Below are 125,413 nucleotides of genomic sequence, written 5' to 3' on the forward strand. Positions count from 1 at the left end.
CTTGTATGGCAGTACATATACTTAGTATGTGTCCTTCAATCTTCTTGTGTATGTTAAAACGTTCCTTTAACACCAGTGATACCTGATAATCCACTCTAAATAGTTAGCATTTACTTTAGTCATTCTAGGAAGCATGTAAAAGTCTGGTCTAAAAAAGTGATCAGATACTTACATAATCCATTAATTCAGCTTGTCCTTGGGAGATAAAACTGTATTTATTCCAACAGAAATACCTATCATTACGTGGTTGTCCAGATAGTAAGTTCAAAAGCAAATTATTAAAATCTTGATTTGTGAGAAAAATGTGGGGTTTTGCTTAGGTTGTAGTTAAAATAACTCATGTTGTCCTACCCTATAAATCTTCCACCAGCTCTCTGGAATGTGAGCAGCAGCACAAGTGTGAAACTTTTGAGTTTAGCAAGGTGACAGGCTTAGGGATCTTCAGTAAATGGGAGTGGGTGACAAAACTCAGTTGTGGAGTTCCTGTTTCCTTAACTGTGGAAAGCAGTAAATCTCATCCATTCATTAGAGGGTATAAGTTTATAGTCTGTTGATTTGTATAATTGCAGGACCAATACATGGTAAAATGCATTTTTTTGCATTCTTGTTTCAGCCACACAGGTCATCACTTTGTATGACGCTTCCTGTTTTAAAGGAAAAACCTGATCAGGTTCACAAAGCTGTATCTGTTAGAACCCTGACAGATGGTATATGTTTTTGCTGTCCTGAGACTGCTCAACTTTACATAGTTCTGTTATTAAGGGACTGATTAAGAAAAATATTTAAGATTTTCACTGCAAGAAAGCTGTGGGGTAAATGAAGAAAAAAGCAGAAAGGTGTTGGGAACTAGCAGGCTAGCATCACAGAGCATATAAAAGGCTGTAAGCTGTCTTTCAAAAATGACACTATTTGTAATACTGAAATTTCACTTACATGTCAGTGAGACACCTGGTATTGGGGAAGAAAAAGGTGATGAAACCAGTGTCCTGGTGTTCTGCTTTTCATCAGTTCACATAACACTGCTCTTTTTTCTTTTTTTTTTTAACAAAATTATCTAAAATAAATACTGTGGTTTCTGCGTTTCCTTTTGGTTTCTTTATATATTCAAACATTAGAATTTTGCTGTTAAGTATTAACTGTCTTTGTGTTTCTACTGAACTGTGTAATAAAGCCTACTTTGTAAAGATAAATGCAGAACCTGCATATTTTATTATGGTGGCAGCTAAAATGAGCGCAGCAAACCTAAATCTGGGTGGCACAGTTGGAGTGTTTTATTCTAAGGTATCTGTAGGCCAGACAAAACATCAGAAAGCGGTAAAGTGTTGGTGGGTACCAGGAGGTCATATTTAATGATTACTTTAGGTGTCTGCAAGTGAAATAAGCTAGTCCCTTCCCAAATACTGAAGAACTCAGTGCAAGCAAAGCCATTTGCTTCAGACTGATTTCGATGATGGACAAAAGTGTTTAAGGTTCTTCGAGGAGAATTGGGGAAGAAGACTGTAAGAGCCATGAAAATAAGGAAGAGGATGCACTGACAAGCATTGCAATTTACTGATTCCTAGTGCAGTAGCAAGGGGAGCACGGTCTGACTGAAACAACAGGAAAAGAAAACCATTGGCATTTCAGTATAATGTGGAATATAACAGTCTTAAAGCATCATGGCTGCTGGAGAAGGAGGTTCTAGTTACAGTACTACTAGTCTGTATAGTACAATGTAGTTCAGCGTCACAGAGAAAGGAGTTGCTGCAATTTCATATGATGCCAGATTTTTTGAATGATAGTTAACCTGCAAAACAATGTGGAAACAGAGATTAAGTTCAGTTTTGTGATTGGCTCAGTAGCTGCTAAGCAGGCCCAGGTATATCTCAAAATATAAGCTGGTAAGCAGAGGCATAACTTTAGTATGATTTGCATATTCCCCTGGGTACATTTACTCCTTTCTTGCCTCTTATCTAACTATTCCTATATTAAACTATCTCTATTTTCTTACCTGTACTTGGATTGACAGCTTCTCCTGACAACTGGACTTTATTTTTCTTTGAAGAATGCAGATTATTCACATGTTGTCTAAGAGAAGGAAGATCCTACTTCAGTCAGTGCACCTGCTTTTTAATGCTGATTGTTTTTATGACCTATGTGCTTAATATGCTCTTACGATGTGAAACTTAGTGAAACTGAGAACATTAGAATAAAGGTATGGCTTATAGTCAGGATTTAAATATCAGCATACATCATCTAGCAAGTTGCCTAAATGTATGTAGGAAGATAGTGACAGTAAGAGAAATTTTTGTCAGTGTTGTCTCTGCTTAAGCTCTGGTTACTGCGGAGGTGAGCAAAGAAACATTTCTCTTTGAGACACTCTCTGTTGAGGATCTGGCCAGTAACATTTTTAATTCTCCAGAAGAATTTGCACAGACAAATGGAAAAAGAATATATGCTTTCACATATAGTTTTTGGGTTTTTTTTAGAGTCATGTGTTTTACAGAAGGCTGCAAAGTGATCTAAGTTCCCTTTCTCCTGTTTCACCAACACAGAAATGAAACTTAAAACTAGGAATGACTTTTTAAACTCTTTTTTTTTTTTTTTAAGGAAGGTTCAGTCTTTCATTGCCAATCTATTTAATACATCAGTAGGAGTAATGGAAAATTACACTTATTTTTCTGAGATTTAGCCTACTAAATTTCATATTACAATTTTGTATAAAACAATCCCGAGTAAGTTAGATTTTTAGGTACAGTCGAGATGGATGCGAGCGAAAGCACTGAACTTGACAGCATGTCAGCTTCCTTTAAGGAGAGAGTGTCTGGTTGCACTGGCTACATTATACTCCCCAAGTCAGTGATGTTGTACGAAGGTGGAATATGAGCATACATCAACAGGCATTGTGTGTTGCTGGCAGGTACTGAGATCATCACAGTTTTCCTGTTGGTGTGAACCTCCAGGCATTCTTACGGGGTAATCAGATAACTGTTATTCATTACTGAAGTTATGTACTGCTGGTGTATTTTGCCAAGGATGCAAACTTACCATTATAAAAGATATTGAGAAAACTCCCCAACCCGGTTGCCAGTTGAGCATCAAAGGTACATCTTCTACAAATAAGCACGTGACAGTTAAAGCTTCAGCACGGCTTTGTCATCCATCACTATCCTGGGATACAAAGGTGTTTAGTGATGAGTGTGATGCTGTAATACTCTATTATGCAACAGCATTCTTTGCAGGGATACCACTGCCAGTGAAGAAGTAACTGCTTAGTTACTCTTTCAAGAAAAAACATGTTTGGAAATGTGTGGCTTAACAGAAAAAATAATCCCCTGGTAGGTAGTGTATAGACACACCAATTACTGTCTCTTCCTGCGTTTCCCTCACTCCAGCTTGCAAACTCCTTCAAAACAATACGCAGCAGTAGCCATTCGGCCCAGATGCTCACACCCAGCCTGTGCTGTCGGTACCACCACCCAGTTGCTCTTTGTGGCTGGGCCTGCAGCTCCTCAGCCTGCCCAGGTACAGCAACCAACCGGCCGTGGACCCACCACCTCCAGGTCAGGTTTCAGGAGGAAGACCAAAGCATGGTGAGAGCATTTCAAGCCCAAGAAGAACTAGAAGGAAGCGTGGCTTTATGATTGATTCTAGGGATGCAGGGATGCAGCAATGATTAGGACCACTGTCTGGGATGCATGCATGTGCAACAGGAGGATGGGGATGAGGAAATGGTGAATCTAAGCATGCTTTTTACCGTATCGTATACAAGACCCACCAACACCTGCTGCCATCCAAGCAAGCTAGGTTTGGAAAACCACAGTCTGTTCTGAGTTGCATTGTTTTCTTCACTTTTGATTTTTGTGCTGCCTCCACTGGCATCTGGTTTGATATCATTTTTTTAACCTCCTGACTGGAAAGATCTTGTCCTTTGGGACTTCTTGTCCTAAAGGCATGATTAGACTTCATGACCTTGTGTATAGTAGGTTTGTTTGTTGCAGGAATTCAAACAGTAGTGTTTAACAATAAGCTGGAGCAGTACTGTTGACAATACTTAATTGGATAAGATAGCTTAAAAAAATCAGTTTACTAACATCTCATCTGGTAGTACTCCAATGAGTTAAAACCGTGTAAGCTTTCTTGATAAAATTCCTTTTTCTTTTCTTCTTTTTTTCCTCCCAAAAAGGCAATGGAATTGCTGACATAATAGATGAAAGGGAATATTTGATGAGTTTTGCTGCTCATACGCTGAAGTAGGCTGCTGATGTGCATGTGACAAAATATTTTTGAGTAATCCTTTTGTCCGTGCTTACCAAGAATGTATGAAACTGCAAAATAAATAGTTGTATCATTCATAAATGGGTATTTTTGTGCAAGTTGGGATGTTATCTGCATTGCTGCTAGCTCGATTTGTGTGGACAGATTCAGGAGTCAAGGAAGGTCCTACTTCATGCCATATGAGCTGTTATGATGAAGCCTAAACTCTCTTTTATAGCTTCAGTAAAAAATAAGGTGGTGGTTTCTTCTTGAGTAGTTAGCAGTTCTGGAGATACAGCTAGAAGAAGAAACATCTTCCTCTCTTAAGCAAAAAAAACCAAGACCCCAAACCCAGTTAACCACAGACTTCAGCAAAGCAAGAACGTCCAGTTCCTTTCATGCGACCTGCCGTGAAATCTATACAACACTAAAACTGTTGTCTTACTGTCTCTACAACCAGACAATGGTTAATGGAGGTACCTGCTTTTTTTTCATTGCCTATACATTTCTCCTCCTTAGCTTGTAAGTTGCTAGGATCAGAGGCATAGCACTTCATGGAGGCTTTTGAAATTAAACAATGAAAAGGATGGTTGTGGTTTTCAAAAGCAGTACTTTGAGAAACAGGAAAGACCTGGCTTCCTACTGTGGATGAGCAGCTCTTCTAGTGACAGGTTATCTATAATGCATGGTTAAGCTACCAGAAAGCAATTTCATGTGATAGCAAGGACCTACTGTACTAGTGGAGAACTGCATAACATTTTTCTCTGATTTCCCTTCTTTTATACAGGAGATAGAATGCAGTGGAACTGAGAGAGCCCACCTCAACGTGTGCAGAGTACATAAGAATTGTTTCTTGCCCATCCTGCAGTGGTCTAGACAGCATAGAAAACTGACAAACTGGTGTTTATTTCATGGCTATTTCATGGCATCTTAAGGAGAGCATGGTTTATATTAATCTCTAAGCTAAAATTCTGAAAAGCAAATAGGAGAGAAGCTTCTCTGTCCACCAATTTTCTGTAGGAGCAAAGAGAGTAAGTATACTAGAAAGGCCAAGATGTTAAATATTTCAGCTGGATTTTGGATGCGTAGCGTTCAACAGTGCTGAGACCCTCAACCCCAAGTAAAGTAGGTAAGAAATGCATACCATTGATCCAGGAAAAAATCAAACATTGGGTATCTCAAATTAGGCTCTCAAAAATTGCTGTGTCCATTTGAATTATATGGGTCTATTAAAATTTTAAAAAGGTTACATTTTTCTTGTTTCTTTCCACTTTTGAAGCAATGTGATCACAGCCACCTGTCAAAAGGCAGGTTGCACGCTTTGAGGTTCTTGTAGAGCAGTAACACATCTATTAAAACCACAGCCAGTTCATGCACTGAAGAGAGTTCTGAAGGCAGTGACAAAATTTCAACAGACACATGCAAGTGCAGACAAGAAGAAAGGTGGTGTGAAGCACGGTCAACATCTCTGACACTCAAGAGTGTTCTTGTCACCAACACACATGCCAGATCATAGCCATGTATCAGTGATTTGTAACTAAGTGATATTTAAGTTCAAATTACAAGTAGGTAAGTGACCTTAGCTTTATCTCGGCAATGTAAAGAAAGGATGGGTGGTGAGTAAGTTCCGTGCAATAAAGTGTCTAATTTATTTTTCCCAAAGCAAATGTTTGTTAGTTAATACTGTTCTATTAGTGGTAGATTTTAATGTTCTCTTTCTGAAGTTTCAGACTCATATCTGAGATCTTATTCTGCTGTAGAGCCTTGTGGGTTTTCTCCCCCCAAAATATTTGTTTCCATTTTCAACTCTTTTTATTTACTTATGATTTTTGTTAAATCTTTTGCTTCTTCAGCCTTTCTGTACTTCCCCAAGGGCACATAGCCAGCGCTCTTCAAAAACCGTAGGGGTTAACATCCATATTTGAGACCACCCATACTTAACAGCGCTCTAAAGAATGGTGAATCCTGCAGAGTAAATGGTAATTATTAGTAGCACAATTTTAGGCCTTCAGTGTTTGACAATCTTCCATCCTTGCCTCAGACCATGCTGTTTTCCTCTAGGTACCCTCCAGCTCACTGGGAATGGAGAGATAAGCTATGACTGCCTTTCGGCAGGTGAATCCTAATGTTGTTGCCACCAAGGCATGGATTTAGTAAAAACGGGACAGCCTAAAACTGAATTGCCTCAGCTACCCCAGAATTCATCTGCGGAAACCACGTTTGGCTTCTGGTTCCCCTTTCAAATGAAGCCCGAGTTCTGCTTATCTGCAGAAGCCGTGAAATCTGCACCAAGGCTGAGAGAAAAATACCCGTCAGGAAACATCCCTTTGTCACACCACCACAAGACACTTAATAAAAATGGCCTTTTTAAAAAACTGAGCTGCAAGCGCTGGTGAAGAGAACAGCAACGTGGCCTGCTTTGTGCCAAGCTGAGCTGGTATCTGGCGTTGGCAGGTGTGAGTTTTCCTTACACACTCAAGTTGTTCAGGGGCAAGAGAAACGTCTATCCTGGGTGCAGGTGTGTGTTAGCAAAATGTCACCCCGGGTAAAGCACCGGCATCTATTTACGCCTCACACCTCACCTTCTCTACCTGCCCGAACAGCTCCATCCGTGTGCCAGCGGGGCCGAAGGAAGGACCCTGGCTATCTCCTCCGCCTGAGGGGCGGTGGGCGCCGCTCTGCCCTGCCCTGCGCAGCCCTGCCCGGGCCTGCCCTGCCCTACCGTGCCCGGCCCTGCCCGCCGGCCGCCTCTTCTCCGCCGGGCGAGGACGAGCTGCACCGCCGGCGCCCGGGGGCGGCCCGGGGCCCGTCTGGCGCCCCGCGGTGTCCGCCGCTTCCTCGCCCGCCCTCGCAGAGCGGCGCTCGACCCCCCCCCCCGCCCCCAGCGGGGGTGGTGGGGGTGTCCGACACCCGCACCGCGGCTTCCAAAAGAAAAAAGCGTTGGTGGGGGTGCGCAAGGAGTTGCGCAGCTCTGCGCGTTCACACAGGTACAAGGCGCCTCGCCTCCTCCCTCCCTTCCTGCGCTTGCTTAAATGCTCGCCTTCCCCGCTGCTTCCCTCCGAAATACCCACGGGCGGCTCGGGGGTCGCCTGCGTTAAGCGGGGAGGGGCAATCCCTCCCACGCCCGGGCGCACTGCCGCCGCGGCGGGCAGCCCGTGGGAGCCAGCGGGGAGAGGCGCAGCGCGCCCGGGTGCCGGGGCTGGGCGCTGCCGTCGGCGGGGCAGACGCCGGCAGCGGTGGGAAGCCAGCTGTGCACGGGGGCAGATCCCTCCCACTCCGGCCGATTTCGGCGAGGAAGGTGCAGTGCGGAAGTTGCCACCCAGAACTGTCAGAAGGCCGTCGGGTTTTTTAGCCCGGAGCATGCCATTAAGAAAAATAAAGAAATAAAACGAAGCCGCCCTTCGTGTGTACAGCCGGCGTCGGTCCTCCTCGGCCCCCGACACCCGCGGCGGCTCTCCCGCATGGCGACTTTACCCGCCGCAGACAGGAGGGCGTTCGCCCTGAAAATCAACAGGTAAGGGGCTTTCCTCGTCCCTCGCAACTCTTCCCCGCCAGCCTTAGTCGGAGACCCGGCCGAGGCGGGCGATCGGGCTGCGGGAGCGGGGGCGGGACGGCTCCTCCCCGGCAGACCGCCGTGGCGGGGAGCCATCTGCCAGCTCCAGATAGCTGGGCTAGCCCTGCCGCCGCCGCCCGCTGCCGGCCAGCCCTCGGGCGGGTACCCCCCGCCCGGTGCTCCGGCGAGCGGCGACCCTGCGGGCATCCGCCGGTCGGTCGTCTGCTGGCCCCGGGAGCTGCCGCTCCAGGGTGCGCGTCTGCAACGGAGTTCGCTCTGACGCCGCGTAGGCAGACGAAGCCGGCTGGGTGTTCGTCTCCTCTGGCGGGGAGGAAACGTCCAGTCTCACCCCAGGCACTTGTTCCCCATCAGCTCTGTCCGAGCAAGCCCCGAGCCTGCTGGAGGGGCCGCTGGCTGGCGGCGGGGCGGAGGGTCGGGGTCCCTCCTCCGCACCCAGCGGCAGGATGGCCTGGTGCCTAAATCGACGTTCCTGGGAAATAGGGGGTTTATGTAGGGCACCGGTACTGCAATGACATACATCCCTGGCATTTTTTTTTTTCCTTTTCGCCCTTTCATCTATGAAAAGAAAAAATCCTCCTGATGATTGAAAATAAATCTACCTTCCCCCTTACCTCCCTACACCAAATAAATGAGAGTTCGGCTCTTGGAATACCATACTTTTGCGACTGAGCTTGCTGTCTGCTAGACTTTGGTGTCTTTTCCCAGGGAAGTGCTGACTCTCAGCTGGTCTATGCTCTGTGGTGGCAGTAAGAAACCAAGACAATTATTTGCTTATTGTTAGGTTAAAGGAAAACACAGGCCTCCTTTGCAAGTGTCTTGTCATCTGAGACAGAAACTGGGTTTCCAGGGTGTTAATCTAAGTACAAGGCAACTGAATTTGCTGACATACGAAAGAGCAGATAGCGTAATGGTAATATAAACTGAGGATACGTCTCTGTGCCAGAGAGAAGAGTATGCAGAGAAACTCCACCTCCTCAGCAATTTATTGGAAGACATGGGGTTTGCAGTCGCAGAGGATAAAATTAGCTCTGCTGTGATGTGCCTTTCCCATGGCAGAATACGCATCAGTGTACCTTTCTGTATGCTTTGGAAATTAATTTTAAATGTACAGTGGGATATTCACAGGAGTGAGACAACATATTGAGAAGCCATCAGATGAGCAGTTCACTACAGGATCCTGCCACAATTCCGGATCATTTGGAGACTTTCTTGAATAAAGAGCGTAACTGGCTGATATTTAGAGGGTTTGGATTATTTTCTTTCTTCCTATTTTTAGGGTCAGCCTTCTGGCAGCTTTTCCCAGCAGTGGTGATGGTCACTGTTCATCTGACTAAAACCTTACAAAGTAGTGGACTCGTAACGATTAATCTGGCTTCATTTCACAAAGGCTCGCAAAAGTTTTGCTAGCAAGAATGGTTGTGAAATTAATTTGTTGTTATAATTTTTTATATTTCTTCTTCTTTTGATTCAATAGTGAAATATTCAGTATTTTTGTAGCAAATTAAATGTTCAAATATTTTAATCATCATGTTCTGAATATGATTCCAGTTTAACAATCTGCATGTTTATTTTGCGAGTAAGAATATTCACTTTTACACAGTATAGTAGACATTACATATATTTGCTAGCAGAACATTGTGTTTCCCTTTCTTCAAAAGGAGCACGTCATTCTTACATGACTAAAGTACAGTTTGTTCTACTGACAGTAATCATGTATCTTCACAAGAAGTGTTTTTAATGTGGTGGTCTGGTTTTTTTTAAAGGATTTTTCAAAATAAGAGGAATAATAGGTCAGTGTGTTAGCTTCCTTGCCTGTACATAAAAGGCTAATTTACAGCTATAAAATTTTGTTCCTCTTTCTTCAGAGTTCCAGAGTTTACTTCTTCAAAATGCAACTCTTAGTGAAAGTTGGACTTTACTGGCAAGGCATCATTTACAGGAGTTATTACATTGCCTGCATAATTACTTTGCTTTCACTACAAATTCACATGCGAGCTCTTCTCTTTCTCACTCTTTCTCTTGCCAGTGGCTCGACTAAGCTGTATACTGTTTTTATGAGGACCAGTAGAATTTTAGGCTCTGCACTGGTTCCTCCGTACAATGACATCAGCTTGTCTCCCTCCTAGTTACGTAAGGTTTACCCTGGGTGTTTGGTGAAGCATGACCAGCCGATGAACTATGCCGATGAACACTGTTCTGTAAAAAAATTAACAATGGTGTGATCTGAAATGCTGTGTTTGTGGTCTTGTCACATTTTAAAGTTAGTGTGAGTTATCGATCATGAGCACTGGAACTGCATGCAGATGCTTCTGGAACAGCTGTTACATGACAGGCATCACATTTGTTTAAAGCAAGGTCAAACTTTAAAAAACAGGCCTTCAAATGCCTTCAGACTTGTAAGGTGTGTATGCAACCTGCCCACGTAACCATGTCTTCCTACCTCTTTATTCTTCTTTCTACCCATCTGGTGTCTATTGCCCCAACCTGTTGCTTCCTGCCTGGTTTTTTTATCCTGCAAAGACTTGCACATATGTTTTTAATGCATATATGTGAGTAGTTCCTTGTGTTTTAATGGGATAACTTTTATGTATAATGATGTTCATCTCATATGTAGAAGTGAAGGAGCAAGCCTTTAGTGTCCCTAATGTTAGGCAGCATTCCTACTACTTACGTGTGTATTACCCAGAGCTCAGTTGCTGAAAACTGAGCAGGACCTCAGAAAACATCCTCTTGAAATAACTTTTTTTTATTACATGAGAATTTAAATTCCTGTCCAACTTTATATGTTCTTCAAAATGAAGCCTATACTATCACTTAAAAGTAAGTTGTAACTGTCTTTCCAAATGGCCTCCTGCACTGAACAAAGGAAAGGGAAAAAAACCCTCACTAATGTGCAACACTAAGACACCTTTAAGGTGTTCTCTGACAGTGTTAGGTGTCTGTGGTGGTTGGAAGCCAGCATAGGACATGAAAAACCAGATCATCCTTTTTGAGTTGAGTCCTAGATAGTAATTAGAAGGTATCTGGATTGTGTGTTGTAAATGTGTCTACTTTCCAATCGCAGTATTTATACCAGAAACCAAGGAAGTTGAAAAATAATGTTGCAAACTGCTAAGAAAAAACAACTCATCATTGCTAAAAGTGTGGGCTCTAACATGTACCAGCTGAGCAGTGTACGTCTGAGAGACCACAAAAGTTGAATTTTAATCAGTTTGCTTCAGTAGTGTGTTAGGATAAACACAGCATTCATGGAAGATATTTTCTATTTTTATTACTTTTATTTAGCTAGTGTTGTTTACTATTTTACCTTCTACATAGATCTTGCAGTAGTAAGTACTTGTTTTGATTTCAACTGAAGAAAACTGTGCTTTAGGCACCTACCTAGGCCCTGGCCACCAGTGCTATACATTGAAAACATTTCAACACATAAATTACAAAGCAGAAAACTATCAAGAGCAGCAATACAGCTCCCTAACACATCACTTAAATTTCAGTCATGTGACTCATGAAATTAAAACCACTCCCAATAGACATACTCAACTGTTTCTACAGACAACCAATGTTTGCATTTTACAACTGTTATAAAACATGTTTTTAGCATTTACTTCTATCATTTCATTTCCTTGTCCCTGAAATTGTCCAGTCGCCAAACAAAATTTTCTTTTCCTCTTCTAGTTTTAATAAGTGTACATAAGGATTAATTGACTTGCATAGATTTATATGTAAAAAAACCAAGCAACCCACACTACCAGTATTAAAGCAAACATTAGCTAAAGATTGCAAATTTCAAAAAGCCTACAATAAAAGTCAAACCCCTACCTAATTCTCAAATTGTACCATGAATTTTATGTTACATTAATGATGACAATGCATTTAAATTATTTCTACCTGAAGTGAAAAGGTCTTCTTCAGCCTAATATTGTACAAATCTCAGCCCTGAAAGTTCACAAGAAATTACCCTAAATGGCAAAGGCTGTTACAGAGGGGTCAGGCACAGTGCAAAATAGTTTCAGTGGCAGAACAGGCTATTTCCTATGTGCTCTGATAGCAGATTTCTGTTCAGTGCAACCCGTTTATGGGGTTGAGGCCAGCATCTTTTGATTGAATTTCAATAAAACCCTTGTTATATGGATATAATAAAATGTTAATTACTTAAAAGCATTATCCAGACTCCATTGTATAGGCCAAGCTATTTCTTTTAATTGATTTTTCTTTTTAATCTTTAAATATATTAAGTAAGCTGCAGGGAGAACCTCAGTCCTTTGTATGTACAATAGATTTATGTAGTAAGTATAAAGGTCTAGGGCATTTTTAAAAAGATGTGGTAAATTCTTACAGTAAGTTTCTTACATAAAGTGATACATTATAAAAGCCTTAATAAAAGTACCAGTCTGCTAATAGTGAAGGCATTTTCCATGTGTTTGCTGCATACCTAAAATGCACGTTCATACTTTATCAACTTTTAAAAGCTGCTTGTAGATACATCCTTCTTATCAAGTACGACCATTGAGCCATAGCCTTATAATATGTAATGTCAGGACAGTGGCAGTACTAAAAATCCCGTGTTTGTTTTTACTGAGTCAGCCTAATTCAAGAGAGTCACAAAGCAGAGCACACTTGATGAAAGGGTTGAATCCTGCTTTACTCTAATGAGTTGCACCCTGGGAATCTATCTAAGTGAGGATAACTCAAGTTAATAAGCCTTTGCAGGTTTATATTCAAGATGGTTTTTTTGAACAATCAAATAATAACCCATTTGAATTAATCTAAAATCCATGCCATAAATATACAGTGCACTAGGGTTTTTAAGAGAGGTTAAAAAATTCCAATTTGTAATTGCTATGGGAAAGGACTACTTCTTACATACTACATGTGTGAAATAGTAGTGGTTTTTTATTTGGTACAGAGAATATTAAACACTAATAACAGATTAAAGATAAAAAAGTAGGAGGTATAGAAGTTTCATATGTTACATATAACAGTAACAGTTTATATAGTAAATGGCCAGTTTTCTTAGACTTCCATAAAAATAAATGAGAAGCTGATTTTTTCAATCCTTCGGAGAAAATTACTTGGAGTTGCATGTGCAGGGAGTATAAAGATTGGCTTTACATCTTAGAACCATAGAAAGGTTTGCATTGGAAGGGACCTTAAGATCACCTAGTTCCAACTCCCCTGCCATGGGCAGGGACACCTTCCACTAGACCAGGTTGCTCAAAGCCCCGTCCAGCCTGGCCTGGAACATTTCTGGTGATGGAGCATCCACAACTTCTCTGGGCAGCCTGTTCCAGTGTTTCACCACCTCAGTTGTACAAAATTTCTTCCTTATATCTAGCCTGAATCTATGCTTTTTTAGCTTAAAACATTACCCCTTGTCCTATCGCTACAGGCCCTACTAAAAAGTCTCTCTCCGTCTTTCTTATAAGGCCCCTTTAAGTCTTGAAAGGCCGCAATAAGGTCTCACCGAAGCCTTCTCTTCTCCCGGCTAAACAACCCCAACTCCCTCAGTCTTTCCTCACAGGAGAGGTGTTCCATCCCTCTGATGATTTTTGTGGCCCTCCTCTGGACCCACTCCAACAGGTCCATGTCCTTGTTGTACTGGAGGCCCCAGAGCTGGATGCAGTACTCCAGGTGGGGTCTCACCAGAGCGGAGTAGAGGGGCAGAATCACCTCCCTCGACCTGCTGGCTGAGCTTCTTTTGATGCAGCCCAGGATACAGTTGGCTTTCTGGGCTGCAAACACACATTGCTAGCTCATGTCCAATTTTTCATCCAAGATCCCCAAGTCTTTCTCTGCAGGACTGCTCTCAATTCCTTCATCCCCAGTCTGTACTGATCTTGGGGGTTGCCCTGACCCAGATGTGGGACGTTGCACTTGGCCTTGTTGAACCTCACGAGGTTCACATGGGCCCACCCCTTACGCCTGTCAGGGTCCCACTGGATGCCATCCCTTCCCTCAGGTGAAACAACTGCAGAACTCAGCTTGATGTTGTCTGCAAACTAGCTGAGGGTGCACTCAGTCCCACTATCTATGTCATTAATGAAGATATTAAATAGCATTGGTCCCTGTACTTACCCTTGAGGAAGACCAGTTGTTACTGGTTTCCATTTGGATATTGAGCTGTTCACTGTAACTCTTTAGATGCGGCCATCCCACTAGTTCCTTAACCAACTAACAGTCTGTCCATCAAATACATGTATGTCTCTCTAATTTAGAGGTAAGAAAGTTGTGGGGGACCATACAGAAGTCCAGGTAGATGACATCAGTTGCTCCCCCCTTGTCCACTGATGCAGTCACTCCATTGTAGAAGGCCACTGGATTAGTCAGGCACAACCTGCCCTAGGTGAAGCCATGTTGGCTGTCTTTAATCACCTCCCTGTATTCCATATGCTTCAACAGAACTTCCAGGAGAATCTGTTCCATTATCTTGCTGGGCTCTGACGTAAGGCTCACTAGTCTTCTTCCTGCATACTAGTTTTCTTTGAGAGCCTTTTAATTTGGCTATAGGAAATACTGGGGTGGTTGTCCTTCAGGAAAATCATTTTACCTTTTTCACCTTTCATTAACTTTTATATTCAGTTTTTTCCAGTTTTTTCAGCTGAGTTCAACATGTGTTTTTTCCCAGTTTCCATTTCCAGTTTACAGGGACAGATTATAAACTGACCAAACTATCTGCTCCTTTCTTTCACAGAATCACAGAATGGTTGAGGTTGGAAGGGACCTCTGGAGGTCATCTTGTCCAGCCCGTCTGCTTAAGCAGGGACACCTAGAGCTGGCTACCCAGTTCAGATGGCTTTTGAAGACCTCCAAAGAGGCAGACTCCACAACTTCTCTGAGCAACCTGTGCTGGGCCTTAGTCACCCTCATAATAAAAAAGTGTTTCAGGTGGAACCTCCTGTGTTTCAGGTTGTGCCCATTGCCTCTGGTCCTGTCACTGTGGACCACTGAAAAGAGCCTGACTCTGTCTTCTTTATGTTCTCCCTTCAGATATTTGCATACATTGATAAGATGCCTCCTGAGCCTTCCCTTCTCCACGCTGAACAGTCCCAGCTCTCTCAGCCTTTCCTCTTAGGAGAGATGCTCCAATCCCTTCATCACCTTTGTGGCCCCTGGCTGGTCTCTCCTCAGTATGTCCATGTCTCTGTTGTACTGGGAAGCCCAGACTTGCACACAGAACCCATGCATGTCTCACCAGTACTGAGCAGAGGGGAAGGGTCATTGGCAATACTCTGCCTAGTGCACCTCAGGATAACATCAGCCTTCTTTGCCACCAGGGCACGTTGCTGGCTTACATTCAACTTCGTTGAAGTCATGGTCTCCTAGGACCAACGTGGTCCTGTAGGACCTCCAGTTCCTTTTCTGCAAAGCTGCTTTCCAGCTGGGTGGCCCCCTGGCATATATTGGTGCATGGGGATGTTCCAAGTGCAGGGCTTTGCACTTCTCCCTGCTGAACTTCATGAGGTTCCTGTCAGTCGATTTCTCCAGCCTGTTTTGGTCCCTCTGAAGGGCAGCATGACCCTCTGGCACATCAGCCACTGCTATCAGTTCTGTGTCATCAGCAAACTTGCTGAGGGCACTCTGCCCCATCATCGAGATCATTAATAAAGATGTTAAACAGGACTGGACCCAGTATTGACCTGGGGTATTCTGCTAGTTAATGGCCTCCAGCTAGACTTCATGCCACAGATCACCCCCCTCTGGGCCAGGCTGTCCAGCCAGTTTTCAGTCCAACTCGCTGTCCACTCATCCAGCTAGTAGTTCACCAGCTTTAGACATCAGTTCCCTTTGGACATAATGAAGAACACAATCTGCTAGGTGTTACTTCTTCCCAGAAAAAGTCACTCCTGTCTTCCTGAGTTACTGCAAGCTGATTTCGACTAGCTTTTTATGGCATCATTGTCTTGGTGTCTTCTGGATTTGTATTCAGCATAGGCAATAGGTTGTACATGGCTCCAAAGCAGGTGCAGAAGAGGGAGAGAAGACAGGGAGCTCTGTTCCTTCATATGGTACTTATAAAGGCTGATCCCCACTTCAGCCTCTGCACATAGGTGCTTTACCTCACATCCCACCACTGTTTAGATTCAAGGCTTTCTGAGTGAGCAGAAAAGATAAGGAGGAGTTGAGACCATGGTTTCATCCCTGTTGTATCAGTTATGAGTCCTCACTGCATGTGAATGACTAAACAGCCATTAAATACCTCAGATGGCTCCTTTCTTACGTATATTAACCTGTCTCTTCTTTTGGGACATTTTTACAGGTGGTACTCCACTCCAAGGGAGGGATGTAACCTGTGGGAATAACAACCTTCTAAATCTACCACAAAGTCAAGAATATTAAAGCAGGCTAGGGATGGATCCTATCTATTGTAAATAGCTCTAAAGCTAATAGAGGGAACTTCCTAATGCCTGTTAGATTATCTTTTCATCAGCCCTAAAGATAATTCATTTGCCTTTGCTAGGGAGTTTCCAGTGAGCAGTCAAATTAGACTACATCTATGTCAGTGCAGCGCTTCTAAACATGTTTTACAACCACACTTGAGCAAATGACAAATTCAAGTGGTGTACAGTTTGACTGGTCACTACGTATAATTCAAACGAATATCAGATGATTTGCACCTCGCATTCTGGCATTGATAATTGTTGCTTTTAAGCCCAACTATATCAAAGCCTGTCTGCATCCACACAGCCTGTTGAATTATACCTGGGAGCAAGCTGTGCTGTAGACCATGTGGGCTAGAACATAGCTGGAGGCTGTAAGAGAGACAACTGCATGACAAGAGGAACACTGCTATAATATTTGTTATGGACTAGGCTTAGATTGCAAGCTGTCACGTTTTATATACATACAAAATTAATAAAAAGCAAACAATGCACAAAGCCATGTTTTATCTGTGCAAAACTCTGTGTGTGTCCTTAAGGTGTTTCTAATTCTGTTGGGGAGTGGTGACTCCAAGTGAACATTGCTTTCTTGTCTAGCAGAGGTGGATTGTAAATCAGTTACAGGAGTAAGTTGAGGAAGAAAGCAATATTTTTTATATATATATATTAAAAATATATAAAATATATATCAAGATTATGCCATAGGGTATTAATTCATAGTGCTAATAGAGATTCCTGTAAGTATCTGCCCATTTTTCAAAGATAAGATTATTCAGGATGCTCTTAGTAGATTTGACATCCTATTGTCTATCACAAAGATTACAACATTTCCTGCCTAAAATACATCTAACTTTTAGGAAGTAGAAAAGAAAGAGTAAGAAAATGCCCTCTTAACTTTCAGAGGATACTAATGCCTTTGGTTATTCACAGTGATTTAGTTCTGGTTTCTATTGTTTACCTCGAACTTTATGATTACCTCTTCTGGAGTGGTCTGCCTGCTGTACAATCAAGGTGATAGTAGCTACTCACATAGGGGGTTGATGACAAACACAGGCCCATCCATCCAAATCTCCATGAAAAATTACAAGTGCAGGAAAGGATAGGCTCCATAATGCAAGTGTACTCTTTATCAGCAAGTAGGCACCTGTAGACACAAAGCCTTTAGAGAACAGTTGGTCAAGCAAGCAGAATACTGTTGTTACTGTTGGGACAACTGTAATTGTTGTAACATTCCCAGATGTTATTGACAACTGTTTTTAGCAGGAAGCTGGTCTTTTCATCTGACTGCATACTCAAATAGTGTTTAAAATATAACCATCTATTTTCTATTACAGTTGTTGAAGACTGGTATTGTGCTGTACTTGCATACCTGTGCAATCACTGGAATCACACATAATAATCCTTGCTACATGATTAGAGTACTGAGGTTTTTGCTTTGTCTCTGGAAGATGGCTGGTGAGCATGAAATGTACTTTAGGCTCTGGGCAGAAAACCTGCATTTTAAAAACCTTTATTAAGATCTTATGTCCCTCTTAGACTTAAGACATCAATGTGCATTGCAAAGTCTAGGCTGCAATTTATGATGAGGTTCTTTTTTCATAGTACAGGAAATCCTAAGCTTACCCAAGAAAAATGTAGCTGCAAATGAGAAACATCTTTATGTCCACCAGGTCCCACATATGAACATCCCTTATTTATCTTCCAAACAGTTTTCATTTTCAGGCATGAAGTGAAAACCAGCAAGGAAGAAATATTTAATGTTGTATTTTATACCCTCTACCACTTTTAGGTTTAATGGTCATTAAAAATTATGGTTCATGAGCACACTTCAGCATAGTCATCCTTTCTTCTATTCTGACTTGCCTTTTTTTTTTTTTAATTTGATTTGAAAAACACACACCAGACTATACTGTTGCCTGTTAGCAGTAGGAAAAAAGGATAGCCTGTGAAAAGTGCTTACCTGATAACATACTAACACTAAATGCTTGCTATCATGAATGCAGTTACAGAAAAATAAGTCCAGGCCTAGATCAGCTTTTGGGCCAAGTTCATATAAAAAGTCCACAATATTTTTCCTTGCAACCTTTGTAGAATAATACTTGCACATGATGAATCTCACAGTTTCCTGAGCTTCAGAAATAATGACCTGGAGACTTTTTATAAAGGAGTCAGCACACCTGGACTCGGTATTAGTCTTTTTCCCTAAACGCAAGCAAACTCGATTAGATAAGAGTGTATTTTATTTCAGTTGTCACATGATCTGAGCTTTACAATCATTATAATAACAAAACCTCATGTTTAGAACATAGTTAGAGTAAAAGTTAACCTTTCCCCAAGCTTGAAATTTTCCAGATGAATTGCAAAGTGAAATTCAGTTTCTGACTTAGATATAAAATGTCTTGCAAATGTGTTTCTGAGGGTGTGTAATATAACTTCTATGGAATTTGTACCTGTAGTGTAGCCAGCTTATACAAAAATATATTCATTTAACAACGCGGTTGTTAACATATGCCAAATTCTGTGGACATTCTTACTTTTAAAAGTGTGAGTGGGATATCCAGGTTTCAATTGTATTTTAGTTACTGCTCTGGCTCCCACTGAAGTTGAATCTGAATTCTCTGTTCTAAAAATGGCAGTACCTCTTCATGTACTTGAAATTGGGCCTTTTTTTTTTTTTTTTTAGGTATAATGCCCTAATAAAAGATCCTGCTTTTTCTAGTTAAACTTACAGTTCTAAAGAAAAAAATGTTATTTGAAGAAGTAACTGGAAAAAACCCAACTCATGGTTTTCCTGTCACAGAAAGGTCACACTGAAGCTCCACAAATCTGTGGTCTTAGGAAATGAGGGGCCAAAATATTAACACAAATTATTTTTCCAGTTCTGTGCCATTTGCATTTTCTCCTCTTCTGGCTTTTGAAGTACTCACAGTATTAAAGACCCATCTGTGAATATATTGTGAATTTCTTTGAAGAGGTCAGTCATGAAAGAGACAAAATACACATTTTTTTCCTTGTTGATAAAATTACCAACCCTGACCCTGATAAAAATAAAAAAAACCTGTAGAAGCAAAAAGAAAAAATTCCCTAGAATAACATTTACATGCTCTTTATTATTATTCTTAATGTTAGACTTTTTCACTTATTATAAATAATTGTTTATTAGGAAGAAAGTGAAAATAAAGTACATGCATTATTAAACCTGGTATGGGTTTTACAAAATTGTTAGGACTATGGTAGTATTTTCTTAGTGAAATCCTTGTGAAGCTCTGATAATATGTGTGAGCTGGAAGATAAAACCTTGCATTTATTTCATAATTACCCTATTGTGAATTGGTAGGATAGTGCAGGCAAAACAACAATCTAAAAGCACAAACTGGTATCTTTCTATTGCATTTCAAGTCAAAGTAGAAAAGGAAGATGGCATGTATGATCACTAATGCTTTTGAAATCACCCTTGTTGGAAGACATTTAAACATTTTAGCAAGGAACAAGGGAAAAAAAAAAAAAGAAGTAGACCCTAACTATAAAGTTCTGCCCTGGAATATAGACCTGTAGAGTCTTCTGGAGACTTGGCACACTTGTTAGAAAGCTTTTCTTCAGCCATCTCAGCTGAAACAAACATTTAATGAAGCACCAATGTGAGCTTTAGCACTTCAAGCAGAGAGAGCTCTGAGCCAACCACAGAAAATTATCCTTAGATAAATTGAGGTTAATCCCTTCAGTATGAAAGATTTGTGTATATATTGCTGTATGCTGATAGATTTTAAGCTAATGGGGACATCAAAAGAATTGTGTTGTTTTCACACAAATTTATCTTCTATTAGCATCATTAATTAGCATCATGTGAAATATTAATGTGTATTGCATATATAAACTATCATGATTAGTTTAAGTCTATAATGGTATGACAGATAAGATTGATTTATACTCTGCTTTCTAGGAGGTACCACTAAACTATCATATGAAACATTACACCTAAAACCACTTTCATTGCAAGAGCCAACCAGTCAACAATGGATGCACAATGTCTTTTCAAATGTTATATCGTAGCTTTTCCATATTAATCGTAGAGCACAGTGATTAAAAAGCACATAAAAGCAGACTCATCAGGACCAAATCCTAAGTCTTCATTTTCTTTGCGTGGCATGAAAATATGGTTGTCCTTTTCCTCTGCTGCCAGGATTAGAAAATTCATTTTTATGTTTGCTTTTATCTCTTCCTAAGGGAGAAACAGCAAAACTGAGTGGCAGTGAAAAACCTTCACTGAATGAATGGCATACATGACCTGGGACAAAAATAAAAATTGACCTCTTGCTTGTTTTATTTTGTAACAAGATGCCAGCATAATGAAGTCGACAATTTCCACTCCTAGACTTCTTCCTTTGTTCCTGCACCATCCCCTTTGAGAAGACTGTGGTTAAATTTCAATGGTCTCAGATAGGATCTTTATTGCCTTAGCTGATACAGAGACTTATTGTGGTGGACCCCAAAGTAGGGGTGTGCCAGAGAGTGTACAGCCTACCTGAGCCATGAAGGAGATAGCAGCCAGTTGAGATCGACCATGGCTGTAAACAGTGACTTACAAAGCAGAGCTCTGGTGCCTTAAGGACTAATTAGAAACTTAGAAGAAAAACAGGCAGTTCCACTGGCAGTAAGAAAAGGACTTCTAAGCAAGATTCCCATATTTGCTAGTTAAAGATGTGGATTGTTGCACAAAACTTTGTGTCTTTGTGTGGAGGAGTAAAGGAGAGGGCTAGGTAATTATTACCTTTTTCTCTTCCATAGTTTTTTGTTGCTTGTTTTTAGTTGTAGAGAAGTTTCATGTTAGGCCAGAAAAAGAACATAAGCTACTTGAGAATTTTCTATGTCAGTGTCACATGAAAGGGATTACTCCTCAGGGTAGTCAAGACTGAATATTTTACCTGTTAAGCACAAGTTTTCACTATTTTACCTTATGATTCTGCCATCTGTATACATTTAAATGTGAAGGTTTCTCTGTCCCTGGGGATAGTTCTTATAGCCTCTTTTTATTTCATTTTTTCATCTTTCCTTGCTATCTAATTGTGTATGCAGCTCTTGCAGATGACAACTCGCTGTTCCTCAGAGTCTGCTGGAAGGGATTCTAAGGGAGGATTTCTCTTCCTGCCTCTGTCTAGAAGGTAACTTTTAATAGTAGGTAACTTCGAACAACTTGATACATTAGGCATGTGAAGCATATTTTTAAAATCAGTTTTTTTCTTATGAAGTTTCTGATTTCCAATTAATAGGTGATCTTTAAAGCTGCTGTCTTTGTGTTTTCTTTTATTTCTAAATTGTTGCTCTGTTTTTAAGTTTTCTTATTATCTACATACTACCAAAATACTCATTGTGCCTGCTTTAAACTACATATTTCAATGAACTATATTGTTGAGCATAATTTACAGTGAAACTACAGTGAATGAGCTTTATGTGTTATGACCATTCATATAATTTTAATTATAGAACCCCACAGTGTTCAGGCACAGATCTAACATATTTTAGAGAAAGAAAACAAATGGCTATTTATCTTCCTTTCATGATACCTCATCTAGGCCCAACCAGTAACACAAATCTCCAAGTTCCCAATCCAGCAATGAGCTCTGTCCTGAGGAACATCTCAGAATTTGACCTACAAGTTAAATTAAATTTTAAGAACCTCCAGGTATAGTCTGTTACATTGGTTACACTGTCGTTTTAATATATTATGCAAACTGCGCACTTTGCATTGGAAAGTATTTGTGAAGTACAGACTAAGACTCAACTTTTTGTTAGCAATTCAGGAGAATTGCTGGAGGATTGCCAGTGCGACAGACACTGGTGAAATTCTGATTAAGCAGCACCAATTGGGGGGGGGGGGGGGAAGGCTACTCTCTGGTCCCATCTGGGTAGATCAGGAAGTCTGATGCTTTCCAGCTTTTTCAAGATTTACAGCAGAGGAGTATGGCTTTGTCATTCAGGTGGGGCCAAGGCAACACAAGAGTGGAGCAGTGAATTCCAATTGATGTTATTTTGCTCTAACACCGTGGAGCCACCAAGGATCTAAAAAGTCCAGAAAAGACTCAGGCTGCCATCATCTCCCATCTTTCCACAGGTTACACTCTCTTGCAACATGCCATATGAAGGCCGACTAACTGTGGGTTCAGCAGTAACTGTTGTGGAAAAAAAATCCCTCAAATCTACACCTTTGCAGCTAGTGTTTCATCTTTATCCTAAACAAAGGGATGGGTACAAACATGAGAGATCTGTAAAGCTATTAACACTGCTGAGTCCCATTGCTGGTCTCTGAAAGGCTTGCAGTTGCCCAGATGCTGTTCACCAGGTTATTTCAGAGACGTGAGGTACATTACCAGTGTGCTCTTGTCACTGTGGCATCACCAGATGGCTACTTCCAGTGTCCTGCTACTGTTGCAATGGGAACATTTTTCCTAATAGATTATTAAATCTTCCTTGCTTCAGTTTAAGCAGATTTCTTCTTACTATTCCCTTTATGGACATGAATTTCTCACTGGTTTCTTTACAGATTGCTACCTTTTACATAGTTGAGGACAACTGCTGTCTCCCCTCAGTCATCTCTTTTGTAACACATCTATTTTTTTTCAATCTTTCCTCATGGGTCATCCTTCCCCAAAGTTTTAGGATTCTGACTGCTCTCTTCTGAAGCCTTTTAAATCTTACTCTGTGGTGTTCTAATTGCGTACATCAGCCTAAGCGCTGTCTCATTGGCTTAAATAAACAGAAATAACTTCTCTTTTTCCTCACTTATGATACTTTGTTAGTAAGTGTCCCATTATACTCTCTCAGAGCCTCTTCAGCGGCATTGCAATTTCTTTAGACAGTTGATTTCCCTTTTTGTATTTCTGCATTTGATTTTTTTTTCTTCATAAGTTTAGGGGTTTAAATTTATTTTTATTGAATCCAAATGTGCTGATTTCAGACAGTTTCTAAAATACAAGGTCATTTTGAATGCTAGTCCTGCCTTTCAGAGCATTCACAACTCCTTCCAGTCTGATGTGATCCACGAATGTTATTAGTATGTTACCTATACCATTATCAGTGTTGTAAAATAAATATGGACTGGAGCTAGACTGAGGAAAAAATAACTTGCTTCTTACTTACAGTAGTACATTGTTTGAAATCTCTTCACAGTCTTCTTTTGAACTATTCATGACTTCACCTTGTATATGTTTTTTAACCAGTTTTGGAACCAGCTGTGATGATTCCATCTAGCCACTATCTCTTTACTTTGCTTATAAGAGTGTCCTGAGGGATGTCCTGGTTTCGGCTGGGATAGAGTTAATTTTCTTTCTAGTAGCTGGTATAGTGCTATGTTTTGGGTTCAGTATGAGAAGAATGCTGATAATGCATTGATATTTTCAGTTGTTGCTAAGTAATGTTTAGTTGGAGTCAAGGATTTTTCAGCTTCTGATGTCCAGCCAGCAAGAAGGCTGGAGAGGCACAACAAGTTGGGAGGGGACACAGCCAGGGCAGCTGACTGAAACTGGCCAAAGGGGTATTCCATACCATGTGACATCATGTCCAGTCTATATTCTTAATATGAGCAGAATTGCATTGAGCGGAGTTCAGGTGTTTGTCATGTGTGTTACAAAAGCAGTAGAAAGAGATTTAGGCTCACAGAATAGGTATAGTAGTCACAGAAATCAAGAGGCCAGAGAGGAGAGAAGGTGCAGACCAAACAGGCAGACTGTCCTGTGGCAGCTGGTAATTCTAAGATGCCTATTGATGCTTGCTGGAGTTGGAAGAGAGTCTCATATGGAAGAGGAAGTTGTCTTACCTCTGTATTTTCCGGTCTCCCAGTTGGCTGCCCTGGTGGGCTGTAAGGTTGGTTTTTTTATTTGGAATCTGCTTAAGTGCATCTTGTTCTTTTAAAAATCTTGTCCTGAACATTCATGGTGAAATATATTGTAGATGTTTTGTTACCATTGTTACCATGGCAGATTATTCTTAAATCATATTAAATATTAATTGATTTGTTTCCATGAATAATGACCAAGCTACTCTGATTACTGAATTTTCAGACTGGATACATGTAACTGTACTATTGCTCTGGGATTTCTGAAGAATTCAGTACTGGCCTCTTTCTGCTCCCAGTCTTTTCCTCTAATGTTCAGCTGATAAAGCATAGGCTGTTTTTTTTACTTCATGCTTTGGTTTCTCTTGTGCTTTTCACAGCAGACTGCATTACTAACAGCAGTCTGGGCTTACACTGTCCAGTGAGTGGTCCTGTCTTGTTTTTATCCCTTGGTCAATTACTAGATCATTAAAATACTTGCCTGTGTGACGTTCATCTTTCTTTCTCTGCACTGTTATCCTGTATCTTTGCTTTGCAGAAATGAATCTCTGAGTATTGCTGTACAGGTTGCAGTCACACTTCCCTTAAGGGCAAAGTTATTCTTTCTTGCATAACCTTTCCCAGTTGCAACAACTGCAGTATAATGGTAGAAATCTGTTGGAAGAGTGTCAGAATCTTAATTATATAGGACTGCAAATGGTTTTTGAGGTTTGCATCAACTACAAAACAAGAGGAGTCTCGAACATCATCAAAATACATTTCTAAACACTGGGACAAGAGTCTAAATTGGCTAAAGTCTGGCATTTTGAATTTGTATGGGGATAATTGTAATTATAAGGGGTTTTCTCTGCTCTAATTAAAGGCACTCCTCTGCAGAAATAAGAAAGCAATTTACTCTCCAGCCAGGCTTTGCGCAGTTCTGTCAACGAAGCTTAAGTACCCCTGGCTTTTCTACTCTTCATCTGGTAAGTTTGGGGTTTACTTTCTTTACACAGGTTTGGCATCTGCATTGCTTAATGTTTTTAAGTTAAATTATGTGATCTTCTTAAGTTTTCTTGCTTTCCCCTGGCTTCTGCCTGAAGCTGTTAAAAAATACTCCCTGGTGGGCTGAGGAAATTATGCATTTGAAAAAACTAAGAATGGTCGTTGGAGCCCAGAACAGACAGTCCTTCTGCATACTACTATAAATCAAAATTAATTAGTAAGTGGTGGAGTAAATTACATCTTTCCTTGCGGGAAACATTCGACTCCATCAAGTAAATGCATTGTGTGGTGATCACAGATGATTTGCAAAGGAGGTCATTGAGTAAAGAGAAAAAAAAAGAAGGCTAGAGCTAGCTCAGCTAGCTTGGCTTAATATGCAGTTTCCAGAGCTAACAGCAGAGACAGCAAACTGACCTGTTTTCAGTGCTTTAGAATAGGCACATTAAGTGAGAAATGCCGAAGTATGCCCTGATTGGCATAGATATAATTGAGTCAACTGTTATATGTCTCCGAATCATCTTCAGCCTTTCATGTGTAATCCTCCTCTAAAGAAGTCAGACCATATGACACTACCCTTACGACAAAGGGAAAAAATGCCACATCTTTTTAATGGCCTTTCTTGGTATTCTGCAAACACACTATGCCATAAATAAAACTGACTAAGATTTTGATACTCCCCTTCTTCTTGCCCTTTTAATTTTTTCTTATTTTTGTGCAACCCCATAAGTAGAAGCAGGAAAAGTCTTTGTGCACCAGTGGTTGTGAAAAAATGTAAACCACTAGATGTAAGCAGTAAGCAGTCACTTCCTGTGTCAGGGCCTCCCGCCACTACTCACTTCCTTAATCCGAAGTGCTCTTGTGTTTTAACTTGTTGTGTGCGGTTATTCAGCGTGGTGGCTAGGTCCCTTCTACATACAGACAGTTGCTTTTGCTCTTGAGAAACTTGATAACATTTCATTTACCGAGTATTACGCCGTAGCTGCCATTTTGTGTGGTGTCACAATCTACATGCCTCTAATCCATCATCCTTAAAAAGGTATGTTTGCAGCAATGATTTGTGGCATTTTCTGTAGAATAATTGTTTTGCATACTCGTATGATGTGTGAAAAGTAGTGTTGGCTTCTCAGTTGAAGCAGTATCTGGTAACTTGCACCAATCGTTAGGGAGACCATTACCCTCCATCTGCATTCACATTTTTCACCATCTTTCTTGCATTTGTGTCTAATTTACAATAGTCAAAAGCACACATTTCTAGGGATTAAAGATTATTATTAACAATTCAACTAGAAAAAGTTAGAAGACATGATGAAATGCAATGAATTGGACTTGTCAGAATAGCATCATTTCTGAAAGGAAGTGCAATGTTTAATCAAAAATTAGATTGTATTAAGCAAAAATATTTTGCATGTAAAACATTACGTTTTCAGCAACTGAAAAGATGTAATGCGCTTTTGTATATTTTAAGCTGTGTTTTACTTTAAATTTTGTGATTATTTTTTTTTAGTAGATCTTCATATGTATATACTAATATGTAATGTTTTGCCCACTGGCAGTACAGTAAGTGAACTTCAAGGATATTATGCTGACAATTAATAAAAAATCAATAGCTAATAAAGATCACTATTTACTCCTAACTGTTGATCCAGTATGCTCAGCACTACACTAGATACAAACCAGAGATAGTGCTTAACCTAAAAATTTATTCACAGCACAGTGTATTTCTTCAGCTGGCTGCCTCATGATTTGCTGGACTTGCTGTCAGTTTTAGGTTTTCACTTTGGATAAAAAGAGCAAAGAAAGAGAGAGATTTTTCCCAAAGCTGTTTTCAGAGAATTCAATCAATCCCTTAAATGTACAGGCGGAGGGGTGAGTTCAGAGACTTTATTTATGCAGAGACATGTACAGTTTCCCTATAAAAGGGGAACCTGGGGTGGGGGATGGCGGTTGGTTGTGTTCAAAGGTCTCTACTACATCATTTGGAGGAGCATTTACCACATTTTTTTTTTAAAGTTTAAATTGGTTTGCTTCTCCTAGATGTTTTTAGCACATTTCTTCTAAATATGCTTCACTTTCTGCAAGATGTTTCTGGATTTTTATTAGCTGAATAACTTCCTTACTTATATTTCCAGAACACTAAAAAGGCTCCAAACTCGTATTTACCACTAATCAGCTTTAACTCATCTTCCTATCTACAGTGACTGACGTGGCATATTATGTGTGAGCCATTTTAGTTCAGAGGTACCCTGAGCTTTGCCACTGCTAAGCATGTTCTCGTGTTTCATAAATTGTGGAATTCCTCGTTGTGCTATTGAGACAAAATTCCTGATGTTGTGGGTGTAACACTGTTATGTGCAGAGGTCACTTCATGCTCAGGCAAAAATCCTGTCAACTTCCACGAGAGCCTTGCGAGAGTAGGACTCGGTAATAATGAGTGAGGACTTAATGATTTTGGCCCACAGATTTTATTTGTGGAGAACAACACTGGGGTGTAAGGAGGATAGCTCCAGAACACATTGGATGAGACAGTAGCCACAGTAACGTTGAATATAAAGGCAGTGTTGATATCAGGGACATTGGGTGCCTTATTTTCCCCACACCCCATCAACAGCACCGTAGAGGTAGATTATCTGATCTATGTTCAGACTGTTTACTGCTGGCAGCTTCAGAAGGCAGTTGTGTGAAAGTATTTGGGTGAATCAGTGCAATGCAATCCTTACTCTTTCCAGACAAAGATGATTTGATAGCTATTTTTTTGCTAGAATTCTTCCTCTGAGTAAATAAGTTATTCCAGTGCTCTTCTTCTAATGCTCTAACTATTTTTCTGTGCTCTTAACTGTGCTGAGGTGTCCTTGGCCTTTCTGGAACCCACAGAATATAAACTGTAGGGTTACTAAAGCTGTAGCTTTCAGATCTATTTGTTACTTGCCAAGCAAATTAACCTTATGAGGTGCTGGTCTCTGCAGCCAACTGGACAGATGTTTTACTTTCTAAACATATACAGGCAATTTTTATTGGCTATATAGCAAGTAAAATAATTTTCAGTTTTATCTATACATAGAATAACATACACTTTTAACATATGAAGTCACATTTCTAGGTACCATATCAAACAAGATTTTCTGCCTATTTTTGAGACTAAACAGATAAAAAGACCCAGACGGCTTCATACCATGTATGAGTGGCGAGCTTGTACTTGTTTAACTTTGTTCTCATCAGGCATTCTCTGTAAGAATGGCTGATTAAATATAATAAGATACAACTGCTCTCTATCAAGGTGCAATGCCATGTGCTGTAGAAATGGTGGATATCTAAGGTTTGCAAAAATAATTTTAGTAATTCCATGTAATCTTGTGTGTAGTTACTGTACTAACCCTTGAAAAATCCATTAAAATTAGAACTCCAATAATATGCAAACCAGTAACATTCAGAAATGAAAAATAATAATTTCTTCTGATTTTAGGTATATCTTGCCTTCAAATTTGTTTGGAATTGAAAGCACACAGCATTTCTAAGAGTGTCTTTCAGGCACACCACCTCAAATGAGTGCCATCTTCGTGATGGCAGCCATGGTGCTTATAGTTGGTCCTTAGCTCAGTATAACCTCCTAGACTTACTGCCTTGGCCTTGTTATTGCTAGTGCCTTTCTTCACATGTGCTGTGGAGTCCATTGGCAGCTCACTGCCAGCTGGCACTGCCTGCCACTAACATTTTGTTCACTTGCCTTTATCTTCTGTTGTTCCTGCTCACTATTGCCTTTTTCATAGCTTGGATTGGACAAGGGGGACTGAGTGCACTTCACAGGAATCCCGCAGAACACATCTTAGGGCATCCAGGACGCACCTCAGTCAGCCTTCCTTCTACTAGCATCTAGAAAAGCTCAACAGAGAAAATAGGTGCAAATTTGGATTTAGGTGTAGTATCTTCTATTTCTTCTTTGTGTTTTAAATCTTTTCTCCTTTGTTCCCTTTCTTTTTTCAGCTGAATGTTTCGTTAGCAACTTTTCCTTGCATTAAATGCAGTGGCACTATATATAAGGTTAGAAGTCTGTTTCCAATGTTTAATAAATAATGGGACAATGACAAGACTTAAATAAATAAGCCTAAATTACACTATTAGGAAGAACCTTCTGTTGCTAAAATAAACACCTCTTTATTTCTTCCATTAGCCTGCCTTTTATGACGCAGTAGACCCAGTAGATTTTGAAGGCTTCCTAATGACGCGGTTGAACAACTTGGACTCAGAACTAGCACAAGAACTTGGTGACTTTCCTGAAGATGACTTGGACATTGTCTTTACACCCAAAGAGTGCAGGACTTTGCAACCTGCTATGCCAGAAGATGGGTAAGGAGACTTTCTCTCCCTCTGAAACACTGCAAGTTTAAAATCAGTTTTGAAGATGTTGATCCAGACACCTCACTCTGCCATCCATCCAGTCATTATGCACTTGCTGAACTTTAAACATTTGAACTTTGACATTGAGTCTGTTAGGCCTGTTTGCACATTTAAAATTATGCAAGCACTTACATGACTTCCTGAGCTAGCTGGTAGCAGCAGAAGTAAGATAGCTAGATGTAGACCAGGAAGAAAAGTAAAGAAAGGCAGGACTGTAGTAAGAAAAATAATTTTGTAGCTGTGATCCCAGAGGTGGAAGTTGATTCTGGTCATACAGTAAGCATAGGATTGAGGGGTTTTTAATTATTTTTTTTTTTCCCCCAGCTCTGTGTTACATGGCATTGATCAGATTACTCACCATCTCTCTCTCAGTACCTTTCTCGCTTAAATGGGGGGAAATAGTTTATACTTCACAAGGTTTGGGAAAAAAGTGTTAACTTCTAGTGTCGGAGCCACTTATGGTTTCAGGCTGACATTAATGAAATAATTCCACTGTGTTCAACAGCTTTTAAATTAAAATAGGTAGCATGTGCTGATGCTGGTGCTCAGCCATCTGGGAAGTAGTTAAGCTGATTTGATAAACAGGCAAACTATGGGCAACTGAATTTTTCAGAATGAGAAAAAGGGATGCATTGGAGAGTTTTCTGATGTGGTTTAGGAGAGCCCAATGAATTGTATACAAAATACTCTTCAAGGATTATTTTGCTGTAGGTGGTACCTTCAAGCAGAACCACAAAGGCCTACTGAGTTTTGCAAGCAGTAACAGCCAGATAAACATCAAGTCAGCACCATTGTAGCCCCAAACTGCTGTGGCTGCAAAGACAGCTAACTGTGCAACTTGTTTGGGATGAGGACCTGGCTCCTTCCAGTATATTCAGGAAGTGCATGGCACAGTCTATATTCTCTGCTGTGGTGCACCTGGATGCTGAAGGGACAAATAAACTTATCTTATGGTGTCCTGGCTCACAGGGAAGACCTGCATTCCCCTCTGTTCCTGCAAAAGTTGTTGCAGCCTGCTCTAATTTATACTGGCCAGCTGTATAAACTAGAACCCTATACAACAGCAGTATTTGTTCAGTGTTTTCTGCCCAACATACCAAATGCAATGAGGCTAAGCAGGAGCCACAGTTTATATGATTTTTTTTTCCAGTTGTGGACTAGCTGAGAACCCCTATTTCTAAGCAAGATCTCAGCCTGCAAGTTCCTTCTTGGCCCAATGCATCTCTCGGGAAGTTCAGGAGATCAAAGGCAGTAGAGATGAGGTGCCATGCTAGGTCACCTGAGAACTCTTTGAATCACACAGCTCCTAAGAAATTTTGTGACATTTGCACAAAAGGTGATTTTCAGTTGAAGTTACTCATAGAAAATGTTCCAATCTTTATCATGAATTCTTGTTTTTCTGTGGATTGGGGAGAGAGAATGGATGTGGGAAACAGTGAATATTTTGGTGCCTGAAGTTCCCATTTATTTAAATGATGGACAAAAATAGTAAAAAATTATCCATCTTTGAAGTTAGATTTAAAAGATGACCATTTATCCCCTATTTCCAAGGCTACTTCCCAGCATGCCTGCTATTTAAAACAGCAGTTACCTATTTGTTTTTGCAGTAGGAGAATGTGTAGACTCACACTGTACAATCAGTTTTAGGCCTGATTTGCACCACAGTGACATTAAGGGTTTTGTAAGGAGTGTGTGGCAAAGCTCACATAGTCAATACCAACAAATAAGCTTTCAGCAGATTTTTTTACACAGCAGCTTCCCATTTAGCTGTTCACATTGCCATCATCGATACGCGTGCTTTCACAGAAAATTCTGGTGAAGCATGCCAGGGTGTGTTAGGGAGGATGAGAGCACAGGAGGGGCATGCACCAAAGATTCACCTGCAGGCAATGCAGTCTGTGGTGTGTTCCTGCACTGCGAGCAGGAAACAGATACCACCGACCAAAGCAGGTTAACGTGCTGCCTGCTTGCAAACATACGTCCCACCTGAACCAGATGCAGGAAGTGACCACGTGCTGCGTTGGTCCACTGGTGGCAGGGCACGCAGCAGTCTGGTGTTGGCTGAGGCTCTGTCCTGCGGTGCACGCATGAACCCAAATCAGTTGTTACCCGGTCTTGGTAATTGGTTGTAAATCTGTTAAGAGTTCTGGGTGGAAAGTGCTAAAAAGTATCATACCTTTTACCCGTTCCTACATTGCATGTGTATCGTACTCTTTTACTCACTTGCACTGGAGGATGTAACAAGTGATTTTGGCACAGGTCACTAAAATTTTTTAGAATAGGGGTAGGGGAATTATGCTACAACATCATGGCAGCAAATTCACAGACATCGACTTTAGCTTTTAATATTTCAGTTCCAATCAGTATACAGTCTATCAGGCAGCACTGACAACCCCCTACATTAAATGAAACTTATTTGAAAATAATAAAATTAATATTCTTAGATCTTAAAGTTTTATTATGCTATCTGATTAAAAGCTTAAGGTCCCTTTTTAGAATTTTCTTCATTTCTATGAGGAAGAAAAAATTACACTGAAAACATACAAGAGACTATGTATTTGCAAGAGTCCGGGAGCTGAGGCGTCTGGAAAAATATCTCTATATCTTAAGACTTGTTACCAAGTTTTGAAAATCACAAAGATGGGTACCTGGTATAATTTTTTGTATTTTGCTGTATTTTATAGCAACATCGGTCTTACATTCATGAAATGCATAGTGTAGCAAATGGATACCTCTGTTAATTTATAAACACAGTAGCAAAAACCTGCATCAGGGAATTCATGCAGTACACAGGATTCTTTAAATCTCAAACAATAGTTTAACAGTAAAATAAATATACAGGAGAGGACTAATAGAGAGGCCTTTATCTGAACACCATGTTAAGATAAACTTCTTTGTCCTTAAGGTATGACCTAGGTACTAAAATATTTACAATACATTGCTTTTTCCCCAGGGTCGAACTGGACTCACATGTCAGAGACTGTGTTCAGACATATATCCGGGAGTGGCTGATTGTAAATCGAAAGTAAGCTACATACAAGTAAATAAGATAGAAAATACCTTGCATCTTATTTGTCAGAGAGGAGATGCGTGCTGTTATAAGTAATCCTAAAGAATAATGATTTGAATCAGTGACTGAAGACAACAACTGACTTTTCAGTAGTATATATAACTATATTGGGTTTTTGGAGCTGGTGGGCTGTAGCTAAATATTGTTGCATCTGCTTCTTAATTATCAGGCACTCTGGGAATTAATTGGGAAGAAATTCACATCAACTGTAATGATGATTTATCTAAATCAGGAATACTTCTACTATTTGATCACACTAAAAGGAAAGATAACAGGGATAAAGATTACATTTGTATGCTCTTCATTTTCCCCTCCATGCCCTGAAAATTCAGTATCATCTGATTTCTCATGGTGTCTGAAAACAAAACGGAGTGCTAGTAGCAAAAAAACGATGATTATGGGCTTTCCCAGCAGTGATTGATTGTATTCATGGCATTATTAGCATAACATCCAAATTCACTATTTTACATCAGTAAGTGATTTCTGCATTTGGGGTCAGTGCAATTCAACACACAGAAAAGGACCTGAAGTCATTACAAGTGACTTAATTTCCTTTATTATTTTATTTTATTTTATTTTATTTTATTTTATTTTATTTTATTATATTTTATTTTTTTTAATTTTATTATCATTTGATTTCATTTTGTTTAATTTCATTTCATGTATTAAATGTGAAGGCAACTCTAAGTCAGTGCTTTCTGTGCGGGGGGTGTCTGTCCCCAGACTCTCAGCAATGCCCTGTGCCAGTGGAGCTCGCCTCCTTCCCCATCACCCCCTCCTGTTCTTCAGAAAGAGGTTTCTGGAGCCCTGTTTTTCAGCAGCGCTTCCTGTTCATCCCCACCTGCGCTTGTGCCCTGTTCTTGAGAAGCAGTAGTAGCAGCCGATTGTAGAGTGCTGGCACATTTACTGCCATTTTGTTGTGTCCCTTTGCTCGCCCCTGCTACTTTCTGTTTTTCTGACCTGATGCACATCAGCAGTTAGTGTGTTATGGGTTGACTCCTGGTGATTGTAAAGGACTTTCATTGTTTAATTGTGCAGCTTGTGCAGGGATGGAGCAGCCGCAGAGGGTTATTAAGAGACTTCCTCCAGCAGTGCTGATGAAATTGATTGAGTTCTCAGAACTGTTCGACAGCGAGTCACTAAAAAACAGCTAGCGGGTTTTGCACGCTCTCCACCTGCACTGCTCAGAGCACAGGCACTAGCTCTTTCACACAGTGTTGTTCTGAGCACACTGTAAAGAGCCAGCGTGCAGCTTTGTCTGTGCACAGGAGTAGAGAGTGAGCAGTAAAGTAGGTGAGGTGAAAAATAGAACATAGCTATTTTTGCACTTATGTGTGCTTGTAGAAAAGTGAATGGAGCAGTAGAAACACATGCATGAAAAGATTTGTCGTGTGTTTTACTATTTCATTCATTCAGGTAAGGCAAATTTGCATTCAAGAACTTTATTGAGCAGTTGAGTCTGTGGTAAACATGATGAAGGGCCCTACCAGAGAGCTGAGCTTTGATGGCTGTGGCTAACAAAGCAAGCAAGTTATTAAAAATTGCGAAGAACAAGACAGTGTAAAATATGCTGCAGTGTCACATAAACCAGTGATAGATTGTTATTGGGAGTCTCATGTTACACTTGGACACCATTCTCAAAACAGATATGAGAGGAAGACAAGACATCAAGAGAGAAGTTGTAGAAAAAATAGTTGTAGAAAGCTTTCCATTGTTTTGAGAAAGGCTGGAAAAACTGTAGTTGCCTACTTGGGAGACAAAGGACAGGTTGCTGGACATATGGTCTGGTGAGCTATGGATGAGAGGAGTGTGTAAGTGACTTTAATCCTTTCGTGGACATGAAGGTTCAGAACAGGAGATTGAAGAGTCTTCAGTGGGTGGCATGAGCAGAGGTGGTCCTCGTGCCCCAAGGCAGAGAGGTATGTGACAGAGGGGCTGGACACAGCTGACGGGTCCGTGTGTTTTTGCCAGAAGCTGAATGGGAGGCTTGGTCCTGTGCCTGTCAGTTTCTCCTTTCAGTTGTCCTTTGCTCCTTTTTCTTGTCCCATTTTCTTAATTCAGTCTGTGGCCATTAAATTGACATGTGCACTAAAAGCAGGGTTTGCTGGAGTTTTAATTGCTACCATGCTTTTCAAAATAAAGAAACAATATAAATAAATTTTCCAGGAATACCTCAGGGGAAAGGCATCTCTAGTGTATCTCGTACACCACAGGGCAAGTGTGGTCTCAGGTACATAAATCTCTCCATTAATCATTTGTTTGCCACCAAAGGTACTGAAAAAATTATCAACAAAACCTCTTTTGGATGCTGAAATGTCTTAAAGTAAACTCGTGCAGAATTTCTGTCTTTCGTATTCTGGATGATTAAGGCAGTTCCAAAACAAGGTCACATCCAAGGAGAGCTGGGATTGTCTCTTTTATGACTTCAGTTTTCATTTGCAGTGAACTGGTAAATTATTAAAATGCAAACAATTAAAATTAGAACACATCAGAGCATATAATTCAGTTACTCCCAAAATGTAATAAAAACATGTCTCCCTGATCAATAATTGCTTATCGTGGCATCTTTATGAAAGTACTCAGAGGTTTAGACATTGCTTTGGGAGTGTTACTGAAGGGAAAATGAACGAAGCAGGATACTGTAACTAAGGAGGCTGATTGCAAAAAGGCCATCACAGGATTTTGCAAATTGCATAGTAAAGTGGAAGAAAAAGAGCTCTTGATGCATCTGGTATCTTTTTCAAGGTACCTGCTGGTTTTTTCATCTGCCACAAAAATGTAACTTGACATTGGTACCTCACTGCAAAATCTTGGGAAGTTGCCAGCAGAGAGGGTTACATTGTGCCATCGCAATAGCCCTCTTCAAAAACAGGCACTGTTTGAAAGGCGTAGATGGTTATATGTCATTACCTTGGGATACCAGCTAGGTCCAGGAGAAGAGCGGTAAGCTCCTGGATATATAATTGCAGGAGCAAAGAGCCAGCCAAGAGATAAGCAATCCGGATCCATGTTCTTAAGGTGACTGAAATAATCGCTGTGTCTGAGGAGGAGCTCAGAGATGAATTTGTACCTAGGTCAGGTTTTGCTGCTGTCTCAGGCTCACAGTCTGTGCAAAAGTGATCTGAATGAATTTTCTTCCTCTTAAAACCATTCTTAATATACATGATAGAGCTGCAGTGGTGTGATAAAACAATTAAATGTTGTGAAATGCCACTTTTTTTCATAAAAGCTGTGCTATGCTGCTCCTTTGCCCAATAATGTTTCCAGTTGCTTAATACTTTTTTAAATTTGTCTTTTCTGTTTTATTTTCCCTTAACTCCTCCTCATGCTGTCCCGACTTGCGTGGGCTTCTCTGTGAAAGGAACCAAGGGAATTCAGATACTTGTAGCCTGAAAAACAAGGGATCCCGAAAAGATTTTCACAAGACGCTTCAAAAACAAACATTTGAATCGGAAACACTGGATTCTGGTGATGCAAATTTCCAGGTACATTTTCTTCACTTTGGGAAAAGCGATCAAATATAGCAGCTTTCCTCAAATGAAGCATCCTAGGATCTCTGTAATGGCGTCAAGCGGAGAGCCATGCTTGCCATTAGGCCTCATGGCAGAGGTGGCCTTACGGCCCGCTCTGCCAGACAAGCAACAGATGTTTCATGATCCCCCAGTGTCCAAGCCACAGCTCGCCATTTTGTTGTTTTCCAACAGGCGGGGCCCAGACCTGTCCCCGCACTCCCCGAGGAGGCCTCAAGGACGACCCTCGCCTCCTCCGACTTCGACCTGCGCAGCCTGCAGCCGGACCCCCGCCTGGAAAACCTGCTGCGGCACGTCAGCGCCGAGGAGTTTGAGAGGCAGAACGAGGAGGCGCGGCGCACCAACCGGCACGCCGAGCTCCTCGCCCTCTACCCCTCCGTGGATGAGGTGAGCTCAGAGGCTGACTGGCCCACAAGCCTTCCTGAGCTGGCTGTCCCGGCACGTTTAAGGTGGTTAAAGCTGCACCCCAGTCAAAAACCAGGCTTTGTGGCCTGGATATGTGTCTCCCTTGGATAAGAACACGGTGAAGGCATGTCACCATGGGGTCCTGTCAGCTGTCTGGAACGCGCATTCAGGGGGCTGTACTGGGACTGGTGGTGGTGCCTGGGGCTCCGTTATACCCCTCTCAGTGTGGGTCAAGCCACATGCTGGTGATGCGGTTGTGTCAGGGTGTTAGCCTTCACTGTAACGCTTGCTTGGGGGCCACAAGTGTACATATTCAGTGTAAATGCCAGGTGGGGGGTCAGAGGTGTAAACATTCAGAAATATAAATCAATTTTCTTTCATCTCTGAAGAGACGGAATGCCTGCTGAGGGGGGGAAGGTGCTAGTCTGTAGCAGTGGCCCAGTTAACGTCACGTAAAGGTCTTATGCATGTGTGCAAATTTACAGTTGCTTTAATTGAGTATGACTACAACAGCTGTTTAATGATAGGAGGATGCAGTGGAGATACGGCCGGTGCCAGATCGCCCAAATGAACATCTGGGCAACAGGATTTTGGTGAAGCTGCAGACTCTGAAGTAAGTATCCTTCACAGGCCTCACTCACCATTTCTCAGTTCATACCAGTGTACTGCTGCCGATCCTGCTACACCACTACAGGTGTCCTGTTCAGCAAGTGTTTACATGCATGCTTGTTCTTTTGTAGTGTAGCAGAGGACTATTTCTATCCATCATTACAGAAGTCTCTAACTTGATAGGTTGGAAAGGAGTTGGGAATGAGCCCAAATTATGTATTTCCAGCAAACTAGATTAGTATCTGTACACACTACTGGACTTGACAAACAGAAAAAAAATTCAAGAAAGGTATGATTGTTTTTAACGGATATCTGAGACCACCTTTCTGACTAATTCAGAAAATGCATTGCGTGCAGTTTACTTCCCTTCTTTTCCTCTTGAAATCATCTGATAAAAGGCACTAACAAAAAAATCCTCCAGACTTTGAGAGAGCTGAGGTCTGGAACTAAATATTTCTCCTTATTTTCTAATGGAAGTACCAGTAGAAATACCGCCCTTTCGTTTTTTTTATTATACAGAGTCATAAGAGTGCAGTATTAATCAGTGTCCTGTGTGTCTTTCCTTAACAGGTTTGATATAGAGATTGAACCTTTGTTTGCATGCATAGCTCTCTATGATATAAAAGAAAGAAAAAAGGTAAGTGTGCAAACAGTATTTTTGTTCAGTTGGCTTGGGGTTTTATCTCTGGAGTAATAAGTTAGGAAAACTTACAAAAAACATGCAACTTTTTCACACGTGCAGTCTCATCCAGGATTCTTTTTATTCAGTCAAAGTCACATGCTTGCAATTGTTTATTTTGTAGTTCTAGTTACTACTTTTGACTTACTTTAAAATAAAATTTGATGCATTTTTGCATTGCAGTACATTTTAATTCCTTTTCTTTTCAAGATCTCAGAAAATTTTCATTGTGACCTCAACCCTGATTCATTAAGAGGATTCTTGCGTTCTCATACACCCTCCATTGACTTGTCTACTCAGGCAAGATCGGCAGTATTTTCTGTCACTTATCCCTCGTCAGATATATACCTAGTAATAAAGGTATGTTACAGTGCAACTTCAACGCTGTTCTTCGTGTTCCCAGCTGTGCCTGTTGTCTGAGTTCATGGAGCTGACAAACATGAGTTTCCTGTAGCTGAGATGAATTCTTACAGTTTTAATAGTACATGTGCTGGTGTGCACTGGTATGTCTCACTCCCAAGCTAAGAAGTTCTATTGATACCCTGTGTTCTAGTTCTACTAAGTATTTAGAATTTCCTATCTCTGCCTAAGGGAAATCTAAAGTAAAGTGAAATAAGCCATTTTTTTAAATTTTAATTACATTCTGTGGAGGTTTGGGGGGGTTTGGTTTAGTGTACTTTGCATAATTTTGTTTATTTAATTCTAACACTGAGTTAGACTGAACCACTTCATTTGGAATGTGTTAATTTTCCTGATTTTAGTGAAAATGCAGTAGTACCTGATTGACAGTGTTGTGACATATGTCTTTTCTGCTTTGTAAGAAACCAGGTGGAAAACTAGGAGAAGGTTTAGTATTGGTTACTCCATAAAGACATTTTTTAGAATTCTATATTGCAGATTTAGGCAGGCTCTTTCGTATTGCTAGAGAAGCAACATGTTACTGTTTGGGTGATTTTTTTTTTTCAGTGTCTTATTTTACTGCTTTTTGTAGATAGAAAAAGTGCTTCAGCAAGGAGAAATCGGAGACTGTGCAGAGCCCTACATGGTTCTTAAAGAAAGCGAGGCTGGCAAGGTAAGTAAATAACTATAAAGAGTGTTTAGATCAAAATATTCATGCACAAGAAAAAAAACAGAGAAAGAGCAGACCCTTTGGAATAGGACAGAATCCCAAGTACACTGGGGAGGAAGCCAGTTGGTGCATCCATGGTGCAAGCAGTCTGGTGTCTGTGGCCAACAGGAAGAAGTTGTGAGAAGGCAAGGTGCACTTTCATTGCTGACCCTTTTGGAAATCAATACTGACAAAGTCTTCAGTCACGAAGCAGACAGGGAGATGGCAATGCAATGTGGAGTTAGCAGAAATAGTTGTACCTCAGAGACATGTTATTGATTTGGATGGGCAAACAACCTGTTGTAGCGTGTATGTGGCCAGCTCAGTGCTGTCATCCACAGATAACATGAGCTCTGTTCAAGGAATTCAGGGTCAGTTACCCCCCTGGAGCAGACTTAACAATTTTTGCTGGACTTTCACACTTCTCTTACTTTTAGGATACTACTTTCAGCAGAACACTGTTTCTGTATCTGATGAAGGAAGTAAAAGCTGCTAACATTTCATGGTGATTGTTCATGCTGGGCTTGAGGGCCACTGCAAAAAGATCTGCGTTCTCCTTTTCTATAATGAAAATGAACTCACTGAAAAGAACTGAGAAGTGAATGTACAAATCAAAACAGCTATGACCCTTACAGTAATGTAGCAAGAAAACCCGAGAGATAAGAATGCAAATTATTTACTGAACTGTAAATATGTAATTTCCTTTTTTTATCTATAGTAGCATTAAAATACCTTACTGCCTTTTAAACAGTCATTATTTTCTTTGTCTTAGACAAAAGAGAAGATTGAAAAACTGAAAGCCCAAGCTGAATCCTTTTGTCAGCGGCTGGGGAAATACAGAATGCCATTCGCTTGGATTCCCATAGGCCTAGCTAATTTCTTCAACCTTTCAACACTTGAACGAGAAATACCTGAGGCTGAAGGTTTAAATGGTAGTTGTCTAACTTTTCTAACTAATGTAAAGTGCCTTTTCAGTAGGACTGTGCATAGGAAAGAATGTTATTTACTCTTGCATCAAGAGTGAACAACAGATTCAAAGTCACATCTTCTCAGCCTTCCTTTTCAGTGCTACAAATACAAGTTAATATGCTCACTGTTTCATCTCTGCATATTTATTTTTATGTATGCTAAATATTATTTTGTGTTTTAGGCCTAATTTTCATTGAACACTGGTTTTGTAGAAGAAAAACTCCCTTTGCCATATGGAGTTCATTTGCAATACAGGGCAATCAAAATACTTATCATCTTAGTTTCTAGAGTACACAGGACCATTGGTCAACAGCATTGACCAATGTGCTTTATAACCCATGAACTAAAAATTTGAATGAACTTCTGCTCTGCAGCAGAAATAATGTCACTTCACTAGGTGTGTTCAGGCATTCCACTGCTTCACATGATCTGAAATAAAAGTAGTGGAATGTTTTAGGTACTCTCTCTGTCCTCTGATGTTGCTGGGTAGTTGTGGATTTCTAGTGTGTTCTGATAGTCCTTGTACTGAAGCAACACAAAGCAAGTTGATATTTCATTTAATTTCCCTTCGAAGGGAAAGGATCCACTAGTGACAAGAGGGCAACACTGCTACAGGCAAGAAGACTTTCTGAGAGAAGTCTCAGCTCAGAAGACAGCTATCCAGTATCAAACTTCAAAAGAATCTCTCTGACCCTCAACACCTTCTTTAAACAGGTACTGGATACTCTTTATTTCTAATTGCCTAAGACATTTTTCATCTATGTGATGTGAACTGTGTTGGGGAAGGTTACCAGTGATGTTCGTGTGGGGACAAAGGATAACTGCTGTCAGGTAGGCAGTAACCCACTCGCTTTGCATGCCTCAAGGACATGGTTCACTCAGAAGCTTTTCTTGGTGTTATGGAGTATTGTTATGAAGGTACTGATTTTTGTCTTTCTCCTGGTAGGAAGGAGACAGGCTCAGTGATGAAGATCTGTTCAAATTTTTAGCTGATTTCAAAAGATCGTCTTCCTTGCAGAGAAGAATTAAGACTTTACCAGGTATGTAATTAATTTTGGATGGAAAAGGATATATGTGCTTTTGTCCTCTGGATTGTCCAGTAAATTCCAACCCCAAAATAGAATTACCTTGGGGTTTAAGTCTATAGTATGTCCTGTTTTGGAACTTCCTGGGTTCCCAGTGTCTACCTGAGCACAGATGCTTTTGAGTTTTTTTTTCTGTATGAGTGAGTATGGTTATATATTTAACTTGATATTTTAAAATTATTTGCTTTCCTGCATAATTTACAGTGTATCTACTCGATGTCTTTTGTTCTTATTCAAACTGTTTGAAGACAGTGCTTTAAAGGAACTTTCTAAGTTCCTTGCTGTTTCCCTGCAATGTTTTTAAATAGATCATATTTTACAGAGGGAAATTAAAATTTGTACACATTTCATCTTATTTGGGTATTTGGGTCAGTGCTAGTTAACAAAGTAGAGGAGCAGAGATAGTGTTTAGCTACTGTCAAAAACCTAAGCAGCTTATTTTTTCTTGTTACATGAATTACAGCTCAAGCTCCTCTGGGTTGTAGAGGAACTTGAAAAAACATGAACCCAGTGCAAAGCTGTTTTGCCTTTTTAGCTGATTGCCAGAAATGACAAGTTTGAGTTCCCCAAATGGTTTTCACTTATCAAAAGAGAGAATTTAAGTTGAAAGTCTAGTTATACTTGGGTAAATGTTATCAGCATTAACCGTTTAACTGCTCACCGCAGCAAGCCTGGCTTTCCTGGTGGGCGGTGTCTACTTCGACAGAGATTAATCAGAGCAGAATCTGAGGCGGGGAGTGGGGGGGGGGGGGGCGGAGAACGGGACGAGACGACAGAACTGTATTAGACAGCAGCCCTTTTAACTTTTATTTGTCTCCCAGACAAAATTTATGTTATTCGTGTGTGAAAAATACTAGAACATCAGCCCAGCATATAGTATTCTTTCCTTCTTTCCTGTTTCTTTGAAATTGTACAGGGTAGACATAAACAGCTATATATTGGCCTGATGTGTAGGGATGTATGTAGGTTACTTCCTGTGTATTTTTATACACCTGTGTTTTCATTCTCATGCAGCCTTCAAGCTGAAGATCTAGTTCTTATTTTTGCACTGCTGCTATGTAATCTCACATATTGTTTTAATTTTTGTTTTATTATACTTTGGCTATTTTTTATATTTTTGCTGAGATTTTGTAATTTTTTCTAAAGGAACACTTAAACTGGAGATTTCCCCAGCTCCAGAAAACCTTGGTTATTGTCTGACACCAGAATTACTACCAGTGAAGCCATTTCCAGAAAATCGTAATCGTCCTCACAAAGAGATTTTGGAATTCCCAATTAGGGAAGTGTATGTTCCCCATACCATTTATAGGTAAGAAATAACATATATTTTTTAATTTTGTAAGATTCATTTTCAAAAGTAATTGTGATTTAGATTTTATTGTTTCAGAAATAGAAACTAAAAATATTTTGAAAAAATGTTAAAGGCTATGTGTTAGGCTGATGATTTAATCTTACTAGCCATTACAAGATAAAACACCTGCAGGATGTTCTATAGTGTATTTACTAATCTAATTAAGTTGTCCTTTGAAAATTTTTCTAAAACGTCCAAAAAACCCCCTAACAGCTCTCATTGACTTGGCATATATATATCTATCTTCCCTTTTCTGTTTTTTTTTTTTTTTTGCCAGTAGATCTTATTATCATTTTTAACAGTTTTGGTAAATGTTCGTGCTGGGTGATTTCTACTGTTAATTTGAGTCATCTGAGCATCTGAGCAAGTAATGTGTTGCCCCATGTCCTTTTTCACCATGAACAAGGACTCTAGGCTATGTCATTTCTTTTCTTAAGTCTGTTCTATTCGGGTTGTTTCAAGGACACCACAGTGTTTAGTAGCATGCAACTGAGCAATTCTCGTAATTTCTTAGTGGTCTGGCACATCTGAGTCTCCAAGAAGAAATGAATATCAAAAGAATGTGCTTCAACATGTTTGTGCAGCATAGTAGTGCTAATGAGCAGTGATATCAGTAATAGCTAACTAGCAATAATTCAAAAAGAGTGTTTCACAGTATTATAGATACAGAAATACTAGCTTTCATGTGACCATTGTGTTAGTGGAGGCATGAAAGTGAATATAATACTTCTTAACAAGAGTAGTTGGCGCTATTCTAAGGGACTTTTCTGATCCCTAAAACAGTAGCTAGGTACTGAATTGCATTAGTGGCAAAGATGTGACTATCAGTAAGGAATCACAGAATGCAGAAGCTGAATAAAGGGATATAAATCTTATTCACTTCTTGCAGCAGAGATTAGCAAAGAGCCAGCTCTCCCACCCACTCACCTGACTCCACCCAGGAGGGGAGAAGGAAAGGGCAAGACTTGTGGTCCGTACAACTCAGAACTGCAAGGCTAGGGAGGTGCTCCACACCTTCATGGGAAAGTGGAGAGCCAGTGGGGCTGTTGGTGACACCTGAATTTGGGTCTCAGCTTTTAGGGATAGCAAAAAGAGGAAGTGGCATCTTACCTTACAATAATAAGTTGCAATGTGGTGTCAGCAGGGAAATGAGTAAGTAAGCCAGGTTGGATAGAGCCTCATTATAAGTTTTGGAGGAGTTACTCCTGGGCTGTGCCATGAATCTGTGATATTAAAACTTCTGAGGGCAGTTTCTTTGCACGCTTGGCACCAGAATGCTAAAATGCACTGTCTTTGTCTTCTTTGTGTATCAAAGATAGAAGTGAATGTCTTCCCCATCCCCAAGTTTTTAGGGGTTTTAAGCAGGCATTTCTATAGGGGAAGTAGTTTTTACACAGTTGAAAGTACAAATGTAAATGAACTTGAGTAATGATGCCTTTTCTTTTTAAATAAAGAACTAAGACAGAATTTTAACTTTCCTGTTCATTTTCTGGCCCCAGTAAGGAGTAGCATGTGTCAACTCCAGTGTGCAGCCTCATAGTGTCTAAAGGTCTGCTTTTGAAAATTAAAAGCATTAGCAACTGCTGTGTTGCTGAGCTAGAAATAGAGTTGAGTCTGCACAGAATATTCTCTCTTTAGTTCTCACCAAGGTAAACTTCTGCAGCCAGACATCATGAATATCAAAGCCACCATGCTGAAAATTAATTTGTGCATCTCCTGAAGCAAGTTTGGGTGTCTCCACACTATCCTTCAGTTGCCAGGGTGTCTCTATTGAATACATACACCCACATTAGAAGAAACGCTTGCTATAAGTCAACAGTTACACTCTTTGAGCAAGAGTTAATACCCAGCATGCTTAAGCTCTTCAGGCTTTTTAGGCTCTGTTTTGATTTTCACCTTAAGTAAAAGTCATCGTAACAAAACAAAGCAGGATCTGTCCAGCCTAATTGGTAATAATGAAGAGAATATCTATAAAGAATAGCTGCCTTCATTAATCTTTACCTTAATTAGTGAATCAATGGTGATGACACCACTGACGTGCTGTAAGTGGCGTTATGCTGTAAACTGTAAACTCTGTCAGTTAATACCCAAATAAAACCCTAAAGACAGTTAGTTAGATACACTGGGGAAATGGTGAAAAAAATGCAGAAATGCTAGGTCATGTTTCAGCTGCCTTGTGACAACAAACATGTTTGGAGCAAGAAAGGAGAGTTGCTAACTGAAACTGTTTATGAACTCCAGCAGTAGCTCCCCAGAAACTCAGACAAGACAGCTTTGCAAACATGAAACAGCAGAGTCTGGAACTTGGGGGAGGTCCAGGAAATAACACTTGTGTTTGCACAGTGCCATTGAAAGCACTTCCTTTTTCCACAAGCCAGAATTGCCTAACCACATCTGAGACACTTTTGCCACATAATCATGTCAGTGCTCTGTTTGGTGAGCAAAAGCATACTTAAGGAATGTAGGCCAATGTATTTAGAATCAGAATCATAAAATCATTTAGGTTAGAAAAGACCTTTAACATCATCGAGTCCAACCGTGAACCTAGCACTGCCAAGTCCACCACTAAACCATGTTCCTAAGCTCAACGTCTACACAGTTTTTTTAAATATTTCCAGGGATGGTGACTCAACCACTTCCCTGGGCAGCCTGTTCCAATGCTTGATAACCCTTTTGGTAAAAAAAATTTTCCTAATATCCAACCTGAACCTCCCCTGCTGCACCTTCAGGCTGCTTCCTCTTGTCCTATCACTTGTTACTTGGGAGAAGAGACCAACACCCACCACGCTACAACCTCCTTTCAGGTGGTTGTAGAGAGCGATAAGGTCTCCCCTGAGTCTCCTTTTCTCCAGGCTAAACAACCCCCATTCCCCCAGCCGCTCCTCATGTAAGACTTGTGCTCTAGACCCTTCACCAGCTTTGTTGCCCTTCTCTGGACACGCTCCAGCACCTCCATGTCTTTCCTGTAGTGAGGGGCCCAAAACTGAACACAGTACTCATGGTGCAGCCTCACCAGTGCCCAGTACAGGGGGACAGTCACTTCCCTAGTCCTGTGTGCTGGCCACACTATTTCTGATACAAGCCAGGATGCTGTTGGCCTTCTTGGCCACCTGGACACACTGCTGGCTCCTATTCAGCTGGCTGTCGACCAACATCCCCAGGTCCTTTTCCACCAGGCAGCTTTCCAGCCACTCTTCCCTGAGCCTGTAGCATTGCATGGGGTTGTTGTGACCCAAGTGCAGGATGCGGCCCTTGGCCTTGTTGAAGCTCATACAACTGGCCTTGGCCGGTTGACCCAGCCTGTCCAGATCCCTCTGTAGAGCCTCCCTACCCTTTTCTTAATTTAACCATCATGCAATTTTCCTTGCTTAGTTCTCTGTATGGTGAATACTGTTTTGGGCCAGAGAGTAAACTAACCTATGCAAAGTAACTCTGAATTTGAACAGAGCCAGATACCAAGTGTTTCATGCTATTTTATTCCTTTTCTTCTAATCTGAAAAGTGGAACCATCCTGTCTTAATTATGCAATGAGCTAGCATTTATCACAGCTGAGTGTCATGGCCTTCTAGTGTGTTACAGGTGATTTAATGTTTCCTAATTTTTTATTGTAAGTCTGCAAACCTTTTTTTTTTACCAGTGCTATAGTTTTAGATATTAAAAGAATGAAAAATGGATAAAATAATTACCTGTTTTCTATTAACATTACCATGAATGTAGAAGGGGCGGAGAAGTACTTGAATAACAAATAAATGGAAACATAAAAATACAGGCTGGTAAACTCTTACTGGCATAGTTAATACCTCTACACGTCCAAATGCTAATGAAACATCTAGCTTCAGTTCTCCTGAATGTTTAGAAGAAATATACAGATTTTGTTTACTTTTTTTTTCCAATGTAAGATATTTCAGAGGAAATTTTTTTTTTTTTTAAATAATAGCTTTTTCCTTTGTGATAGGAGCAGCAGAGTCTTCTGTTACAGTCTTTGAACTTCACTCTTGCTAGTTTTTATACTGGTGTAATGCCATTATTTTAAATTATGCTATTTCTGATTTATGCCAGAGAGATCAGCCAGCCCACTTTCTTTGTGCACTGTGAAATTGAGCACTTCTTTTTGTTGTGTACCTACATTTCTTTAATAAAAATAGTTCCCTGAAAATGTCAAAACATTCCAAGATTTATTTCTTTCAATACCTTTCTATTTTTAATAGGAAAAATCATATAATTTAAGGTTTGTTTATCATTTTAATAGAAATGAAAATGATGCCGCTTACTGCCACTGTGAAATGTTGGTGCTGAGGAAGAGGGATTTGTCCCATCGCTCAGGGCGATGCCGTTTAACCAGGCACAGAAAGTCCTCTTAGATAGGGGAAGTGCCTAACACTTAGGGGATTTTCAGAGGGCGGGGAGGGGGTGGAAACTTTCATTTGCTGTTTTGCTTCATTTAATTGCAAATTACTTGGCACTGTGCTCAGACTTGCTTTAGTCTGGAGTGTGAGCTGGAGGCCTTCTGCTTTGGTGGTAATCATTCTGTTGTCCGAAAAGTGGATTCATTTCCTTGTGTGCAGCGAGCCAATAATCACACATTCAGGAGAGATGTTATTTATTTCATATTTGCACAAAGATGGGTGCTAGGTGGTAATTCCATAAAGCTAGCACACCACAGCAAAGGAAAACAATCTATTCATTCTGTTACATGATCAGTAAAAACCCGCCTAAATTTACATTCATTGGTTAGTAGTCACCATCTCATCTACTATTGGCTAGTTATATTTAAATTAGCCTCACTTGCTATGTAAATTAGCATGCATGCTCCTTGCAGGTGTGTGTGGAGGGCAAATTCTTCCAGCCTGGAATTGAGTTGGAGGTCATAATCTCCCCCTGCCATCTTTACCTTTCCCTTAGTTCATGCTGCTTTGGCAATCATCTGGCTTTCGGTGCTTTCTGGAGCAGAACATTTCTTTTTATCAGTCACATCCTACATTTCTTAGGTCCAGTTATCCTTAATGTTTCTTTTCTCTCTGATGGACCTTGAGTATTCTTGCCAAGCTGGCAATGCACACAAAACATCCTCAAAACATAAAGGCCTAATTGTTCCAGGGTGTCATTACTCTATGAATGCCAACTGTGTGCCTTTCTGATAACAGCCTTACTTGTTAATTTGATATATACAAAATACATCTTGCACAAAATTGTCAGACTATTCTAAATCTCTGAGTTATTCTTCAATGATTCTACCCCATCCTTTACTAGTTTTGAGTGAGCAAAGGCTATTGGTGTATGATGGTCTGTTATTCCTGTTACTGCCGTCACAGCATTATCTACTCCTTTCTGCCTCTTTGCCCATGGGATCTGGAGAGAGCACATAGCCCTGTGCATTTTCTACAGGGCCATTGCTCTAGTTTTGTGCTGGTCAGAGATACTAGCACTTCTAACTTCTTTTTCAGAGTAAACAAAGTGGAGATTAGGATTGCACTGTTGTGCACAGGTGAAGGAAACAGCTTACGCTAGCTGCTGCAGTTTCAGGCAGAGATGTCAGTGTGTCCTGATTTATTCTGCTCCTCAGTACACATGATTTCATCCCAACACAAAGAGCTGCCTGCTCTTTTCCAAGCTCCGTAATCTTTCCTGGGCATCGACTATACTATCTCAGCAGTAAGAAGTTTCATGGAAGGTTTCCTAATTTTAATTTGCTTTTTACTCAGATAAAAATGACTGTCAAGTATGGCATAACAAAGCAGAAACTATGAAAACAAAAGCCACACAAACAGGATTCTGGGAGTACATGCCCCTCTCCCATGATCAGCTTGTTTGTCACAGTGCTTTCAGATGAGATTACACCTGACTCCTCATAACAAACTTCATTAATTATGTAATACAGGCAGAAAGGAAAACATGCCACCATGGAATGGTGATTTCTCTGTAGTCACTGAGCAGAGACTCTGAATAAAATATGGATTTGTCTAAACTTCCAGGTGAAAGCAAAGTTTTAGAGAAATGTGTAATTATGCTTTAAAAAAATAAACAAATGCAAGTGGTTTAATTAGAGGGGGTCTTTTGGTACTTCAGAATATTTTGTTTAATTGTAATTTGACATCATAAATCAGATCCTTGAAAACTCTATTTTCAGCAGACTTTTAAGGAAGTATAATTCAAAATGCAACAACAGCATCTCAAAAATATCTTGACAATTTGGTGTCTTGAATAGCTCCTAGCTCTCTGTATGAGAATCATTAGTATAATATCTGCTTTCACATTAATGCAGCATTTTTATAATATTTAAAAATTATCATATACTGATAAATATTGTGGTTTACCTCCCAGACAAATCTGATGTTGTATTTTTGATGGCATTGTTCTTCAGCTTCAGTGTTAGTTTGTTCTTTGGTCTACTGTGTGGAAACAAAAGAGCACTATTAGCAAGAAAATTGTGTTAAGGAAAGCTTTTAAAAAAACAGAAAGTAAATGCAAAGTATTCACATTGTATACCAAGCAAGCTACTGCTCTTTTCTTCCACAAGAAGCTAAATTGAATCTTCCAGAGACCTGTAGGAATTAAAGATTGAAATTAACATCTAGGTATCTCAATTCAAGCAACTTCCCTAAAGCATAAGGAATGTGGGACATAAATCCAGTTCTTAAATCCAGTTCCAGTTCTACCACTGACTTTCTGCAAAGCCTTGACTTACTGATTTTGTCTCCTGCTCTCCAACTGCACATTCACATCCACAGCAAGATACCTACAGTCCAGGAATGCTAGAAAGTTTACACTAATGTTTATATACTATGTTCGAACAATGCTGGGCATTTTTGTTGTGGTTTAATTCCCCAAACTTGAGGCCTTTTTTTCCCCCTTCTTTTTCCCTGTCTTGTAAAGAGTATTACTATTGCTTCTCCTCTAGGTTGTAGAGATAAAAGCACTTCATTATCTACTACAATGGCTTCCCAGAAAAAATGGATTGCTCATTAATTATTGTCATTAGCAGTCAGTGCAACAATGAATGCTCACCTTCTTCTCAAGAAAGAAACCATAACTGAAAACACAAAAGATGAAGTAGTGTGAGGGGCTTACTTTTCCAGATGGTTTTGAATTAAAGCATCTTCTTCACTGGTTTGGTTTTGCTGCAGCTCCACTTCAGCAGGCAGTGGCTTCTGCTTTGGTCTTGCGTGAATATCTTAAGAAAAATGAAGCTACTCTGATCGCTGATACTGACCCTGTTTAGGTAGTAGGGTGCTGAATATTGTCCTTTTGTAAAGAGCTCCCAACCAGGACTCTTGGAACTATAACATTCCTTCCCAAGTCTGCAGATAATTTTGCTAACCTCAGAGCACTGTGCTTTCTCCTTCAAACCATTTGTCTGCTTTTTACTGTAATGAAAATGCCCCAATAACTTCATCCAAGAGTTGTTAATAGTGCTGCATTACTGGTAGTAGTAGGTGGCTTCCCTTTTGGTAAGAACAGGTGACTTCTTTGGGTTAAGTCTGCAGGGCACTTAGAGAGAATATCAGTATTCTCACTGGATTTTTTTTTCCTCTTGCTTGATAAATGGTTACTTGGAGGTGTACAGTTTAGAGAAGAGGCAACACCCAAGAGCAGTGTAGTTTGTCAGTATAGCTTCCAGTCTTCCAGGTCAGGATGGGGGAGTGTGTAAATGCATCAGTGAGACAATTAAAACAAATCCAGGTTCCACCTGTTGACTTCTAGCTGCACAGATAGTGCATGCTGTTGAATCCTGTGTCATTCACTAAGGTTTTTAAGCATTTTCAACTGAAATTTTAGAAGTGCATAGTGACCATGACAACAAGAAGATGCTGTTAAATATGAAATATTGCCTCACATTATCTAACACATGTAAGTTCAGGGGAGCATGTTACTAGTACTTTGGGAAGATGCGGTATGCTATTGTATTTACTAGCACTCATTCATGGTGTCATTTATGAATTAAATGTATCAGGACAAAATTATCTCACCACAATTCTCAGCTGTATTGTGATATTTCAAATAGGTTCACTATTATGTGTAAAAATCTGGTATGTCAGAAATTTCACTCTTTGATTACTGGGCTTCAATGAGAATTTTGGGATAGAGCTTTACCTCTATTTACACAGCTAGAGAAATCACAGGTCCTGGGATGGTGAATGGATGTATAAAATACAGCTCTGTGGTATAGTTACTATCTTCCTTTTTTCAGCTCATCATACTTCATTCGGGCAACTGGGCAATGCCTTATGTGTGACCTACTGTCTTGTTATTACAGTGTCTTGACATTGCAATAGTTGATACCTGGTGGATATCTACTTATTTTATCCACTTTAAAAACACTGCCACTCGGGATTTAGTAATAATGGAACCAGCAGAGGAAGTGAGGGTATTATCAATGGAACAGTGGGTTTAGTTTGGTAGAGGACTGCAAAGCATGGAGGACAGAGACATCAGAAGGTGGTATAATCTCTTTGATTCTCATATTTGAAAAGTTTAAAACTGTTTTAAGAGTAACTTCTGAAAAGATGATGTAAAGTAATTGTGGGTCAAAAAGTTCCCTACATTTGCACACCAGAAGATCAATATGATAGGTAAGAAAATATTTTGAAGGTGATTTTTATGATTCACAAAGTCTCAGTTATTTGCCTTTGGTCTTGGTTTTCAAACACATTATGTCATTGATTACTTGACTTGACTCTAAGCTCTGGGTCACATTTAAATTTAGAAGTATCTATTTTCTTGTCATAATTTTGTGATTTGAATCTGCAGAAATCTGATGTTTTGAGTCAGCCTTCCACTCAGTTCCTCTGGCAACATTTTTTTTGTGCTAAAACTGTAATAGAAAGTTTATTACGGTTTTCACACCAATGCTAACGGACAGAATAAAGTGACAATCACTCTCAGCCTTAATTTAATGAGGATCTGACAAGTGACTCTTTAGATGATGTCTAATTTTAGCATCATGAGAAAAATCATTCAAACTATTACCTGAATTATCCATACTAAGAAACAGAATATATATTCATATACATCCTCTTGAACATGACCTGTTGAAGTTCTGTCATTGTGCCATTTCATCTAGTCAGTGGCTGACTAGAACAGATTTCCATATTTGGTAAAGTGTTTGTGATTTGCATTATAATTTTCAACCATTTTTTGTGAAGATTCCCCGCCTACCCTGACAAAAGTGTAGAGGAATCAACAAAGATTGAAAACTGTAACTAATGGGTGTATCAGTTTTTGTTTCCGGTACCCTAAGTGTTAAATGGCAATGTTAACCCATCCATGACTGTGCACCTATAGAACATTTGTATCAAGAGTGACTATTTGCACATATATTGGCTTTTGCTGTGTATGGTGTTCTTGTCACAGTCATGAATGAACATGCCCAATATTCATTAGGAGTTTGAGATGCACTTCTTGACACCTTACACGTTGTATAATTTAGCAAGGAGAAGGATTCACGCATATGCACAACCAATATTTACAAACAGGAATATTCAATGAGAAGGCTCACAGACTTGAAACTCTTCACAGATTTTATTTTGGCAGAAGATAGGTCTGCATTGCTTTGGCCATGGGAATTGATCAAATCACCACTGCTAAGTCCCATGGAAGTGTAGGAAGGTCAGCAAATTTGAATGAGAATTGCTGCATGGTGTCCTGTGTCAAGCTAGGTGGACCCTTAGCTTTCCCAGCAAGTAACTGATTCTGAAATAGCCTTTTATCTTACGGTCCCTCTGCTGGGTCAGCCTCCGACCCAGAGAAGCTATCTAGATCCATGCCTCACCAAGGACCCTGCTGTCCTGTGGGACTCTGAGCTCAGTGAAGTTGGGTGCTCTGGCATGGCTTTTGTAGACACATACTGACTCCTGAATAGCTCTCTTGCTTTTTGTAAGCACATCTGACTATATCTGGAGTGTGCTTTCTGTAGTGGGATCGAGGGGAGAAGTTTAGTCACACTGACCAAAAGTACTTGCTGTAGCATGTTGTTTATTTCTGCTCAGCACAGAGCCACAAGGGAGACACAATGCCTCCTGGAGCTCACCACGTCCTTATGGGCATGCTAGCTGTCCTGTTATTTAAAAGACATCAGTATGTGCTGCCCTGACACCCCTGCTAACTGCCAGCTGGAAATGCTCCTTGTCATTGCTTCCTCTAAGACTTTTGGAGAGTACAGATGCTGGCAGGCAGTAGCACTTACACAGTGGTCAGCAGTGGGTCTACAATTCATGCCTGCATGAAGGAACCTCTTTTGATCCTCTCCCCGCCTTCCTGCTTTAAAAAATCAGTCATCACTTTCCTCTCTGCAGGATATCCAGAGTCAGCATTTGCCTCTTTTCTTCCTCTGTGCTGATGGGTTTAATACACATGTAAGCAAGATCCCTAAAACTGCCTGAGCATAAATGGCACAACTTTAGCTCTTCGGTACAGTACTTGCTGGAGTAATGCTTCCTTGGTTGTTTAGTCAGCAGAGAGCTCTCTGTTTGTGATTTTACATATCTTTCATCTCAAGTCACATCTAAATGTAAAATCCAGTGCTCAGGGACATTTTATGGATTTGTGACATCTTCTGCTGGGCTGCAGATTAATGAAGCAATGACTGGATTATGCAGCCTCCCTACATGTATTTCTTCACCTCTGGCAGATGTAATATTGATAATATCCTTCATTTAATATGTCATTCCCCAAAGCATAATTCAGTGGAGGTTACCAATATATTTCTCTCTTTCACTTAGCTTTTCCTAATACCTTCTCGGAGAGAATTTGGCAGAGCAGAAATTGCATTTAAGAAGGTAAGGAAGAAAGAACATTAGTGTGGCAGGCAGGAGTACTATTCTGAACAAAGGGAAAGGCATAAGGCATACCATGGCCCATGTAGCATGTATTGGTTAGCAAAGTAGCTTGGACTGTGTAGTTGAAAATTATTGTCACATTGTGACATAAGGCAATAAGGAGAATCAACCACAATTTTCCAGATCTTGGGTTACAACAAACGGAAGATGGACTGCCTGACTTAATGACAGCATTCTTCAGAGCTGCTCCACATTTTCAGCTGACGATGGTGCTGAGGAGATATCTGTGATAAGGACAGGGCGATTCTGTGTGTAGCTTCTGACTGTCACAGTCAAAAAGAAAGCATGAAAGCCCATTAGTAGTTCTCATTGTTTCTCATTGGAAGCCAGCACGCTTCCACCAACACCAGTCTTATTCCTTACACTCAGAGGACAAACAGTGAGAATCCTATACCTGATTGGGAAATGACACATTAAATAGACATAATTGTGATGCCAGTATGTGTGTAATCCAGGTCTTGCTGAAATCTTGGACTTGCCATAGACTTCACTGGAGAAAAAGCTTTCTATTAGCATTTTGACTCTTCTACCAGAATTGTTGGATTTTGAACTTGGAAGACCATCTATGCTGCCAAATTCCCCACAGAAATTAAAGGTGCTTTTTAAGTTTAGTGATCTCCCCATGTTCTTTTGCTAGTAAACAGCAAAGTATGCTGTGCTGTATTTTAATGCATTGATCATATTAATTACTAAAAATTGTCAGTTTCTAGAATAACAGTTCAAAATTTCTTCCTTGTATTTACTGAGGTTCATTGATACTGCTTTTTGCTTTGCATGATCTAGAAACATGTGCCATTTTGTTGCTATAAGCTAGGAATGTATGAACTTCAGTTGTTCATTTTATTTGCTGTTTTACTTCTTTTTATCACCTCTGAGTGATTCCTTACCCCTTCCAAAATCTGATTTTTCAAAGCTGAGAAGGGAGCTGCTTTCTTGAGAGATTCCTGCTTTTCATTACGTCAAGCAAAGATACTCATTCATGTGTAACTTGGAATTACATATTTAAAAAAAAAAAGAAAGGAGAGCTAGGAAGACTGCCTTCTCAAAAACATAGCTTACTGTATAAGAAACCTTAAACATAGGATGTTCTGTGTGTCACAACAAGAACTTACCTTTTCCTTGTCAACTTTTGAAATGGAGTTCTGGCAAAGCTTTCACTGTCTAGGTGGAATTGAAGGATGGGGAGAGGAGTCAGCAAAATGCTAGTTTGTGCACTTCATTTTCAAAAGCAAATGCCTGCCATTTGCCCATTTCATTCCTCCTTTTCTTTCTTCCAGAAATCTCCTCTATGTTTACCCTCAGAGGCTGAATTTTGCTAACAGACCAGCTTCTGCAAGAAACATTACCATCAAGATCCAGTTTATGTGTGGCGAAGATCCATCCTGTGCAATGCCGGTAATAAATGCTGAGATTTCTTAGCAGACTTTTGTGTACATGCATTCCTGAGGAACCTCTGAAGAGATAAATCATTGTTTACTTCCCATCACCACGATTTCTAGTGGAGCCTTAGGAAGCCTAACATCGGAGAGCTTGTGAAGCTTGTCGTTCTCATCAGAAAGCAGGGCTGTAGTTCTTACCCACAACAGGAAAGACTTGTCACTCAAGTGAAACAGAGGCATATTACTCTCTCTTATCTAAGTCCTCATACCTTCTTTTCAGAAGAATGACATAGTATTAGATGAATGCTGTGTTGGAAACTAATGCTAAAATTCTCAGAGCTTCTGAGACATTTTAAGAATTATATAGTCTGTCTTCCAGTGTAACTCCGTGTGCACTCTGTGTACACAAAAACTCAGGTCTAACACTGGAAGGTAGAAGTTGGGATCTTCATTGCCTGAATCTGAACAGGTGCACAGTCGTGCAGTGCAGGAATAGTTTTCCATTTTTGAAACACACTGTATATTAGGGCATATGTGTGCACTACTAGCAAAGCAGGCAGCACTGTCTGTGTTCAGGTTGTTCAACACTTCTCATTATAAGATCCTCTCTCCAGCTTTACCACGCTTCAGATGTTCAGTCTGAAGTGTTCTAACTCAGACGTCTGCTTCAGCCTGAATTTTTTGGTTAATTTTCAGACAGTGTGATTGACTATTTGAGAATGACATTGAGATAAAATTTTTTGTGATTTTTATGTGTTAATGGGGGAAAAAAAGGAGTGGAAATACTACTTGGAGGAGCTTTAATCCAACAGTATGTTGGAGCAAGGACTGACACCTGACCAGCCTTTATCAGCATGCTGATGCTGCACAGTAAGTATGCAGCCTTACTCCACCTGACCTCTGGAACTGAAATCAGAGCATCAGCACAGCATTTTCCCAAGCCATGTTTCTTCCAGAGCTGGAGCTGTGCCGTGTGAATGTAACACCATCTTTTACACAATACTGCGTTGTTGGTTTCCTTAAACTCTGCCTATATTATGATTAGGTTTTGACAAATGCTTAGGACAGACACAGTTCATCTGGCATCCCTCTCCACTGTGAGCGAGCTTCATCTCAATACATAGGGAGTTGTGCTGTACAGATATCCTTGTCTAAGCTCATCTCCCAGGGCTCCCTTTAAGTCACTGGATTCCAGGACCTTACCGTGAGCCTGTGTCTGAAATGAGGGAAGCAAATCAAACACCAAAAATTCCTGTTTCTCTTCATTGATTATAAAGGAACTTTGAACCTCTAAGGTAGCGTGAGGTGGATCTCACACTAAATGAGCAGGCTACAATTGAAAAACAAACTTCTAAAAATACTTTTAACTTTTTAGCATTTAGTTAAAGGCAATGTGACAGTGTGTAAGAGGCTTACCATAACTTTATTCCTGCAATTCGTAACTTTTTAGTGTATGACCAGAGAATGTGATGTGAGGTAGTCAGTGGCTCTGGAAATTAACTGTGCTCCATTTTCCTTGTGTTTTACCCTGAATGTTATGTGGAGAAGATGCTTGGTAATAAGACATTTGTGTCAACATGCTAAGATAAAATTGAAGAGTCATTTTAAGCCTTCAGATACTGCCTTAAAATTTATACAAGATGATGACAATTAAATGCTTTAGACCTGACTGCTGTTACTTTCTTTCCTTCTTAATGTAGGTAATTTTTGGGAAATCTTCAGGTCCAGAATTTGTGCAAGAAATATACACAGCTATCACGTACCATAATAAGTGAGTATTGTTACTATTTGTGTGACTTGAGAAGTATTAATCATGACCTGTTTACATAATTCTTAGCCTACATAGTTCATCAAGGAATGCTGGTACTAATCCATTTTAAACATTTACATTTTATGCGGATTTGTCATATCTAATTTGGATTGCTACATGCATTTGCATAAGTGACCATTGTGTAAGTGACCATTGCTTTTCTTGTTTGGAGTTTTTCAGAGGTTAGTTGAGAATATTCCTAATCTGAAGATTAAGGAGCAGGAAACAGCATCACAACTTTGTACCAGAATTCACTTTGTTGAATTCACAGATGCAAAAGAGCTGAAGGGACATTCTTATTCTCATGAATGTGGACTCGGGATTTAGATTTACACAGTAAATATGATGGAACCCAAAATTAAGATTGAATGTTTTTGAAAGAATAGAGATGGCCGAAAGCTGAAGCATTCTAGCTGATATTGTCTATGCACTTCCTGATTCAAAGCTGTAGATAGTTCATAAATACAGCTGTACATATATGTATATTGTTTAACTAGGCTCTGAGGCTGTTTTCAGTATTTGTACAGTTTTTATAACTATAGCATCTAAGAGCCTACTGGCAAATTTTCCTTCTGCTCAGTCTCATATTTACATTGGAAATGTGCTTGGCATTTTTTTTAAACAGGTCCCCTGACTTTTATGAAGAAGTGAAAATTAAGCTGCCAGCAAAACTCACAGAGAAGCACCATCTATTGTTCACATTCTATCACATCAGCTGTCAGCCAAAGCAAGGAGCATCTGTGGAAACCCTCCTCGGGTATTCAGTAAGTTCCATGTGATATGTAAGTGTGCGTGTGTATATATATATCTGTATCTACATCCCATGCACACAGACTCTTCTTGTCAAGAATTTTGTCATATATTCCTTTTCTGTTTATGGTAATACATGAAAACCAGTAGAAGGTCTTAGTGTTAATTCACAGAAACCAGATGCAACCTGCGCTATGTTAGATCCTCGTCCTATAATTTTACATTGTTAAGTGTCTTTGAAGTTGATGAATTCACCTGATACAACTGAAGTTAAGTATGCACCTAAATATTTGCAACAGCAATGCCTTATATCGTATTGCCTAATTCTGTTATATTCTATTTATTGAAAAAAAACCAAACCTAAAACATAAGCAGTTACAATTATTTACTGTTATCTAACATGTTCGTACATGAGATAACAACTAATGTAATATTTTCAATTAGGTTTTGTATGACATGTTGTTTCTGTTCTAAAGTGTCTTTTACCCACATCAAAATTAAAAAACAGAAAGAATCTAGAAGGTAAAATTCAATTCTCTTGCATTCATTAGCTTCATATTGAGAGTAGCATGTTTTAGCTTAAGAAATACATATTGTAGCATAGTCTCTTTGATATTTTTCTTTATCAATCAGTATTTTTAACTGGATAGATTTTAAAATAAAAGGAAAGCATAGATGGTGATGATAATACTTCAGCTTTGAAAACGTGATAGTGCTATGGTCAGCAATTGAGCTCTGGGGCCAGACAAATTTTTTCCATGTGTTCCTGCTATGAAGTTTGTATTTGTTCTTGATCCCAGTACTGACAATCTTTTCAAATGGGCTTTCTTTTATGGACAGATACAGTCCCAGCAATGTCAATGGGATTGGTAAGAAGTAAATTAGTTTGTAGTTCAGGAGCAAGACTTGACATAGGTGAGAACTTAATTTTCAAGCTTCTGTTCACCTAAATACAAAAGTTTCTGCCCTGAGATAATCAAATGCACAGCCTCTTTCAGACTTGAATAGGAGAAAAATGAAGTGTGTCCAAATACCAATACAGAGTTATGATGAGTCATTCTGGCCTTAATCTTCATGGTGACCACGACCAAGATGTTCAATTTATCCTTAGCAAAACTTTAACTCTGTTGATTTGCTTCAAAGCCAAGGACCAGTGTATTCAAGATATGTGATTTTTTTAAATAAAAACATGGGCTCTACTAAATCCTTCTGGTAGGATTTATTAGAAAGATATGTCACACATGAAAAGCTCTGTATTTGTTTTCTTCAAAAAGGATGGTTTGTAAAGCAGTCTTGTACATTTTTCTACAGTAGCTATCAGTGAATTTAAAATGCAAAGAAATTACTGTTGAATTGGGTTAGAGCAGAGAAGCTTGGGTCAATATCTCATTTGTTGTTTTGTTGACTGTACATAACAAATTAGATAAATAGCCCTAATCATATATAGTCATGAATATTGCTGTGTTTTCTCTTCATTTGTTTCAGTGGCTGCCGATTCTATTAAATGATCGTCTTCAAACTGGACATTATTGTCTTCCTGTTGCATTGGATAAGCTGCCCGTCCACTATTCAATTCACTCTCCCGAGGTAACAAAGAAAATTATGAAAAGATAGTATTTTCCTAATGTAGGAGAACAGCGTAAGTGTTCTACGAACTAACGTTGCTGTCTGCTTGTAGACAATGCCTCCTTTTTGTACTTTGAAAGGGGCAAGCTCGGAGAAAAATGTTGTTGTTATTATTGTCACTGGTGTTATTATTACTGTTCTATATTGTTATATTGTGTTTTTTAAAGTTAGTTATCCAAGCAAATCCTTGTATAATCAGGGATACATTTATTCTGAGGGTGTCAAGTCAATAATTTGCTTTCTTCCATAGGATGATTTGTTCATTTTTTTGTGGCTGTGTGGGAGAGGGAGGAGAAAAGGAATTAGGTGCTGCTACTAGAGCAGAAAACTGTGTCCTCTGAGTAAATATGGCAAGTAGGAAACTGTCCAGAGGGTTAAAACTGCACTGTATCACCATGGAGTGCCTTTGGCAGTGCTTTAACTGGAAACTTCCAACCTTAAAAATATCCCATCAGAAGATATATATTCCCACTGCCTGTGCTAGGCATCCAGCTGAAGTGCTCCACATTTCCCTGTTCAATGCATCAGGTTCTCTCCATCTAGTGTATGAGAACAAGAAGATGCCTAGCTGTGGTCCTCTGTATGGCACTGAATTTGAATATATAAAATTAAGTGAATAGTGCAAATACCCTATAGACCACTGTATAAACAGACTTTCTGTTTGATTGTTAAAAAGAAGATGATGATTCCCATATTTCTTTTCCATCACAGAAAGTTCCATCTCAGACACCACCTATTAAGTGGGTTGAAGGACACAAGGGTGTTTTCAATGTTGAAGTGCAAGCTGTTTCATCTGTTCACACTCAGGTAACGCATCAGAAGCAGTACACCACTGTAGTTTCAGTTCAAAGAGAATTCAGATGCCCAGGCTGACTTAGGAGGTTTATGAAGTGGAGATGTTTAAGCCCACACAGGTTTAAAAACAGCTAACAGCTATGGAAATAACCTGATAGCCTCCGTGAATGAAATCCTTTGGTGAAATGAAATCTATTGGTACAAGTGAACAAATGAGCACTCTCAGCAGCAAGTCACATCAAGCATTAAGGAGCGTAATGTCCTCTCAGCTCAGCAAGGGTCTGCTTAGGCTGTGTTTGAAAGACACTGGCAGGGCACAGTGCAAGTTTCTGCAGTCTACATCTTCTGCAAGGCTAGTTCAGACAATGTGTCCCCATCTGTGGAGACATAGCACGTCCCTGCCTCTAGGGACAGGTTATACTGCCAGAATGCTTTAGGCAGCTCAGCTGTCAATGCCGTGTGGTGTAGGGACACAAGCTTAGTGCTGAATGAGAACTGTATGATTCTGGTCATTTAAATGTGATAGGAAATTGGACCTTTGCCCACCTTATTGGGATACTGGTTTGAGGCAGAGCAGCTTTATTTTGTTTCTGCTGCTTTATGGTGCCTCCTACCCATCATCCCATTATAGTTAACCCTGGTAACTATGTCCTAACAACTGGAGACCCTGTGTCTGAAGCAGGTCCATCACCACTGGTAGCATGCTTTCTAAATACAAGTAGGGCATACCCATTAGGCATATAACTTGTATGTAGCTGGAACTTAGGTGTGGGTGGCAGAGGGACTATAGACTTGTGGAGTGACAGGCTTTTATCAGGGAGAGGGAAGAGTATTTTCATGAAATGAAGCAATCACTTTAGTGAGGGCTTTAACTTTTCTGCTTTTAATCTGATCTAACTAGAGTCTGAATTTAAGCCAGATGAAAAGGAACAAACAAAAGGCTGTGACAGCTGGTTTACAAATTGATTTCTAGAGCTAGCTACCACTGCCAGCCAGAAGGGTGAATATATTTTCTCTGATACCATCAGGTGGGACAATCAGGCTTTGCTTAGCTAGCAGCACCCTGAACTATTAAAACTTTGTTAACTATGAGTGCACTGTATTTGCAGGACAATCACCTGGAGAAGTTCTTCACTCTGTGCCATTCTCTAGAAAGTCAAGTGACATTCCCCATTCGACTGATGGACCAGAAGATAACAGAGGCTACACTGGAACATGAATTGAAACTCAGCATTATCTGTTTGAATTCTTCACGCCTTGAACCTCTTGTCTTGTTTTTACATTTGGTACTCGATAAACTTTTCCAGCTTGCTGTACAGCCCATGGTCATAGCTGGCCAGACAGGTATTTACTGGTGCATGGCCTTGGAGTGGTCATGCAAGCAACCTAGAAATATAGGGGAAATGATTGCTAAATATCCAGGCTCAGATTTAGCATTTGGGGTAGTCCACTTCAAAAGAGTTGTGCTTCTCAAGACACAGTTTCACTGCACAATTTAATCAGGTTTAACTGAGTTCCTGCCCTCTCTCCTTTTCCCCCTACATCTAAGACTCTCAGGCTCTGGTTGGGAGGTACCTGAAATTGTAATAGTTTACTTATCTGGAAATAGAGGTCAGAAAGTGGGTTGTGGTTTAACTTTGTTTGGAATTCAATTATTTTGCAAGGAAAACACCAGAAAGTCACTTACCCTGCAGCTGACATTGCTGACTGCACCATATCTGCTGCTCAAATATCTTTAGACAGAATTGAGTGAGCACAAAACAGAAAGGGTTTAGTAATGCACACAGATTTTTCTGTTACTGAGGCTGTCAGTTGCCCACCACATATGTTAACTCTGGAGGGAAGGCATACTTGGAAACAGTGGTGTAGTTTCTTTCCTATCTCATTTTGGTAATCAACACTTGTCATCTGCTATAATATTTGTGGAAAAGCCTGCTAGCTTGTATTTGTCTGTCAGCTGGAGAGTAACAGGTCTTAGTGTTCTTCAAGTAGGTATTTTATAGGAAATTGTGTGAAGGCTGCTAGAAATTGTTATTAACAGTTATGGTCTGCTTTTATGTAGCACGAAGTGATGAAGTAGCAGTGATTGGGTTGAAACTCAGTGGATCTACTGAAGAGTGGTTATTGGTCTATGTAGACTTTGGGTCTGGTCAGGTATAGCAATTGCCGTCTAGAGCTCTGAATTTGTTAAGGACTGAATTAAAGCATGTAGGATTAGTTGGTGGTGGTACAAAGAATGCTCTTACCTAAACCCTTCAGTGCTCAGACTATTTCTTGCCTTTGTTTCACAGCCAACTTCTCACAGTTTGCGTTTGAATCTGTGGTTGCAATAGTGAACAGTCTTCACAACAGCAAAGACCTGAGCAAAGACCAACATGGGAGGAACTGCCTCCTGGCGTCTTATGTCTACTATGTATTTCGTCTGCCAGATCCTCAAAGAGAAGTAGTCAAAGCAGGTAATATTGGTGCAAGGGTTGCAAAAGTATTCTTTTTTCTTGGTACATGCCATTCAGCATGGTGCTTCTGCAAGGAGGACTTAGGACACTGGCCTAGAAAATAGCAAACACAACTTCTCAGACCCAGACTGCGTGCCATTTAAGCACAGCACTGTTCAGATATTTTGTTTTTCTCAGAGGAAGGTCAGGGATCTCAGAGCTGCACAGAGCAACATGGACTTGCCCCACATAATCTCTTGTCTCCCATTCATTTACGATGCATGGTTGAGGTGAGAGGACTCCACAGCTATATGCAACACTGTAGCTTCATGAAGGTGAAAGTGAGAGACATCTCCTAAACTGAGGCTTTCTTTAGAGGATTTTCCTCCAGAAATTAAAATGGCCTTAGGATGCCAATTTCTTACTGGCCTGTACATCAGTAAACTACTTTCCATGCAAACTCACTTGCTGCCAAGTGACACAGGGCCAACCTCTGCAAATTTCTCCATCGCATAAGGGATGTCATCAGAGGATAAAACCCTGTAAATTGGCCAGCAGGTTGAGGGAGGTGATCCTTCTCCTCTACTTGGCACTGGTGAGGCTGCACCTTGAGTGCTGTGTCCAGTTCTGGGCTCCTCAGTACAAGAGAGATGTGAACGTACTGGAGAGAGACCAGCCAAGGGCAACGAAGGTGATGAAGGGACTGGAGCATCTCTCCAGTGAGGAAAGGCTGAGAGAGCTGGGACTGTTCAGCCTGGAGAAGAGAAGGCTCAAGGAGGATCTTCAGCATATACAAAGACCTGAAGGGAGGGTACAAAGAACACAGAGCCAGACTGTTTCCAGTGGTGCCCAGAGGCAATGGGCACAACATGAAACACAGGAGGTTCCCTCAGAACATCAAGAAACATTTTTTTCTGTGAGGGTGACTGAGCACTGGCACAGGTTGCCCAAAATGGTGGTAGAGCCTCTCAGTCTGGAGATATTAGGAATCTGTCTGGACATGGTCCTGGGCAGCTGGCTCTAGGTGGCCCTGCTTGAGCAGGAGGGTGGACCAGATGACCTCCAGAGGTCCCTGCCAACCTCAAACATTCTGTTACTCTGCTGCAATCCATTGTCCTAAAGCCTATAGAACTCATTTGATCAATTGCTATATATTAACTGGCTGACCACCAAACAGCTGTGATGTGGGAACTAAAGATAGTACGCCCTTTTCTCTTTCAAATATTCATTTAAATCCCCCTTGAGGGACATTTAAACTGATGTTAGTATGTGCTAAAATCTCGGAGCTCGCCTATGCTTGGAAATTCTTTATCCCGAAAAAATAAGGTCCATGGGGAAGCTGAAAACATTAGATAATCATTTAGTGAAGTTCCTGCTGGCCACTCTCTGCTTCCTTGGATACTTTGAACCTGGTGGTAAATGTTACGTGTTGAAGGTGATATTTTGTGTTTAGGCCTGTGAGTCTTGTATTAATCTACAGCAAATTAAAAAGAGCTAAGGGAAAGAAGAAAGAGCTATTGTAATACTGCTGCTGCTCAGGTAGCCATGTTAAATCTGTTGTTTGCTTGTGCAATCACCTGTGAGCTGTTGACTCAGAAAACATCTGCACTTTGTCATTCAATGCCTATGTAATTTGTTAATTAAGCTGTTGATGGTGAGATTTTTAGGAGCTTTATGGCATTCAAAATGCTGATGCTGTAACAGCACTGAGAAAAGCTGGGTTGAATCTCAGGTTTGTCTCATACATCTGTACTTCAGTCTTAGTTCAGACATCTCCCTATGGGCAGGTGCAGGCAGCAGTACCATTTTGACAGAGTCTCGTTATTACACATTTGGACGCACTTCCGCAGTGTCTGTTGGGAGTAAACTCCTGCAGAGCCGAGTGATAAGCTGCAGCAATCCTGACATCGCTGTTACACCAACTGCTACTGATGAGGAGGTCAAAAACATCATGTCATCCAAGGTAAGAGAACAAAGTCAAATACCTGGAGAATTATAAGGGCCAAAACCTAATAATTTAGGTTTGTTCTAAAAGGTTTGGATTTCCTTCTTGTAAATGTGCTGTATGTATCACCAGAAGCATTTGTTGTTTATCTGATTTGGTATAGGCATACATTAAATCCCATTGCTAAATTCTGCTGTCTCTTACCAGTGAAGAGAGCAAGAGGTAAGAAATCTGTCTCTTGTGTGAGGCTTAGACACTCCATAGAGGGATTTGCTTTTTTGACATGCCTCACTCTCCTGTTCTTGACATTTAAGTTCTGTTCATGTCTGGTGACGTGGGCTGGTCCAGGTTACACAGAGTCAGTGTGAGAAAAGACTCCTATTGATTACACTGGGAACAGATTCACTTTCTGAAAGGGGTGAAAGATTCCTCAGAAGGGAAATAGTTTTCCTACAATGCACTGATTTATTCTTACTCCTTTTAACTCTTTTTCCTTTTTTTCTTTTTTAAATCACAGAGCCTGTTTGGTGCTAAATAGTTTCCTGTTTAAAAAAAAGTAGGCAATTTATATGACAGCAGCCCCATGATTTTATACTGGCTATAGTACAGATGCCATGTGCATATTTTGTAACTGGGTCTTTCCAAATACTTAATTCAACCACAGAGTGAAACACAAACTTCCTCTGTCTTTCCCATCCACAACTACATATGCCACCAACAGCTTGCAGAACAGACAGCAGAGGAGCAGGATTTTTCTTCCCTGATTGGCATCTAGTGCTTGCTGGTCTAACAGCATCCCAGGCCCATCTCAGAGCTTTATGAGAATGGCTGTGCTTGGCTCTCTGGGGAACCCAAAATCTAGAGTTCCCCTTTCAGCAGGAGCGGGGAAGCTGTGCTTCTGACAAAAGCAGGATTTTTCTCCTGGTCACGGAGCCTGCTCCTAGCTGCAGCCCTAGCAGAGCTCCACAGCAGCATGTCTGCTGAGCTCTGAACTATATCCCCCCCCCTCTCTTTTCCTTGAGTGTTACATATGTAAAATACTGCTTCTCAAGCAGGTTATTTTCAGAAACATTTTGAAGTCTTTTCTCCATTGACTGACCACATGCTTTTCCAGTTAAAGTGAACGGGTGCTTGTCTTCAGCAAATTAAACCAGAACTAGTAAGATGCGCAGGCTTTGCCAATCTATTTGATTTGTTTATTTGGGCATATGTATTCATCCATAGCAATTTTTAATAATGTAGATTTGAACTTAATAGCTTTATGAATTTTACTGTAATGTACTGTGTCCTAAAAAAACCTAGAGCTCAGGGCATTTTTTTTCCCCCAAATTAATACAGAAGTAAAATGTTTGATATTACGGCTTCATCACATTGATAAATGTAGCAGTTGACACTTGGCTGCTGCCATTTCACTACCTTTTAAATTGGCATTATTTTTAATGGAAGAAAGACTCCCATATGCTTGTTAATTTCGGATGCAGAGCCACTGGATAAACAGTTACCGTTGAAAGGGTGAATTGCAGCGCTTCCAAAAGACAGCTACAGTGCTGAAATTGGGCACCTGATGGCAGTGTTGGCATTTGCACGCTCCTGCGGCTGCTGCATTCAGGTGGTCCTTGGCCTCCACTGAGAAGGGGGATGGGGAGAAAGAAAGTGAAGAGCTATTTAGGTGAGCATCTGTGCATACCTTCCAAAAAACCCACTGGTGCTGATTTCTTCTCTGTTAATTAGCTTAAGTTATGTATTAACTTACTAGTATGTATTTCTTCCGGCTATGCCCCCCAGCCTATGGATCACACCTCCAGTCGGATGTCTTTCTACGTTGAAGGAACAAATGACATGCCAAGCATTTGTGCAAGCCCAAGACCATCCAATAAAAAGGTAGCCTATCACTAAGTGTGAGGGAGCACAGTAACAGAGCCTGGAGCCTTGTGAGGCAGTGCTGGTAGTTAGTACTACTAAATGAGGAGAGGGGAGAGAGAGAATAAAATAACAACCAGTTTTATCGAACAAGGAGTTAGTGACAGAATATTGAATCAGTGGGTGACTATTACCCAAACTTTTCTGGCTGTGCTCTAGAGCCTTTAGATTCTTTTTCCAAGACAGATTTAGACAAGTAGCAGCGTGTCTGGATCCTCCCGTTGCTCTCTTTCTCAAGGTGTTAGGGCCTTTCTCTTTTTCCACTTCTGTTTACTCTTGGATACCTGCCTTTACATGTTACAGTAAACTGCATTCAGAAATGTTTGCCATCTCTTTCTTCTGTAAAGAATATTTTTCTTTGCCCCCTTTTGTAGCTTTTAGAACCAAGAAATTCCTTCCTATCTTGAGTATGTATTCCTAAGTAGCTTTTTAACAACATAGAAGATACCATATCACTTAGATAATTTTTCCAGAGCTGGGTCTTGTGTTTAGCATTGATCAGCAGCAGTGGCTTTGGATGAAGAAGCAGGGGAAAAGCCCTGGAATGAGCAATTCAGAACCTGAGTTACAGTTAAGAAACTCTCCTTTCTTCCTCCTCTTTATTGGTCTGATTTCTGCCAAAAAGCATAGACATTTATACCCAGTCTGAGTATTGGATGGACTTATGTGTCCTATTCAATGTAAATATGCTTAGGAGTCTCATTAGCTTTATTGTTTGTGTCAGGAATAGAAAATAGACATTGCAATAAATTTTTAGTCCAGATTTGAGTGTCTTTAAAGTTCAGGTTATTGGGATTGGGTGTCTTATGGTCAGACCTCACTGCAAAGAGTATTGTCTCCAACAACAAACCTATGTACAAGCTCTGCTGTGGTTATTGCTGTGTCCTTCTCTCCCACCACAGAGACAATCTTACGTCTACCTTCTCTCAAAAACATGGATGTGCTAAATGGAAACAATTAGTGGGGAGTGGGGAACATGACTGCTCCCTGTCACGCAGAGCCAAAGGCATTTCCCTAGTTTAGTTATCTGGGGTTCTGGATCCACAGAAAAATGGATTCCAAAGTCTGTTTGCCATCAACATTCCTCATACATCATTTTGGTCAAATCTGCCTTCTGATCCTACATGGATGTCCATGCATTCCTATCCAGCTGCTGACTCTCCAGTATGTGGGAGTTTCCCACTGGGAAGAGGGGGGTTGTTCAACCTGGGAGATGAGTTGATTGAAGAGTTATTTCCCAACACTCTGTGTTTATTATTTAGCATTTCCACGAGGAGCTGGCACTGCAGATGGTCGTCAGCACGGGTATGGTGAGAGAATCTGTCTTCAAGTATGCCTGGTTCTTCTTTGAGCTCCTGGTAAGATTTGATAGTGCCATTTAGTAAGTTAATGGTGACATGTAGCAGGTACTCCAGGCACAGATTTAGATCTGTGGTGATATCTTCAGTTATTCAGCCCCAGTTTGAAAAGGAAAGGTCCCAAATAGTGGAAGTACAACTAAAGAATTCTCCATATTCGTACCTGTTTCCCACTGACAGCCTGTGGTGGCAAAGTCCTGCATGAAGGACATGCACAGTGATCCACAGCTTGCAGAAGGCTGAAAGACAGACATCAAACTGAGCCCACCCTTTCCTGTGAATACCTGTTCCTGTCTTTTCCACTTTGTTGACAACATGGGAGCAGTGACAAGGCTCCCGAAATTCAGTTTCACAGAGCCCTGAGGTGATGGATGTCAGTGGCAAAAACATACTGATTTCCACTGGCAGCATATAAGCAACCCAACATCAGGTCAAGAAATAAGAATTAGTTCCAGCAGTGTCACTCCCTGTGTGTCATCATGAAGGGCAAAAGTTGCAAATAGCAGCATTTCAGAGCTGCAGAGGCAAGGGACTGGGGAGGGTGGTTCTGATTGCAGGTGCTGAGAGTAGCCAACTGCATGGACATAAACAGGAATCAATGTCTGTCTGTGTTCAAGTCTCAGGCTCTCTGTTGTTGTTGCAAGTACATGTAGGATTTATCACAGCAGCTCTGAGACGAGAGTGATTACATTCAAGGAAAAACAAGTAGGAAATCTTACTCCCATGGACTAACAAAGCAGTAGTTTTACCTCCAGTTTTGGCATTTTTTTTTTCTTTATTTTTTTTTTCCCTTTGCAGATAAAGAGTATGGCTCAGTATGTTCACAACATAGAGAAGCAAGATAACCCACGAAGAAGCCGGTTCTCTGATCGCTTCAAAGATGATATTACCACCATAGTTAGTGTGGTTACTTCAGAGATTGCTGCACTTTTAGTCAAACCACAGAAGGTAAATGCATGAAATAAGCACCATGGATCCTTGCTACTCAGCCTGTGTTACACTGAGCAGTGTTTAATCCCACTTCACCTTCAGCAGTGTCACTAGAATTAGGCCAAAACTGTGGCAGTATTCTCACATGGACCTTAAGCAAGAGTGAGGGGTGTTGCAAGGTCCAGCCTTGTGCTCCCCTGTCAGACTGTTTTTATGCAGCTCAGCTCCCCAGCCTGCTTCTCGCTGTGGCTGCAGGGTGCAGGGAGGGAACCCCTTTTCCCATCAACAGGAATGACTGGACACCCCTTTTCAGTGGCAGTGATGCTTTATGCCAGGTTAGCCAGGGCATCAAACTGCAGCCAAAGCAGGGCTTATTCCTTTTATCCCCCTTTCCTGTTACCCTTGTTTCTACTGCACAGTGTTTTATTCCACATTTTACTTCTTTGACAGCAGTGGGCTATGCAATATGAAGGCAGTATTCCTCCTGACTGTTGCAAAATCTAGCCATGAGTGATCTAACCCCAGATCTCTTCAGAGGCAGTGGCCACTTGAAAATTAAAGACAAGAAATAAGCCCTAAGTCTCATGAAATTCTTTATCCTGATATGTTTTAACAAGTTGCAGTGATATAATGGATTATAAAGTTGAAAGGATCACAAAATATAATCTATATTTTAACATTGATAATCAGCTTACATCACTGATGTCACTCTGCACTAGCCAATAGACAAAGTTAAGGCCACATTTGTGTATCTACACACTGGGTGACTGTTGTTTGTTCAGTTGTTGCAACCAGCATGTTTTCATGCCCCAGAGCTGCAATGCACTGTGCTAGCGCAGCAGTGTGCTCTGCTACAGGGAAGACCAGGCTGGAGAGCTGGTCTGCCACATCGCTTTCAGCCAGCTCAGTTTCCTGATCCACTTAATGTGTCCTCCACTGTGCTGTTGAGGAGCAGAAAGTGGGAAAGGGCTGAGACCAGACAACTGAGGGCAGAGACTGGCAGAAGTGATTGTCACTGTCCATCAAAAAGTTTTTCCTGAAGCTTTACCCTTTGCTTCATCTTTGGTGTGCTTCCATGATAGCCATGTGCAGAGAAATTGTTTCCATGGAAATGTTTACTTAAGGTGTCAGTGACTTCTTTTTTTTTTAAATACATGTGTAATAAAATTTTGTTACATTAAAAATGTTTTAACAAAACTGTAGGTTTTGCCAAGAGATTAGTATTTTATGACTTCCTCATGAGAAATACACAGGTTTTTATGGGCTGTTAATTCAATTCAGTTTTGACAGAGTGAGTGTATAGAACGTGATTATGTGTGAAAAACCCACTGCAGTGTTTGCAGAATTAGGGCCATTGGTTAGTTGTACAGAGCAGCGGTAGGTAATATGTGTCTGATTTTTAAATCCAAGCAGTAATAATCTATGTTTCAATACATGGTTGAGCACGTCAGATTGCCCTGAAATTCTACAGTGATGTGTGGCATATTTTAGCCTACCCAGTAAGGTAGTGGAAAACTAATTTATTCTTCACAGCAGAAAATGTTTTGCTGTGTAAATTCCACATTGCAGAAAATATATGTATATATATTCCTGAATGGCATCAAAAAGGCTGAAAAATTTAAAATGAAATTGTAACCACCCTGAGGTGCGGCACACCTGTTCTCACTAGTCAGAGACAGGAGTAGGGGCAACATTTTTCTCAGTCGTCTCCTCTGTCAGTCTTGAGTGAATCCACCTGAGGACTCTGAGTATTACATGTGTGCAGATCCCTCAGGCACCTCCACAAATTCCTCTTGATGAACTACATATGCTACTGAGATTTTATGATTTAAATTGGCATTTTTGAAGTAGCCGTAGCCTTATTTTAGAGGGCACGTGGAGTTCTTTGTGATTTTTACTTGAGGGCTGCGTATCTCTGTTAATCAGGCCAATTGTAAGCATGCAAGAGCTTAGCTGCTGAATGGTAAAACACACAGATTTATCTTACCATTTTTTTACTATCAGTTTTACACTTAAAATTTCTAAACAAAATACTTGGCATTCCGTCAGCAAAGCCAGTGCAGATTTTTATTAATATTTTAAAACAATATTTTATGGTTTAAGTACCTAAACCAGCATTCTCTAATGTTAAAGGTTCAATTTTTTAAAAAAATGTCATATGCAGGATTGTACCCCATAGGGAATTCAGAACAGGTCTCAAATTCCATTTCATTGCTGTCAGCCCAAAGATTTGCATAGATAAACTTGCTCATTCATCCTGTGATATTCTTCTGTGAAAACCACAACAGTTGAAATAATTTACAGGAGTGATTCTGTATAATTTTAACAAGATTACATAAATTGGAGAATTGAAACGATCTTGTTCAGTATGTTCCATGCCATGGTTTTGGGAGCTGTTCCCTACACTATTTTTTTAATGATTCTGAAAAGTCTTCCACCTTTATGTAAGTTTCATACATTGTAACTGCAGTTCTTCTTTTCATCCCTTTTTTTAAAAGGAAAATGAACAAGCAGAAAAGATTAATATCAGCCTGGCGTTTTTCTTGTATGATCTTCTTTCTTTAATGGACCGAGGATTTGTGTTTAATCTCATCAAACATTACTGCAATCAGGTAGGCATCATGCATGATTGGTATTGCATTTGGCTTGTGGCCAGTCCACTGTTCTGTTCTGTTTGATTCATTTATCCATTAAGATCCTTTGAACTGTGTTAAAGGGCCAGGTAAATTTCCTGTTTCCTCTTGCATATGCAGAGACTTTAAACCTTTCTGATCTGTGGTCTGCAGAAAAAAAATTGAGTGCAGGTTAAGACTCTTTTAGAAATGTCATACCTTGCACTACTGCAGAGCATCCATGGAGCCACTTTTCTTCCCTTACTTTTTAACATCCCTTAGCAGCAGGGTCTGCAGACCATACAGAGCAGCTTTTGGTCTCTGACTCTTCCAGTGCTGTGAGGATGTATTTATATTTGGGGGATTCAGTCAAAATGAACCATGTCTGTCTTCTTGCTTTACAAGCCTCCCAAAATTAAAAACAAATGATGATGCAGGATGTTGTTATGAAATTATTTGTTGCATTTGAAGGGGAAAGTTTTCCTTCTGTTTTGTGACCTGATATACCTGCTGTAGTTTTTCTGCCAAAGGCCCTCTGTCAGCTGATGGTAGGTAAGAGAGCACAAGATGGCTACGACCCCAGTTTCTTATAGTATGTACAATACTTCACTGATGTCATTGTTGATATGAAGAGAAATGACAACACCACTGATGCTCTGTGTTGCCTAGTAGGACTTTTTAAGAATTTGCCACAGACTCAGCAGAGTTTTGTTTGGTTTTAATCTTTGTGTTATCCAAAAGGGAAAAAATACTGTGTTTTTCTTTGGGGAGGGCAAAAAAAAACAATTTATTGTCTCTTGGGAAGTTGGTAACTCAGCCAGAGAGGGGGCAGAGAGACACCACCACTGTGAAACAAAGAGCAGCTAATGGATGGAAACTAGTTAGGTCCAGGGAACCAGTGAGCATTTTAATGCATGCTGGGCTATTTGTCTATTCCTGTTTCAGGAAGCAGGATATTTCACTGCATGGTAATTTAAATAGTGCATGCCCATCACATGATACTTCTTTGGTTTGCTTTTCTAGCTCTCAAACAAGCTGAGTTCACTCTCCACCCTGATTTCCATGAGACTGGAGTTCCTGAGAATTCTCTGCAGCCATGAGCATTACCTCAATCTGAACCTCTTCTTCATGACCTCGGTGTCTGCTCCAGCATCCCCCTCCCCCTCCTTATCCTCCCAGGTAGGCATCCATTAGATGATATTGCATGAGCATCACATGAAGCACACATGTAGAGAAAGACGTTGCTCTGTATTCAGACACTTAGTTTAGAATTAGCCATGGTTGGATGAGGGAGAATAACTTCCCTCTTGAAAGAAAAGAGGCAGAAGAATAAAGACTAAGGGAGTGCTACTGCAAAATTGCATCTACATAAGTTTAAACTTAACATGACACAGATATGTGCCCCTCTAGAAAAATGAAAACAGAAAATTACTGTTAAGGTAGACATACAAGGTCTAAAAGGAACATGGCTCTGAAGGCTAACTTACAGGCGCATCTATATCCTATCCATACACAACCACAAATATGTATTTCAGTATCTGTTTTGGAGAATTATGGCATGCAGCAGCGCACAGCAAACTTTCTGTGTGTTTGCATTCTAGCTGACCTTCTTGGTCTCCAAGTGGATGTAGATGCTACCACTATGTAAACTAGTGACTAAAACACTGCAATTTTCAATATCCTGGAATGATGGATTTCTGTTGAGCCTTAGTGTTTTTCAGAACAGGATTGTCATGCTTTTCTTTTCAAATAGCAGCATTCTTTGTTCTGGGTTCCTCCCCACCCCAGTGGGGCAGATGATGCTATGACTATGCCAATGATTCCTCTGTATTTTCTGGACAGTGTTTTCCCTTTTATTTGAACTTTATGATTTTTCTGTGTGGAAACACGCAGGTATCCTGAGTAGACCTCTCCACACAATTTTTGTGAATGCCCCTCCTCATCACTTCTCATTTCTCCCAGGATGTCATTCACAGTACATGCACATTTTTCCCAGATACTGATACTGACACAGCTCTAGACTTCCTGAATGTCAGGACCTCCCATGCATCATCCTGGGTATGGAGTTCACAAATGCATTCAGTAAAGAAATTTTTGGCTGGCATGCCACACACTATTTTGCCAGTCTTGTGCTCTTGTCCTCTACATTCTACTTAGATGGTATCTTGCTTTTACCATGGGGCAGACCCCCTGACAAAGGGTGCTGGCCTGCCTGTTTTCCACCTCGGTGATCTTGCAGAGGTCAGAACTGGGATGAAGCATTTTAGTGCAGTGCCCCATAATTGCCACAACCCTTGGATGCAGGGGGATGGAATTGAAGCCAAGAATGGTGGGAGGTATAAAAACACTCTGAGTAACAGAGCAGTTCAAATTCATGGTAACTTTTTCAAGTGTCATTGCCAAGGATTGGTTGGATGCTAAGATGTGCTGCTTCTCATACCTTAAGGGTTCTGACAGGTCAATGATAGCAAATAATATTTCCTTGAAGTTTTTCCTGGTCTTAAAAGCATGAAGGTCTTAGAGTCAGGATTTCCCAGTAGTTTTGCTTAATGCTAATCCTGAATGTCAGAGAACTAGAAATGGGACTCTTCTGCTTATGGGGAAAAAAAGAAGTCAGCATAGCTCCTGCAACTAATTCTAGCAAGTCAGAGCTGGGCAGACACCAGTTTAATCATTCTTTCCTTCAAGCAACATCATCAACCCTTTTTCTTCTTTAGGAGTAACCTATGAAGTGCAACCTGTGCAAATCAATAAGGCTTTTGTGGCCCTTGGATGATTTAATACATTAGCTGACCACGCTTGCAGTAATTTTGATCTGTCTGCAGGAGGGCTGCCCAGCTAGAGTTAGATTTTCAGTAAGAAATGTGGCCTTGTGAATAAATCTTTTGGAATTCTTGGAGAGAAGCCAAATTCACTTAACCGGGTGCTCTGCACTTTAACATTATTCCACACAAACATAGTACAGCCAATGCCTGTCTGCTTGAGGCCAAAATGGGAGTGGGCTTAAGTACGTGGATCCAAAATATGGGGCTGCTCAGAGACATGAGTTTCATTTGACCCAATATACTGGAAGACAGCTGCCACAGTGTGGTATACTGCTGCTTCATGTGTTTGTTTTCTGGGACTATTCCCAGGTGACTGATAGAAATATTGGGAGAGAATATTGAAGAATATAAATTAAAAGCAAAATTTGGACTCTTAAACCCCAGTAGCTGCACTAGGGAGTAGAGTCTAAGACTTATGCTCACCCGATCAGGGGACAAAAACATTCCAGATGACCTGTGGCACAGACCTGTGATTGGAGAATCTAAGAAGTTCACAACACATATATAGCAGCAACTTTCCATTCCTGAGCTGGCTGTATATCAGTCATAGCCATAAGTTACAGCAGTTTGAAGGCTGCTCTAAATTATGCCAGCTGCCAGCAAGCTCAGCCAAGGATTTCCAGGGTGAAAGGAAACACTGTTCACACATCTTTCCTGACCTTACTTCCATGCTAGACATCGTGGATGCTGAAAAAGGCACAGTGCAGAGCTTCTGACACCAAGGTCCCTCTTAATGTATGGGCAGCTTCTTGCTGTATGATGCCCAGTGGCTACTCTGCAATAGTAAGAGCGATGCGAAGAGTTATAAACATGGAGAAAATTCTGACTTGGTGTCCTGTCCAAACTTACGAATACAGGGTAGAATTTTACATCTCAAAAAATGTCAAACGAGTTGCTCACACAGAATAGAAAGGATGAGATTGCATCCTAGCAAACAATTCATTTGAAACTAGATGCTTTTTATTTCACACACAGTTGTTTTTCTCCAAAATGTCCAACCTTCTTTCAAAGTCTGTGCTTTTCCTCTGGTAGAGATTTTCCTTTTGCTACATGGACTGTAACTACAGCCTCTTTAAGAAGCTTTTATTTCAGTGATCATTCTTTAACACTTCTAATATACTTCTGCAGAACTCTAGCTCCTGCTCTAGTTTCCAGGACCAGAAAATCGCTGGTATGTTTGACCTCTCAGCTGAATACCGTCAGCAGCACTTTCTGACCGGCTTACTTTTCACTGAATTGGCAGCAGCGCTGGATGCAGACAGCGAGGGGTGGGTATCCCAATTTGTAGATTTTAGAATGGGATTGAGTCACATTATTACTCTTGGCAAGGTCATAGTTCTATTCCAGGGCAGTCTTCTTTCCCCCACTCTTTGCAGTGAGTCACTCTAACATAGCAATAAGCCACACATTGTTTTATCTGCAGTATGTTGGTCCCAGTGAATAAAAATACACTATTTGTTGCAGTAGTGTTGGCTAGATACACGAATTGAGAACACAACATTTTGGTTGCTCTTCTCTCTAAAACACATCTTCCTTTGTCTGAACTTAAGTGTTTAGCTAAACTTTTGCAAGAATCTGATGCTTTTCTTTAAGCACCTCTCTTCACCATACTGAATTTGTATGGGAAGTTTGAAAAACATGGGTGCTCTTTGATTGTGGTGAAGTGGCTTGGAGATGTAAGATAGCTATCTCTTGCAGGGAACATGAGTCTTTGCTCAGAATGGAAGAGATTATCTAATTAATATTGGTGTATTAACTTGTTTCTTTTACTTGTTTGTTTACTTGTTTCTTTCCACTCTGTTTCTTAAATCTTTGATTTATAAATAATTTGTGGAGCTCATGGATGGGTTTTGTGTTAACAGGATTAGCAAGGTGCAAAAAAAGGCGGTCAGTGCTATCCTTAGCCTGCTGAGTTCCCATGACCTAGACCCACGTTGCTCAAAAAAAGAGGTGAAGATTAAAATTGCAGCTCTCTACCTCCCTTTGGTTGGTATAATTTTGGATTCACTGCCGCAACTCCATGATTTTACAAGTAAGACCTTTCTCCCTTTGTATTTTTCAGCTTCTCAGAGTGACTTGTCTAAACAATCTATCAAACATAAAAGAGATTGTGCTAAGTGCAGAAATTCTACACAGTCTAGTAAGGTTGAATATTTCTTTTACTTAGAAGTAAACTGGACTTTTAAAGACAGGGAAAACATCAGTGTCCTCACTTCATGAGCAAATGATAGACCAGAGATGTATCTGTAAGTACTCCTGCCTATCTCTTTAGTGTAAATATTATGATCCTGCAAATAAAGCCTGCAAGATCTGAGAGAACTATTGACATATAGATAGGTTTAACAGACAGTAGAGAAGAAAACAAGAGTGATACTGACATCGTGTTGCATCACAATTAAAGAAATTGGATTGTATTCTTTCTATCTTTTTCTATTGCTCTGTAGTGCTATTAACAGGATACCAAAATTAATCTCAGGCAGATGTAGTCATCACATAGGAGACATATTTTTGTCATCTGTTTTAACTATAAACTTTGCTCTACATTATCAAGCCTTTTAAAACAACATTATGTAGGCTGTTTTCTTGCATTTTGCTACATGTGTGTTCATATAATACTGCTAAAAGCAGCTATTTCACATCTTTTTGTAGGATAGTAGATCTTTGCTACTTGGAAAACTACATTTCACTTCCATAAATAAAATAAAGGCTATAAAGAAAAAAAGGTATAATCTTCGAAGAATATGCTTTTGTCACTGGTTCTGAAAATATTTTGCATTTAGAAGTCTGGACAAAAAACTTAATACTATAAAGGTACTATTAAGCACTTTCAGTCTAATAGGATGAAAGCATTTATTATACATTGGCTAATCAGATCTCACCCCATTCTTGTAATCTAAGTGTTATCCTTATGCCACAGATGAAAAAGAGACATTATGAGGAAGCCCAGGTGTCCCAGTATGGCTTGGTTTTAGAGTGTCTTTCTTTCTGAGTATCTGTCACAAGAGGCTGTTGACCTCGTTCTGAACACACTGGGACGGGCTGGTCACTCAGCTTCTCTGAAAAACATGACTTGCAAAACACAAAATGGACACTCAGAATCAGAGGATATTTTTACAAAACTTCGGTATAAACAACTTTATTTGCTGAAAGTGATGTCAAGAACTAGCAGGAAATAGAAGCAGCCTGAAATTAAACTTGTTCTTTAGTCAGCAGGCAATACTGACTCTGTCAGGTGTTAGCAGACTTACATACTTGTTGAATATCACCAAATCCATGTATGGCTTTTGCATTGATCGTCTCACCTGAAATGGACTGGAACTGGGTGGTTCCAAGTCTTAGGAAGCACTGCTTAGCTTTGGACTTCAGAGACAACCTCATGTTTGCTACTGCCTTTGCTTTTAATTCAGCTTTTCTGAACACCTGGAGCATCTCCTTTCCCTGTGTTAATTTGAACAATTTGGCAGCCTTTGCAGATGGCTGCAATCTGTCTTGCTAATGCTGCACCTCTTTCACTGCTTGGTACATCAGCCAGACCAACAGTCTCAGGGATGGAGGTGCCAGTTGTTTTGTTACATTACAGCCCAATGGAAGACTGGACAAGTGAGCGACAACAACTGGATTGCTCCTGAAGTTCTAATAGGGTATTTCAAATCTAGTTTCAGATGCCCGCAGCGGAAAGGGACGCACAGGAAACCCAGAAGAAGAACAAGAGTCTGCAGGTGCAATCAATCAAAACGTGGCCCTTGCCATTGCGGGAAATCAGTTCAACCTCAGAAGCTCTGGAATATCTCTGCTGTCCCTGGTATGTCCAGTGGTCTGCCAGTGTACTTTCTGGTATCTGTTTTCGTCTACTTTGTTTTCTCCTTTTATCCTTTCTTGCCACTAATAACTGCAGTAATGAAAAACTGCATTCTTGTTTCCTCCAGCCCCAAAGAATGCCTCATATTCCTCCTGTCATCTCCTCCTCTTCTCTTCTAGTCATTTAATTACTCCTTTACCATAGGTAGTTCCACTTTTTCTCCCACATGCTTATTTCCATTGCCACACCCAACTTAGTCTCATTTCCGGATCAGCAAATGCCACTGTGATTCCCTCACTGCCTCCTAGTCTCACCTGAATCCAAGAGCCGCCTTTTTTTTTTTCTCTCTCTCTTCCTTCATGGTTGTTTTTATCTTCTATACAATTTGGCTGACACAACTGCATGGCAAGAGGGGACTGAAGAGTTAGAGAATCTTTTTCTGCATTATTCTAAGGAAATTAAAATACAAGCATCTAGCAAAAAATGCTCTTGTGCCTCTTCCTGTCTTTCACATGCATACAACTGGTCCTGTCACTAATTACACACACATACATTCAAAAAATACAATCAGTATAACCTGGAAGAGGTTAAACTTACTGAAGTCCAGTCCTAAAATTTGATTTCACTGAAATTTAAATAACATTACTTCACCTGAATGACCTCCCTCTTCTTTTTCTTCTTTCAACTGACATTTACTTTATCTGCTTCTAGCCCTACAGACAGAGTGCCACCTTAGGTCCTGATACTACTCGCAACCTTTTGATCTGTTTCCTCTGGATCATGAAAAATGCTGATCAGAATCTAATACAGAAATGGATTGCAGACCTTCCATCCATGCAGTTGAACAGGATTTTAGACCTCCTCTTCATTTGTGTCTCATGCTTTGAGTACAAGGTAAGTGAAACATGGCCTGATTTTGTTGTCCTGTTTTGGTTTAATTTTTTTTTTCCTTACCTTCCGCCTGTCCAGCGGAAATTTGTTACTGAGAGTTATTAAATTAGCTCTTGTCTAATCTATGCTACAAATGGACAAATTAATTCAGATAAAATAACTGACACTAGCCTTCAAGCAAAATGCAGCCAAAACCTTTGAGGAAGTCCTATGAAGTTGGCTTAAGTTGTTTTGTTATTTTCCTTTTTCTGGGGATTTGAGGGCTATTTTTGGCAGGCAATATATTGACAGCTCCTGTAAGTACTGGAGAGGACACTAAGGATGACCCTTTAGTTAAGCACTGGGACTGAACATCAGGACTTCCCTCTCTGACAGGGTCTGTCTGAAATGGATCAAAGAACCTTCTCTCTGAACTTTAATTTCTCTCTCTGTAGCACTGAGCTATATATCTGTGTTTATCAGCAGTACATATACTACCTCCTTCCTCATCTGCAACATTTAATTAGCCTTTATATATTAGTCAACCATATTCATTGCTTTCTGCCCCCTCTGCAGATCTCTACTATTGTGTCTGGTTCTGAAGATGTAATTTGGACTCATGTCCATTGGTGCTGATTGCTTTGACTTTACTTTCAGGGCAAACAAAGCTCAGATAAAGTTAGCACCCAAGTACTCCAGAAGTCACGAGACGTTAAGGCCCGATTAGAAGAGGCTTTACTGAGAGGTGAAGGAGCCAGAGGAGAAATGATGAAGCGCTGCAGAATACCAGCTGGTACTTCACACCCCTCTCCCCCCATGTCTTTTGAGAAGATCTCAGGAGGTTGTAGACATAAATGAGTTTGTTGGGTTTTATGCACTCTCCCCATTTTCATCCTTATATTTTTCACCCACAGTCCTTTCCCTTGCAGACCTTTCTTGGTTTTGCTGTGGATAAAAATATTACTAGCTTTCAACTATCCAAGGTGTGGCTGGGACTGAGCTCTTCTCAGGTGAAGACTATGAGGCCAGCTAAGTTTTAAGACATTCTGAAAAATTGTGTTAGTGTCTAATCAAGAGCCAAGAAATCTTGTCAAAACTATCAGTAAGAACAAATTGTTCATAGCAAAAAAGGTTGTTTCATTTAATAAATGGAATAATTTGTGTTTTCATCTTTGAAGACATTAAGCAAGCTAATGTTCTAAAAAGCCTAGATGAAAAAAATGATGGGATCCTGTCCTTTTACTAGAGCCCTGAGGCTATAAAGTTAAATGGTTTTAGTTCTGACAGGCTGCTACAGACATGTATCTCCTTCTTTCAGTGAGCTATCAAACCTCAGGTGTCCCCTTTTGCTTTAATCTCACTGATAGATGTTGCACTTTTAGGGAATGACAGATCAGCGGGACTAAATGAAAACCTGCGCTGGAGAAAGGAGCAGACTCACTGGCGGCAGGCAAATGAGAGACAAGATAAGTAAGTCATGTAATAAATATATATTGCTTTTATTAAAACCAAGATCTTTGGGTTTTTTACGTTTTGTTCTTTTCCCTAGGATGTTTTAATACAAAGTCAGCAGTTTCAATCCTTTCTCTCTTCTGTCAAAGAGAAAAATAGAAAATGTTTACATAGCAAAAGTATCCAACTGTTGGTATGACACAACAAAGAGATCACTTGAATGAGAAGTTTAAATAGTTATTTACACATTTTTTTCTTCTTATTAGTAATGTAGTAAACACTAGTTATTGATACAGGTTGTATCAAATACTCCACAGAGGCTTGCTATGACATTTATTTTGGTGTTGCTATGGCTCCTCACTGTATACAGTGCTGTGGTATAAGTTTTGCCATATGAAATCAGTTGAGGTGGGTTTGATGTGCTATGTTAAAATTGACAAGTGTTATTTGCAGGAGTAGGGGAACATGATTCTGTAGTGAATATTTTTCTTGTTGCAGGTTTTAAGTTATGATGTCTCAGTACATTTCACCTTAGCAGCACTGTATGGTAGTAGACAAGTCAATGTCTAGGTTTATGGAAAACTGTATTTTCAGGAATGATTTGTGTTACTAACAGCATTTTCATATGCTATGTTCTTAGTTTCTTTAAGTGTGGAGCTTGTTGTTTTTCCCTAAAGGAGATGTGTCCTTTGTTCATAGATACTTGCTTGAATTTTGACTATCTAAACGGGCCACTGTGTGTCAGGTAGAGACAGTGGACTCTCACCAGTCCAGCTGCTGTGAGCTACCACTATATCCTTCAGCATGTGTGAATTTGAACTGAGAACACTTGTTGTGCTATGCAGCAACTACATTGATGTAGCCTACTAGCACTCATCTATGATTATTACATATATTTTTGAACACAAGACTTTTAATCTGGAATTTATCCAAACTTTAAAAAAAGAATCTTTCCACCTTTTGTGCTAGTTTGGAAGAGGTGCAGATCCTGTGTGGATATTTTTATTTTTCCCTGAAAGCAGGTTGCTTTCTCCCAGCCAGTTTCATTGAAATCAGAATAAAAGAGTCCTCAAGCAGCAGCTCTACAATACCTCTTTGCAGCAGTTCAGTTAAACCACTTAAAATAAAAATTATGGTTACATAAGTAAAACTCTGCATGCTGTCCAGGCCTTTCTGTTTTACCCAGCTTTCATTGCTGTGGTATGCAAGATCTTTGCTCTCATCCTTTTTGGATCCCTTTAGTGTATATGTCTGGTAAGTAAGGTGTTTGCAGGTAGTAGTGGCACAGCAGGTTTGCACAGGTTGCCACTCAGCCTCACTCAGCCTGCTTCCTATTGAGTCCAGCATGCTTTGGTATTGTAGTTGCAGCTATAAGCTACACATGGTTACGCGTCAGAGAAGATCCAGTCAGCATGGTTAATGTGCAAGGCTAAGTGGTTGCTGGAAATGGTTCAAACAGCTATGCTGTTTGCTTAATTTGGTCAGTTCTTACTCATATTTAGTGACCCCTGGCTTGATTATAGCACCAGCCTTTTGGCAGGGCCTTCTTTTCTTCGTTGCTTTGAGTCATTGTAATTAATAACCATACAACTGCCCTGACTTCCTTTCCTAGCCCTCCCCAGAATTATCTCATTGTGCCCAAAAGGATGGTTCTTTACTTTTCTGATTGTCTTTTTTGTCTAAGACTCCAATGGGCAGAAAAAGTAAGCGAATGTAGCAGAAAAGCCACAAATTTTGAAGTCACTCGGAAGTGTGGTTGTAAGGGTGTTGCTCCAGCCACAGAAATGCACCTTAGGAACTTTGGCCCAAGTCAAAGCAGCTCTAATCTCAAGCTCTAGAGAGCAGCTTCTGGCCATGCAGCAGCCCATTTCTGAGCAGTTTGGGAAAAAGAACAAAGCTTCCTCTTTGTGTTTCTGGCATAGAATGGATCTCTGAAAATAGAGTTTTGTTAGGAGCTGCACCTATGCTTAGAGCATTCAGGTGCAGAGGAGCAGTGTTCCAGACCTCCCTCTTATGTCTCAACTAAGAGGGCATCATGCATTGTCTTACCACCATATTCTGTCTTTTATAAATGTTTCAGTCCTCTCTTAAATGGCCTGGGGCACTGCTGTATTGACCCCACAGCAGTTGGACCTGCTGTCTTGTGTTGTCAACAGTCTCAAGAATCAAGTTTTAAATTGCCTACATGAAACACTGCTGCTATGGCATTGAAGCAATTTCCTCTTTGCCCAAGCCTGCTATTTTTACTTTTTTTCTGGAGGTGTTAGATCAGATGCCTTTTATTTCATTTTGGGTTTTGGTGTCCTGCTACAGGTAATGCATTCAGAAATTATTGCATAGCTTATTGAACAACTGAACATGATATTGAGGGCAGCGTAGCCATTACGCAGATTGCTATTAAGGAAGCAGAAGCATCTGTTTGAACTATACAGAGGCCTAGTTTTCAGGTGTCCCCTTTGGGACTTTTGTCCTACAATATCAGCCCTCCTCATTTGACTCTGTAGTTCTTAAGAAACACCTCTGAACATTATTTTCTTTATTTGCTCTTATGGGATTGTTCAGAATAGTATCATTTGTATCTTGGCTTTGTTTAAACAGCAGGCCATCTGTTGGGATACTCTCTGCGTGCTTTAATTAGAACTCCTTTTTGCAGGACAAAAGCTGAGCTAGATCAAGAAGCTCTGATCAGTGGAAACCTGGCAACTGAAGCTAACCTGATCATTCTTGATATGCAGGAGAACATCATCCAGGTGGGAAAGGGCAGAGTTGGCTTGGTATCAATCCCTGCTCCCTCAGAAGCCAGTGGAAGCAAGATTCATTTCTCCTTTTGTTTCTTAGGCAGTGCAAAATGTTTTAATTAAAGATGTTCTGTAAACTTGTATAATCTTGAAGGGGAAAGAAAAAAAAGATGAAGAAGAATGAATCCAAAGATGAAATTTCTGCCTGCTTCACACTGTTGCCACAAGCCCCTTCTACTGTAGGGCATTGCACTACTGTGAATGAAAGGGAAATCTACCACCTTGTTGTCTTCAGTAGATGTTGTTGAAAGCTGTTTCCACTGTCTTACTGTGATCCTGGAGTTCAGAGAGGATGAGGGAAGAAAAAAATTCATTTATGCTAGGAGTGTATCTGAAGATATTAGTAATTGGGAACTGGACTGCTGGGTGGCCTTTGCTCATACTTGCATGTATGATCCTGTGAGACAAAAGGATTTAACCTTGATTCCCACAGAGTGGTCAGTGTGGGAAAGTATCTTCCACCTGCATGGAGGCCTTCTGAAAAGAGACATGCCACCTAGAGCAATGTAATGTGCAGAATTTACTTAATTTCTAGGAATCAGATGCAGTAAAATTTCACAGGTCCTTTGACAGCAGTGGAACCATGATAGTTGACTCTGCTTAGACATGGTCTCCTGCTTTAGGAGAGATACTCCAAATTCATGGCTATGGGAATACTACTGTTAAAGCAACATTCATATTCATAGATAGTGAGGAGAAAACTTCATTCTTGAAAACCTGTTAGTGGAAAAGCATTTCGGTACCAGACTCTTGTAGTACTGGGCATCACTTTTGCATGACATCACTCATAGCACCTAGTCTCCCCTCTATTTGGGTTGAGGGTTTGATCAGAGCATACCAGTATGCCTATTTAGCCTATATGCCCAGGAAATGAGAGCATGAGGAGGCAAGGGGAAGGATAGTGCTTGCCCACCACAGGATCACTTCCTGATCCAAGGTACATGAAAGATTGGACAGAAGGTCAGCAGAGCTTCAAGAGTCACTGCAGAAGCTGGTTGAGCTTGAAAATGCATTGGAGGGTTCATGGATATTGAGAAATGTTTGGGATATTTTCCCCTCTGTCTTCTTAATCACTACAAAAGTGTTTTGAAATTCCTCTGAAGCAGATGTTAACAAATGAAAAAACTCCAATGTCTAAACTCCTGGATGTGTCTCATGGACAGGGGCTCTTATGTGCCAGTTCATTGCTGAATTACCTCATGCAGTTATTGTTGTTTATCTCCTCCATGTGTAGGCAAGCTTTGCAGCAGAGTGCAGAGACAATCTTTTGGGAGGAGTTTTGAAAGTCCTGGTGAATTCTCTTGGCTGTGATCAGAGCACCACTTACCTGACTCATTGCTTTGCTACACTCAGAGCGCTCATTGCTAAGGTATGCTCTTGACAGACTTCTGTTTTCATGCTTCCAATCAAGTTATTTTATCAGAGCAACATTTCTAGAGCACAGCTGTGTGCATTCACTTACCACTTTCCCTTTGGCATTTGTTAAATATGTTTTGCATATGTAAATACAAATGCCTATCTATAGCGTTGTTAAGGGACTTCCGCCTGTTGTAAGGTTATTTCATTGACCACACAAGATGGAATAACTGAATCTGAATCATCTTGCGGTTTTAGCAGTCTACACTTAAATATGGAAGTTTACAATTAAAAAGGTAAAAAGTCCACCCATTGTATTTCAAATACATTCTGATTTTAAATAGGAATCTTAATGCCAGGGATTGCACAGATTCCATAAAGTCAAATTTAAATTATTATATCATCAGGACTAGTTTCCAGGCAGTTGCACAACAGAGAAATCAAAGCTAACCCATCAGAGATCAGGGGGATCATTCTAGGTTTCTGCTTCTAAGAGAAGTTCCAAAATTCTAAGTAGATTCTAAGATGTTGACAGATTTCATCTTCATTCTGCCTGAAAACTCAGCCTAATCTCTCTTTCATTTCTGTACCTCTGATTAAAAAACAAAATTCAAAATTGTCATGGTTTAACCCCAGCCAGCAACTAAGCACCACGCAGCCGCTCACTCCCTCCCTCCTGTCCAGTGGGATGGGGGAGAAAATTGGCAAAAACAAGTAAAACTCGTGGGTTGAGGTTAAGAACGGTTTAATAGAACAGAAAAGAAGAAACTAATAATGATAACACTAATAAAATGACAACAGTAGTAATAAAAGGATTGGAATGTACAAATGATGCGCAGGGCAATTGCTCACCACCCGCCGATTGACACCCAGCTAGTCCCCGAGCGGCGATTCCCTGCCCCCACTTCCCAGTTCCTATACTAGATGGGACGTCCCATGGTATGGAATACCCTGTTGGCCAGTTTGGGTCAGGTGCCCTGGCTGTGTCTTGTGCCAACTTCTTGTGCCCCTCCAGCTTTCTCGCTGGCTGGGCATGAGAAGCTGACAAATCCTTGACTATAGTCTAAACATTACTTAGCAACAACTGAAAACATCAGTGTTATCAACATTCTTCGCATACTGAACTCAAAACATAGCACTGTACCAGCTACTAGGAAGACAGTTAACTCTATCCCAGCTGAAACCAGGACAAAAATGTATATGAGGACAGAATTTGAGCCAACATTTTTATAAAATGGGTCATAATTGTTTAGGTGCTTCATGAGAACTCTCTAAAATCTGTTTAAGATTCATTCTCCTACAATGAAAAGCAGTTCCACAAAGGAAAAATCCATTAAATGTTTGGTTTTTGGTGTTTTTTTTTTTCCCTAAACTACTCTAAAATGCAAATAATGAACAGGATACTCCTGTCCAATTAATGCCTGTCTGCTGATGCAGATTGGCTGACAAAGCCTAATTACTGGGTAGATTTCTGAGTAGTTATGAAACTCGTAATTACATTTTCATTGTACTCTATCTTTGAAAGCTAACTTCCAATTACAATAATGAATTTTGTGAAGCAATTGTTGTTCTTATTGAAATAGATCTTCTAGTTAAGCTGACTCAGTTCTGTATTTTATGAAGCAATTGTTCCAATTATTTCTATTACACTGTAGGTATATACATGTTAATTTACAAATAAAAATGATAGAACCCTGTGCCAGCAGACTTGTAATATAAATTAGACATAAAACAGTGAGATAATGGAGTGAAGAAAGGTTGAGAACTGGCAAATGGGCCTGCAAATGAGATATATCATCCTGTGTTCTGCTCACACGCCTTTATCAGCCAGTTCTATGTAAGTACGTACAGTACTGGTGCATCTGTGCTGTCTACGGTGAGAGTATCTTAGCACAGAAACGCTGGGTTTATTGTTTGCTGGGTGCATTGTGGAGATACTGTAAAGGAGGGTCTGGCATGAAAGCTGGGAAATGGAAGTTTTGTGGAAGGGTTGGGCATTGATGCAGAAAGCTACTAATTGCTCCTTACACTTAAGGAAGTATTTGCATGTTTCATCAACCATGATATATTCTGAAATTAGCAGCTGTCCATGATTCTAAGAATTTTGCAATATTTGAGGTTTTCAAAAGCTTCTGGAGCCATGGAACTCCAAGGATTTTTTTTTTATTCTTTCTCTTTCTGCCACTGTTTTCAAAACACAAAGACTATTTTCAAACCCTTCTTCCTGTAGGAAGACTTGAAAATGGAACCTATTGTGTCACAGGAATTAGAAGTCCAAATAAAAAGACGTATAAAATGTGCTTTCTGCAAACTTTGGTCTTTGTATGAATCCTGTGATTTTTGTGTACTAAGCTAATGATGTTTTAATGGCCAGAAACAAGAGCAATGAATGTTTTCTTCTCTATCTCCCTTAGTTTGGAGATTTCCTGTTTGAAGAGGAGGTCGAACAGTGTGCTGACCTGTGTCAAAGAGTTCTCCATCACTGCAGCAGCAGCATAGATATAACACGGACTCAAGCCTGTGCCACTCTTTATCTCCTCATGAGATACAGCTTCAGCTCTACCAGTGTAAGATTTTGAGAACAGCACTAGGTTTTGTGATCGATTGAAACTGAAACTGAAGTTGTAATAGCAAATGCAACGCATCTGCAGATAATCATATGTTATGCTGTTCCACATATTTGAGCCAGAAGAAGTGCTAGAAGTGTAGAGGCAAAGTACTTTTAATTATCGTTCATTATTTTGTTGAGGAAAATGTGACCTTTTTCTGCAACATCTGTAAATGCATCTTCAAATGGAACAGCATTAGGCCTCTGATGGCAAGGACTATACAATGTATAAGCAATACTCTTCGTTTTGTCATGGTTTGGATTTTTTTTTTCCCCTCCTGTGTCAAAACTACTTAAACTTAGACTAGTTCTATTCTAATGCCATTACAACCTCAGTAGAACTGCTGTATGCTTGTATTAATGGGAATTCTTCGCTGGCCCCTTGGTCTCCGGACTAGGCTCTGATTGTTACGACACATATGGAGCAAAATACATATGTTATGCATGTAGGTTCACAATGTCCTAGCACAAAAGGACATGCATTTGCATTTTGAATGGCATCTGATCTTGCACAGCATTTTCTTCCCTAGTTGTTACTTCAAAAGCCTTGAATAGGTAAAAAGCATTGGCTCTGGAGGATGAAAATGCGCCTCTGATACACCATGATCAGCAAGGCGTAGCGCATCACCAGGTGAAGCCCTCAGAGGGCTTCTGCTTCCCAGACTTGTTTCCAGAATGTTTTCCCAGTCTTGCTTCCTCTCCTTCTTCTCTGTGGGTGGCCTGATCCACACACCCACTGGCCTGTGCAGGGGGGGAAAGAGGTGCTTCTGACTTCCCCTTGTCTAAAGCAACCATATGTATTCCAAGGAATATTCTCGCCCCAAAGTACAGACATATCAGAATTAGGGAACTTTGGCTTAACCAGGTAAAACAGGACTGGCTTTGATACACCAGAGACCACTCGTGTGAGCAGTGAGTTTAATTCACTCAGTGTGGGCAGGAAAAAGAGGGTTTGGTTTACACAGTAGACAGAGATACATGAACTGAAATGCATGATGCAGTGCAGCCATCATTCTTTCATGGTTTTGTTTTTTCTTCTGAAAGAATTTTGCAAGAGTGAAGATGCAGGTGACCATGTCACTGGCCTCTCTGGTTGGAAAATCACCTGAGTTTAATGAAGAATTCCTTCGACGGTCCTTACGAACCATCCTAGCCTATGCAGAGGAAGATGCAGATATGCAGGCAACTCCATTTCCCATTCAGGTCAAATCTTTTATGACATCTGTGGCTTTTATCAGGAGCTTTCACATAGGAATGTGCTTGGAGCAAGTCCTAGATCTTGGTCTTCCAAAGCAATGAAAATAAGAATGCAGGTGTTATTGCATGAGTTTATTTCTAACACAACAATAAGCAGGGAAGAAGCGGAGGACATAATTCCATAGAATAAACTCTTACAAAGTTCCACTGAAATCATATTACAGAAGAATCATCTCTTAGCTTTGTGTACAACTTTCTTCTAGACCCCAGCAGTAGCTGTACCCTGTAAGAGTTTCCCAAGATGGAATTTGATTCATTATGTTTTCAGACAAGTAGCATCATTCAAACTGCTCTCCCTTTGTCAATTTATAAGGTGGCAGCAGCAATAACGAAAAACATTTCGGACAACTGTCAGATGCTTTGCTAAAATTCCTACAGTAACTCAGCTTGTGCTGAAGACTTATAAAAACATCTGCTTTGTTATCAGATCATATATTAACTGCAGCTGAATTCCACTAGCACATAGGTTTGATTTTTTTTTTTCATTTGGAAATAAACAGATCAAAGGATTCCAGCTCATTTCAATTAATTAAAATGTGTGTATAAGATTTGCTATGTCAGCAGTCTTCTCTGCATTGAATAGAGTTGGAAAAACATATCTTGTAGCAATTCAGCATCCTGACATTTCCTTGGGTAAGAGGGAGGGACTAAGACATCATCTGGTGCAGATGCTGTTATTTTTCTAGAAGGGGGAAAATAAACACCTGAGAAATGCATGTTGATCTTTGTATTACTGCAGGTAGAGGAGCTGCTGTGTAATCTGAACAGCATCCTGTCAGATACAGTGAAAATGAGGGAATTTCAGGAAGATCCAGAGATGCTCATGGATCTCATGTACAGGTGAATCCATTTAGAATTGCTACTGAGGATATTCTACAGTGAGGTGAGCACAAGAATTGTGCATTTTAGGGACAAGCTGTGGACAAACCCTATAGCTGTTCTGTTTGTGTAGTTTCCAGCTTTAGTACAGCTGAGATCTGTCACAGGGGCCACAGGGTGCGGGAGTGAGCATGTTGCAGTAGAGCCTTTGGGAGGTGGCATAGACTTGGGCAAGGGTGGGGGTCAGGGACTGATGAACATTGAAGAGTCTTGGGTTCAGCAGTTTTACTCTCCTCATAGCCCCTGTGTGTCCTGCCTACCCCTGCCTAACCATTTATTTTGCCCTGTGCTTAGTGAATCATACAGAATAAAGATAGAGATGTCTCCTTCCATTCAACCCAGTGGAGAATTATAAACGATCTTTCTGTTATTTTAGAGGAAGTGATCATTCACACCTCCTTTCTGCCCTGTGTTGTTAGAATTGCCAAAGGATACCAGACATCACCTGACTTGAGGCTGACTTGGCTGCAGAACATGGCAGAGAAGCACACCAAGAGGAAGTGCTATACAGAAGCAGCCATGTGTCTGGTCCATGCTGCAGCGCTTGTGGCAGAGTACCTCAGCATGCTTGAAGATCGAAACTATCTCCCAGTGGGCAGTGTCAGCTTTCAGGTAAGAAAAGGCTCCCAAGCTCTGACAGCATAAGGCTAGGATGGCCTGTTCTGGTGTGTGAATTCCTTCTTGTGTTAAGCAGAGTAGAAATGCATGTATGGGAAGGAAAGTTATGATGGCAGAGTATCTATCACCACTCTTGGTAGGTTGTTCTGATGATTTATGCTTACTGATGAAAACTGGTACTTTAGTATCTGGCTGTCTCTAGCTTCTATTTCCAGCAGTTGGATACTGTAATCTCTTGTTTGCTAAGTAGAACCCCTGTATTATCACATGCTAGGGCTGTTACTTATCAACTGTGACAGATCTTTCTCATAATCTAGGTAATTGGAGCTACTTAGTTGTTTTAGACATGTTCTCCAATCCTTTGACTGTTCTCCAGTTACTAACCAACACCCTTTTGATTGATGAATGACACAATCACCATAGTCTATACGCAGTCACATCAAAGTCAAGTAAGAATGACCATTAAGTTCTTTAAGCCTGGAAAGTGTCTCTCAGTTTCTGTCTCCAAAGGCTCCACTTGTTCGTTTGATGTTGAGCTCTTTAACTCCTTAACACATTGATCTTTTCCAGAGAGTTTTCTTAGATTTTGTTTTTCACCCTTCTTTTCTACATCACCTAAATGAAAGCATAACTCTTTGTTGTTAGAGTTAGACATTTTGAAATGCAGATATTCATAGGTAGTTTATCAGATTATGCAGTTTTGGTTACCCATACCTGAACTGACTTCATGTGCAAATTCAGTGATGTTACTACTTTTTTTCAGACATTATTAAAAATAGAAATGGCTGAACCCTTAAAATATTCCCATGTGTTGATGATGCCCCCTTTATCATTATTCTCTAAGACCAGTGAAGACCAGTGTTCATTTACAGAGTGTTTGCTGCAATGATTATGAATCATTCCAACTAATTAGTGGAAATGTGTTGGAGAATCAACTCAGATGTTTTATAAACATCTACTGTTTGGGCATTATTACCCTTATGAGATTGTAATCTCTTTAAAAGCTTCAGGTTTCTATAGTCTGGCGTGGATTCAGTTTAATTACAATACCTTTTATTTTTTTCTTTAGTAACATTTTGTATCAGTATTTCCACCACTTTGTCCTGGATGCAGACTGATAAACCTACCACTATCTGCTCATCTTGTTTACTTTTAAAAAAATGTGGTCCCCAAAGCATATTTCCTCCTCTGGAACTTCCCCAGTTTTTTAAAACATACGGCAACTCAGTATTCGCTGCCTGAATACCCTTCCGCTTAGCTTTTTTAAACTGTTGAGGAGCACATTCTATGGTCCAGGTGATTTTGAAATGGTTAACACTAGTAGTTGGTACATTCGTCATCCCTTGATATAACCATACCACCTGTGGTTTTTTCCCTTCAGAATAGTAAATAATCATGCCACCTGGGGTTTTTTTTCCCTTCAGAATAGTATATGTGACCATGATTGAACCACTTGCCATTTTGCATTGAATTTAGTATGTTGGGTGTTAGTATTTGCAATTCCACCTTAGCAATCAGGTGACAGAGTAGTGTTATTCTTAAATTCCTTTACTCTTAAGATAGCTGTATATACTCTTTTTACTGGCTACACTTCTGGCCAGAGATTTATACTTCTGATATTTTGCATCCCTTGTCAGCTTTGTGTACTTCCTAACTTCTAACTTCCATTCATTACTTCCATTTTCTTCTTTTCTCCCTACTTGTTACATACTATCATCGTTTAGATATAGGTGAAATCTGCATTCCCTTCCCAATGTCATCCTGCTCCCAGGCTGCCTTGAATGCTTGTAATCTCACATGCTTGACCCTAATGGAATCCTCCTTCCATTTTCCCCAGATTATGTACATTGCCATGAATGGGTATGTTTTCAGTTATTTTAGAGAACTGAAGTCTATTCTACAAGGCACTAGGCAAGCAAAAACTTAGAAGTTTAAAAGCAACAAATTAATCATTCTCATCAAAATGCTTGTGTAAATACATGTTTGCCAAAGAAACAGTTGCTCCATAGGAGAGAGGTAATAAAATGCCTTAATGACCAGAAACCCAATTACACAATTCTTTATCTGACAGCATAATTCTGAATTTCAGTTTGCTCAATAACAATAATTAACTATAATAACACTTTGCATTTTTTGCAAAGCCTTTCAAGAGAAGAGCTCGCATTCTTTACTAACAGGTTTGTGTTTTGTAGAACCTGTGAAGATCTTGTTCAGATGACCTTGTTAAAAGAGAGATACACTACTCAGACTGTCTCAGCTTTATCTGGAGTTCCAGATCTCATTCAGTGACTCTTTCTGTGTCCATTTCTTCATTTAGCTCACATACGAAATTAACTAATATTGGTGATACACATTTAGTTGCGGAATTGAGGGTGGTGATAACATGTATCAGAAAGATTATTCTGGATGTGCAGAAGTGTTATCTCCTTTTTACAGACGAGTAAAATGAGGCAGCAAAGGATTAAATCAGTTGACCTAGGTCTTCTGCAGTGACTCTGTTAGCATCCAGAAAACTGATTCTCAGTAGAGAAACACTTTTCCTTATACTGTGCCAGACAAAACTGCATATACTTCCCTCTGTGCAATCAAAACTATCCCTTGGAATCAGAATGGGATCACTTTCAGTGAAATTCCCTTTGAACTTAATTTGTGTTTAGACTAAATCCCCTTTGCAAGTGGTAAGGGAGACTTAGAGAGAATATGAATTGCATATGGACTGACTTTAAAGCCACTTTGTATTACCACAGACAAGGACTTAGTGTGTATGTTGTCTACCTGCTGAGGCACAGGACTAATTAGCCTGGGTTCAGCAGTAGCCTAATTCAACTGTGCTGTTTTGGGGTTTTAGGTTGCAGGGTACCCTAGCCATATCTAACATGGTGATAACAGCTGGGGATCACACTAGAGTTCCTTGAGTTTACACGAGTGTTTCTTTTCCTTAAAGAAAACTAGGCTTGTGAGATCCAAATAATTGCTGATGATATATGTGGTAACTTACTTATTGTCTCTATTATACAAGGGACATATTAAATTCTGCAGTATGAAAGGTAGATCAAGACAAAAGGTGGGTAAGGCATGTCCACTTCGCAAAAGATCATGCAAGCACCAGGAGTATGTCATGAGGGCTCTCTCCTACTACAGTGCATGGACTATAAAACATGCAAATACATGCCTGACATTAGTTATTACAGGTTTAAAGGCAAAGAAGAGATAATTGGTGTCTGTGACTTTCTTGGTTACTTTCATAAATAAATCACTCCTCTGCAGTCTTTTCCCTTTACTACAAGAAAAAAAGAAAAAGCCACCAAAGGCCATGTGCCATTTTGTGAAAACAGTCCTTAATGGCTACTGTTACAGAAAGGGAAAACCCCCTGCAGCATGGGTTGTATGAGTTGCCCTAGCTATATGCCAGGCAGGCTAAGTCTGGTTGAATTCACTATCTTCAATGAGACTGGTAAGTAGAAAGTGGCATGGGTGTGCTAAAACGTGCTGCAGTTTTCCCTCTGGCTGAAATACAGGCATATTCTTAACTCCTGCAAACACTGTCCTGAGCTTTGTGCTGATCTTGACAGTGAGCTGATGTGATGTGCAGACTAGGTACTGTGATGGCAGCATGGCTGGAGTAAACTTCACCTATGGAGAAATAAATACATCTACAAAACCCAGTGGGGAAAGTCCCATGTTGCTAGTGATGTGTGGTGCCAATTCTTTATCTGAAATCTGATCAATAGTAACAGCCCTCATTGTCTCTGGCATTTTATAAAGATGTCTTTAAGGACTTGGCTAGCTAGCCAGCTGGCATCTATCCTGCGCTCAGACAGATTGTCATTCCCAGTTTCTGCGGAAGTGAGACGCTATGACACTAATTTAACTCCTTTTAATTACTAACAAATCGAAGCTTAGCATTTCTACTGCTGTTGAAAGTTACATATGATTGTTCCATACTGTAGGTACACATATTTTAATGTTCATTTACATGTATTTCTATGTATTACAAAATTATTTATGTTGACTCTACCCAGTATCATTTATTCAAAGGGATCCTGAAGAACTGTAGACATGTTATTTCATGGTCTAGTATCTCAAAGAGTGACTGACATTGTGTACTTTATCTAGTTTTATTTAAACACACAGTAAGATTGGTAAGTTTAACAAGAAACCAAGTAAATTCCGCAGGATCAAGGTGTAATACGGCAGAGGCTGAAACAAGAAGTAGAATTCAATTATTGCAGTTTTTCTAGCAATATTGTCTATGTCCTACTTCTCCTCTGCTTGCAGAAGTCAAATCAACAACTTGAAAGTTCAGCTTCTTCAAGCAGGTGTCAGGAGGTCTGGGGTGCAGCTTGGAATTTCCCATCCCCAGGCACCAGCAGCGGGAAGGGCACATTGGTTGTAGCCCTGCGGTCTGGGAGATTGAGCTCATTGCAGCACCATAGAAATGCAGCCAGCGGGGCAGGGGACAGTTTGTGACCTACAGGAGTCTGCCTTTTAAACCTGAGGCGAGAAAGAAAGTTTAGTATTCTTGTAGTGAAAATCCTGGCCTGCCATCTGCGGAGATTTATGATGTTACGTTTGCTTCTAAATGGAATTTAACTGTGTATCCCCTGGCTGCAGTTCTATAATTTCATTCTTCTTCTTGTCATGTAAATATGTTGAAACTGTTTCTGCCTCGATCTTTATGATAGACTATTCATCTAGATTTCTGATTTCTCTGCTCTGATGTATTTTAGAACATTTCGTCCAATGTGCTGGAGGAATCTGCTGTTTCAGATGATGTTTTGTCTCCAGATGAAGATGGTATATGTTCTGGGAGGTATTTCTCAGAAAGTGGCCTGGTAGGGCTGCTGGAACAAGCAGCAGAGCTCTTCAGCACGGTGAGCCAGGGCCAAAAACCATGGGGATATGGAGTGGGGCTATCATCTGGGACAGATCCATAGCTTATTTTCCTGCACGTGAGGAAACGAAGCCTTACTGCTAAACCAGGCTCCACAGATCTGCCCCGCTGCAAAAAACAAGACGCAGAAACACATCTTATGTCTGACCCAGCCCTGTCTCAGCCACGTTGGCTAAGCTAGGCTTTTCAGGTAGCCTAGCTTAGCTATGTATCCACCTCTACTGTGCAGGCTACAGGCAGCATCAGCAGAAAATGATTGTCCCAAGCGTAAACCAAGCCTTTTGGTTGGTGATTTCATGGAATAGTACATTTAAGAAAAAGGTCTTGCTTAAACTGTAGATTTTAGAATCTGTGAATTGAATGTGAGAGTTACTCCTGTGCTTTTACACAGCATACAACCACCAGCGTCATAATCTACACTTACCATGTAAAGAGTCATGATGTTAATGCTCAAGTAGCTCATGATATTGCTGTAGTGCTAAAGAGGATATATGATTTAGCATCTCTGAAGATTTGGGTTCCTTTTGTCCAGATGCAGCTCTGATTGCCCTGAGTTATACATGCTAAACAAATCAATTTCTTTCTGCTGACCTGCATTTCTAACTCTTCTACCCCCCAGGCAGAAACCATGTGGTTTACACTGGAATTTGGGCTTGAGAGCCCAACAAATCAGAGATCCAAATTAGATCCAGTTTGTTGTTTGCAGCTTAGAACTACCCATTTACTATTACTAGTTTTTAGAAAGCTAAAACTAGCAACATAGCAGATTAAGATGAGTCCCATAAATCCCCGCTTCAGCCAGGCCATTAATGGAGATTTAGTTTCTTTTCAGAGTGCATGAAGACTCATTTCTTTTCTTCTTTTTTCTTTCTTTTTTTTTCTTCTCCCAAGGGGGGATTGTATGAAACTGTGAACGAGGTGTACAAAATTGTCATTCCCATACTGGAAGCGCATAGAGACTTCAGGAAGCTTACCTTGACACACAGCAAGCTACAGAAGGCCTTTGACAGCATTATTAATAAGGTACTTGTGAGGCAAGGCACCGTTAGTAAGACACATTGCTGGGTTGCACTGTTTGTTTAGGACTGGTGATAATAAAACTGTTCATGTGAAATAGATCCATTTCCTTTTTCTAACAAAAACTTCCATCTGCTTTGGCCTACCTACAAAGGGTAGTCTACAGTGAAAAGAGGCTCTGTCCTCTTCTGTAGGAAAAAGCAGAGATGAATATAAAACTGGTTTAGAGTTACAGAAAAATAGCTGAACAGGTCAAACTTAGAATAAGAATGTGCATGACTCCACTTGGCCACATCTATTTAAGAAAAATAACTTTATTGTCAATTAACTAGTGTTTTCAGTTATAAAACAGAAGAAATACAAAAGCCTGCCTAAATTCTCAGCACTCATACTGCCCCTTTCCTTATCTTTCTTCAGAAGAATCTTATTGCTGAGTCTAGTCAGTTTCAAATTCTTATCAATTTTCATTGCAAATTTTTTATTTTGTTAATGTGTATCCAATGGAATTAAAAAATAATGTTATTATGTTTTGCAAAAGTCACTTCATGATTAGCCTAAATTTTAAGTTAGATTTCAGTCAAATGTCCCCTTAAATTGTATGCTTTCCTTCATGAACATGTGCTTCTAATCCATCAGCACTGATGATGCATAGAATTGGCTCTAAAATAAGGAAAATGTAGGATTAGTGGGTTTTCTTATATGTCAATTTGGAAAAAAATGTTGACATAAAAAAATAAGTAATTGTAAATTTCCTCTTTCTTTTTATCAATTAGGGTCAAAAGCGAATGTTTGGAACTTACTTCCGTGTTGGTTTCTATGGATCCAAATTTGGGGACTTGGATGAACAGGAATTTGTTTATAAGGAGCCTGCAATTACCAAACTGCCTGAGATTTCTCACAGATTAGAGGTAAAGAAAAAAAATTGCATTAATATGATCTCCAATGTTACATTATACTTTCTAATGAACCTACACAGTTCTAATAGTATTATTGCTATATGAAAATCAGTAACAAACTGATTTGTACCATGGATTATTTCCTTGGTATATATCCTTTCCATTGTAGCCCTTTTTACAGCATAATGATGAAAGCGATGCATTCTATTCAGGCCATGTCTCTTATGGGCAGGCCTGTAATATATCGAATGGTTTGATTTGAGTATGCCAGATATTTGCTTTGTATCTTTTCAGCTTTTTCATGGAACTGCAATGTTCCCTTCTGATCACTTTACCTTAAGTTCTGCTTTTTTTGTGAGCAGCTCACACTGATCTTTGTTGAAGATGCCTTGCCCTGGCCAGCTGTGGTTCATGAAGCAGTATACTGACTGTACAGAGCCCAGAAATTGTCATGGTTACTTCTTTCTCCTAGAAGCACACAGATCATTAGCAGTGTAACAAACACTCTGGGGTAATTGTGTTTCCTTTCCAGGGATTTTATGGCCAGTGTTTTGGGGAGGATGCTGTGGAAGTGATTAAGGACTCTGCTCCTGTCGACAAAAGAAAGCTGGATCCTAATAAGGTAGGGAAACACTACTGAGAGTGTTGAGTGCTTTGTCACAGAAAAGGAAGGAAGAGGAAACAGAAAAGGAACTTTCGTGTTCAAACATTAAGGCACCCAAAAAAACCCCAACTTGGCTGTATCTCTGTGTCCAGGGATGTCCTTAAAGCCTCTGTGAAGGGCTCAGTTTGGTAGCTTGTAACAGAGTGTGGAAATTAGAAGTTCTGACCTCTGGTCCCTGCTTTGGTTCTGATCCCCAGGCTTAAGCTGTGCCTTCCCCAGAGGCAAGTTTTGTCAGCTCTGAAGAAGAGAAGGAGCTCTGAAGGATCTGCAGCTTTGTGCTCTTCCAGACCATGCTTAGCCAATGTGAACTATGGGATATTTCACATACGCCATTCCTTTTACAATTCTTGGATTGTAAAGTACTGTAATGGTTCTTCCCTCTTTTCTCAGGCATACATACAAATTACTTTTGTGGAGCCATATTTTGATGAGTATGAGATGAAAGACAGGGTAACCTATTTTGAGAAGAACTTCAACCTCTGTCGGTTCATGTACACCACACCTTTCACCATGGATGGGCGCCCCAGAGGAGAGCTTAGTGAGCAATACAAGAGGAACACCATCCTAACCACAATGCATGCCTTCCCCTACATCAAAACTAGAATCAATGTCATCCAAAAAGAAGAGGTAATTGGGTTTTGAGGACAGATGTAATTCCTCAGGGGCTGAAGAAGTCTCTAGGTGGGAAGATTTTCAAATTCTATGATTGGTAGAAGAAAAGAAGGCTGAATTTCTCAGACATGTTATGCTTATAAATAGGAGTGGCATAGAGTGGGTAGACCAAGATGGGTATTTACTATGGACAAGAGAAGCTAGTGAGGGTATATTCTTCTTTTGACCCCGCAGTTGTAATGCTGTGTAGGAGGATGTCTGGAGCTTTGTTTATGGCTGTACTTCTAGCTGATAAAGTACAGTCAAAGAACTAAATTTGGCTCAGAGCTGGTTTGGAGACAGGGAAGTTTTATAAAGGTAGAAAGTGCAAAACCATTTCAGACTTGAAGTCAGTAACTTAGAATAATAATGAATTTACGCAAACAGGGAGTCAGATCCACATGCTATTCTTGCACATGGTAAGATGTCAGAGAGCTTTGCATCAGATGCAGTATCTACCAAGGTGACATTTAGATTGAACAGTCTTCCTTGGTTTCACAGCTACTGCTTTTGGCATGGGCAAATGACAATGGTATTGCCAGGTTAGAACAGGTCAACTGCATGCATGATTCATGTAATGAATCATCTTTTCCTCCATCTCCGTTAGTTTATTTTGACCCCAATTGAAGTCGCTATTGAAGATATGCGGAAAAAAACACAGGAACTAACTGCAGCCACCAACCAAGAACCACCAGATGCCAAAATGCTCCAAATGGTTTTGCAGGGCTCAGTTGGAGCCACTGTAAATCAGGTAAGGGAACCAAATAAGCCAGGTGAAGAATTGCTGCATACTTTTCTCAATGTGCTTTCTTTTTCACTCTGAGCTCTTGCAGTGGAAGAAGTACATCTAGTCAGACACATATAGTCACAATGTGCATTTAAACTTCATCCCTTGATATTTAGTCATTGTATAGTGTTCATTAGGTATGCTTTTGATGAAAGTGCTTTTGGAAGAGCTGTCTTGGTTGTAGGTGCAGAAACTCACAGAAGCCTTGTGAATGCATCCAAGGTTTTTCCATTTCTAGCACACTAGTCAACTCAGCCATTTTGTTCAGTCAAGGTGTATCCTTGGGGAATGGCTATAAAAATAACAATTCTGCTGTGGCACCACTGCAAACTCACAGTTTCACAGAAAAGAAATGAGGTCAAGACCTGAGTGCCCCAAAAGAAAGTTGAGATACAATAATTATGTCTGCTAATAAAAAAAGGCAAATTAAAAAAAAACTAAAATGAAAGAATAAAGACACAACTGAGAGAAAAGTTGTTATTATCCACGGTTTCACAGAGCTTTGTTTCTTTGCTGAAAGCCTGAATACTTTCACTTTCTCCAGATTCTTCATCAACCAAAGCTTCTAGTCTGAAGTAACATATTGTTGTAAGCTTTGGAAAGAGTGGTCCTTTTCTGCGCTGGGCTTATTTAACTCCCTTGGGGTCTTGTAATGCCACACGTAGAAGCTGTGTTTATCTCATGTAACCAGGTTTGGCAGCAGAGCTATCCCACCTCTTCTCTGCTGAGTAGAATTTGTCAGTTCCCTTTTTTGTGGGGCTAGAGGTGAAATAAATACAGGAGAGGATAAAATATGATGGGCAAAAACTGCTTGCCAAAGGAAAAATTGCGGCGGGGGGGTGGGAGAGGAGCAAAAACCCATCCTGTTATGGTGACTACACATAGTTTTGTTTTGTTTCGTAATTCCGTTCATGAAAGAACAAACAGCTTAACCAAACGTGTGGTCTGTTTTCAGTGTAAGCAGGTGTTTTCTGACATTTTCCTGTGTTATTTTTGTAAGGGACCGCTAGAGGTAGCACAAGTGTTCCTGGCTGAAATTCCAGCAGATCCCAAACTTTATCGACATCACAACAAGCTGAGGTTGTGCTTCAAAGAGTTTATAATGAGGTCAGTAAAACAAAATTGAAGTGCTGAATTGCATCAATAAAGCCAATAATCACAATAATGCAACGATAATATGACTGTGTGATTAATTATGCAAGTTAGCATCATGAATCCTGGCATCTCACGCTTTAGACTCTTGGTCCAGACTTGTTATCTCTGCTTCATGGTCAGTGCTTTGGTAGGCTTTGCATCCCAAATAGGAGCAAATTTTAACACTTCAAACTAATTATGTAGAAATTAAGATCTTCCATTTGTTTTATCCTCTGATATTTTACAGAAATCAAGCATTTCAGACTATTGCCTTGATTTTATTTTTAATAAAATGACATTTTTATGTAGGAAGCTGTTCATAAGAAAACATTTGACCCTATCTGTCAAGCAGACGCATCGGTAGTGGTAGACACATATGGCCTTTGCTTTAGATATGCTTGTAGATCTTAACAAGCATACCCACATAGCAAGATATTCATCTCCTTAGTCCAAAGAAAGCATAATTGCTGAAGGCTAAGTTTGAGTTAAATAAAAATGAGCCTTATGCAGAAGATACAGCCTCTACTCTCTGCTGTTGTCACTTGCATCTGTTTACAGTAAGTAGGCAGGTAGCTTAGTATTCTGCAGTCATTAAATTTGTTATTAGCTCCCTCATGCATTTCTAATGTCTTAAAAATACACCTCAATTTGTGTACTTGGGAAAGACAGAGGTTTCTTATTAGTTCGTTATCATTGTGGACTTGACAAGTTATCAGAGGAATGCCTAGCCCAGAGGAGGTGGATCCTTGGCCATTCATATTACCTAACACAAAGTTAATGATTTTAACGGAAGTAGGCGACACGTCATACCTTTTTTGTTTCTTTCCTTTTGCCTAGGTGTGGTGAAGCAGTGGAGAAGAACAAGCGCCTTATTACTGCTGACCAGCGGGAGTATCAGCTAGAGCTCAGAAAGAACTACGGGAAGCTGAAAGAGAACCTTAGGCCCATGATTGAGAGGAAGATCCCAGAGCTGTACAAACCTGTAGTGAAAGTCCATAGCACAAGGTACAGTTAGGGCAGGGTTATCTGTTGTAGCTATACAAAAAGATGCCATTTTTTTCAGGGAGCAAAGGCAGTTTTACTGGCAGCTAAAAACAGGCCATGATATAGACTGCCAGCTTCAGACTTCTTGGTTAATGAAGTCTGCTGACTTCCACTGGAGCTGAATGTAGTCGCTAACTGTGTTTCTCAAGCTGCTTATATTCCTGGGGTAGAGGATTTATGTCATTTTAGTGCATTGTTAGAGAAGTCTTCCCCCTCGCCCTAATGAAAAGATATCGGAAACATCTTGCCATTTCTTCACCATTTGAAGCCAGGAAGGAGATAGAACAGGTATGTGTTTTGAACACATGACACCATGTGGTGTTAGCCAGCATGAAGTAAGAATGATCCTTTCACTCACAGATAACATAGTTAGGTTTAGTCCCATGACTGAGACAGAAGACTCTTAACTTATGTTCTTTACTTACGAATATACACTTCTTCACAAAGCCACTGTGTCCAGTGTGGGGTGGGAGTGGAAGAAGTAATATACCTCTAACCTGCCAACATATAACATGCTTCAGGTGATGATTTGTCAGCTGCTCCTTTTCACAAGGCAGATAATTCTTGGATTCTTTTTCATTTGCCCACTTTATTTATGGATCCATTTCATTGCAGGGAATCTTTTCGTAACCACAGTTTTAGGAAATACGATGCCCAGACTTCTTCACAAAGCACCTAAGGACTAGCAACTTTGGCCAAGAAAGAGCTTCATGCTGCACGCCAGAAGTCATGGGGTATTCAACATCTATGAAACCAGAAACGTCTCACAAGACAGCATGTGCACTTTCTGGACAGCTTGCAGAAAAGCATTTACACAAGATCACTGCATGAACGCTGGGGGTTGACTCTTCATCAACCACATCTCATGAAGGCTTGGGAAGGAAGGGGATGCTTTTTAGATACTTTTTGTATATTGTAAAATAATCACATAATGTGGAGGGGTGGACCATTAGAGTGGTCAGTGGCATGAGGTCAGTCACCACTAGCTAACAGACACAGAACTGCATGATTTGGTTGAGGTGTTACATGAGTCCAAATAATGTGTCTATGGGACACTGACAAATTATGTCTATTTACAGTCCTTTTCCAAGACAGCATTTATCCATGTGCTTTTGGCAATGGAGCACATTCTGCAAGTTAATCACATGCTTAAATGCTGTCTTAATGAGGAGGGACATGGTTCCCTGCTCAGTGTTTGCTGAGCTGGAGCTGTAGGAAAGAATAATTTCCTCAACTGGTTTCTGTCACCAGTTTCTATCATGGTCTTCACTGCAGGGAGAGTTCTGCACAAGTTTTCTCAACCAAAGCTTGGGAAGCAAGAAGTAGCAATAAATAACTCTTATAGATCTTCTACATTTTTTTCCTAAGTATGGGGACTACTACTTGACATGCCACTGGATTTCTTAATAATCAGTGTCATGTTTAGCAGAGCTAACAAGTAATAGTTTAAAAAGAAGACGCTAAGCTATGAGTGATTCTTCTACTACACAATGGTGTTATGTAGGTAACTTTATCTAAAATTAACTACAGAAGCACACAGTGAGGATTTCCTACAGGGCACTTCACTCAGGCTTTACTGCAGCTTAAGAGAAATTAGCACATAATTTATAATGCCTAATGCTTAGTATTTTCTGAACCCTGAGCAAACATTTTACTAAGTAAACTTTACAGCACTCCTCTGAAGTAAGGAAATATTATTACAATTTTGCAGATGAGGATGTTGAGAGAGAGAAAGAGATTAGGACTTTGGAACTCATTTAGTGAGGCAATGGCAGAGGCATCATTTGTATTGTGACCATGCTTACCATGTAATGTTTGTATTTTGAAACAAAGATCTATGAAAGCGTCCCTTGATATTACTTCCTTCCCTCTACCTTTTCAGGGTTTTGGAAATTATGGTTTAATGCTGATTAAAGTAACCAATACCGCTTGCCCAAACACATAATTTAATGTTAAAATTAAATGGAACAGTGGAATTAAGTTTTTCCTTTGTACTTCATTTTAGAAAATTACAGTGAACTTTCTCAGAGCTGACGCCCTGTGTTTCTAAATGCAAAGCCTCTTTGCTCCAAAAGTATACGGGAGATTGAGGCTTCTGCTTATAGTGGAAACATTTTGACTTCTTATGGTCAGCTGTAGCCTTGCTGTTTGATAAGAGGAATTTTCCCAGCACTTCATTGACATTTGAGCGAGTCAGATTTTGAATGTGCTGTGTAGAAGATTCACAGGGATCATCAAACAAGATGAGATGTGGAAAGAGGTGAAATAAACCCTGTACTTACACAGCACTTGGAGTGTAAGAAAGCATTTCCCTCCTCATGCATAGTATTGTTAAATGCAATAATCAGGAATAAGTACTCCATGATTTTGAAGTGAATGCATCCAAAGTACATAAACAAGTGGTATTAAGAGCTCAAAGCAAAATATGCCTCCATGGAGTGGCTTCTCTGTATACAAGTTGCTTTGAAACAGTTCTAAGTTGAAAAGATCATTAATTTCCCAAAGCTTGGAAGCTATGAGATCTCTGCCTATCAGAAACTAGACCCTTATCTATTGTCTTTAACAGTCTGTTCAGGAGGAAGGTCAGAATACTGTTGTCACTCCCATAATCCAAACTCATTGTTTACAAGATGCTTATAGTTTACAGCCTAAATAACAGAAACCTCAGGGAAACGAAAAACCCCTACAGGTGTACAATATACTAGGTAAAAGTAAGGTAGTGTTTCGTGTTGTGTGGTCCTTGAACTGAAACAATACTCAGGATAATATGAATACTGAAGGACTCTTCACTCACATTTTACAAGCTGAGCACCCCTCAACCAGCTGGCCAGTCTTGCCCTCAGTTTGTAGCTCATGTTACCCCTTCTACAAATAAAACATGGTTTGTACATTTCTTTCATGAGTTGAATTGTGTGAAATGTAAATTTTTTACTGTATGTTATTCATTTTGCAATAAAGTGACTGTTTCACAGGATGTTCAGAAGTGCCTTTGTGTTGCACCTTATACCTCTATAGAATCCAGCTGGAAAGAAAATTTCAGTAGGAACAACCTTTTATTGTAGAAGCATCATTCAGCAGAAAATTAAAATATTTGGGCAGGGGAGGTGTTGGTCTGTCTCAGGGTAAATTGTGTCTGTTGCAGGGGTAACAGGCAACAGCTTGCTTCTTAACTTCCTTTTTCATTCAGTGTCTGCGAAAAATGACAGTGGGAAGCTTAGTGATGGTAGTGCCCTTCTTTCCTCCTCGAGTGTGTAGGTGTAGAGTAGAAACACGGAATGACACACCATCTGGGTGATTCAAGACTAAGGAGAGCTCTGTGTGTCCACACTAGTTAGGTCCAGGGCTAAGCAACTGAGGCTGTCACGGGGGAACCAGCAAGTGAGGCATAGAACTACACCCACCCTGGTCCAGAGACTCCCACGGGTGTCTTGGCTGGGAGTTCTCCACAGCTCACTTACTCCTTGCCTTTACCATGAGCTAGCACCAGCTTTAAAGAGCATGGTGCTGGTTTTGGGGCTTGAATCCATCAGCTCACCAGCCCAGCCGTGCCCCGTCCCACTGCACCACGCAGCGGCAGGCTGTGACCAGCAGCATCAAGTCTGTACGCAGCCCCATCGCCCAGCAGAGCACAGCTGATCCACATCAGCTGGAAGCACACACTTGCACATCTGACAGCATGCAGACAACACACATACATAAGGAGACCATGCCAGCTGTGAGAAGACTGACAGAAATATAAATTAACCTGTCAGCATGTTTTGAACACATTTGAACGGTCAAGGTGGGTGCTTAAGGTCAGCACTACTGATCCTACATGACCAGCCCTAACACTAGATTTCCTGGTTTGCAGAACAGCAGCTGTAAAGGGAGCACACCTTTCATACTGCATGAAAAAATCACACATTCAAGGCTTCAGCCGGTGATGGACTGAACAGGCACGACTGTGAGTAGCTGTAGCCACACTTGTGCTAGGTAAAGAGAACTGCAGTGTTGTCACTTACAACTGGGAGGTCTGGGTTACACAACCTCTTTCTGGAAGCTGAATGCTTCCTCTCATTAGGTTTCCTGCCAATCTGAAGACATGGAAAAACACAGGCGAACATTTTAATTCCTTTTTTTTTGTTTTTTCCTTTTTGTCTGTTTGAAGTATCATCATCTCAAGTGTTTCAGAAAGGGGAATTAAAGCTTAGCAGACAGCATGACACAGAGCCAGCTAGGACTCTTTAAGGCATGACAATCTCTCAAAGCAATGGTTGTTGTGAAAATGAAGCACATGATAACAGTGTTTTACTGTGTTACACTCCACTACAGTGCTGCTGCCTTCTGGTAGACAGGAATATGTACAAGGAATGTTCATAGTGTGTTGCCACTAGTGCTGAATTTGGGAGTGGGGCAATCTGGGGAGTAGCTCAGCTGACTACGTTTTGACCATCTTTTAAACTGGTTAAACAGAGTGATTAAAAAATAATCAACAGGTCCTGATAAGTCATCTCAGGTTGGGTAATGCTCCAGTCTAATCAGTGCACTGAAAGGAGAAAGGGCCCCTGTGGAAAAAGTCCTTTTTGATTACATTAATAAAGTCAATGCACATTCATAGTAGAGCTCAGTTAGTGTTTGGGAAGGTAACAGTAAAATCTGGCATTGATTGAGTGCTTGACATAGTGAATTGAATACATCTTCTGTGACTCCTTATGTTCTCAGTGAGGGATTGGTTTAAATGAAGTATTTTTATTCAAAAACTGTTTTCCAAGTGTTCAAGAATTTAAAAAAAAAATCTGAATGAAGTTTTTTGCAAACAATGTAGTTACTCAATATTGTTCAGTAAAAAATCCTGAAAACATCAAACTAAATGTTGATCAAAACAAACTAAAACCAGTAGTTTTCTAGGATTAGTCTAGAAGGCCTTGAAAGTTGTAACATTTTGTTCTGCTTGTCTGTTCTAAGAAATCTGTAGCTTTGCCTTCTTCAAAACAAAATTTTCCCTTTAGGAAAAGAAATGCAAACTTGAATTCTACTTTTTTTTTTTTTAAATTTCCCTTTATGAATTTATACAGCATATGCTGGGGTGTGCAGAGCTAAGCATGTGTTTAGTCCCAATTAGACACAGATGCACTATTTATAAGCTATATATGTTCTCAATGGAAGCAGTTGTGAGAAGAAAAATTGGTATGTACCTGTTTAAATACCACATGTGCAGAATTAAAAGATACCTAAATGCAAATGTAAATGCTTTAAAGCATTACACACTTTTTTCCCTATGCTATAAAATTGATTTTATATTTCTGTCTGTGGATCTAATACTTCTTTTAGAACTATTTATTTTTATAGGAATAAGGTTTTTCCCTATCTGCCTCTATTCAAGGAATATCTCTAAACATGTATTGGATGCCTGCTAGGACTTGTGAAATTCAAATAACAAAGTTAAACTCTAATAACCAAAGGGACAAGGTATTTCAGCTTCATGGCAGGAAGACTATGTCTTGTGCTATTTAACAAACACCTGTAAAACAACTGGAAGGGAAAATTTCCTACCACACATTTCCAGCTTTCCCAGATGTGAATGTCTGTACAAATGCCTGTTGCCCAAGGAGAGCTCCATGAAAAAGCAGAAAAAGCATGCTTAGTATTGCTGATATATCTATAACTTGAAAGTGCCAGAGAGCTATCTTAAAACCTCAAGCAAACAAGTGTTTCTGGCCTTAAACAGTGAAGAAAGGAAGTACGTACAAAACCATAAATTTTCCTTCGTTTGCAGCTCAAATTTAAGAGAAATGAAGAATCCTGTCTCAGGTATCAAAAAAGGTTGGAAGTGTTCCCAAAGGTGCGTGTTTCTTCTTGAATTAAGGCATAAACTCCTGGGCTCAAACCTAAACCCTTGGGGTGGCATTTTTCCCGGTGGGGGGAGGGGAAGGGGAAGGGGAAGGGGAAAGGGAAGGGCTGCCAGAAAGACCAGCTTTACAAAAATTAAGCTGATAGCACTTGCCTCAGAGGTCGGCGAATTCTTGGCAGCCTAGAAGAATGGCATTTTTGCTGTAACTTTATGCTGCCAGCTTTTTACATTGGGAGAATAATATTGAATCATTGGGGTCCAAAAGATTTCAAAGAGGTTGGCTTATGTAACAGACTTCAACCAATGATTAAATTAGAAAGAACAAAACTCTTGTAATCGTGGCAAGCTGAAGAGAATAAAACCAGTCCTCTGTGACTGTGTAGAAAGGATTGCTCAGCTCAGGTTGTAGAGAAACCCAGTTGCCCCCAAGGCCTGCTGCAGCCTAGGACAAAGGCTGCAGCTAAGTGAAAGAAATCCATCCATAAAGAAATAAATAAGCAATCAGGGAGCAAAAGATTAAAAACCCAACACACTGTGGGGAACAAAGGGAGTAGTACCATGGAAAGGGAATTAAGGGCAGGTTAAAGTGCTGAATGCATCTCACTTTCTACACCATGTGGGGCATTCAGCACCAAACCGAGCACTGCTGTGCTTTAATGGAAGCTGTCAGGCAAAAAATAATCACAAAAGCTTAAAAAATAATAATCATAAAATAGGGAAAACTCTAATTCTTCTAATAAAGATATTCTTAGGTTTTAGGGGGATTTTGTGGATTTTGGTGCTGGGTTTTTTCGCTTTTTAATGCTGGCTGCCTGGATTTTGCTAGTTTACATCAAGAACTGGGGAACTGCAAAAGCAAAAAGCAAAAGGCACACTGTGCTTTCCTATCACTCCTTTGAAGGAGGCAGACCAAGTGTCGGGATTGTTACTTCCAGCGCGGGATTCAGGGTGGCTGGGGGCAGCAGCACAGCCCCGCATACCTCCTGTGGTAACAGGTGCCAAGAGTGACCACTGGTTCCGTGGGCTAGGCACAAAAGGGATCCTGTGGACGGAAATTATTCAGCTTGGAAATACAGTCACAGACAGGCATAGTTTGAGGAAACAGAGGGCAAAGGCAGAATGTCCTGTTATTTCTGCTAGTTTTGGTTCACTGCTAATCTCTTCTATTACTAACCTATGGAGGATGCACCCACCAGTGGCTTTGCAGTTACGGGGATCCTACTCACAAGCCAGGCAACATCACGGGTGCACTGACCCTGCGGCACTAGCTGCCATCCCGGCACTCAGAGTGTTCCACTGACAGAGGCAATCTTCCTAGAAAGACCAGCTAAGCCTTCCTTCGCTGCTGATCATTCCCACAGCCTAGTAAGGAAAAGCATTTAACACACGGTATTCATGGCTGCAAACCCGGAGCTTGTTCAATCCCCTGTTTAACTTCGGCAGTTCACTTTCAGACAGTTCCCATCTCTGCTCTCCGTGATGCTGGTGTAACTCACCCCCTGCCCCAGATCCCTGTACCCGACCGCTGCGAACCTACACATGGGTTGTGCAGGACAGTGCAGTGTAGGAGGGAGCGGCCATGGAGGTGTTGGTGAAGGTTGCCCACAGCTCTGCAGGCAGGGCTGCAGGAGAGCACTGCAGGGACTGCGCAGAAGAGCTCGGACACGCCAGCCCGTGCCACCAAGGGGGTTGCTCAAATGCCACTGCTTGGAAGGAGGGTGGAAAACTGCCCAAACCCAAGAAATGCTTTGGGGATTAATGCATTTTTTTCAATCCTCAGCAGCGCTCTGCATCAGTAAAATACCAAAGTGCACTCACTGCATCCAGAGAGGAGAATTGCACACCATGCATTAAAAACGGGGACTCTTCCTTCATATGTTCCAGGATGGTCTGAAACAGTGAGAGGGTACCTGTGTCTACACAACAACTGCCAGATCCCAGGTGAAGACCAGCTGGCAAAACCAGAGTGATAGGCCAGCTTAGTTTATGGAGGAATCCGTTTTTACTGTCTGTGCCACGTTGCATTGTCAGGAGGTACATTTGAAGGCTGGAAGCTTCCACCGGTAGACATGAGTTTGTTGAAACATAAATATAGCATTATTAGACCTGGCATGCCATTCAGCTCGTCCCATTTCCTACCCATGCAGCAGCCAGTACCAGATGCTTCAGGATGAAGAATCTCTGTGAGTTATGAGAGAGGATCCACACCCACCTCCAGCGCTATAAATCACAGATTAATCAGCAAGGCATGAGTTTCAAGAACAGCTAAAACCTTCCCCAGTCTCTGCCAAAGCAGCTTCACACTGATGTCTGTGAAACAGGAACAAAGAACCTGTTCTCTTCTTCTGATTGATCATTGGTCAGAGTTGTCATTAAATAACCATCAGATGGGCCCTTATTTGTTAAGTCAGTCGGCAGGTGAGAAAAACAGGAGAAGATACCTTGACCACCCTTCTCAACAAAATGCCCAAACGCATCAAGTTTTTTTGGTTGCACTTTTACAGTCAAGGCCCTCCATATCCCAATCACATTTTTTTAAAAAAGGTACCATGCCTCTAAGTTAAAATCCCCTTGTGAATTTGAAACTAGGATGAAGGTTGAGAAACCCCATTCTAAGAGGACAATCAATTAATGAATTTGATGAAATCAAATCATCATCATGGAAATCAAATAACCATTTATACAAAGTAAATAAATCTGTCTGTGCATAAGAGCAGTCCTTGCTAGCCCAATTCTGGCAGAGAGCACATTTTAATTTGAGAATTTTCAGTGTACGAAGACAGAAAGAAAATTCCAAATGTCTTGTATGTAAAATGCAGGAGTCATTCAAAGTGTCCCTCAGGTCCTATGTAACTCCTGCTGTGGAACCAAAATCAGCGATGAGGGAGGAACTACTCCAAGGAGCCATGGCATAAGGGAAATGAATACTGGGGTTATTAATTTCCTGATTCTGCCATTTCCTTGGATGAACATGCACAAATTTAGGATTGCGCCAACTGAGTCTAACTTTGGGAGGTCATTTAACAAATTCTGTGCTCCAGCAAGAAATTGCCAAAGCATTTTATCTCCTGCTTTCTTCTTACAGTTGTTGCTTTTGTCTCTACTATGGGTCTGAAGTTTGCTGTTGGGGTGCTGTCTGTGACACATTTTCTGCCTGCCCTGGCATGTGAGACAGGTATCCTGTGAACTTGTCCAAGCCAACTCTCCCTCTCATGAGCTGGCATGTGGACATGCTCATCTCCCCCAGCACAGGTGTCCTAATGGATCTTTGGTGATAATTTTAGATTTTAGCAGGATTCCCCAATGTAGTTCTAGACCACAGTTGCTGTATGCACATACCCACTAAGGAAATTATTATATTAATCTCTCAGAAAACTGATGCGAGACATCAAGTCCAAGTAAAGCTTTTTGTGGAGACTAAGCTTGGTAATACAACTACATGATGGTGTTGATTCAACTTAAACTGCAGTGGCCTCTTCACCCAGCTCAGAGGTAAAATAAAGGTCTGGGAGCTCTGAAGCATCAAGCATTCTTTAAAATATTTCAGTGATAAGAGGTAGATAAAATCTAGAAGGCAAATTTATGGCAACTTTTCCTCTTTTTTATTAGAGCTGATTGAACCTTGGACAGTATAGTATTTTGACACTGCTCCTTTAAAGATAAGGGGAAAGGCAAGTGCTACATTTCATCTAGTAAATGATTTCTGGAGTTGCATTCCTGTGCATTCATGCACAAATCAAGAACACTGTTTTGCCTCAAATATCTGTAGGCCTAATGGTGACATCCAAGACAATGTATGGCAAACAGCAACACGTACCCTCCAGCACTGAAAACACAGATGATGGAAACTCAGCCGCATGCTGCATCATTTCATTTCATTTTAGACTGACAGGCAAGCATGTGGTACTATTTCCAGGCTGCCACTGATGTGAGTCCTGAACCAGGGCAGAAAAAATGCTCTGCCTTCTTTTGTGTTTGTGTAACATCCCTCCTTTACAGATGGTGCTTAGAAACAAGCCATGTGGTGGGATTTGCTAGCGGTGTGTGACACTGAGAGAAGAACGACAGTGCATACACCTACTGAAACCTCTGCTTCCCTAAAAGCAAGTCAGAAAGTAGATGCACAGAGAGAAAAAGCTGGGCTTTTACAGGCTGGCCAGTGGAGAGGTTTAATCTGACTCTCAGCTGCCATGCCCACTGTGTGGGGTCATTCACACTGGTGCAACGTGTTACCCCTGCTTTTCACAACGGTTTGCAGAATATTCAGGGCAGCGAAGGTCCAGTGCTTTTAAAATTGGGTTTTACTTAATTCCTTAGGTTGCTACTCAGCTTTGGCAATGGCAGCTGCTTGGCAGCGATCAGCACTTCAAAGTGTCCTTCACAAGCAGAAGAGCAGCCCAGGCCCCTGAAGGGAGATATTCCCAGCAGCGCAGCCCTGCCCCCTCTCAGCCCCTCTCTGTGCGAGACCCCACAGAGGCAGGGAGGAATTAGGCAGGGGCGGGGGGGGGGGGTGTTGTAGTGCTCTGGTCAGGCTTAGGCAGGTGCTATGAACACGGCTTCCTACAAGCCAAAGCTTATTTTCAGTAACAATATGTTGGGTTTTTTTCTAGTAAGTGGTATTTCTAGAATGGACAAAATAAGGCACAGGAAAGCATTGCCATTTCCTATGGAAAGAACATTTCAACTTTTTTGTTTTGTTTTGGCAAAACCAGAATTATTCTGTTTATAGAATTTTAGGAGGATTGTTTTGTTAACAGGGCAGGGCTGTTTCTACCACCCCAACAAATTGGGTGAAGTTTGCTGTGGCTTCAGGGGCTTCCCTGGAGCTGTGAGCCTTGTGGGACTGGCAGCATCTCAGATTTTGGGGTTGCTGGGGGAAGGCAGGAGAGGGGGGGCATCATGCAAAAAGAGAGTTAGCCTCAGCCTTTTCCACCCACTGCCCTGCTGAGGAGCTGCTTGCTGCGGAGCCATAGATGCCTCCTGTATGACTGCTGCTAAGCAAAGAATTGCTGCCGAATACAGCAGCAGAGGGGATTTCTGATCCCCCTTCTTCCCACACTTCCAAACAGGGTATGGGCCACAGCTGGCAGTAGCGTTGGTGCAACCTGCCTCCAAGTTTAGCCCCCAGACCACCTGCACTCAGGTGCACTTCCAGCCTCTGAGGCTGTTGATGTGACTCTCGTGCTCTAGCAGCCCCATGACTCCCGAGCAACCTGTGGAGGATGTACAACACCAACCAGGTTTCAGGCATGGTGAGTGTTAAAACCCAGAGGGATAGGGCCTGAGAGACCATGGGAACTCATGCTGCCAGAGTCCCTGCTCAATGCACTGAAAATGACATTGGGCGGGATGATTTGTCTTAAGTCCTTCTTGTTTTTAACACATGCACTGTGTGTGCATAGGCTTTATCTGTATTGTGTGCAACTTAAAACCTCACAGAAAGCTCTGCCAAAGTATACACAATGTTTATTTGGACCAGATCCAGATCATGGAAAAATACAATGTGTCCTGCCTCTTCAGGTATTACCCTTACTTACTTCTGCACATGCCACTTACGATTCCCTGCTCACAGGCATGGGACATCTGGCTTTTTAAAGGAAAGAGGTGGGTTTGGAATTTTTTTGGGGGGTGGGAGGCTTTTTTGCTAAATGTGAATGGTGTGTCCAGCCTTCCTACCTGCCGGAGCAGGTCCCAAATTAAAAACACCCCAGGGAGCTGGAAAAGTCCTGCAAAAGCACCTGTTCCCTGCTCTGTGCTTCTCGCTGGTACTTGGTCCGAGCGAGGCAAACTCCTCACTCACACCCACAGCCCTGGTGGGGGCTGCGCAGGCATCTCCAGGGGTGACACGGCCAGTGGCAGTGCCCCAGCCAGGGCATGCCCAGCTGGGGAGCAGCACCCCACTCCTCACACCTCAGGAGGGGTAGGAACACACTGACACCCTCATCCCCCTCTCACCTTGCAGCTTTGCCTGGGTTAGTTTAGACTGAAGCCAGTTTCTCTTTTCGGTGTGTTACAGGGAGTCTGTGGAGGGAGGGCCTGTGTCCCCTCTCCCAATCTCTCCCATGTGCATGTATGTGCCCCGGAGCCCAGGGCAGATGGGGTAGAGCAGCAGGTGCTTACTGGCCCTCCTCACTTTCTGCTCCCTTATATCCCCCCTCTGCCCCATTTGGCAGATCCCCAGGCTCCCAGTTAGTGCACTTCGCAAGCTCTTTGCAGTGCTAGACAAGCCCCGGGGAGCTGAGGGGTGAACCAAGACCTGGTGGTTTTAACTGCACCATCAAAGAAAAAGCCCCATCTACTGCATGACCGAGAGTTTTCCTGTCACTCTTATACAGGTAATGCAACAATTTACTTCTTTATTTAATTTCATTGTTTAAACTGTCAAAAGCTGGCAACTCCTGAAAGGAAGGATTAAGTGGGAGAAGCGGAAAGAGCCCTATCTGCTTGCTCTGTTCATTGCTGTAGTCTGGAGTGCTTTCATTCTGTGTTTGTACAGTTTCTGGTACAACATGGTCCTGACCCAACTATTCAGATGAATAAGCTGATGCTAAGGACTTGCTTGCTGGCCTGAGTATACTTTCTTTTTGGTTGTTAATACAAATAATGGTAAGTGGTGCTCACTGTTGTCTCAGCCATTTCTTTCATCAGTCCTCCATTTTTTCTAGGTTTGGTAACTCAGCCATAAAAAATAGCCTGTTGATGGAAAGTTAGCACAGTCAGGATTAATAATTATTAGCGTCTTAAAGAGCTGCAGGGTCTGGTCGCAGATTCAGTCTGCAAATATTTCTAAAAAATATGTGCTCTTGAATTAAAATGTATAAAAGCTTTCTTTTTTTTTTAATAAAAGCTTAGTGGTTTGAGAGATGGTTTATATCAACATAATGGCAGCTTCACTTATGAAATTATTCAGTGTGATTTAGTCTCTAAAATGTTTTAATGGCTTCAGAGATTTCAGAAGAAATACTGGAAATTATTTAGGTGGAAATATCACCAAGCCTGTTAGCTTTTTATAGAACAAGAAAACCCTACCATTTGTTGTCTACCATTACTTGAGTGTGGTCCACTGGGAAAACCAGAGATTTTCAAATTTCCTTCATATCCTTCTTGCTCTATTCTGGAATCAATATTCATTAAGACAATCTTTGCTGGTGTCCATTCATGAGCTTCAGGTATCATGTTTGCAAAAAACCCATCTGGAAATATGCAGAGTTTGTGAGAATTACCCAGGGAAGGGCAGAAGAAAAGCAGAGGAATGACACAGAGAGAAGGAAATGGGAAGGTAGGGTGAGGAGGTGCCAGCGTTTGACGGTACACTACAGGGAAAACCAGAAAAAGCAAGGAGCGATGCACCACAGTTGCATCCTTTTGTGCTGTGAAGCAACTCACAATAATCACCTCGCAGGGTCCCATGTCCAGATCTGGAAAAGAAGACCAAGTGTTGTCACACTCCTGACTTTGCTGAGCCTCCTGCATCTTGCTTACTCGTGGCCTGTGGATTTACTTGCTGACCTCTCTGTGTTTGGGAGGGACTACCTGACACCAAGCTGTGAAACCCTTCCTGGCATCACCACAAAGCCTCCGAAGCATTTGCTCCTGGGGATCTGGGAGCCCCGGGGCAATGAGGTTAGCACCTGAGATAAGAGTGGGAGGGGTGAGAGAAACCATGCATCAATTCATACTGAATATTCCAACTGTTAAGCAAAAAACTCAAGGCTCACAAAATGGGGACTACTGTATCCTTTCACAGCTGAAAAGGCTTTAGAGACAGCCTGTTCTGACCAGTGAAGATCAAGGCACAAGTTTAAAAACATTGCTTCTAAGCTGAGATTCGCAAAGCAATGCAGTGCGAGCCGATGCACATTTTGCTTTCCTTTGAAAGCCTCGGCCAAGGACCCCATCCACCCCCCTGCAGCAGAGTAGCTGGCAGTGGGTGGGCATATTCTGCTGAGGCTCTGGCACCAAAAAAAGACCATTTCACATGACAGCCCCCGGTGGGGAATCCTAGTCAGTCCCTTGGCACCGGGCAGTGCCAGCTTTGACCAGGTATCGGATCTGACACAAACCCTGCCGAGGCCGACGCTCCTTTCGCGGGCTTCAGATCAAGTCCCTCCAGCCCCAGCACCGGGAGGGCTTCATCTAGGTTAGCCGCAGAGAGGTTTTCCCAAGGATGCCGTGTTCCCAGTCACGGCCCCAACGCTGGCCCTGCTCTCCCTGGCAGGGAGCTCCCATATCCTGGTGACCCACTGACCCAGGGTTTTGGATGGAGGCGAGAAAAACTCCGTGCTGCAGCCGCCGCTGGCCCTTGCCCTCCCGCGCATCTCCGGAGCGGCGTGGGGCAGACGTCCCGCGGCCGCCACGCCACGCGCCCCCCAAAACGGCCCAAAATCATCACCCTCCCCTTCTTCCCCCCCCCCCCGGCGGGGCAGAAGGGTTGCATGGGGGGATGCGTTGCGGTGCAGAGGGGCTGCATTGCTGGGGGGCTGGGGGGGTTGCACTGCCGGGGGTGCGGGAGGATTTGCGCTGCCGGAGGGGGCATGGTCGGGGGCTGCGGAGTTTGCACTGGCGGGGGCGGGGAGGGGGGGAGGATTTGCACTGCTGGGGGTGCGGAGGGATGGCCCTGGGCGGAGGGACGGCCCTGCTTGGGAGGGCCGAGGGTGCCGGCGGGGGGCTGGAAGCGCGCCTTGTTGATTTTGGGCAGCGCGCAGCCGCAGTGCGGGCCGCCGGCGGGTACAAAGCGGCGGCGAGCGGAGTTTGCGGGCTCCTGGCGGTGCGGGCTGGCGGGGGGGGCTGGAGTTTTGCGGGGCTCCCGAGCGCCCCACCACCAACCACCACCCCACCTCCCCACCCCCCCCGCCGGCGGGCGGCGGCCGGGCCCCGCCGGGGCGCGGAGCCCGGAGGTGAGCGGGGGATGGGGATGGGGATGGGGCGGGCGGGGGGTGGCGGCCCTTGCGCCCCTCTCGCCGGGGGGAGCAGCCCGCCCCGGGGGGGAGCCTCTGGGTCCGTCTGGCGCGGGCAGCGGGCGGTCTGCCGACCCGGTGGACCGGTGTGCGAGCGTGTCTCGGAGAGTTGTTGGTACCGGTACCCGCTCCCCGATTTGAGTAAAAATGCGTGATTTTTACCTTGGGGCGGGGGCACGGACGGGAGCATGCTGTGCATCGCTGCATCCCGCCTCGACTTCGGAGCAGCGAAGATGCATCCTAGCCCTGCCCTTCGCACGGTGCTCGCCGGACCGGTGAGCTCCGGCGCAGGTTTCGGCAGTTCCCCCCGACCTTCTCGCTTGTCCGGGGATGGAAGTGCGGCCGGACGGGGTGGGGAACATCTCTACGGGGAGAGGAGGGAGACCGGGTACCGGCGTGTGGGGAATGGGTCACATCCGCAGCCGGGCTTTGTTTGAACCGACTGCCTTGGATATAGTCGAACTTGTGAGCTGGCACTTTAAAAATAGACAGTAGAGAATTTTCTTTCTTTTGGGGGGGGGGGGGGCGGGCAGCGGCAGGGGGAAGGTCTTGGGCTTTGATGCGCAGTTTATGAATATGCCTTAACTTTGGCTGGTCTTCATGCATTACAAAAAGCTTTCCAAGACATCCTGAAGTGGTTGAAAACCATCTTATTCTTTCTGAAACAAAGAATATTGTGAGGCCCTATAGCTTGAGACACAGTTATGTGTAAAAACGGACTCAGGCATAATACAAGCCTCAGTAACGACAATGACTTTCTTGTGACTTCTTTGGCCCTGGGTTTCACATAAGACCAAGCTAAGTTTAACTTTCTTGTACTGATATTAAGGTCAGGCATAGTGTGCTTTTTGTTAAATCAAAGCCCTCAAACATTTAATTAACACCAGAGCCCGTCTGGCAGTTCTGTAGTTTAGTGGATAACCTTGCATCTTGGCTAGCCAAGAAAGGTGACCATGACAATTTGCTGATTAAAAATATTGCAGGTATCTTACCCTTTTATTTCACCCCTTCTGGCAAGGTGACTGGATCTGATTAAAGGCTGTGTGGGTGCACGTTGTGAAGAAAGGAAAGTATGAGTTAAGTGAGAGGAGGCTGATTGGGTTAATGTGAGTTTTAGAAAGGCTGAACTAATTTAATAAGTGCCCAAGGTGTGCAGAGAAAGCCCTGACATTTTTGTTCAGGTGGGATTTCAAGCCCTTGGGAGTGCTGCTTGGGACTTCAGGTCTGGAGTCAGTTTTCCGAAGGGAGCAGGTGCCAGCAGGGCATAGTGGGCCTGGCTGGTAGCAGTGGGGCTGCCCCCAATCCATGCTGCAAGCAGCATCTTTGAAGTCTCTTCTGTCTGGGAGCACCTGCCTTGTATTAGTGACTAGGTAAAATGGGATCTTATCCCAAAACTGCCTCCTCAACAGAAGACAAGGTGTTATGCTATGGCAGGGAAGCCCACGTCCTTCCTCCATCCATTCTGAGCGACAGACATTGCAGCTCTGGTGTATGAGACGTGGGGGAGCTTGGGCATGGGAGCTAGTTGTGTGAGCATCCCATACAGTGCTGGGTGTGGGGAAACATGGTTGACACCAAAGTACACCAGCAGTACAACTCCAGCTGCCAGAGAGCAGCTCGGGCAGAAGCGGAAGTGGATACAAGCTCTTGTGCGCCTCAAAATCTGTGACTTTGCTGACCACGTGCTTTGATGTTACACTGAACTCTTTTGTTTTGTTTATCTGACATCACAGTGAGGTTTTTCCCTTTTTATTGCCAGAGCTCTAACTAGATGAAAATTCTTCAGCTGAGGTGGATGGTTCTCTAGTGGCAAACATGATACTGCCATTAAACAAATTACTGATGACCACTCTGGGTAATTTGGTGACAACTGTAGCACTCCAGCCTGTATGGGAGTCCCCAGTGTCTTAGTTTTTAGATTTGTACACACCTGCTTTCTTTTGAGATTAGGCTTTACTTAAAATTGCACTGGAGAAACTGAGAATAAAGCTGGGTCCTTGACAACTGAATGTGGATTGGTTTTAGGTGGCAGTTTAGCGGGTCTCTAAAAATCCTGTCTCCTTGGGAGAACTGGCAGTGGATTTATTTCTCATACCACGAATGACTTTTATATGAGATGAATCTGTTCAGTCGCTCCCCCTCAGTATCTCTTTGCCTTTTCCCACTCTGGCAGTTTTCTCAGGCTTGCGAGCCTCTGGTACAGCTTGCGGTCTCAGTTTCTGCAGTGCCCTGTATGTCTAAATAATAGATGCTGAAAGTGAAATGAAAACGTCTAAATGAAGAGTCTCTTTTGCAAATGATGCAGAGCCACTGTGAAGAGCTGTCAGAAACGGGCAGCAGATTGTGCTTTTAGTTACTAAAGCATTAGTTGTTGAGGACAGTTGCAGATTTTCTTGTGGTGTCAGCACCTATTGTAGTGGTAGGTCATGGAGAAGGAGGTTTTTTCTAGTCATTTAGTTAATGGAATTGACTAATGGGCCATAAGGGAAGTTTCACTGCTTGGACTGTCCAATCCACCCAAATTTGCCTGTGCACATTAGAAAGGCAAGAAACACAGAACTTGCAAAGTGGCTTGAAAGCTTGTGTGTATATACATGCATGGGTACGAATTTTATCTAAATTTTTGTGGGTTGTGGCAAGATGACAAGTGTTAAGCTAATAACTGCATTATCATGTCATAATGATGAGAAGTTCATGTGGAATTGCAACATGAAGTAGCAATGAACAACTTACGAAAAGTTTTGATTCCACCTAACTTTTTAAAGGTGCAGTAAATGTAGTTTACAGATGGCTTGAAATGACAGCTGTAATTTTTTTACAGAATTTACTTGGAAAGTTTTTTGCTGGAGCTATATAAAATATATAAAATCGCAATATCTTTTTATAAACCTTATGTAAGCACTGAAATAAGTTCATCTTGACTAGAGATTCAGATTTATGATCAAACTTATAATGTGTTTGGTTCTGGTGGGAAATGATTCATTTTAAGTATCTTAATAGTATCTGTTTGTGTGGTTGAATAATTGGTGGTGCAGTGAAAAGGCATTTAGGCATCTCATGGAGAAATTGGGGAAACCACTTAGGCTTGTCAACTCTGACACTCCACAATTATCTCTTGCTCCCATTATAGATGCTACATATCGAGGGGAAGTAACATGCAAATTATATGGCTGTTCCCAGCTGTCAAAAGGCTGGGACCTGAAGGGAAGTACTGATACATGTCAAGAATGAACAAGTAGCATAATTGATTATTTTTTTGCAGTTTATATATTGTATGCCGATTACTCCTAGCAGTGTTATACTGTGAATTATGCTCTAATGTCTAGCTCATTCTCTAACTCTGAATGCTGCCCATGTGTTTTACTTTGGGAAACTGTGTCTGCAATCACGACAGCAGCATTGAGACTTGTAGTTAAATCTGAATACTGGTTTAGGCTATATTTATATTTTTACTTTGCCAAAGGTTCCCTGGCAAACTCTGCAAAATAGCAGAAAGATGTATATGGCAATAGTCACTTTTCAGCATTAAAGATGTTCTTGTCTGTGATGAGAAGAAGAGAAAATGACTTTTAAGGTGCTGTAGTGAATACTGAAGATGCTTTCTGAGCTTTGCTAGTAATGAAAAGACTTCTGTCATTCAGGATGGATGGTGAGAGCGTCTGATCTCACTTCCAGGCTGTCACAGCCTCTGGGCTCTTACCCCTGTATTAAGCCCAATGACTAGTTTGGCTAAAGCACAACTTAGAAGAAAGCAGCCCGTGAGACTTAAAATGCTCCCACAGGCTTCCCTTGGCAGTTAATGCCAATTTTTTGTGTCTTTCTGTGCTCAAAAATATGTTTCTGATTTCTAATTAGAGCTGTACTGGGAAGGACAGCTGACAATTAAACGTGAGTCATGAATGCATGTTTTGAATGTCCCTTTAATTCTTTAGAGATGTGAGTAGACTGAAGATGGAGGAGTCCGACAAGAGCAGTTGGAACTTAATTGTGGGTAAGCAAATCGGTCAAAGTGAGTGTGGCCTTTGTATAAGCCAAACTGCTGTTCTTGTACTTGTTTGGTGTACAGGCTCCCTATTGCACACAGGAGCCAAAACTAGACCCAGATATCTGCCCTGATGGGTTGGAGGTTGTAACCATGTTTCCCTGAACATGGGAAGGTGTCTCCAGAAAATGTTCTAGTGAAGGTGATGGTGGGAGGGTGTTGGGTGGTGGGGGTGTCCCAGCCTGTTTCAGGGATGGTGCTGAGGAAATAAATACAAAAGGGTTTCACTGCAGCTGCTTTTGCAGAGCTGAAGTGCCAGCATTACTGTTGAGTTCTTCACTGCATAAACATACCCATGCCTTGTCCCAAGGACCTGGGGTTTTCTTACTGATCTGCCATCTTCTCTGCCCGAAGGGTGGCCAGTGCAGTTACATGAAGTAGTACTGCCCTGGCAGGAGTGGATTGTGCTGTTGCTGTGTTTTCCGAGGAGGCAAACCCAGTCAAAATATTGGTTATTGGACAATGCGCCAGCCCTGGTAAGGTGCTTTGCGCTGAGAGATTTTGTACCAAAGGCTTTGAGAAGTGTGCAGTATCCATACACCTAAGACTGACGAGGTCTAATCTGTCCCTTACCTTATGTCTTGTATGAGTCTGTAATTAGTGGACATTGACTTTTAAGCCCTAAGTCCCTGGATTAATTTTTTTTTTTCCCTGAAGACTTTAATTAGTATTCCTAAGTGTAACTCCAGAAGTGGCATCAGAAGTATTTCTGGTTTACTCTGTATCCATATGAATCTCCACACCTCCTGGCTCTTTCCCGTTGACTGCAGCTGCCCGTGCCACAGGGGCCCTAGAGGAGCTGCAGGTAGGCAGTAAATCTGTGCCTGGCTGAAAGCAGCGAGCTCTCCTCTTGCACTTTTGCTGCCAGCTTCTTTGTGATAGTGCTAATATTTATGTGGCTGTGGGACGAAACAGATCGGAGCACTGATTTGGCTGGAAACAAACCTGCTAAAATAGCCCCCCAGGCTATTCTCTGTGTGCACAGCGTCCCACGCGCTGTGCCAGCGTAGCAGGAGAGGGTGGGAAGCCTCTCTGCGGCAGAACAGGGTTGTGTCAGAAATTAATAGGCATGAAATCATGGTACTATGATGGCCTCTCAAGCCTGCGAACTGTTGGAAACCAATGTGACTTGTTCTAAAATTCAGTCCCTTAGGACCAGCTTCACAGGTGATAATCAGAAGCATCCTGCTCTGTGGGTGGGATTGGGAAAGCTCCTTGCCTTGCATTTCATATTCATGCATGCCATTAGCCTGCAACTTGTTTGTCTCAAAGATGGAGGTTTAGTATAAAACAATGATTTCCCCTGAGTTATTCTGACTCTTCCCCCTGCCTTTTTTTTTTTTTTTTTTTTTAACTGCAACCGTTTTCCCAGTTTAATGGCTGGGAGTCTCCCCTGGAGTGGGACAGTGTCAGAGGTTGAATCTGTTTGTTTAGGTGCATAAACATGGCTGTGCATGGTGGGGCTTCCATCACAGTGTTTTCATTCACATCATGAGCTGTTAAATGAGAAAAGGATGGTGCTCATTCCTGAGCTGTTTTGGAACAGCTGTGTCAAAAAAACCTCCAAGGACCTCAGACAATAGTGAACTCTCTGCAAATGTTGCTCTTTTCATCCCTGTCTCAGCATATGGTAATGCAGAGGCTCTCTAAGAGTTACTCCAAACTAATGTGGTTTGGACAGAGAAAGATTGGACAGAGAAAGATATGAGAGTGTTTAATGTGGCTCTTCGGTATTTCTCCAGAGAGAATTTGCCAAGAAGTGCAGTGATTAGCGGAGGGGGGGGAAATATCTTTGGATTCGGACTACAGAGCCTTTCTCTCTATTTTTGGCTTTTGAGTGTTTTAAAGTTAGAATATAAAAAAGTAACAAAGGACAGTCAAGATGTTGATTATGAGACAAAAGTATAGGGACATGACCCATGCATAATGATTTATTATTGCAGAATTTGCCTCTGATTTCCGGACTTCTGACAGAAGAGACATCGGAATGAAAGAGCTGATGAGTCTTCTCTGTTTTGCAGCTTGGCGAAGGCAATTTAGGCTTCTCACCAGTGCTTTGCTATTAACCCAGCTGCTAGTAGACAGGTTGTACTGTTTCAACTCCTTCTCTTCAGTATCCTTGCAATGTTAGTAGATTGATATATTAGGGCACAATCCACTTCCCACTGCAGTCCAGCTTTTAGATGGCTGCACTAGAGCAGAGCCTTGCTTTTTTTTCTGAGTGGATGTACTTCAATAGACACAGCAAAATATCTGCTGAGAGAAGATGTTTAGTTTAGCTGAATCTTCAGAGTAGAACTGATGCTGGGGTCAATCCTACTGTGGGTTGGTTGGTTTTTTTTGTTTGTTTGGGTTTTTTTGAGCAGAGTGCTTTAATGGGTAATGACTCATCTATTGGAATCTGACTTTTCACTCCAATTAGCCACAGATAGACCAAGAGGTATCTGCAATTCTGAAATAGATATCTTCAATGTGCATCGTTTACATTTCAGATACCAAACCAGGGTGAAAATCTGACTGTTCATTCACTGTGACCTGTGATGTAGTTCAGTGTGGGTGTACATCCCTTCAGGCTCCATTAGCATGAGTTAACTTTGTAATTGGGTTTCTGAGGCAAACGGGGACAGGAAGCAGAAGTAATTTGGCAGGCTTGGCTTAGCTTTTTTGTTCCGTGTGGTGTAAGTGCACAGGAGAGCAGAAGTAAAAGATGGGTGCAGAATGGCTGGAGAAATCCTAACAAAGTGGAGAACAGTTGTCAAAACTGCATATGGATGTTATGGAATATTATGCAGCTGTACTAAGGTGGGACTTTAACAGCTATATTGAAGTAGGATTTCTATAGCTTCTGTGCTTTTCAGAGTCTTTTTCTTGCTCTCTTCAACCTGCTCTTTGTTCTCCAGCTTTCTGTCCATCTGACAGTAACACCTTGTCTTGTAGAGACTGGCAACAAAAAATGGGCTTGCTGAGTGAAAAGCAGTTGTCACTCAGTTTTGAAACCACTTCACAGTGAAGGTGTTAATAGAAATGTTAAGTTTTAAAGTTGCTCTAAACTCTGTTCATAATCTCCACTTTTCCACAAACAAACCAAAAAGCAAAAAGTCTTCATTTTTACTATAATGTCTCACAGCTTTAGCCCTTGGACAGTTTTGCTGAAAAGCCAGTTTTAGTATTGAGAAAAACAAAACAAAACAAAACCTAACTGTAAAACGTTGGGGTTCTTGAGCAGGGGAGTCTTTTTTGGTTTCTTTTTTAAAGGCATTAAAAGTCATCTGGCTCTTTTCAGGTGTTCAGTGTGGTTTTACATGAGTGGGATTAGAATTAAACTGCTTCATGGTATTTTTTTAAAATCTCACTTCACATTTTTCAATAAACAACTTTGCTTTTAAAACAACAGTCTTTATCCAAGAGTGATCTTAAGACTTAGAAAAAGGAACACAAGATGAGACTTTTTTAGTTTAAGTTCCATTCCTTCCCTGACGTGGTGTTGAACTTGTTCTTTAACTTGTCTGGTTTTTTTTTTTAATGGTAAGCTCTTGGAGAGTTTTCTTTCCTCAGATGAATGCTAGTCTTCCTCTGGCATCACTGACCATTTCCTCCACATGTGTACTTTACCAGCAGTCTGCTCGGATTCTTTTCTGTGCATGGCAAGTCCGTAACTTTCCCAGAAGAGATAAAATCACCTGCAAGAAGACCCTGGGATTGAAACTTTCTGAAACCAGGAGGTGCTGAAAGTGATGTAGACCTGATTAGCTACAGTTTATGTATCTTGTCAGCATCATTTAACCGGGCTGACAAACTTCATGCATGCTTCTTACTTTGTTCTTGCAGTGTTGTGAGCTGTTTTACTCATTTTTTTTTTCAACTAAACAAGGGCTCTGATGTGTGCCTGTGTGTGGAGTTGGAGTCGCCTTAGTCTTGATCCTGATCCTATCTGTGATTTATCACTTGGTCTTTATCTCTCTTGAGCTTTTTCTTGCAGTTTCTCACCCCATCACTGCTGCTGCTTGTGACCGCTGTCATGTTTTTAAGCAATGTGCAAGATCGGTCACATCAACGAAAATACTAGTGGCTGCCGGGAGCCTTCTCAGCTGGGGAAATTTAAGGAAAACAAACCCTTCTTTGTGTCCGTGCACACATCATGATTGTCACGAGTTGTGCGGTAGGCGTGCTAAGGAGATGCAGTCGGTGCTCACTCCGGCAAGAGCCGGCGGTGGGAGGTGCCCACTGGCCGTGGGCATGAGCCCCTCCTGGCTGAGCCGATTCTAGCTGCAGTGCCAGCCAGATAGCAGTGCTTGTTATTCACTGACTCCCTGGTTGGACCGAGACCTGTGGACCAAGAAAATATGGTAGAAATAAAATGGAGTTCTGCAAGAACCTTAAAAATAGCAGGTGACTGAATACATTCTTCACGCTGTAAGGAGTTGTTGGTTTTGGCTGAAGTAGACTTGGGAGGGTTTCAGGTCGTTTTATCTGTAGCAGTTCCATCTTCTGTTAGCCTGGGGGAGAAAAGGCTTGTGCTTGTACAGCTGAATATCATATCTCTGGCTCAGGAAGTGTTAAATGCATGTGTTTATTACTCTTAATGCTGGTATGTTTTTCATGTCAGCAACTAGCTGAAACTGGGGGACCTGCAGTTTGTTTCAGCCGGTAGAAATTAATGACAGACAGGTTTATTGCAAAGTTGCATGTAAAGTTTTGTTTCCACAAGCATGGGCTGAGCGGGACAAGAAGGGACCCTTGGTTGGTTTGCAGCATGCAGTGGAGCCTTGCGACCCCTCCACAGACACCCCCCCCTTAAAGGGAGTCCTGCAACTCCGCAGCAACCCCAGCTGCCTCTTGGTCCTGTTGTGTTGTTTCCCTCGTACCCGCTCCCATCCCTCTCTGCCCCCGGTCTGCATTGCTCACATTCCCAAGCTCTGCGTGTGCCGGCGTGCCTGTGCGTGCACACGCATGGGGCGAGGGAGGGCAGCCAGGCTGGTCCTCTGCTCTGGCTAGAAAACCACTGTTGGTTGTGAAAGCAGCTTGCCTGCTCCTGTCCTCCCTCAATATCCATGAGAGCCCCCCTGCCCACATAGCTCACATTCCTAAGCCGCTTTTCATTTGGGATGGTGTTTTGCTTTGGAGGCTGTTACCGCTTGGTAAGGGAGTTTCCTCATAGCTACATCTTCATGGGAGGGCAGTGATTTATGTCCCTCAGTTTCAAGCACAGTTTAACACATCTGGTGCTGGTTCTGGGTGATTCCAGGTCTTTTTGGTGACTGCAGGTGAGTGAGGGGACAGAGGCATGCAGGAGTGAGGACAGTGTGCAATCAAGGGGCCAGAGGTTTGGCTATGCATGATCCGAAGAAGAGCAATGGAGTCCTGGAGGAGGCTCAGTGGGTGCTGGTGTCTCTGTGACTATTGTCTAGGGAGGAAGTTTCATTGTAATTTCAGTTAAAAGACCTTTTTTCCCCTCTTCCTCCAAGCAACTTGCTCATTTGCATCACAAAAGTGAGCCAGGGTTGTCTCCTTAGTAAGTAGCAGAAATAAGATCTCTTCAACTGTTTGAGTAAAAAATGGGACGATTTATGGGTTGCTTTAGGCTTACTGGTGCATTCAAGTATAACACTTAATTGAACTGGTTAATACTGTATTTCTGCAATGTCGAGTTACAGCCATTCTTGTATCCGTGCTGAGAGAGTCTCATTACAAGCAGGAGGAGTGGCTGGCCTGTGATACTGGTGTTGCCTTGTAGAAGAACTAGCCGGGTATGTAAGGCCTTTTCCCCTACATATCCACTGTTCAGAAACACTGGGCTGATACTCCCCATGTCTTACCAATGCTCTGCCAGAGATTCTCTGAGCAAATCAAAAATAGCAATAAAATAATGTATATATGCACAGCTAGGAGCACAGTAGTGCTGGCACTTAAGGATTTTCTGTCATCTGACAGCCATTTTGTATATATATTAAAGCTTAGTCAAATTGACTTTGGCGGAGCTAGAACATCTCATGACTTTGATATCAACGCAGAAGTTGTCAAGTCACAAAGCTTCTCTGATATTGCTGCCTTAAGTTTCTGTAAATAGGTGTGTGAGCATGGGAGGTCCTTGAAAATGTGACCAGTGTATCTGTACTGTAGGTTAAAAGCAGTAGGTACTCCCTATGAGCCTTTTCTCTCTCCTTTGTGTAAATCTTTGTACCTTTGCCTAAAACCCATAGTAGTACAGAGGCTACAGAAGCAGCCAGAGTAAGGGGTGGAAGTCTATTCTGCATCACCTCAAGATCCATGTTTCTGTGCTGTGTTGCAAAATGGTGATGTTAATGCTCTTGCTCTGAACAGACAGCCTTTTGTGGCTGGCTAAACTTCAGAAAAGTGTTAGGGTCAAAGAGGAGCATTTTCTTTTCCTTCCTTCCCCAAGTAAAATCTTTGCTTGACTGATGCTTAAATACTTAGGTTAGGC

The 125,413-nt window shown here is 41.2% G+C and overlaps 1 protein-coding gene across 6 annotated transcripts; it reads left to right on the plus strand.

The window, feature by feature from the left end:
• Nucleotides 1–7,441: 7,441 nt before the first annotated feature.
• Nucleotides 7,442–103,107, plus strand: DOCK8 (dedicator of cytokinesis 8). 6 transcript variants are annotated; one of them, XM_075019892.1, is made up of 48 exons: nucleotides 21,267–21,347; nucleotides 24,879–24,981; nucleotides 29,166–29,341; nucleotides 32,346–32,417; nucleotides 35,824–35,947; nucleotides 36,167–36,379; nucleotides 36,925–37,010; nucleotides 37,577–37,643; nucleotides 37,896–38,045; nucleotides 38,677–38,757; nucleotides 39,566–39,725; nucleotides 40,337–40,476; nucleotides 40,709–40,802; nucleotides 41,994–42,156; nucleotides 54,311–54,428; nucleotides 56,113–56,183; nucleotides 56,848–56,986; nucleotides 58,458–58,559; nucleotides 59,310–59,405; nucleotides 60,503–60,737; nucleotides 61,685–61,849; nucleotides 63,616–63,791; nucleotides 65,559–65,654; nucleotides 66,956–67,051; nucleotides 67,850–67,999; nucleotides 70,480–70,593; nucleotides 71,617–71,772; nucleotides 74,547–74,686; nucleotides 75,281–75,450; nucleotides 77,075–77,220; nucleotides 77,929–78,111; nucleotides 78,745–78,880; nucleotides 79,470–79,557; nucleotides 82,193–82,289; nucleotides 83,572–83,706; nucleotides 86,108–86,260; nucleotides 87,346–87,504; nucleotides 88,298–88,398; nucleotides 88,857–89,049; nucleotides 93,786–93,929; nucleotides 94,841–94,972; nucleotides 95,740–95,874; nucleotides 96,395–96,484; nucleotides 96,917–97,153; nucleotides 97,785–97,928; nucleotides 98,965–99,071; nucleotides 99,936–100,103; nucleotides 100,758–103,107. In XM_075019892.1, exons 1-48 carry the CDS (start codon nucleotides 21,271–21,273, stop codon nucleotides 100,819–100,821), a joined length of 6,342 nt encoding a protein of 2,113 aa, XP_074875993.1. In that variant the 5' UTR covers nucleotides 21,267–21,270; the 3' UTR covers nucleotides 100,822–103,107. The 6 variants fall into 6 exon arrangements, with proteins under 6 accessions (XP_074875999.1, XP_074875993.1, XP_074875995.1 ...); XM_075019894.1 differs by having other exon boundaries at nucleotides 63,679–63,791; XM_075019898.1 differs by lacking the exons at nucleotides 21,267–21,347; nucleotides 24,879–24,981 and adding an exon at nucleotides 7,442–7,750.
• Nucleotides 103,108–125,413: the final 22,306 nt, after the last annotated feature.

The sequence above is a fragment of the Buteo buteo genome, chromosome Z, assembly GCF_964188355.1.
Source record: "Buteo buteo chromosome Z, bButBut1.hap1.1, whole genome shotgun sequence".
NCBI lineage: Eukaryota > Metazoa > Chordata > Aves > Accipitriformes > Accipitridae > Buteo > Buteo buteo.

Excerpts from the sequence above, each read along its gene's own strand:
- DOCK8 (XM_075019892.1), top strand. The coding sequence starts at position 21,271 with ATGACAACTCGCTGTTCCTCAGAGTCTGCTGGAAGGGATTCTAAGGGA. Across the intron at positions 63,792-65,558 it reads AAAACATCATGTCATCCAAG|CCTATGGATCACACCTCCAG; the intron begins GTAAGAGAACAA and ends TATGCCCCCCAG. Across the intron at positions 65,655-66,955 it reads CAAGACCATCCAATAAAAAG|CATTTCCACGAGGAGCTGGC; the intron begins GTAGCCTATCAC and ends TTTATTATTTAG.